This window comes from Colius striatus, chromosome 3 (genome assembly GCF_028858725.1).
Source record: "Colius striatus isolate bColStr4 chromosome 3, bColStr4.1.hap1, whole genome shotgun sequence".
Classification (NCBI taxonomy): domain Eukaryota; kingdom Metazoa; phylum Chordata; class Aves; order Coliiformes; family Coliidae; genus Colius; species Colius striatus.
In genome coordinates, this window is record NC_084761.1 from 82609049 (window position 1) to 82732480 (window position 123432).

At 38.2% G+C, this 123432-nt stretch overlaps 2 protein-coding genes across 14 annotated transcripts; one reads left to right on the forward strand and one right to left on the reverse strand.

Moving 5' to 3' along the window:
• The first annotated feature begins 2378 nt into the window (after window positions 1-2378).
• Window positions 2379-85741, forward strand: LCORL (ligand dependent nuclear receptor corepressor like). Of its 10 annotated transcripts, none has more exons than XM_061992616.1 (8): window positions 2379-2526; window positions 31164-31229; window positions 36504-36583; window positions 36848-36974; window positions 43656-43910; window positions 55896-55986; window positions 65107-69962; window positions 85155-85741. In XM_061992616.1, the coding sequence occupies exons 1-8, from the start codon at window positions 2379-2381 to the stop codon at window positions 85253-85255; spliced, it is 5724 nt and encodes a 1907-aa protein (XP_061848600.1). In that variant the 3' UTR covers window positions 85256-85741. The 10 variants fall into 10 exon arrangements, with proteins under 10 accessions (XP_061848600.1, XP_061848604.1, XP_061848601.1 ...); XM_061992620.1 differs by lacking the exon at window positions 85155-85741 and adding an exon at window positions 84645-84789 and having other exon boundaries at window positions 65107-68098; XM_061992617.1 differs by lacking the exon at window positions 85155-85741 and adding an exon at window positions 84645-84744.
• Window positions 85742-89231: 3490 nt separating this feature from the next.
• Window positions 89232-117224, reverse strand: NCAPG (non-SMC condensin I complex subunit G). Of its 4 annotated transcripts, XR_009818440.1 has the most exons (22): window positions 116939-117224; window positions 116208-116417; window positions 115188-115416; window positions 113989-114134; window positions 112994-113078; window positions 111846-112038; window positions 109692-109841; window positions 107301-107441; window positions 106251-106374; window positions 103998-104087; window positions 103667-103846; window positions 103104-103214; window positions 99803-99922; window positions 98099-98335; window positions 97591-97772; window positions 94701-94875; window positions 93527-93688; window positions 92529-92700; window positions 91272-91364; window positions 90733-90811; window positions 89848-89994; window positions 89511-89584 (listed from the first exon to the last, which is right to left on the reverse strand). XR_009818440.1 is itself a non-coding variant. In XM_010199954.2 (21 exons), exons 1-21 carry the CDS (start codon window positions 117047-117049, stop codon window positions 89458-89460), a joined length of 3117 nt encoding a protein of 1038 aa, XP_010198256.1. In that variant the 5' UTR covers window positions 117050-117224; the 3' UTR covers window positions 89232-89457. The 4 variants fall into 4 exon arrangements, 3 of the variants coding, with proteins under 3 accessions (XP_010198256.1, XP_061848777.1, XP_061848778.1); XM_010199954.2 differs by lacking the exon at window positions 89848-89994 and having other exon boundaries at window positions 89232-89584; XM_061992793.1 differs by lacking the exon at window positions 89511-89584 and having other exon boundaries at window positions 89816-89994.
• Between the last annotated feature and the right edge of the window lie 6208 nt (window positions 117225-123432).

Below are 123432 nucleotides of genomic sequence, written 5' to 3' on the forward strand. Positions count from 1 at the left end.
TTCTATGTTGAATTCATTAAGCTCAATTATCTGTTTTATAGAAGTGACAAAGTTTATTGTTATGAAATTTATTTTTTTAAAAAAGAGATGTGACCTGCCATCTGTTACCAAAGTTTTGTTCGTTTCAGTGGAATCTTCAGGACTGTGAATACATCCTTCGTCCACAGAAAAAAAAAATGTCTTTAAGTTCAGAAGGAAATATCCACCACAGAAATTTTGCAGGAGAGGCAAAGGCATAATAGATTTCAATTTTTTAAATCCCATCTTATGGCAAAAATGTCATTTTAACCAGAGATACTATTAGATTGAAGCTAATGCATTTTATCCAAATAAAAAGTTACATTTTAGTTTGTGTGGGTTTTGACAAAGCCTTCCCAGAATTGCCTCATTTTTTGCCTTTTCTCTGAGGTAAGGCTGATGGTTTTGTTGCTGTTTGGAAGTCTGGTGCAAATAAGAGAGACAAGGTACTCTGAGGTGAAGAAAGAGATAGCCAGGAGACTGGCAAACTGCTGCTTGTTATTTATTGCAGGCTGCCATGATGAAAAGCTAGAGGAAGCAATAGGCTGCTGTTTCACCCATACTTTCACTCTTGCTATTCACCTGAAATGCTCCACTGAAAGGTGGTAAGGGCTCCATTCCCAAATAGCCTTGTTTCTGGTTGCACTGACACCCCACACAGATAGGTAGAGGGATGAATGAATAGGGAACAGCTTTCCTTTGTTTGTTTAAAGTTGATGCCCCTCTGCAGTTTTGATGCAGCATTGCTGTAGTTAACTCTGCTCATCCTTTTGCAGAAGAAAAAAAATGTGTGAAGTAACATGATTCTTTCCTTTCAACCCTTATAAGGGAGGGAGGAAGGAGAGAAGCAAGGATATCTTTTCCATGGCTTTATTAAAACCTGTTTTCTATGACAACTTGCAAATAGGCACAGAAAATGCCATTTCTTGCTGAAGTAATGCTGCATACAAAGGCTGTTCTGAGAAGGGGAGTGTCGGGGAGGAGGAGGCACTCCAAGATGTACCAGGATCTGCAAAAACTGCAAGATCTTGATTTTTCTGTCTGGGGAATTCAAGATTGCGAGCTTCTCTCTTGCAAGGCATGGGTAGCAATTGTCACTGGTCCTGAGGGTATATATGCCTTGTGCTGGAGACTGGAGGTACAGCAGCAGGGTGACTACATGCTGAACAGCAAAACCAACTGTCTAAGCAGTTGTCAAATGCTCCGAGTAATCCAACCTGACGGTTGTGTTAACTTTCTTGCAGTTATCTTAATCTGACTTTGGCTCTGAAATCATCTGTAGGTTTATAGTAAGCTTTCTCAGTCATGCTCTCAGATACTGAACTAAACTTGCTTCTAGTTTCCGTGTCAGTCTTTTCCAAACGGGTGACAGGATATAATGCTGGTCCCCAGCTCACCTCCCTGTCTGAATCTACACGACTACCACTCTTATAAAAAAACAGGATGAAGGCAAAGCTGTTAAAATCAGTCTGGTGAACTGAGCGATACTTTGAAGAACTTTGAAAATCTCCTGACGGCATGAATTTGGCAAGCTAATTAAGAAGGGATAGCATTGTGCTCGCCCTCGTGTGACAGCCACGTCCGTGCAGGTGGTGACATAAGGGATAGAAGGGGTAACAGGTTCCCATGATGGGCAGCCACTCTGAGGGGTTCAGGTGTGTGAAGAGGAGGAAGATGCTGCGGGGAGAGCTGTAGGCCATGATGAGCAAGCTGTGCTTCACACAGCTCCCGGGGCAGACTGTGGGATGAGGGTGAAACCTGTGCCGCTTTTTGAAATCTTAGCCCAGAGCCGCCTCCGAGTGAGCTGCTGCGGCGCTGGGAGGTGTGCAGAGAGGTTCGTCCCGCGGTCCCGGGGCTCAGGCAGCGTGGACCCGTTGGAAGGACCGTTCGGCGTTGCTTCCCAGTGGGGAAATCTGCGGGGGTGGGTGCCATTCCCTCTCCCTCAACTAACTACAACTCCCGGCGTGCGTCGCTGCCGCCGCCCCGGTTGGGCTGGAGCGGGCGGCGCGCTGCCCTGCGGGAGTTGTAGGCTGGGGAGTGGGGCGGGGGGAGGTACATCGAGGGGCGCCGGGGCGCTAGCGGAGAGGCGAAGGGAGCCCGTTTCGGCCTGGTCCCCGGGCAGGACCGCAGCCCGCGGCGGGCGGCTGGAAAGCGGCGGGACCAGGGACGCGCGCGGCGACCGCGGACACGTGTCCATCACCCCGCCAGGCGGCGCGCGCTCCCCGCCCCGGATGTTGGGCGGGGGGGGGCGCGCGCGCGCGGGCACGCTCTCAGTGAGCCGAGGGGGGGTGGGGGGGAGGGAGAGGAGCGGTGGGAGCGCGCGCTCGTATGTAAATGAGCGGGCGTGAGGTCAGAGGCAGATGGAAAAGGGAACAGACAGAATGGCCGCCGCGGCTCCCGCTCCTGCTGCCGCCGCCTCCCAGTGCCGGAGCCCTCGCTGCACGGCGGAGCGCAGGGGAGTCCGCCGAGAACTCGACTCCTGGCGGCACCGGCTCATGCACTGTGTGGGTAAGAGAAGGCGAGGGGCGACGGGGTATCCCGGCCGTAGCGGGGGGGAGGGGGACGATTGAGGTGCGAGAGCAGCAGGGTCCTTGAGGGGAACGGGGCGGCGGGTAGGGGAGCAGGGTCTCCGCGAGGGGAGTGGGCGAGGCACCGTGAGCCCGAGTCTCTCGGGTGGGCAGAAGAGAGAAGTGGGGATGGAGGAGTCGCTCCGGCGGCTTTCTTGGAGGGCGGAAGCGGAGACGGGGTCTGTGGGGGAGAATGAAGGTCCTAAGCCGCCTCCAGGCAGAGGAGGGGGGCTCTTACGGCCTCGGTTGGGGCCGCCCAGTCCCTTCGTTTGCCGCAGACCGAGACCCTTTCTCGGCTCGGGTCCTTTTGTCTCGGCTTCTCATCGTTCGCGCGGTGAGTGCCGGTGGCTGCCCCCCTCCTCTCCTCCATCGCCAGTGCCTGGGGGACGGAGGGGGGGAGGGAGCCCGCCTCTGTGTGTGTGTGCCTTTAAGAGGGAGCCGCTCCTGCACTGACGGTTGGGATTTGAAGTTTTCCCTCCCCCCCTGGAAGTTGTCATGGCGACGGCAGTTCTCCCCTCGCGCTCCCCCCCCCCTCCCGCCTCCGGGGCTGCCCCGGTGGCTCTTGTACCGTGAGGTTCCCCCTCACCCCCCCCCCGGGGTCACGTGACTTCCTCGCGTGTCCTCGTGGGGGGCGGGGGAGCGCGGTCCCCTCGGCGGCGTTCCCGCGCGGGGAGAGCCCTCCTGAGGGGCCGTGCGGCTCAGGGCTGCCGAGCCTCGCTGAGGGCTGCCGGCTCAACGGCTGGCTCCCCTGCCCCGCCGCCGCGGGCGGGAGGGTGGGCAGGCCGCCCGATTCCACTGTTGGCATTTAGGTGTGCCGCTGCCACCTCAAGGCGGGGGACGCTTCGGTTAAGGGGCATTGGTTAGGCTTGGTTTATTGTTTGTTTCGGGCGAGGAGGTGGGGGACACACGTTTTGATGAGAGGAGCTGCTTATTTGTACCGATTCAGCAGACATTCCCTTCTTAGGGAAACAGATGAATTCCTTGATCTTCAAGTACAGTTCTAGTGTCAGTACCGATCCTCCCTGATGGGTGAGCAGTGGAAACATATCTAGGTGTAAGTGGGAGGGTAAGCAGCGATTTGCTCAGTGTTTCTGCATGTGCTTGAGATGAGATCAAAGTAAGAAATAAATATCTTAAGTAGGTTCACATATAATTTGTCTGGATCTGTGAGGTTTTTTTTTTTTTTACGTGTTTTCAAAAACTTCATGCACACGTGCTTCTTGTCCTCTCCGTGTTCCCCTCAATAGCGCCTGTTATAGTAACCATATATACATTATGATACTTGTGTGTGTTTGCACTTTTTAATCCTTCTAGCTATAATATTGTTTAGAAAAACAACATTTCTGTATTCCCATACACCAGTACATTATATAGTACTTCTTGTGGAAAGAATGCAGTTTAATTAGAATTTATAGGGAGAGCTAGTTCAGTGGCATAGATGTTGTGATAAATCATTAAATCTGATGGACTGATACCTCTCAGTTTATGTAGCTGTTTCTCTGGTTACTTGTTATTTCATGGCATTTCAGTTTTAAATTTAAACTAGAATCTTAAAAGTCTGCTCAACTGTCGATGACTGTAGGGTCTTTCAGGTGGTAATGGTGTGCTGCCAGATGTGTTCAGGGAGCACAATTCCACAGCACGACCAATGCTGATAAGAACTGCAAAGAAATATAGTGAATGCTCAGTAAGACAAAATTTCACCTTTCCTTGTGTCCTCTGCTAGGTAGATCTCTTGTGTTTAGGGAACTTCAAAGCTGGTTTGCTGAGTTGCTCTTTCACTGACAATTGCAAGGGGTAAAACCATAACATAATTGCTTACATTTTTACAGTGATTGCACTGTGATGTTGTTTCACACTCAATTTTCTTCTCCTTGGAATAAAAGTTATTTAGGATGTGATTTCTTTATATGTTCCTGATGCAAAATTCAGTTAATAAAAAGGAGTCCTGAAATGATTTGCAATTGGTAAGGAGGAAGGACATTGTTTCTGGTTTAATAGTTAGTCAGGCACTATCTCAGTTAGGAACTGTTACTTGGCATGCCTGTTGAGCAGCCCTTATCTGAGAGAAAGTGTAAACAAAGTGGTGAGAATTACCCTGAGAAGTCAGGATAATGGAGATAGAGTACACTTAACAGGTTTGGGTTGCTTGGAGGGTGGTTTGGGGTTTTGGGGTTTTTTTTCTTCTTTGAAGTTCTGTAGCATTAACTTCTGTGACATAACCTCCTACATGAGCTGGGAAAAAAAGCTAAAAAGTAATAACGGTGAATTTTCTCCTTTGGCAATGTATTCCTAAGGATTTGAAGAGCCTAACGAAGATAATATGAAGTAGAAGGTCCAAATAATTGTCAAGGTGATGGCTCAAAATTGGGCAACATGGTGGGAGGAGCGGTGAACGTGATGGATTTATCATAATTTATTTTTTTTTCTCCACTCATCTCAAGAATCATACATTTTTAACAAAGTGAAGAAGACGATGTGGTGAAGTAGTATCTCTCTGATTCTTGAACTAGCTTACTGTCAGGGCTAAAACAAACAAATACCACCAACAAAAAACTGGGATCATTCTAGCCTTAGCATTTCTATAACTTAAAGTATTTAATTTTAAAGTATTTAATTAAAAAAAAAAGTGAAAGGTGATATGGTTCTGTGGACTGTCAAGGATTATGTTTGGCGAGCAAAGAAGAAAGTACAGGCTTCTTGAACATGCTGTATTGTTTCTGCTAAACCCTTCACAGGAATGATTTTATTTGCATGTCTTGTATCAGTGTATTGATACTAAATGTGATAGTTGCATTTGTATAGTATAATCATTTACATGCTTTGAAATGCTTTTTCTGTAAAGGATTCCTCATCCACTTACTTTATGGAAGTGGTAAACTGAGCCAGAGGTAATACCTCCAAGACAGTGATTGCCCAGCTTGAGGCTTACAGTAAAGAGATTGTTCATATCCGCAACAGTGAGACAGGAATTATAGTCAGTTGCCTGGAGCATACTGTTTGCTTGAGGGTCAGTGGTGGAAAGGGGCCTCTGCTTTAAGGGCTTGACTGCTGAATTGTATGTTTGTCAAAACCTGGTTGCAGAGTTCAATATTTACATGGCCTTTAGAATTAAAATCACGGGTTTTGCCAGTCTATTATATTAATTTGTGACCTGCAGAGTATGATTTGAAGTCTCAGGTCAAAATGATCAAACATTTGTGATGAAAAATAGTGATACAATTTCTGAAATTCTCTTATTTGGTATCTAAACATCTAATGGTGCAAAAGAGTTTACATTGTAAGTGCATGGAATGTATTCACAGAAATTGTAAATAGGTGTTCAGTACAAAATGGCTGTTCGGATGATAATCTTTACATACCTTACGTTTAGCACTAACATTCCTAAGATGCCTAAGCTTTTGCTTACTGATGTACCTAACTCTTGCATGACTTGATCAGAGTTCAAAACTAGATGCTCTTAGAAGACACCTGAGGATTTTCACTCTGTCAATGTTCTTACAGTGTGTATAACACGTGCTTACAAGTACTGTTTATAGCAGCACTCACCTAGTATGTTTTCTCCTAGATACAGTTTTGGTGATATAACTAACAAACGAAACACCTTAACTCTAAATTCCCTATTGATGAAGAAGTGCCAAAAATATGAGTTGAAGTAAGTAATTTAGCCAGCAACCAAGTTCTTTGGTGGTTTGAATTGACCCATATCTTATAGAGGTGAATATCAGAATGGTTAAAAATTACTCTTTGGTGCTCTTTGATTAAAACTTTGTAATGTGAGAGTTGGTTAAATGCATTCCATTGGATTGAAAGGCTTTGGTAGTATGGGGCTGTAAAAGTCTAGCTTCGTACTGTTGTCAACCTTAAGAAACAATTTATGCAGTTTTTCCAAGCAGTCATTGATCTCACTGGCTGATTTCATTTGAACTTGACAGATAGAGGTGGCAAGTACATTGAGACACCATAACTTTCATGAACAGGCACATAGAGGAGACCTGGTAATTGCTGGGGTACAAGAAAAAGCTTCAGCATTGAGGTGGTACAGGTAAAGTTTGGAACACTAACCTGAGACTTTTCAACAGAAAGTGGAAGATAACTTCAGTTATGAATGTTGAAGTCTTCTTGCTAGGGCCTTGCATTGAATTGTGAAAATACAAAAGCCTCTGAAAAACTTTCATTTTCACAAGCAAAGATTAATCTCAACTACTTCAAAAAAAAAGCCTCCAACATTGCTATTTGCAGGAGGGGGAGGGTGGAAGTTTTACTCTGATGCAGCTCAAGGGCACACAGCTCAAGTTTGACAGGGAATAGCCTTGGTATTGCTTTCTTATGAAAACTGAAATTCCATCAAAGTGAAGATCTGTTTTTATATGTGTGTGAAATCTGACATGCAAATAATATTTTACCCTTGTTATATTTTTTTGATTTTTTTTCCCTGTGAACTAGGATACATTGTTGAGCGCATCTAATTCTATTTTGATGAATCTAGACTATCAATTATTTAAAGTTTTTTAATATATTTTTGAACTTCTACTCTGATTAACTTGATCAAAAATCGTAATCTCCAAAGCACGCTCTCCAGGAAGTGGAATTCCCTCCCCAACCAAAATATTTGTAACTACTGCATTTGGTATTAGCTCTGTGTTCCCAATGTTCTTGCATTAAATACTTTGTATCTTTATTCTCTCAATACACAAAGTGTTCTCACTTTCACTGTGGCCTAAGAACTTTGCAGCAAGTTAGTGTCACGTTTGTGTAATACTGCAGCAGTTGTAGGTGACTTTGTATAGTTGCCACAGTTGTGAACTAGTTATTCTATTATAGATCTATAATATTCTTGGCTACCTGCTACTGACTGTTTCGATAGCTCAATGCTCTGTTACCTGTCAAGCCACTAACAGACAATATGCAAGACTGATCTCAAAATGATACCTGCTTAGAACCCTTGCTTCCTTGGCACTCCAGCTTCTATGAACAGCCTACAAGCTTGCTATGGCCATAAGGCTATTGTCCAACATGATGGGCCGTAATATTGTCATGCTTTGAGCTGTGATAATATTGTCATGCTTTGAGCTGTGATGTGAAACTCTTGGAGTGATTCCAGTGTGAAACAGGTCAGGAATTAAATCTTGATCAGAATCACAGCACAGGTTTGCAGATGGTTTTTGATGTGATGGGGAATATGGTATCACAAGGGAATAGCTCAACTAGTATAAGACAGATGTGCAAGTCAGTATTCATGTTGAACACTTATTATGAGATTACAGTCTAAGAATACAGCAAAGTGCCTTCTTCCACCATCAGGTCTCACAGAACCATTTCCAGATGGAGCAGCTTCAATCCTGACTGCATGGTCCTGCTGCTGATGTCCTTGCATCAGCGCTCATAGGACCTCTGTCTGATCAGCTTTAACTCAGTAGCTGGTGAGCTGGCTGCTCCATGCAACCTCCTAACTCCTCTAAAAAAATGTATACTGATGCTAGCACAGATGAGATGGGTCTGTGTGACAGAAGCAGGATGGGTAATGAAAGCCATTCGGTTGCCTTAGCTGCTGTGCCATTGTCAGCTGCCAGGGGTGGAGCACAGCTCTAAATTTACCATCCCAAGTTCTCCTAAACTAAGCAGGTTAACAAAAGAGGAAAAAATGGTCAATGTGTATACATGTCGTTGGAAGTTGCTGTGGTGTATATATCACATTAACTGTCTTCAGATTGAAATAAGAAAAAACACATGTGGTTTGTTTTGCTTGTGTTGGACTGTCTTTATTTCAAATACATAGTGTTAAATCGGCTTCTTTTCCACGTCCTTTCATGATCCATGTCAACTCATCAGCTTTTCTCTCAGAAAAGAGAGAAGTTGCCTACTGCTGTTGTATATCTTTGGGGCACTATCTTATGTTCAACTTGAGAGAAATTTTTACTTGGGAAAACAGTAAAAGTTACAGTAATGGCACTCAGAGGGTTGGTTTAGAAGGCAGGGGAAATAATGTGCATCTAGTGGTAGGTGTAGTACTAGTGCTTTTGTGAACATTCAATTGTAAGGACATATGTAGCACAATTTTGTGAAAGATAAAAATATGCCTGCTACACAGACTGTTCCATGGACTGTGCAAGATACAAGCAGTGCTTTGTTTGAGTTCTTTGCACTCGGAACAGAAATGTATTGCAGAGCATGCAAGTAGATGCACGTGTCTTCCGTTATGTTGATAAAACCTTTGATTATATCATTGTTGCTTCTTATATCTAGATACTGGTATGTGGCAGCAGTTAAATTTTTAAGTTTTCCAGTAACTACTATGACCTTTGTCAATGTTTTTAGGCATAGCTTGAACTTTTTTGTTGTATGGTCTTATATGGTAGCTGTTTACTTTTTATATGGCTGATAGTGAGCTGACAAATTTAAACTCTGGTAGTTTTTGTACATTGTAGGTACTAAGAGTTTCCTAAGCTGGAACTTGTATAAACCAAAAACATGCAGTACAGATAGTGCTGCTGCAACTGAGTCTCAGTTCTTCCCTTGAATTGGCATTCAGTAACTGTGTACTAATGCTTGAGGCTAGTAACTTTCAGGAGGTTTTTTTGTTGATGCATAATGTGATTTTTGTTGTTTTTTCTTTCTGGACTTACTGTACCTACCTTCAAGATTCATGTTGACTCATAAGAGCATTTATTTATTAAACGGTTCAACAAACTAGACTGTAAAACTAATCTAGCTTAACACTAACCTAGAAAACAGGAGGGGAAACGTGGCAGGAGGAAGAAGAGGAAAGAAAAGGTCAGATCTAGTTTAACTTGGATCAGTTTCCTAATCAGGTTTACTACATACCTTTTTTTTTCTTTTCCTCAAATATAAGTAGCTTTACTGGAGAGAACAAGTATTGTGACTTTTAGTAATTGCCTATTTTAGCAACAGGTTTTTTTTGGGACTTGAAGTGAGCTGGCAACTAAGTTGGCTGAAAAAAACATCTTATTCTTGTCAATGATCTTGTTGATTAATAATACAGTACTACTAACAACATCTTTCCACTTGTTCTCCCTTCATAGTGGAAGTTGTCTGATGTAACAGTGAATTGCCCATCTCTTTTTAAGTTAGTCTGGGTAGCCTAATGTTATTTTGTTGTTGAGAGGGGTGTTTGGTTGGTTTGTTTTGAGGGGATTTTGTGATGTTGTGTTGTTCTGGGATGGTTTGCTCTTAGTTGAGTCTCCTGAACTGTCTTGTTATGATAATAAGTACTAGTAGTTGTGGAAAAAAAAAAAAAAAAAAAAAAGAGAGAGAGAATATGTAATGCTGATCAATTCATCAGATCAATGTATGCTGTTGAGGAGCTGTATTCCAGGTATGGGCAAGAAGCCAGGGCTTGTACTACCTGCAGCTAAAATTGGAGAAATTGGTGCCTCATCCCCTCGTCAGCCCTTGCCTTTTTTATTTTTCAGCTATGTTATATAGGTGTTTGCAATAGATCCATCCTTTCTTCCTCAATAAGACTCAAGTATCGGGGCTTCAGACAAGATTGTTACTCTAAACTTTATAAGAGTTCAGTGTGTTTATGTAAAGTGTAGAGGTCAACCAGAGCTTTGTAGACCTCACTAACTTAAAATTCTTTGTCCCAGTTAGGGACACTGTCTTTTATGGGTTTTTTTTTTTTTTTTGAACCTTGCCCTCTTGCATGTGCATGGAGGAAGCTTTGATAAGACAGGTAAAGACTGATAACTGAATTTGTGTGATTAACATGTCTAGTATCAAAGTTCTGAAAAACAGGATGGCATTATAGTTTACTACAATACATTAGAAAAAAAACCCCAACATCACAATCTTGTCTGAGGGAGTCAAGTTATGCATTACATCTTTTTTTTTCCCCACTGGTAGTCTACCACTTTATCCTTCCATCCACTATAGAAGCCAGGAAGAAGGGAGGAGAGAGTAGGGAAGGGAAGATTGATAATAGCAGCTCATCTGTTTGAGCCTCTAACGGGGTAGAAAATGTATTGCAAAGAGTAGGGGATGTGGAATCTGCAGAAATGCATTCAGTGGTAGAGGCTGAATTCCTTTTTCTGGGGTGTGGTTTGCAGCATGTGATGCTGTAGATCAAAGACCTATGTGTCAGGTTGTAATCTTTCATTTTGTTTCCACTTCTGGCACAGATCAGGCACTTAGAAGCATCTTGAGAAGCTGGATTAACCCCTTCTTAGATAAACGCTTTATTCCTTGCAAAATTCTTCTGGACTCTCAGCTGCTGCTTTTAATTGTGTTTGGTTCTCAACATCCATCCAGGCTTGCATCTCCATAGCAGCATGTGTTGTAGGAATGAAGACTGGGTAAATATCACTAGATGTGACTCATTTTTTTTTAGAGTCTCATGGTAAATGAAAGCGCACTGAATTTGTGACCTCTTTAACTGTTTCTTAGCTTGTAGTTTCTTTGTAACTTGATAGGGTCCTGCTTTCCAATTGTGAGACATCTTAGCTTTTGTGGCACCTGGGAATGGATTGATCATGTTTAAAGAGCTGTTCAGTGGGGAAAAAAAAGATATTTTGCAATGTGTTTTATTCTAAAATGCTACTGACTTATTTTAAAAATACTTAATTTTCAGAATATAAATATTTATCTTCCTCAGTTCTCAGCTTCTTAAAATCATCTTAATTAAAGGCTAGATAAAATCTTATGTATGAATAATAGTTCTCACCATCATAATTTGACTGCTTCATAAACTAGCTTTAGTGCATTGCTAGTCTGTGGAGCCACTAGTATGTCAGAGGGAAGTGTAATTCAGGGTTGAATATGCTGCTGCTGATTTTCATAACTACTGTCAAAAAGCTTTGCCCGTCTTATACAAAGATTTCATTTTTCCATTCTAAAAGCAGTACATAATTTTATAATTCCAGGTTAAATTGCTACTGATGCATAACTGCTGGACATCTTTTGATTAACAGTGAACTAATATTGATGATGTGGATTGTAGAAGACTGCTTCGAAGGACTTCAGTTTGTGATTGCAGCTGTCAGTTTGGCTCGCAGAATGGAAAGTGTGCCACAACAAGGCCCAGTTAAATATGAAATTTGACTTCACGTACCATAGCTATTAAGCCTCCTAATCTGAGTATGAGGGAGGAATATCAAATCTCTTCTGCTTTGTGACCTGTATTTCAGATGCAGGTCATTCTGCTGTTAATCATCTGATGAGGGGTAAGAAAAATAGGATCCAAAGTTGCCTTAAACTGCTCTTCATAAGAGCTGTAGTGATAACTATGCCAAACTATCTTAAAAGTCAACTGTACTACCAGCTGAATGAGGCAGTGACTGTGAGTTTACCTGTGGTTCTTGTTTGTACTCCTTCATTTTTTTAAAAATTCTTCCTGGATTGCTCTATCAGAACTTCAACTTTCCTAAACCAGTTATTTCCTATCTTTGACTTCTCATTAAAACCACCCATTTGGCTTTTCATTTGATGTTAGTGGCATTAAAGCAACTTTATCAAACTCATTTCTAACCCTAATTTATCTCTGATTTTTATGTATTGTGGCAACACTTGTCATTTATAGGTTTTCCTTGCATTTTCCCCTTCCATATGTATACCTGTTCAGATATTATTGTTTATTTAGAATAGTAAAAACTGAGTGTTAGTGGATAATGAGCACTATGACTCAAAAGTTGCTGTAGTGGATTTGAATTTTAGACAAGTAGTTTGCAGACAAATGAAAAAATGCATTTATGAACATACAGGCTGGCACAAACTGTTGACAGTGGATATTGTCCGAAGTTTCCTATCTGCATTGTGGTACGGTCCCAGTTGCAGTGTAGAGGCTATAATAAGCTCTCTGTTCTTGTGTTCTTTTTGGGTATTTTCCTTTTCTCCTGTTCCAATTTGAATAGGTTCTACAGAGTCATGCTAAACAGTATTTGAAACAAAGTGTGGTCTGGACCATGTTGAATGACAGTTATAATAATCTGCCTCTGCATCATCAGAGAACTGCTCTACTAGATGAGAACAAGTCTGCCTAGACTAGGATCTATAGTCTGCAGCCAGTAGTGGACTGCTAGGGAAAAAAAACACTAATACATAATGATATCTTCGAATTTTCAATGTCAGTTGTCTTGATTCTTGGGAGAAAACCAGTTTACTTGGGGTTTATAATTGATTTGCTAGATTATTCAACTACAAGTTATTGCTGATTTGTGATTTCAAAGAAACAAAAAGCTTTAGTGGATGTCTGCTGTCCCCTAGTTATATTGTGTTACATGACTTCTGTTTGTCCTAAAATAGCAAGTGGAAGCACCATATGAGACAATTAATTAGATGAAGACAAGGGATGGCAGAAATGTTTCCTATCCATGTGGATTTTGTGGGTTTTCAAATTTTCTTTTTTTTCTGAAGACCTGACCTTTCTTCCTTAGGTCATCTCTTCCATCACCCAAGCTGAAGAGTACTTACATGTTCCTTGTACAGAAGCTGTTTAATAAATTTGATCATCCTTCTCTTCTTTCTTGCATTTTCTTAGTTCTTCATTGAAAGGGTTATCAAGTATTGGAACAGGTTGCCCAGAGAAGTGGTGGAGTCTCCATCCCTGGAGGTATTTAAAAGACATGTAGACATGGTACCTAGAGACATGACTTAGTGGTGGACTTGGCACTGTTTGGTTTTATGATTGGACTCAATCTTAAGGTGCTTTTCCAACCTAAATGATTCTTTGATTCTGTGTATGCCTCTGCTGGCATATATTCTAAGCAGGTGTCTGTCTTGTAGGAGTATTCAGGCCAGTACAAGATAGGCATACACATTTGCTGAAGTTTTTCCCCTTTCCTGCCTCTTGGTGTAAAGTTAGTCACTTGCTGAATTCTTCACAATAAGTATTAGTTTGACAGTATCATCCACAAGTTCCTCTAAATTGTTCTTGTTACTTTCTTTGTTCTTGTCAACAAGAGGCTGTTATTACAAGAAGTGTGCTTTGTTTATTCCTTAGACAAACACTGATGTGTTTGTGTCAGGTAGGCCCTCTAAGGAGCAGGAAAGGCCACTCCTTCCCTGGCATCAACTGAACTTGTTTGGCAGAGGGAAGGTCCTAGAGACTATAGAATGTAGCAGACCTTTACGCAACAAGCTGGGAGCTTGCAGCTTAAGCTGGAAGGTGAATTAAATGAGGAGAGGAAAAAAGGGATGGAGAAGAAGTTAGCTGCTCAACTTGAGAAATTTAATATGAAAACTTATGTCAGTCAGGTCTTAGAGACTCCCAGGTTGTACATAGCTGACTAAAAACAAGCTTGGAAGTGATCTAGTATAATGATTGCTGGGGAAATATGGTTTATAAATGTATTTTTACCATCTTACCTATTTATATTGAAATTCTGTGACCTGCTGTGTGCTCCCCTCTATTGTGGTACCTGGCTTTTGAGATCTGGGATCTTCTGGTGATGTTTAGAGAATTTTGCCATGAGGAATCACAGAATTTTAAGGGTTGGAAGGGACCTCAAAAGATCATCTAGTCCAACCTCCCCTGCTAGAGTATGATTTGTTTCAGAACTCCTGATTGGGGTCTTGTTACACCTTTTTCTGTTGATGCCTAAATCTATAGAATTGTTCAATTCATTACTTAAAATTGTCCTTTGATCTATCGATAAATAAAATCATTTCATGAAAGTAATTTCAACTGTTTCACTCTTAGTGGGTGTGTCATTGAGGCTCACATCGTATTCTGTGATGATACAATCAGCCTGAACTTCAGTTATACCTGTATGCTTTTCTTGGTTATTGGTCAAATACATTTAGCAAGGTAAAACTTACTCATAATGAAATTGTCTAATAACCCTTCTCGATTCTGGAACATCTCCTTCAGCATTGCATGTCATCTTCTTAATTTTTTTCAGTGGCATGCCTGTGTTTTGTGCACTGTGCAATTTTCTTCAGCTCTGGCAAAGTTTTCTCTTAAGCTGCCAGTTTATCTGTCCTAACTGATGTGTGTGCTGTAGGCACTCGATACCAGTCTGCTATAGCAGTGTCAGAAAATGTGCACTCCTTTCCCATGTCATTGGGTCCCATTTCAGCTGTCTAATGTGGAGCTGTGAAATGTGAGATGGTTCTTTGGCCTTTTTCCTTAGCTGCCTTACTGTAGCTTATTTTGATCCCTTAACTGCTTTTTAAAAGCAACAACAATATCAAAAAAAAACCCCAATCTGATACTGTCCATATCTGTTGGAATGACAAGTGTTATCATAGAATGGCAGGGGTTGGAAGGGACCTTTAGAGATCATCTAGTCCAACCCCCCTGCAGAAGCAGGTTCACCTAGATCAGGTCACATAGGAACATGTCCAGGAGGGTCTTAAAGACCTCCAAGGAAGGAGACTCCACAACCCCTTTGGGCAGCCTGTGCCAGGGCTCCCTCACCCTCACAGTGAAATAGTTTTTTCTTATATTTAAGTTGAACTTTTTGTGTTCCAGCTTCAATACTTAGCTTATTATCAATCAGGACTCCCAGGTCTCTCTCTGCAGAGCTGCTCTTCAGCAATTTGTCCCCCAGCCTGTACTGGTGCATGGGGTTGTTCTTTCCCAGATGCAGGACTCTGCACTTGTCCTTGTTGAACCTCAGGAGGTTCCTCTCTGCCCAATTCTCAAGCCAGTCGAGATCCCGCTGAATGGCAGCACAGTCTTCTGGGGAATCAGACAGTCCTCCCAGTTTTTTGTGTCATCAGCGAACTTCCTGAAGGTACACTCTGTCCCCTCATACCAGGTCGTTGATGAAAACGATGAACAAGACTGGTCCCAGAACCGATCCCTGTGGAACTCCACTGGCCACAGGCCTCCAACTTGATTCTGTGCCATTGATCACCACCCTCTGGACTCTGTCATTCAGCCAGCTCTCGATCCACCTCACTGTCCACTCATCCAAGCCACACTGCCTGAGCTTTCTGATGAGGATGCTGTGGGAGACAGTGTCAAAAGCCTTGCTGAAGTCAAGGTAGATGACATCCACTGCTCTCCCCTCATCTAGCCATCCGGTTACGCCCTCACAGAAGGCTATCAAGTTAGTCAAACAGGATTTCCCCTTGGTGAAGCCATGTTGACTCCCCTGATTACCATTGTATCCTTCATATGTTCAGTGATAACATTCAGGATGAGTTGTTCCATCACTTTTCCAGGGATGGAGGTGAGGCTGACTGCCCTGTAGTTTCCTGGGTTGTCCTTCTCACCCTTTTTGAAAACTGGTGTGACATTGGCCTTTCTCCAGTCCTCAGACACCTCACCTGTCCTCCATGATTGTTCAAAAATGATGGAGAGAGGCTTAGCAATCACATCAGCCAGCTCCATCAGCACTCTAGAATCCATCCCATCAGGACCCATTGACTTATGAGCCTTAAGCTTGGCCAACAAGTCTTTATCCTCTTCCTCTTACATCCAGGGCAAGTCCTCTGTTGTCCTGGCCATCCTGTTATCCTTGCCAGACTGGGCTTCCCTAGGGTCAGTCTTGGCCGTAAAGATTGAAGGAAAGAAGGTATTCAGTACTTCAGTCTTCTCTGCATCCTCAGACACCAGGGCACCCTCAGCGTTTAGCAGTGGGCCCGCATTACCCCTCACCATCCAGCTGCTGATGTACTTGAAAAATGCCTCATTGATGTCCTTAACATCCCTGGCTAAATTTAATTCTAGAAGGGCTCTAGCCTTCCTAGTTGCACCCCTGCATGCCCTGGCCATGTTCCTATACTCTTCCCAAGAAGCCAGCCCCTGTTTCCACATCTCATAGATGGCTGCTTTCTGCCTGAGTTGTCCCAGCAGATCCTTGCTCATCCATGGAGGCCTCCTATCTCCTTTTCCTCCTTTCTTGTGCATTGGGACACACTGATCCTGGGCTTGGAGGAAGTGGTGCTTGAAGATTGACCAGCTCTCATTGGGACTTATACTGTCTGGAATCATATCGCATGAGATCTGTCCAAGTAGATCTTTGAAGAGGCCAAAGTCGGCTCACCTGAAATCCAGAGTCACGGTCCTGCTTTGTGTTCTGCCCCTTCCACACAGGATCTTGAACTCTACTATCTCATGGTCACTGCAGCCAAGGTTGCCTCCAACCTTCACATCCCCAACCAGGCCCTCTCTATTCATCAGTACCAGGTCCAGCAGCACACCCCTCCTTGTTGGTTCCTCGATCATCTGTGACAGGAACTTGTCATCAACAATCTGTAGGAACCCCCTGGACTGCGTGTGCTTGGCTGTGTGGCTATCCCAGCAAATATCAGGGTGGTTGAAGTCCCTCATGAGGACCAGGGACTGTGATCGTGAGGCAGCTCCCAGCTGTTTGTAGAAGGCCTCATTCACATCCTCCTCCCAATCAGGTGGCCTGTAGCGGACTCCTACAACAACATCACCCGCCTTGCCCTGGCCATTAATTTTTACCCATAAACACTCTACCCGATCCTCATCCCCACCCAGGCACAGTTCAGTACACATTAGTTCCTCCCTCACACAGAGAGCAACTCCACCTCCACGCCTTGTCAGTCTGTCTTTCCTGAACAATACATAACCCTCCATGGCTGTGCTCCAGTCATGGCAGCTGTCCCACCACATCTCTGTGACCGCAATGAGGTCGTAGCCCCGCATCCACACCCACATCTCCAGTTCCTCCTGCTTATTCCCCAGGCTGCGTGCATTGGTGTAGAGGCAGTGCAGGGGCTTACTCAAACACACAGGTTTCCCTGGGCGGATGCAGGAGGTTCCTCCCCAGTTTGGCTCTTTCTGAGGGTGGTCAGCCTTCTGTATCTCAGCCTAGTGTGCAGATGAAGGGCACTTATCATTGCATTCCCTGTCCTGCCCTGTTCCCCAGCTAGAGGGGACCGCTTGTTCTGTTTTGCTTCTCCCCCCATCCCCCAAGTCCTGTAGTTTAAAGACCTCTTTATTAAATTTGCTAGTCTACTTACAATCCAGTGCCTTTACGGGAGAGATGAATCCCATCCCATCCTATGAAGCTGTAGTCCCCAAGGAAGGATCCCTTGTCAAAAGTACCCAAAGCCTTCCCGCTGGCACCAGCGTCTCAGCCAGGAGTTCACTTGGCTGATTTTTCCATTGCAAACTCCTCCTTTATCTAGTGAACAGGATAGAGGAGAAAATAACCTGAGCCCCTCAACCTTTTACCTGCTCCCCCAAGGATTTAAAATCCATCTGAATCCTGGAGATGTCATGCCTCATGACATTATTCATACCCCTTACTTGTGTTCCATGTAGGTATCCCTGATGAGCCATGGCACTCTATCAGCCACATCCCTGATCTTGGCCCCAGGCAGGCAGCATACCTCTCTTGACTCCCTACCTGCTCCATAGATGGGTCTCTCAGTGCCCCTTAGCAGCGAGTCACCCACAACAAGCACCTGTCGCCTCTTCCTACCATGTCCATTATCTGCTGCAGGTGGAGCAGCTGATGTGTTGTTTAGTGGGTTTTCCCCTTTTGGAACTTGCTTGTCGAAGTACCTTGTTGCCAGTGCCTCATACTTATTTGTAGTGGGCACTCTGGAAGGAGGGCTTTGAAGACGAGCCTTTGTCTTTCTTTTTTTTGTAACCAGGGTCCATGACTTATTGGACTCACTGGAGGCTTGCACCTGATTGTGGAAGCCTCCATCTTTCTCCACTTCTTCCCCTCTAATACTACAGAGCCTACTCACAGTTTCCTGCAGCTCTTTCACCAGGCACTGGAGTTCCTGAACTTGAGGGCACCTATGACACATTTTGTAGCATAGGTTCGTTCCCTAAACAGTCTAAACACTCCCTGCACTCTACTTGGACCGAAGCTTTTCTCCTAACCATCTCTGTCTGGGTGGATGCATTAACCTTCACCTGGATTTTGTCCGCCTGAGCCTTGGCTTTAGTCCTTAGGCAAGTGCTCACCATTTTGCTAGGTTGAAGCTGGGGCACTTCTCTGTCTTCTGCTTCTCTAAACGGGCCGTGGGGTTGTTCCCTGCTCGCCCTACCTGCGCGAACTGCCGTGCAAACCGCCGCGCCACACCTGAGTGCCGCATCACTCCCCGTTTGCCGGCCCTGGTCGCTCGCGCTCCCTGGGGGACGATTAAACCCCCCGCTGTTTCCGCGGCTCCGCCTCCCGGCAAGACCGTCCCCTCTGCGAGAGCTGCCTGGTCCTGGCGGCTCTCCTTGCTTTTCCTCCACTCCCCCGTTATACATTCTTGGAGAGAATTTCTTTAGCAGGACCAGCAGACGAGTTAGGAAATAAAACTACTTTATATCCTGTCTGCACCCATGCCTAAGTCTACTGACTCGCATCCTGGTCAAGTCTTAGTTTCTTCTGAAGAAATGTGTTCTGCCCCAAGGAAATGGAATTTAGTAAGAAGTGCTCTTTTTTGATAACTTGTGGTTTCAGGAGTTATTATCTTGAAGCACTGGAAGTGTCCAGAGTGCTCTGAGCTTAGTCCTAATGTGAAGAACTGCACTGCAGCACTGAGAGTAGATCAACTTTTGTGCTCAGTCCTCAAACAACGGCAGACTACTTGATTCTTGGATACTTCTGCATGTACTACCTCACTGCTGTACTACTTCACTCCCACAGAACAGAGTGTTTTCTTAAAACTAGGGTTTCTCGACAAAACATAAGAATTTCACTGGAGAATTCACATTAGATATAAACTGTTCAGTAAATTCCACAAATACCTGAGTTTTTGAGGGAGCATTTGTGTGTAAATCAGTCATGTCTGAATTATTGTTGACATCCCTGGCAAGTGCTTTTTGTCCTGTAGACCTTTACAGAGTGAAATGGAAATTCACAGGATCATGGATTTGTTATTTAACTAGTTGATGCTTTCTGCAGTGGCACTGCAGGAGAAAAACCTGTGTAAAACCCACTGTTGTGTGTCTCGAGGAAACTTACTTATTAAGTGTGATGATTTCAGTTATTGAAATCTGTGGTCCTGCTTGCTGAATATGCCTCTTAATCCATGACCTTAAGAGCACACTGGTTCAGGAAGGGTTTTTTTTTACTTCAGATTGACTCAAAGTGGGATTTTGAGAGCTGCTACCTGCTGTAACTTGAAGTAATTTCTGTCTCTTTCATGTTGTCTAAGGAGATCTTGTCACTTTTTCAAAATCTCTCTTCTGAGAAATCAAATCACTTTGAGGCAACTGGTAATAACAGAGCCTCTTAAAGGCAATAGTGATCTTTTTGGAGGCCTTCTTATTAATGTCCTAGGTGGGAGCAACAGATTGCACACGCACTGCTCATCTTGTCTGCTCCATTCAACCACAGTCATCACAAATTTAGAAGAGCCAGAGCAGCCTCTTCTACTGTTGTCTGTAAAAGTAGCTATTTGGTAGCAATTTGGATGGTGTATTTGAAGAGTTGTTAACTATCTTCATTCTGTAGGGTGCTGTACTTCTCCACTTGCCCTTTTAACAATCAATTGACTTGATTATGTGGCATACAGAACAATTACAAACTGAATACTTGACAGCTTCATTAGTTTTGCATCTGTAGTTGTACTCTGGCATTTTCTTCTTCATTCTCAACCCTGTAGATTACTAATAAGGGCTGTTTTGCACTGTGTGAGATGTGAGTGACCTTGACCTGTGAGACTGCTTGAAGTGTAGTACCAGATAAGGAACTTCGTATGTAGTTTTCCAGAATGCTGTAACTGAGATTTATCTGGTTCCTGCAGGAGTTTCCCCCTTGCTGGAAACACAGACTATAATCACACTTTTCTTTTAAGAAATCCTGTATTCCTGTATTCTTGACCTTGGCCTTCAGTTGGCTTCCCTAAATGGTCGCTGTTGTCTTTCTAAATTGTTGCATTAAGAGGGAAAAGTACCCTAGTTACAGATCAGCTCAAAGTGCTGAAGCTTCCTGTTTTGCCTTACTTGAGACTAGTGGGAAGCAATAGGATATGGCTGTTATGTGTGTCAAAGAAACTCCCTATATTGTGAATGGAATGGTGAAATTTGGTAAAGATTCTAGCTTTTCCATTTGTCTTAAATTTCATGGTCCTTAGATAAAAAAAACAACAAACTCCAAACACCGTTTTAGCTGTTTTGCTTAAAGCTTCTGATTCAAATGCAGCTTTATTTTATGTAATGCACCATTTGTGCTGAGTGTTTTGTTTTAAGGAGCAAAATAGGGACATACCTCTTCATTTTATTAGAAAAAAAAAGTTATCTCTTGTGAGGATTTCTAAAGCAGATCAACAAATTTAGAACTGAAAATCAATGTCTGGAAATAATGAATGGTTGCTTCTGCTAAGGAAGAGTGCTGGAATACAGAGGGAACAGAGTTTCTTGAAGATAGACTATTTCTTAAATCCATACACCTTCTGTAAGAGTCTCTGAATTACATAATGTTGTAGCTAGTTCTTTTGATGTATATATTCTTTTTGGAACCTATATTTCATCACTGTCTGGATCCCCTCAGTAAAGCACAGCACAGAGTTGAAAGCAAGAATCCTTATCCAAAGTGAACAGTAGCCAGTTAGACTACAGCACAGCTTCAGTTTTCATGTCAACTTTTGGTCACCCTATCTCAGTGGCAGCAGTAGTGTCTTCAGTTACATTAATTCTTAGAATCCAGATTTGCATTAGAGCAGGACAAGTATCTTTTTTAGCTGTGGTTTGGAATTTGTATTGGAGTCTAAATAGAGGATTTCCTCCCTTTCACATTGGAATCTCTGGTATGTTGGTTCCTGTTTGCTCAGGGATCCGAATCAATATGGTAAAGAAAGTGAGTATATTAAGTTCAATGCTTAGAACTTTATTATTAAAAGACTTTTTTCCTGCTACCAGTAAAATGTGGATTCAAACTAGACAAGACATTCAACACATTCCCCTTTACCTAGTACCCCACTCCTGTGTGAAATCAGTCCTAAATTTGGTTTTTTACCTGAGAATCTGGCCAGCATTTTATCAAAAAGTGAATTTTGCTGAATAGATATTCTTTACTGATATTACAAACAGGAAAAATATAACATTTGAATGAAGTTTTCTTAGTTTTTGCTTCTGTTGTTATGCTCTATATCTTGAGTATTCCGCTCAGCAAGCTAGTTTATTTTTTCTTAAAATTTGTATAAATGGCAAAAAGGTGATTGTTGGACTGTTTGCTTGTTGGTTTTTTGCTGTTTGCCTTTTTTAACTCTGTGCTTCAGTGCTTTCATAACCTGGTTCATTTTTTCCAAACTAGAGTACATAGTAGATTTTTTCTTTTTTTCTTTTTTTCTTTTTTTTTTTTTTAAAAAAAAAACCAAAAAAACCAAAAACAACAAAACGAACAAAAAAAACCCCAAACCTACAAAACCTCTTTGACTTTGTCAATACATAAGCAAGTCTAAAATGATGGATTTTTCTATGGCTGGGGTGGTGGGTGAGAGACAGGGAGAACAGCTGATGACCTGTGGAAGGGAGAGGCAGAAGAAACAGAGATGCTAACTTCTTATTTAAGTTACTCACATACTCTGCTCTATTCTTATAAATTACAAAACTCTTCTGTAGAGAATATTTTCCTTTAAGAGTTGTAAGGGAGTTGCTGCTTATATCCTAATGGTGGTATAAAGGTAACTAGGTGTAGTAAAGAGAAAGATTGACATAAGTATTTAATGGTTTTCAAAATTCTGAAGTAGTGCTACAGAAATCTTGTAAAATGTTTTCTAAATCAAGAGTGGTCTGCTGTATCAAAGGAATTTGGTGACAGCTGAGTAGTAAACATATTCTTAAGGGATTTGAATTTCTGATGCCATTTTTTTCCTATCACTTGGAAGCAGGACACCATTTCTTTATTTAGAGACCCAAAATGCAAAACTTAAAAGCACACGACCATCAGGGGAGTTGATGACCTTATACAGGGTCAAATACGGTGGAACTTATTGTGCAAGCAGCATCTGTAAAATGGGGACATATACTTCAGAAGGCTCTAAGTTTATATGAGTAGAAACTAAAAGATGATGAGCATGAGCTCCAAGTCTCTTTTTTATGAAAATGATAATTTCTAAGAAAGGCAGATGTTTTTAAAATAAATAGTGAAGCAGTATTGAGAGAGAACTTGAAGAGAAGCAGAAGATTTTTGTTCAGAAAAAATTGATGAAAGAGGCTTAGTGCTCTATCTGCCTGCACAATGTGCTTAAAAAAAATTAAAAGCAGTTCTAATACTTGACAAAACCAATGAAGCTGAATTCTGTCTGTGGTATGATTGTTTAAATCCAAGATAGCTGACTTACTAATGCGAACCACAAAACTTCCTTCAGAAAGATTCTTGTACTGAGCCTAAATAATGCAGCTATGAACCTGTATATAGTGGGGAGAAGTAGAACTGAGATTTGTCATTCATATGTTATACTTCTTTGAATTACACATAGTTTTCAGAAGATCACTTTTTGTTTGAGTGAAAGAGCAAAATGTCTAGGAAAAAAACCTGAAGTCAATGGTCTGGTGTGGAAGAACTAAATTTAATGTTCTTAACTGCTTATATATTTTTCATATATGAGGGGGAATTTTTACTTCTTCTGGTAACATCGTTTAGATCAGTGATCTTTGTATCAAATTGCATGTCTGTGCATTTTACCTTGCCATAAAGGTACTGCTGCTTAAATAAACGTGTATGGGGCAAAGGAGGAGGAGGCTAGCAGTTAAGGAGGTTAGCCTGTTGGTTAGGACAATAAACTGTGGTGTGCTGTATCTGTCTTTTGATCCTTTTCCATAAATTCTTCCTAATGTGATTTTAGCTTTTGTGACCTCTGGTAGAATTTTTGTAATGGTCCTCATAGATTCAGAAATACTACCTCAAAATATGGATTGGATGATTTCAGCATGGGAACAGAATTTATATGAAAGCTAGATAAGACATTCCAGTGGTCAAAGGAAAATGCAGAAGCAGAACTTGAACTCTTAGTTGTAAATTAAGTGCTTTAACAATTAGGTAAAGTAATGCTAACTACTGTTTACAGAAGACCAACAAATGAAAGAAAAGTTTCATTTTAATGTTGTGCCTCCTGGCACTGTGCCCAGTCTCATTGAATGTAATCCTATTCTTCAGGTTTTCTAATTACATGTTGAAGACCATTTGTTACATTTTACAATCCTCTAAGAAGTGAAATCAGCAATTCTGAACCTTCTTTCACATTACTTTTTATTTAAATAGCTTTAGTGGGCTAAAGAGTCTGCTTAGAATCTTCTTTTATTCTGCTTTTCATTCCATTTACTCTGCTTATGATATTGAATAGGCTCAAAAAAAAGAAGTGAATTTTCCTTACTGATACATGTTAACTGTCTTTTTCTTAAGTAGGTGTTGAGGCCTGATTTTACTTAAGTAGATAAATAGCAAGTGCTTTGAACTTCAGTAAACAACTTGAACTAATATAATTCAGATATGATCCTTGATGTAGTAAGGCATAGTGATGAAACTTCCTATGAAAAGTTAATTTTTAGGCATGCAGAAGTTGTGAAGATTCTGTCTTGAGTCTGCTAACTTTAAGTAGGTTAACAAAGACGTGTTTTACAGAGCCTTAAGAACCATTTTTTTCCTGCAGTGCCTGAAAAGACTGTAGTGCTTTAAGCTAAAAGTCTTATTTTGATGTAGTAAAAAGACATGTCCATGCCCTGTCTTTCAAAGTAGTGTGCAGCAGTCTTACCCTATGTCTAACTGAGAATATACTGGAGAAGGAAAAAAACCAGAACTTAATTTACATGCACCTGGTATTTTCCAAATTGCTTAACACAGAATAATATGATCTCTTCTTTTCAGCATTAAGAAAAAATAGAGAAGTAAATATGAAACAGATGAGCAGTGGTGTTAAGTATCTCTTCCATTTAAATTTTACCTACTTATGTAAAGAACTTTCATCTACTGTTTCCAATATGCATCCAGAAATATGAATAAAACAATCTTTATGGCGTGGAAAAATATCAAACCAAAAAGTGAATTTATTCAGAACTATCTTTTCATTAAAGCTTTTTATCAGTTTATCTGCTCGTACTTTCCTAAACTGGAAAAAGCTGCAGCAGATCAGGAGAGAGGGAGCAAGTGTGGTAAAGGGTTTTTCTAGGTGGCTTATTATGAAACGATTGGTGTGGTGAGAGCTTGAATTATATGGGTTTTTACTAGGTTTTCCTTCACCAATTTTGGGGCGTGTTTTCCTTAACTAGCTGCCACACTGTAGCCACTTAGTTTATGTGGATTCCTAGTTATCCTGTTACAAGTGACTAGGCAAGTATCTCAGTAGGCCTTTGCATTAATTGTAATTATTCTAGTTTACCTCACTATAGTTTACCTGCTTGAGATTTAGTAGTATTGTGTGCTAGCACTGAGTTAAAAAAAAAAAAAGGGCAAAGAAAAACACTTTTTTTTCTTTTTTTACTAAAAAGGATTCTTAGTAAAATGTCTCAAATGCAGCAACTAACAAATAATTTTTAAAAAGCTAAAACCCTGGGAGAAAAATAACTAAATACCTAGAATTGGATTATCCCAGTGTTGGCTGGGATACAGTTGTTTGGGGTTAGCTGCCACGGGGCTACATTTTGGGTTTATACTGAAGAGAATATTGATAACACAGGGATGTTTTAGTTATTGCTGAGCAGCGCTTTCACAGCATCATGGCCATTTCTACTTCTCACCCTGCCCTGACGGTGAGTGGACTAGGTTTGGGAGGATGACCAGTGTGTGCACAAGAAGCTTGGAGGGAACATGGTGAGGACAGCTGACTGTAACTGCCAAAGGAATATTTCATACCATAGGACATTTTGCCTAGTATATATAAAATCAGCAGGGGCATAGCTGATGGGGTCAGATCGCTGCTTGGACATTGGTCAGTGAGTGGAGAGCGATTGCATAGTGCATCACTTGTCTTTTTCTTCGGGTTTTGTTTGTCTTGATTGCTTTTGGTTTTTTACTATTTTTACCTTTTAGTGTAGTCATTACTTGTTTTTATCTTAGCCCATGAGTTTCGATTTTTGTCTTTACCAATTCCCTTCACCATCCTACTGGAGGTGTGGGGAGGAAAGAAGAATAGGTGGCTGCATGAAGCTTTCTTGCCCTCTGGGCCTGAATCACAACATGGATTAATTCTGAAACAGAAACATGTGAATGGGGGAAAAAAAACCCAAAACCTACTTGTGAAGGAATGAGGAGCCAAGAATGAATGGAAATACTTGCATTTATGAAATGGCCTTTCTTTTAAAAAGAAGATATAAGTACTGAAGTAAATATGGCCATAAACAAGACTAAGTGAATCAAGAAATTATTATTATGTAGAGTGTACCAAAGCTATCACAAACATTTTAATACAAACTGTGCATATACTACTATTCTCTTTCCCAACTGTACAGTAATTATCTCTCCTGTCTTCAAGCCTGCCGAGTGGTGCATTTATAAGCAGTACTCAAATGTCAGCTTTCATTTATTAGATGATACTCATTTTTGACCGTTCTCCTAATGCAGTCTGAGTCATTCAAACAAATTTCTAGAAAACATACTTACAGTCTCAGCTGTGATGACCTAGAGGATGGGGAGGCAGGGGAAGGAGGAGAGGGGTGGGTTGAGAAGGTACTGAATTGAGATCAGTTGTTAGTCAAAAGTAACTATTTCCTCTCAGGAACGTTGTGGAGATACAGCTTTTGAAATAACAAAACCCATTTTATCGCAATTTATATTGGCTGCACCTTGTGATTTTTTTTCTCTAGGGTTGATGCTACACAAAATGTATAGAGGGCTTCCACAGTGGCAGGTACAGCTTGGCTGTCTGCTAGTTTCTGGATGGAAGGGGCCTTCCTAATACATAGCCACACTACTGCTAAAGAGCAGATACAAATGTCTGTATTTGGTCACGCAATGAGGAAGACTCCTTGTGTATTCCTCGAATACCTCTGTAAGTCTTTTTAACGTGCACAGCCTTGGAAACTCCCATGGAGTGTATCTATTTAATCATTATTCTGTTTTATTCATAACAGACTTTTACAGCCTGTAGGGTTCGTATTTGGCATCATACACTTTCTAATGTACATAGGCTTTTAAGATGTGAGAGGCACTAAGTATTTTAGAGTGATAAAATATTGTTGAAAATTTAAATCATAAAGTCCTATGAACATTTCGAGCGTAGTGTCTCTTTAAGAAGACTTGACTTAAAAGTTGTGAAGATAGTCTAAAGACTTACTTTGCATTTAATAATCCAGTTTTAATACTCTTTTAAGTTTGTGTAAAGTTGTAGGGACATTTAAACAACATACTGGAAATAATTCACAAAGTAGTGGTTTTCAAATTGCAGGTTAGTGGTAATTACTCTTACCTTTGCAACTTCACTTGCTAAAGAATTAGTAGGATAGATGACAAAAAACCTTGCAGTAGATCCCTGGCCCATTTAAGACTTCTCTGGTTTAGATAAGACAATGCAGTTGTCCTGCTTCTAGCTTCGTTGTAGTTTTCTCCCTCACAGAAGGGTGTAAGTCAGTGACTGCTAAGCCCGGGGCCATTATTCAGATACTTGTGTTTCTCATTTCCCTGGGGATCTTAAATTCCATCTCATGGCTGCTGTGGCCCGGACCCAGGTTGCTTATGTTGCATTTCCAGTAGGTGTCAGGGTAATTTGTTATTTTTCATGAGAAATAAGGCCTGTGACTGTGCATCATTGTTTCTTTGTATTTTGAAGGCTTAATCTCCTTATTGGGCAGTCTGTAATAATAGATGCTCACTGTGACATTCCTCTGTTTGGATCTTGACCCACGGACTTTCAACTTTCCTGTAGCCCATTTCACACTAAAGCACCCTTTGTTCAGGTTCTTTGCATAAAGCCAGTATCCATCCACTGCAGTTCTCCAGCTGTGTGAACTGTCTCACCATACTATGTACTCGCAGTGAGAGTAGGTGTTAGGTTTCTAATCACTGTGCTTACCACCTGTGCATTTATATTTATGCACAGCTACCTAAGATATGCCACTGCTTATGCCACTTTTTCAGAGGGACTGTGAGATCATTGCAATGATGTTGTCCTGTGTATTTACCCTCTCTACCATTCTCTCACTTCAGTCTCTGCTTCCCTGACAAACATGGTTTGAAGCCTTCCTTATGAGGCCAGCTTGTGATGATTTGTGTTATCAAATGGATCCCGTCTCTCTCAAGCACTCTTGGTTTCTCAGAGGGTCTTGATGTCTTAAGAGCTGAAGTTTCACCTGCAGCCATGTAGTCAGATCTACAGGATGTGTTGGCTCCTGTCAAAGCCTTTCCCCTGGATCAACACCTGGGTTCTTGTGTCATTCACCATTGTCCCTGGACTCCTATAGTTAGCTTTGATCTACTGAAGATCTCTTTTGGCAGTATCATGACAGCCATGTAGGTGGATAACAACTGTAACATTGCAATGGCCAACCAGATCAGCCATAGGAGTTTGTTTACAACATTCCAGATTAGAACCACAGGCAAGCAGCAGAATTTTTAAGACTGTCCAGTCTGGCTGCTGTGCAGAATCCTTCTTCTCCCTGGGAGCCTGGAATTACAGTCATCCATTACTTCCTTTTAGTGACACTGCTTGTGATCCTTGGATCAAGTTTAGATGCCAAACATGAGGGAACTTTCTCCTTGTCCCCTCTTTTCTGGACTGCCTGCATCTTCAGCACCCAATAGGTACTGATGAACAGAGTCCTTCTTGTTGTAGAGGTCACAGTGTCTAGCCTCCTTGGTCTGGAGAGTCCTTATCCTAGACCTCAGTGAAGAAAGCAGTCGATTTGGGGGGAGTAGTGGGCCAGAGAGAGAGTTAATTTGGAGAAAAGAACTGGTCACAACTTTTTTCAGGAAAGCAAAATGTGGAAACCCTTTAACTAGGTTAGGAGACTAGCTGTGTCATGGATTTCTCCTTTTGAAGACTGTTGGAGGAACCTAACTTGAATCATAAAGGGTGGTGGGTAATGAAGAAAGGCTTATATTCTTTTTACATGAAGACAGAACAAGGCAAAAAAGTAGCAGAATAAATCCATTGGTAGTAAAGTTTGACAGATTTGGGCTTTGCAAGTTAGTACAGACAACAGTAATTCTTTTCAGTTTGGTGCTAGAAAGTGTTGGGGATCAAATAACGGTAGTTTTGAAAGGTAGCTTGGAATCAAAGAAGTAATCTGCCACAGAGAGACACAAAATAACATGTAAAACTAAATTAGAGCACCTTTTTTTTTCACTGATGAATCACAAGAAGTATAAGCAAAGTATATTTCTGACTGAGATCTGTAGACTCTAGGTTCTGAAGAGTTCCAAATCTAATACTACTATTTGCTTATGCGTACTGTCACATGAAGTAAAACAGAGGTTTCTTGAAATGCGTGTGTTCAGGTGGTTATATTTCATGAAACAGTGTCAGCATATATTGATCAGCAGCTGTATTAGAAACTAAGATGTATTTTCCTAAAGTAAAATTGTATCAATCCTACTGAAAAGCAGAACTTTGTAGGAAATCCCCTAAGTGGAAGTAGTATCCATCTTTTCTGGGAAAACTTTAGAATAAGGCTGGAAAAAGATTCTCACTTGTTAGGTTGTACAAGTAAACCTCCTCTTAAAAGAAAGGATCCGTTATCCGAAGGCCAGGAAGCAAATGATCACACGAAGTGAAAATTTTTGTTCCACAGGGAAATTCTAGGAGGACTCATAAGAGAAATGTGGCCTTAAATGGGTGGGATGGAACTAAGTTTGGTGAAATAGCAGAGAAGTGAGTTGGTGTGCCCTTTACTCAGGGGAAAAACACTCAGTATGCTAATTGCCACCTTTAATACAAGCTGTATGGAAGTCTGTTTGAAAACTGTGTTCTTCCTTAACAAACTGCTGTCTCTTGGAGGTGGGTTTTTTGTGCTCATGTTTTTGTAGAGGTAGGAGCAGGCAGTGTGGCAAATGGGTATGTGTAAGTACAAAAGTAAAGGTAAAAACATTAACACCCTCCCCAGCTGGGGAAATAGGGTAGAAGGTAGGTGTTCAAAAAGCAAGGAGATTTTGGATGACTGGAACAGAAAACAAATTTTCTGTTGTTTGATTTACAAAGTGCTAAGAAATGGGAGTTAGTGTTTTTTACTTTTGGAATAAGTACCACTGTGTCCAAGAGATATTTCACTCCATTAACGTCTTCACCCAGTGACAGTAATTGCAAGAACCTAAGTACTGGCTGGTGGCTGAGCTAAAGTGTTTTGCAGTTGATGTCATTAATAATACACATAGTGTGTTTAAAATTTCTAGACTTGTGCTTGAGGCATTGCTGTCTTAACTTCAGACTTCCTCATTTCTCTTGCATTATTTTTTGTTCATAACCCTTTGAAGCCAGAAGAATTGGGAATTTGTACAATGCTCATAATATGTGAATTTATATTGCATTGAATCTAAGAGGTGGTAGATAACACTAAGGTAATATTTAGAGTATGCTCAGGCCTTGGATGTTTGCTTTCTAGTTTTTGTTGATTGTGTTTAAAAAGTGTCTATATAGATACATTTGTGAGAAGATGATGGTTTTATCACTTCTGTTCTTGCATGAGAGTATGTATTACAAAGTAAAGTGGAAAATTAAAATAGTAATACATTTCTAGCTCAAATTATAGATTTATGGCAAATATAATGATAATAAATTGAATTTAGTAATAAAAGTTTGGGGTTTTTTTAAATAAATGTCATTAGTGATGAGAGCTCTCAGTATGTTGTGTTGTCTTGGAGGTCATCACAGCTGATGAGCAAATTTTATGATTCTAAAGGGTCTTTGATAGTAGTTAGTTGTTTCCTAAAGATACTTATGTGGTGTGATGATAAAGTAGTCTTGTAAAATAGCTATATCAATACTATAGACAGGTCTTGAATATTAAGAATTGAGAACCTTCAAATACTGCTTTGAATTATCCTCTTAGTTGAAAATAAGCTTATTATTTTTCAGGAGAAAAGAGGGTTTCTATACTGAACAAAATTTCTGTTACATTGAAGATAGTATAAATTCTCACCGTATTTCATCAGTTGCTGTGAATGTCCTGTTTCATTTTTGTTTGGTTTTTTTAATTAATTATTTGGTGTGCTCTGTGTCTCTCTTCTGAGATGATTTTACCAAATACCTAAAATGACTAGCTAGTAAATCTGGAAAATAACTGGATTTATTTAATCCTTAATTTTAAAATGTTTTTCTACAGATACAGAGCAGTAGAGAACTGTTATGACATCAGAAGCAAAATAAGCTTTCTTTTTTTGGTTTTGTAGAAATAGTAGCCTACTTAAATCATGTCATCATAAAGGAGAAGCTTCTTATTTTGAAAGTTTCCTCCTTCCTCCCTGTCCCCTCATGCATGATTCTAATTCTCAATGTAAGAGAGACCCTAGTTCGCTTGTGTGGAGCTATGAGGCTAATCCTCCCACCTTAAAGATACTGTGGTAGTTATTTTAAGTCTAATGAGGTGTTTGGAGCATGGCTTAATAGGCTAACTATGTGCAGATGGCAGTTACCTTGTCTTATTTTTATCTTCCAATTCTATTGAATAGTACTGTAGTGGAAGGAGTAAATCCTTGTGTGATAAATGTAACCCTTTTTGGAACTGCTCTCAGAATTTGAGAATATTTGTGGCCAGTGTTCTTGAATTTACTTTCTTTTAATAAACTTTTAATTTACTTTTTTTAACGTTTCTTTTATCTCCAGGTTTTGAAAGTATTTTAGAAGGGCTTTATGGACCAAGGCTACGAAGAGACCTCAGTTTATTTGAAGGTAAATGAGCCAACTTTTAGCACAATTACCTTAATTTATTAGCTTTTCTTTTAGATAAAGGTAGCTTAAAAGTGTATATTGAGTTCTACAATGGAAATCTTCAATTGTTTCTCTTTCTGTTGTTCATTTCATCATCTTCTTGTCAATACTCTGCATAGGTAAACTGGTAACTAGGTTTTTGTTCAGTGCAGGGAAATTTTGGATTAGCTAAGCTTTCTTGAGCTCTCATGAGAAAGATTTACTTCTCTGGAATACTGCATTTCCTACTTCACTTTTTGGACAGCTTTTAGCAAGGGAAGACATTCTTGCTCAGCTTCCTAATGACATTAATTGGTAAGAGGAAGCTAACGAATGCTAGTTTGATTTTCATGTAGGGGTCAAGAAAATTTAAGCTTTTTATGTATTTTTTTAAAACCTTTAATGTAAAAAAAATCACTTAACATTTTTATATAGAAGTACATATGTAGCAAAAGTATATCTATAGTCAAGTGTGTGTATATATATAGATATTTGTTTTTTCCATTACCATTATAAAAATCTAGCCTTACTCCAAATGAGTTTGGTCTTGCTGGAACAGCTTCAATATCACCCGAGTCTTTAGTTAGGTATGAAAGGATTTATCTGTCTTTAACAAAGAGGAGCAGAAGAGGAAAATGCATCACCAAATTGTCTCGAAGTGTTGAAAGAAATGTTCTGATAAGTTCATTTTCATGACTTCAAAAAAATATTCTTTCTGTTATCGAACCTTCAAAACATTCCATTTCATTTCTTTACCATTTATTATTTGATGGTGTTAACTTGAAATGCATGTAACTCACACTACCAGTGCATGAGACAGTGACATATACTCTTTATGTTTGTATACAACCTACTTGTGGTTTTGTTGTCTTCATATTGTGCAAGTTCCTTGGCCTGTGTGATATATGTAACATATTTTCAAGGGAAAGGAGGAGAACTTGAAATACTCCTTTACTGATGTTTTAAAAATATTTGTTGCCACTGACAAATGTAAGGTTGTCACTAGTCAGACTTCAAAACATTTAAGAAATGTGTAAATTTGGGTTAAAGCTTATTTTTATGAGTAGTACTCCCATCTGCTGTGATAAACAAGCACCTTACTGCTTTGGAAAGGGAACAGAGCTTCGTTATAATAGTGTAAAGTGTCCTTTTTTTTTTTTCTGGTTGCAATTCCAGTAGGCTGTAGCGTATTGGGCTTTAGCAGTTAAAATTTTCACTCTTTTGCATAAAAGCATTTACATTTGGAAAGAAAATTCAGGACAGGGTGCTTGGAGTTTGGTTGGTTTGGTTTGTTTTTTATTGGGTTGGGGTTTGGTTTTGTTTTGTTTTAAGGAGGCTGAAATTACTGAGCTAGTGACCGGTGTCTGATGTTATGCAATAAAGTGTGGTTTTTTACTCTCTTAGAGTTTCTGCATGTATCTACCTTAAAATACCTTACAGGAAATGTTTTAAGCTTATTTGCCTCAAGCTATTGAAGATTTTGTTGTTTGCAGAGTACTTTTGATGTTTGATACCTTAGTGACTTTGCCCTGCAAATTAAATTCATTTATCTAAAATGTAAAGTTTTAAAACTATTTTTTTCCAATTTGCAAGACTGACTGTCACTAATGTACCTCAATTTTTCAACAGTTAAAGCCTGTTACCATGTTTGACACGTCTATAAAATTGATTGGAGAAACTGCAGAAGAGATTGAAAGAGTGTTAGGTTGGGATCCTTACCTCACCTTACTATTTTTGGTTCATTTTTATAGACACAGTGTCTATAACTTCAGTAATCCACTGCAGGATTGCTGTGGTTTCTGCAAACACAGGAGAGAGAGACAGAGACCTTATACAATGCAAGGCTATTTCTAATTTGAGATCTGAATTGCATTGTAAAGATTAATATAAACTCTTGAGTAAAATTGTTTAAAAGCTTTCATCTGTCCTAATCTAAAGGTCATTTTTCACTTCACAGAAAAGGAAATTAAGATACAAAGTAAATAATTTTCCTTAGTTAAAAAACACATGGTTGGCAGAGTCAGAACCTGAGTTTTTAGACTCTTTATCAATATGCCCAAATGACTACATCTTTTAAGGTGTCCATCTTTCTGATCATAACCACTGAAGTGGTGCTGTCAACATGCAGCATTGTGCCACATTAACAAGAGCGTGTTTCTTTGAATAAATCTCAAGAAGCTAAATGGCTTTCTAAATGTGTGAAAATTGACTGAAATATAGGCCTCCAAGCTAAAATAGCATTTCTTCTCTTACATTTTTGAGTTTATGTATAGTTTGTAATATGAAACAGAAAATGAGTAATGTACATAAAATGTAACATAAGTGTGTTAATTGATATGTCTTCCATAATTGTGTCTTGGAATAGTAATTTATCTACAGATTACATTATTGTATGCTGTTCTGTTGCTTGAGAGAATAATAAATTATAACAGCAAATTTAAATGGGAAAAGATATGCTTCAGTTTTACTAGATTTTTTATTAAAAAAAAAATAAAATATTGTAAACCTCAGAAACCAAACTAATTAAACTGAAATAACTAACAGACCTTTACCTGAAGATGCCAATATTTTGTTACCTTGAAATTCTTGTATAAGGTGTAAGTAGGACTTACTTTGGGCTTGCTTAAATGATTATTGTCACCTCCATCATCCAACACCTGACTGCTTTGACAGTGAGGCTTGATGTTGCAAAGGTGGCCAGGTTTTGTATCTTGGCATGTGTTTTGTGTCATGCTCTGAATCTGCTCAAGGCTTCTTCTGTCACTGAATCCTTAGGGCTATCTAATCCTTTGCTTATACCCATTTTCAGTAAGAAAATCCGCATGTAAATTGCTATATTTCACTTTCTACCTATGGATAGTTAACTACACTGTTACAAAGCTTTTTCTCTAATCATCTGATATGTGGATCTTTTCTTTTTTGGTATCATATGCTGGGGTTGTGCTGTCTTGTGGTCAGAGTTAAAATAGTGTTTTGTGAAGGAAAAGCAATTTTTACTCATTCTCTGCCAGGAAAAAAAACTCTTTAAATGGGATGAATGGCTTGTTTGAGAGGGCATTTTATTTTTCCTTGGGTCATTCTGGAATATTTATTTGTACATAATGGGGTGGAAAAAATATATTAGAAACACAAATCTCTAATGTTCAAGTTTTTATGAAATCAGAGATATGAAGGAACGTGGTAAACACCTCAGATATTCTAATGTACTCACTGAGAAGCAGTTGTGCCATGTGAAAAGGAAGGTGATGATTTCTTCAGAATTGTAACAAATAGCTGGAAAATGTACTGGGACAGTATTATAATAATGAAGAAAATACTGGAAAGTAAGGCTTGATTTTTTTTTTTTATTTTTTTTTTTTTTTTACTTCAATCTACTTAATTTGTATTATTTCACACCTTAAGAGGTAAGCATGAAATCTGTTCGTTACTACAAACATCAATTTAATTTGTCATGACTCTCTTTAGTACTAATTGATTTTGTTTGCAAGTAATGGTTAGCATGCTCATTGCACAGTCTTAACAACTTTCTCTCATGGGCTGGCCGGTGTTGTAGATTGTCAGCAAATCTTTCACCCTGACTCCAAGCAGGATAAAATAGTGATGGGAGATATCGTGATCCTAAATTGAATGCAACTAAGAAATCTTGTTCTCCTTAAAGTGCCATCTGTGCTTCTGGGTTTTCTGATATTCTACTTTCTTAGTAGTTCTGTGGTGGTGACCCGAGACTGTTGCATGCCTGGCATTTGGTGTATCTGGTGTATATCTACTGTCTGATGGCAGTTTTGCATAGTTTGCCTCTGTTCTTCAACGTTATTCAATGAAGTATAAAGCATATACCACGTAAATTTAGACTTACGTAAAGCTGATATTTCTCAAGGTTTGCTTTTCTGGCAACACACAAGGATTGATCTCTAGTTAGACTTTTAACAGCAGAACTTCAGGATTGCAAGGCAGAAGAATTCCTCTAAAAATATAAAACCTGTCTTGGAGTTATGTGCAGAATCCTAACAGTTATAATTAGAGTTATTATGGTTGCAAGAAAAACTGAAAACATGAACTTGTTATGGGGAGGAGGGTGTGTTAGGTGTCATTTTGTAGATACCTTAAAGGAATAGTTCTACCAGGCTAGGACAGCTAGATTAATCTTGACATTGTAGTTTGTAAAGTTCATATTCACTTCCAAAATACTGCAGCTGTGATCAAGACTCCTGCACAACTAGGATACTGTAGGAAAAGTACTGCCTAGAGTTCAAGGAACCCTTGTGTACATGTAAAAAAAGCGTTGTCTTGAGATCTTGATCACCTGTCTTCATGGAACAGGTGTTCAAGTGAGAATGATGCAGAAAGGATAGGATTGAATCCCATGAGAGAAAATGGACTAGATTAGCGCAGCAAAATGAAGCGTGAAGGAGGGATAATTATATTCTTTGTAAATACTTCAAAGTGCTAAATACCTAAACACTTATTGTTCATAGGTACAGGAACAGTGTTACCATGAAAGCAGACTGGAATAATTTGCCATGAGTAAATGTAAACAAGAAATTAGAAGGTTAATTAGAAGGTTTAAAGCACTTGGTGCTTTGGGAAGCAAAGACTGTGGTAGAAAACTCTTAACTTTTTTTAAAGAAGTTTTAAAGCTTCACTTCAAAAGAAAATAGGTGATATGTCTTCATTAAGAGAAGGGTAGACTTGATACAGGTGATCCGTTTAAGTCTTATATTCCCTCAAGACCAAAGCATGTCTTCTGATAAAATGTACAAAGTTACTGTAAAGTTTCTTAAATAAATCAAGAGCTACAAGTATATGGTGTTTTGATTTACTAGTGATGATATCAAATCAATTAAAATATAATTAAAGTACAACAAATGTATCTTAAATGGCAAGGAGATAATATCCTAATTCACAGCTTAGTTTACTATGGGTTTGCACACTTTTGTTAAAAGAAACGATGACTTGACTTCAGAGCTTTAGTTACGGTATTCACATGTCTCCAGTAACTGTGACAGGTATCCAATTGAAATGTATGAGTTTACCTTTCCTTTTAAGAAAGATGCCCTTTACTATTTGAAAGTTGAGCTATATGAGCCAGACAAGACTTCGGAAATATATGAAGAATTGAATACTACAGACTGCATTGTACCAATAAATGCATCCTGGGTTATGATGGAATTTATTTAAGAAAATTGTAGGATGTGTATTGTTCTCAAAATCCATTTTTACTTGTTTAAAACATCTAGCTTTTTTTCTTCTTTTAAGACTGTGAGCCAGAAGAGCTAACTGACTGGTCTATGGATGAGAAATGTTCCTTTTGTAATTTACACAAAGAAACAGTCAGTGTAAGTATGGCATCAAGCATGACTTCCCAAACACCCAATTTTTCGTATGAAAGAAAGAATCAAGATAATTTAATTCTGCAAATAGGTTAATACTGCATTTTGACTCGTTTATAGTTTTGGCTATTAGAGTGAAGTGGTTTGGCTGTATGGTAAATATCTTTTTAGTGGTTCTTTTTCATTCAGTAGCTCAGTAGTTTAATTGTATATTGTAGTGCCAGTAGATTTAACTTCTGAAAATTGTTAAAATCTTCATATGTCTTCTAGGATCACGCATCAGTTATCGGTTCTTCACAGTCAACGCCTACAGAGGAACTGTCATCTCAGGGCCAGTCCAACAATAAGATTGAATGCCAAGCAGAAAACTATCTAAATGCACTCTTTCGAAAGAAAGGTAATAAAAGCATGTCTTTTATATGAAGAACTATGTCACAAATCGAGAGGAATCAAATGATTTGGGGTTGATTTTGATGCTTCAGTTCTTGTTTATCTACTGAATGCTGTTTCTCTTCTTTATTCCTCTCATTTTCCTTACTCTTTTTCCTGTCTTAATTGCATCACCAAATGAGACACTGATCTTCCTATTTGCCATTGTTGTTGATCCTATCACATTATGTGTTAGGTCTCTCAAATTCCTATTCTTAATATTTTATTGCTTTGGATTTTTGTTGGATTTTTTTTACCATGAGCTGCTACTTTGCTTTCATGTTAAATTCAGATAGCATTCTCTGGAATTTTAAGTATTTAAACATTTTCTTAAGCTTTTACTTCTAGTTTTCACCAGGAAGACCATTATAGGTGAGAGAATTGGTATATTACAAATCAAAAAAAAATGGGATTTGGGATCTTCTCACACAAAAACTGCTACTTCAAATACGTTCAAGTCAGAGGCTGGAGCTTCTTGTCAAGATATAGTGTTTAATAACTCATTAATCCTTTGACTAGCCTTATTCTTTGGCAGTTAGTTACATGAGTGACTGACAAGCCAGCCTGGTTCACGTGAGTTACTTAGCTAGTCGCTGTCAATAGGAGCAAAAACACTAATTTTCTTCCTTGAATTTCTGTGTAAGGAATGTGAATGCATCTGTGAATGCATCTCTACTTCTTAACTACAACTTTTACAGGTATTTCTTGGAGTTAGTAGGTGCACTTGGATGTCAAAATATCTGATTAAGACTAGGATGACAGTTCTTTTTTGCTCTAAGAAAGAATTAGTCAGATATAATCTCTTCCTTCATGTAGATGGCAGAAAATAGGTAGATAACTTTCTCCCCTTGACCTTGCTGTAGCAGATGAGACTGCTACATCATTGAAACTGGAATGAGTGTAATTTTCTTCTGTACATGGCATCTATCCATTCAGCTTACATTTTGCTTAGGTCTTTACAGAACTTGACATGGAGTACAAGAGTGTTTTGAGTCCATCTTTATTGCCTGTCTTTATTTAAAACCAACTATTTTCTATTTCAAATAATACCCAATGAAGTCGCCACTTCATTACTTCTGAATTCTTAGTGTATTTTCATCACAGGCCCAGTTTTGTGGCATCTGTGTGGGCAGGTATTTAATTCCTTCAGATTTCTCCTTTCTTGGATCTTTTCTTTGGCTTGATGTGCAGCGTTTTTCAATGTTTTTCAACTTCTAAGACCAGGGAGCAAATTTGAGAATTTAATTTATTGATCTCAATGCTTTTATTTTAGAACAAGTTAGAATATGGCTTTTTAATTTGCAGACTGGTTTGGAGGTTTGTTTGGGGTTTTTTGACATAAGGAAACTGGTTCAAAAGATCTTGAAATGTGTAGCCATCTTCTATCACTGTCTGCATTTGTAAATGAGGATTTGTCTGTAGAATCTTGGATAAAAATTATTCCTCTTTCCTTTTAAGGGGATGATAGAGTTACTAGCAAGGTGGGTAAACTCTTGAGAGGCTGTAAGTAACAAAGTCTTCCTGTTAGGAACCTGTCTTCACTGTGTATTAGTGAAAGACCAGCTTGGTAGTAGTTTTTGTAGGAAAATCCTATCCTCTGCAGACACTTCAATAAAGCTAAAGTAATTTTTGTCATCAAACATTGATTATTTCCATTAAACAATATACCCAGATGCTTTCTTCCCATGTAAGATATCTCTCAAACCATCTGGTGTTGTAAGCAGAGTAGACTCTGTTTCTTTTCCACTTGAGTAACATTAAAATACATCCTCTTTTTTTTTTGTCCGTGAAGCAGGAAAAAAATTATATGCTGTGAAAAATACGTATTAGCCTTTTTGTTCACTATGAATATTATAAAATATGGCGTATGTGATCATTACATGGCAGAACCATAGCTATTTAAGAGCTTGATCAGAATTTTAATCATGTATTATTGATTTCTGGATTTCTACTGATCCCCATTGTATGTTCTTGGAAGCTTTTTTCCCCATGCAGTATTAATTTGACTTTTCTAACGGTGAGGGGAAGAGACTGGGGGGAAGGGGGAGGAGGGAGCGGGAAAGTCATTTAAATATGTTCACAGATGTGAATCGGGTTTTATCTCCAGGACACGATCCACTAAGAGAAGACAGAAACTTGAAAACCTTTTCCCAAAATTAAATTGCGGCACAAAATTAGGAGAAAATGGTCAGGATTGCTTGAATCATTCCAGATTCTCTGGGCAGCTCCGTCAAGTATTTTCAGTGCCATGTTTTCCATACCAAAATAATTTCCCTGTAAGCTTTTTGAAGTTCTTCCATATTTCTTGGTATCTGTCTCGTATTCTAAAATATTTTTCCATTCATAGCTATGACTTTCTCACACCATACCATATGCCTGCATTTAACTCTTCAGTTCTCCTGTTCTTTGCTGAGTTATGTCTCAGAAATACATAGGTGTCATGAGCTGATTCTGTTTCTTGAACAATATATATAAAATTTGGCAAACCCATGAAAATGTAATTTTGCACACGTTATATCAGACTCTAAGAAAAAAGTGTTACCAATTCCTTTCTATTAATAATTTTAAGGAGTCTAATTTGTCCTTTCAAAATTTGAAGTTTTCTGTAAGAACTGAGAACTCTGTCACAATATGCAGTAAAAACAGAAGTTTTTTTACTTAAGCTTAAGGAAAAACTGCTTTACTGTAAGGATGATGGAGCAGTGGCACAGGCTGCCCAGGGAAGTTGTGGAGTCTCCTTCCATGGAGGTCTTCAAGTCCCGCCTGGATGCATTCCTGTGCGACCTGATCTAAGTGGACCTGCTTCTGCAGGGCAGTTGGACTAAGTGCTTTCTAGAGGTCCCTTCCAAACCCCTTCATTCTATGATTCTGTGAAACTCCAAATCTCTAGAGACTCCTTTACTGGGTTTGGAGTTTGTATGTCGGTATGTGATCTGTGGAGTAAATACAGCTGCCTTGTGGTTTAAGTCAACAGATGTAGGCATGTAGATTTATAATAATAATGACTCCTAATAAAGCATCTTGGATTAAAAACTTTTTAGATCATACGAAGTATATCTGGTGCCATCTGCTGATAATAATTAATAAATATTTGCTAGTGATATTAAACTTAGACCTAATACTTTTCTTACCCTAAAACATGTTAAATTGCATTTAAAAGTTTTATATGACTAAATACAGTTATTCCATATGTAGTGAAACTTCACCACTGTGGACTTAAAATTCCAGTGAACTTAAAATTACAGGTGTCTACATGTTTTCATTGCATACTATTATAATAATATAGACTTACAGCCATTAAATACAAATAGTTAGACTTTGTGTAATACACTGCAAGTGCAGGTATGCTGTTCTGATTACTCAGGAGTCTTGTATTGATAAAACAATATAAAACTTGCATTTACCCCCTAAAGTCTTATTTTCTTTCAAAAATGTACAGTGTGAAAAAAGAAAATAGTACAATAAACCATAGAACTTTCTGTTCTTTTTGGTTTTTTTCCTTTTCTGTTTTTTTTCTTTTGAATATCTAACTCTCACTTCTGTTCTGTGTCATTGGGAGAGCTATGGGAAATTATTTCTGCTTTCAAAATACTCTAAATTACTTCCTGATTATAAGAGTTATACAGCCACAGCTTCGTTCTCCATCAGGAGTAAAGCAACATGAATAGGAATGGATCGAGAGTAACTTTCCGGTACCTCTGAGAAGGTTTTGGAGAAGACAGGGTTAAACTCTTTACAGCAGTGCTTAGGAGGACAATGGAAGATTACAATCAAATTGAAATGATAGGAGGTTCTTTTTTATGTAAGGAGGAATGAAGACAGACAAGAAGCAAACAGGCTACCCAGACAGGTTGTACAGTTTCCATCCGTGGAAGCACACAAAACGTAACTGTATAAAACTCAGAGCAAACTGATTTGATCTCATAGTTGACCCTGCTTTGAGGAGGCAGTTTTACTGCAGACCTCCCAATGCCCTTACAACACGATTTACAGTTCAATAATTTCTGAACAGAACTAGTCAATGGGATACTGCCATTAATGCAAATAGTGTGACACTTAGACTAACTGGAATCTAGCCCTGTAGATTGAATATGCATTAGCAGCAAAAGCACTTTACATGCACCCCTGGAGTACGTCTTCCAGATCATATGTTCCAAGATACATTCCCCCTGGCCCCAGTATACGATTTTAGAGTAAATTAACTTGAAATGGGTAAACTGCCAGTAGCTTTAGCAGTTGAATTTATGAGAAACTTTACTGCATTTATTCTTCCATAGGCAGTATTTGGAAATTATTGGTGGGGGGGAGGGGAATTAAAATAATACTAAAAAAAATAAGATAAGAGGGGAAAAAACATCCATTGTTATTCTACCTCAGGTCAAAAGATTACATTGCTCTTAATGGAAAAACAGGTTTCTGTGTGTAAAAGCACTTCATGCTTGGATATTACCAATGTGAAGAATCTAAAATGGAGTTCTGTCTTGCAATTTTATAGTAATTGATGCTTGGGATGGTGATTAATGAGCAGAAATTTATTCCAGCCTATTTCCATCTCATGGTAGATGTCCCCTGTCATACCAGGATGTAAAATCACAATCTTTCTCATTTATACTGTTAATCACCTCTTCATGGGAAGAGATCATTGTAGGTATCCTCCATCATTTAGAATTTCACTTCATACATGTTCTCTAGAAACTCCTATCAACTTTACAAATTTTGGTGGAGATCTGTTTGGAAGTTTGTAGGCAGATGGAGTTTCAACCAGAAGAAGATTTGGTTTTTCATGCCTTGAATAAGGTCTCTTCAAGCCAAGACATCTAGCATATACTCAGTCTTTGAAAATGTTGGAGCTTCACCTTATCTCACAAAGCACTACTGGAAGGCCAACCAAAAGATATTGACAAGAAGTACCCAGTCAGCTGCCCTTTCATATGCTTTAGTCAGCAGATCATGTATGTGCATGTTTGCAATTCCTTGCAATACTCTGTTGGTGAAAATGAATTCTCAAAACGGAATATGTTTTTAATAAATCTGAAACAAACAAAAAAGAATCTTTTATAGGTTCGTGCTAAACTTACACAGCATTCTTTGGTCTGTCACTGTCTTGGTAGTAGATGGATAAAGCTTCATTGACATAAAATACTTTAGCAAACATGCTGAATGATCCTCCAAACTACCTGGTAGGAAGTTTACACTTTGCATGCAAATATCTACGCAATCCATTCCTTTCAGTTTCTCCACTTCCATGAAATCAAAACTCAATTTGTCATCTGTCTTATCGCTTTCAGTCTAACTTAAGTATCCCAGTAACTGCCACTATGTCCTTTGGCTTTTCTTTCAGGCAGTCAAGGCTCACTGAAAAGTTCATTCTTCTGTATTATGTTCACACTGACTTTGAATTTCTAAATCCCTGTCCCTTCTTAAAGTTTGTTTCACTCATTACCCTGTTAACTCAAGAATGGTCAGTAGTTAAGACATTGAAAAAGATGCTTTTGTGTTGTGTGTGCATAGTTGATGGAAAAAAGGGACAGTGAAATGAGTACTACCACTGCCACTGTAAGGAAGAACATAGGTCTTTGAGTATAAACAACTGTTTTGTCTTATAAAATGAAGTATTGCAGACATCAATGTAAGATTGAATTGATGAGTAACTCAACTTACTTGAAGTGAATTTCTTAATTATATTTTTATTTCTGGCACTTCTGTTTATGTTAGGGTTCTTTTTTCAGTAATTAATAAATGTAGTTTCCATTGTGCTTGTTAATAAGGAATTTATTATTTTTCTAACTGGCAGATAACATTGATCCTTCTATTTTTTTGTGTTCTTAAAATAATGCAGTTCTTTTTATGGGACTGTTACATAAAAATATTTGATCCATACAGTTTAGAATTGGAAATAAAGATTTTTCTCACAAACGTTTTCATTGGTAGCACTTTAAAAAATGTCCTGGAAATGTTCTGAAAGAATATTTTAAAATAAAAAATTACAACTTTATTATAAAATTCAATTGCTTATATTACTGCAATTTGTTTGTGACACTTGCAAGTAGCAGCATGTCAGTTTTCACATTGCAATCCTGAATCTACACCGGGAATTTATAATCTAATGTGTAGGTTAAGCAAATTTTTGTCTTTTTTTTTGAGATCAGCTCCTCCGAACTCCCAACTGTTCTGCCTTATAAAAAAGACCATCTGTAGAACCACACTTTTAAATTAATTGGCTTTGTTACACTTCTTTGCAAGTAACTTTCTTTATGTATTCATTTATGGCTTTATTTAACTTTCACTGTTTCTATTAAAAATCCTTAATTTTCAAAACTGAAAATGAAAATTTTGCAAATTTAAATTACTCCCTAACAAGAAGTACAGATTATTACTCTAGTAACTCCATTATTTAGCTACCTAAATAATTTTACTTCCATGCTACGACAGAAGAATAAGGTAAAAATTACTGATGTGCGCTAAACATGTTCTTCCATGTGACTTCCCGTTATGAATGCTCATAAGAAAAACTTAATACACATCTCATTCAGTATGTTCATTAAACGTGTTTATTGTGCTTATAGGAAGTGCTTACGTAAAGAAAAGTAATTATATTTGAAGTTTTAATAAATCTGTTGCCTATGTTGTTGGTTTTTTTTATTCCTAGATCTTCCTCAGAACTGTGATCCTAACATTCCCCTAGTTGCTCAGGAATTAATGAAAAAAATGATCCGTCAGTTTGCGATTGAGTACATTTCAAAAAGTAGCAAAATTCAAGAGAACAGAAATGGTTCATCATTTGAACCAAGTCTGATATGTAAAAGTATCCAAATGAACCAAATGGAAAATTCCCTTCAGGAAGAACAGGATAGCCCTCTGGACCTCACTGTGAATCGAACTCAAGAGCAGAATACTCAGCAAGGTAAATTTCTCTGTTTGCTTATCTGTGTTTTGCTGTTATTTATGACCTTATTACATCTCATTCCCTTAAATTAAAAAAAATGTGGTTGTGGCAAATATCTGTATGCTTTTTTTACAAATCAGAAATCGGTATATAGGAAAAAAAATAATCCTATGTGATGAAACTATAGTTGAAGGTAAACTGGCATTGCATGAACTTAACCCTTGAAAAAAACTCTTATAGTTCCTTTAAACACCAAGAAAATTGTTATGAAAGAACTGAGAGGGGGAAAATAAAAAAAAACAATGAACCAAAAACTAGGAAACAGACCCCTACATTATTTCTAGAAATATTTTTCATATTGTATCTTAGCAGGTAAATATTCAAATTTCTAAGTGCCTGCCTTAAATAAGTGGTATTGGAATTTCTCAGTTTTGGAATATTGAATCTAACTCAGCTCAGCCATGACTGTCACAGGTAACAGTAGTTCAAGATTTTATTGAAGAAATGGCTGTTAAGAAGCCTTCTGAGAGAACAGAGAAAGGTGATAACATTTCAGAGAGCAAAGGTTATTCTATCAGCCCATGGACGCTTTGGTTCTTCAAATACAGACTGATTAGAATGAAGGAAAGAAGATTAATTTGGGAGGAAATTTCCATGCTTTATGCCTTACTCACTATAGATGATGAAACTTTTTTGAGAGTAAAGCTAGAAAAGGAAAAATAATGTCTGTTGTCTCCCTATCACTTACAAAAAGGAAATAATTTCTTTGTTTCAAGGAATATTGCTATCCAAAACTGATAACATTATAGTCACAGGGTATTTTGGACTTTGAGCTTGATTTGGATTAGCAGCAATTTCCCTGAAAGATTGTGACTGTCATGTGCAAATGAAAGCAGGGGCAAAAGCAGCTTTTGTCTTTTACAGATAAAAGGATCCATATTAATCCAATTACACTGAAGACCAAAGGGGGAAATTTACTTGTATGTCACATACCACACTAACAAAAGTTAAAAGAAAGCAGAACTGTAGAATTAAGGTTTTTTAAATACATATGTTGATCAGAATGGAAGCAGATTTTTATTTTGTGTGTCCTTAGTGATGCAGTCTTTATTTAGGTGACGTGTCCCTTTGATGGAGGGGAACTCTGACATGGATTGACCTTGTTACACATATCTATGCTAGATGAAATTTTAAGCTTCACAGCAGAAACATTAAGAAATTGTGGAATTCCTGCTTTTATTCCATGTAATCAGCAGAAACCAGTTCATTCCTGGGTTTAACAAATAATTTGTGTGGATTAAATCCTGAGAAAATATCTGTTGTGCTTTGACATACCTCTACTATGGATGAATTGTGGATTTCAGATATTTATAATTGGCTAGGTTGAAGCACTTTTCTTTTGCAATGGCAAGTATTTTCCTGATAGCAGCACTATAGCCTGTCGCTTGCTTCAAGAACTGGTTATCAAGAATAACTAGTTCAAAATGTCCCCAGAGACAGGTTCTGGTCCTTGCTTAGCCCAAATAAGACTTTGAGGAATGAAAGGGAGGGCAGAGATGGAAAGAAAGTTCTTCAACCCTCAGGTATTTGAAAATATACATCGATCATTTGTCCAAGAAAAACTTGAAGTATAGAGAGATTGAGGTATTTGAATATTTTTTTTGTATCCTTTATACATTTTATTACAATGAGGCTAAGCAAGAAGTTTAGAATTGTGTGTCTTCATCAAAACATCTAAGGCTCAAGTAGTTGCTCTGCATACATAGTTTACTGTGTAAAACTTGTATAAACTATGTAAGATAGTGTAGATTCTCAGAACTTACACTGCCGTGTTTGCTAGAGTGCGTTGCCGATGTTAAAGACATCAGTCTTGCTGTGAACTTCAGAGTTACTGAACTAAGAAGTAGTACTGAAACAAGACTGTAGCTGAAGAGGAGTTCCAAGCCATCTTACTTACTGGGCAAGTTATGTTGCACTTGTGTACCATGTACAGACACCTCAATGTGGATATTAGATTTCCACTCTAGTGATATCAACACGAGCAAATACAACTTGCATAGAAAAAGTCAGCTTGCTCTTTTTATTTGCATTGTGTTGTAGGTGCAGTGATTCATGAGAAGTTCTTTCATTTGGCTATTGTCAGGGACTGTGTATTATTATTCTACCCACCTCTCACTGCTGTTCTTCTCCTGAGGAAAACTTGGATGTACTGAAGCGTTTCATGCTTACAGTAGGGAATATATTATTCTGTGTCTACTTCTTGAGTCCGGAGACTGAAAAGCTGTGACCATGGTTCCCTACTTAATAGTGTCTTTTATTTGTTGTGCAATGCTTTCTTATTCACTACTTGTAATTCCTGTTAAAATTTCCAAATGAAATGGCAAATTAGCAGGGTAGGAAGTTGAAATTTGTACATTACTCTGAGGATTCACCGAAGTTGAAATCCTCTAAATTAAGACCCTCTGAAGCAGATAGTGAACTACTATAAATACTCAAGGTTCGCTTTCTACTTAGGCAGGTGCTTTGTATTTACAGTAGTCATCTTTAAAATGGCTGATCTAAATAATAAAACAGTTTTACTCCTTTACTATGGCAGTGAGTGGTCTTGAATGGTCTTGAGTTGAGGGGAAGGAGTAAGCTTTTTTCCAAGTCACTAGAAGCACTTTTTTTTTCACTGAGCAGATCCAAGCTAAGTGCTAGCTCAATACTGAAAAAAATATTCTGCCACTCAGGATGGCTGAATGATCTTATCTTTGTTTAAGAAAGCTTCTTACTTTCCTCCAGTATCTGCAGGCCATCTCTGAAGTACTTGAATTCAAAAGTACTTCGACACTTCCAGCTGTGATAGCCCTTAGTATTGGGTGTACGTGGCAACATTTTCCTAATTGAGGAGGGCTTGCAGGGGTGACATCTAAAAGAAGTTGGCTCTGCCCTATGCTAGGCGCAGCCAGCTCTGCAGCAGACCCACAAATGAAGTGGAGCACATCAGTGAAGTTCGTTGTGCCTCTGTGAAAAGATATTTATGAAAGAGCAAAAATGCTGGAGACAAGGAGAGGGGAGAGGAGGTGCTCCATGCACCAGAGCAGGTATTTCCCTGCAGACCACAGGTGGTCCTCTCCATGTTCTGCAGGGAAATACCACAGGTGGTCCTCTGCAGCTATTCACACTGCTAGATATTCACACTGCAGTCTTGGAGGTGTTTTGGAGCAGCTGGGTATTTTCTAAAGTATTTGTGGAATTTGGAGAACCCACAGTGAAGCAGAAGAAAAATGTGAGGAAGACAGAATTGTAGAGAGGAATTATACTGACTGTAACCTCTATTCCCAATACTGTCTGTGCCACCTGGGCATGGGGAACAGAGATGGAGAAGTTGGGAGTGAAAGTAAGCCTGTGAAAAGGAGTGGGGAGGCATTTTTATTTTTTGTCTTTTTTCTCATTATCCAAATTAATTTGCAATAGATTAACTTCCCCAAATATGTTTTGCCTGTGATGGTAATTAAGTGATCTCACTGTTTTATCTTATTTTTGTTTCATCTTATTTTGCTCTGCCCTCATGTTGAGGAGGAAGAGTGAGAGAGGGGCTGGATGACGGAGGTCTTAGGCAAGGTAAACCCATTGCGTCCTTAGTACTGAGTCCTTCAGACCTGAGGATTTAAGCAGACCTGAGGATCCATGTCCAACTGGCACCTGGCTGATAGCACAGTCCCAAACTATGCTCTACCTTCTTCTACATGTGTAAATATGGCAACTTAGCATGGTGCTTTAGTTCCTGCACAGCTTGCTAGTAACTAATCAAGCAATTACTTCACTTCCACTTAGAAACAGCTGTCTCCAGAAGTACCTCTATCTTGTTCTTTTTCCTTAATCCATATTACTTAAGACTGTCTAGGCCTTGAAAAGAATGCTCTGTACAGTGGAAGAAAAATTCATTTGGGTGATATTGTGTATTTTTGCAATATTACTTGCTGTCTTGGTTTCAGCTGTGATAGTTAATTTTCTTCCTAGTAGCTGCCACAGGGCTACATTTTGGGTTTATGCTGAAGGGAATGTTAATAACATAAGGATATTTTAATTATTGCTGAGCAGTGCCTGTTTCTGCTTCTCACCCTGCCCTGCCAGTGAGTGGACTGCAGGTGGGGGAAGGCTGATATGTGCACAAGAAGCTTGGAGGAAGCGTGGGCAAGAGCTGACTTGAACTAACCAAAGGGCTATTCCATATCATAGGATGTCATGTTCAGTGTGTAAACAGGGAGGGGTAGCTGAAGAAGGGAGCAGATTGTTGCTTGGGCATTGGTCTCTGTCTGGTGAGCAATTGTGTTGTGCATCACTTGCCTTTTTCTTAGGTTTTATTTCTCTTAATTGTTATTATATTCTTCTTACTGTTATTACATTTTAGTTTAGTTATTACGCTTGTTCTTACCTTAATCCACAAGTTTTCATTTTTTCTGATTCCTACAAAAGGTGTAAGGAAGGGGAGGGAGTAAGCTGCTGCATGGGGCTTTGTTGCTCCCTGGGCTTGAACCATGGCACTTATCCTCCAAACTAAGCCTTTGAAAAAGCATCCTTGCAGGATCACAGGTTGAGTGAGGACAGTCTTGGAACTTCAGCAACTTTATATTTTCTTGTGTAGTCATGATGCTGAGCTTTTTGGGGAGTGATCCCAGCAACAGCTGACTCTGATGCAGAGGCTTTGTAGACATGAGAGACTTAATTACTCTCTAGCTGCTCAGCAAAGTAACTTAACAGAGCAGAAGCTATACAAGTAAGTGTGCAAGTGTACAAGCTTACTCTTGTTGCTGTATCTTCTAGGAACAATGATAGTGTCTAAACGTAGCAGAAGAATGCAAGAGAATTTGCATATATTTCCTTGCTTCATTGATCAGTCATAGACTGGAAGACAGAGAGTAGCTGCCTATGTGTGACCTTTTTGCTGTGTGAATTTTTTAAAGCTATCTTGTAGCTTTGTCATTGTTGTTGGCCTTTATTGAAGAAGTAGGAAAATTAAGGATAATCCAAGTCAAAAATTCTGTTTAGATTTGTCCTGGTTTAGGCCCATCAGGGAACAAAAGACCACGATTAGCCAAAGGTACCAGAGACCTGAGAATTGCCAAAGGGCAGGGAGAGCTTAATTGCTGCTTAAGGTTCAGGACAAAACACCAGGCTACTCGGTTTGGGGAAGAAAACAGAACATAATGTAATGCAACATCAACTAAAACATAGCCTTAAAATTCCAAAACATAACCAACATAAAACAATACAGAGTAATACAACAATGAAGAGTCTGACCGGCCCTTTAAGAACACCTTCTCCCCACTCCTTTCCTCTTCCCAGGCTCAGGGCCCTGATCCCGGTGCATTCTCGCCACAGCTTGCAGAGGGGTCTCTGGTCTAGTGCTCCTCCTTCCTTCTTTCTTCTCTGACTGTAGGGTCCGCGTGGTCGCCTCCATCTTGTATCACTCTTACACCTCCTACCAGCACTTCAAATTCCCGTCCCCTAAATAGTGATCACAGAGGTGCCAAATTGGCCCAGCTGGGCCGGAGGTGGGTCTGAACCCAGGAGCCGGGGGAGAGTCCAAAAACCCTTTACCTTCACTGCAACCTGCTCCCCCTGTTACCAAGCAAAAGCTGCTCCTTGCTAAACCATGACAAGATTATTTAAAATAATATTTTATTATCCAGTTTAACAACGTGCATGTCATTTCACCAAAATTTGTAACAAAAAAAGTTTTCTGAGTAATGGACTAAAATTCAGAAACTGCTTAATTTTTGAGAAGTTGTTTCATCTTTCTTGAAATTCTACACTGATGGCAACTGGGATCACAGCATGTGTGGCTTCTTGACTGCCATATTCAAAGCTGTTGAAAGAACTCCAAACATTACTGAAAATAACTTTTTTTTTCTTAATATATTGTTCTACCATATGCATTGGAGAAAAAACTACCTCTGCTTTTTGAAGGTACACATGCTATGTTCCCAAAGGTAAATTGTATAAGCTGTAAATAAATATTCAAGAAGCAGTTTGTTTACTACTTCTGCATGAAAAGGTCATCCTGAAAAGGTACATTTTTTTAGGATGACCAAGTGTTCATTTCTTCCTTGGCTACCGTGATGGCTAATAGCCAAGCTTCATGTGAGACATTTGCTTTCTTCCTTACCAGTGGCACAGTGAAGAAAATGGGAAGAATGGGAAGGAAAGGTCATGAGTTGAAATAAGTACGTGGTCATTGCTTACTGCTTGCCAGCGTGTGCAAAACAGACTCTGCTTGGGGAAAATTAACTTCAATTACTGCCTATTAAAATAAATAGTTGTTAATTCAGGTAGTGGCAAGAAAAAGACATTACATCACTGTCTTTCTTCCCACTTTTCCCAGGCTCTGCATCACTCCAGATTCACTTCACCCTCCCTGTGGTCCAATGGCAATAGGTGTGGGGTGCGCACAATCTGTTCCTCTGCCATTGGGCTTCCCTCTGCTGTTTTCTCATTCTTTTTGTTCCATTTTCTTCTCTTTGTCTGGTACATTTTTGCCCTTTCTTAAATACATTTTCCCAGAGGTTCCACACAAATAGCTGCTGGGCTCAGCCATGCCCTGCAGTGGTTCTGTTGGAACTGACTGGAACTGTCTGTGTCCAGCACAGAGTAACCTGTGCCCTCTCCTCTCAAATGCTGCCAAGACCTCACCATGGACACCCAATAGAATCATAGAATGGTAGGGGTTGGAAGGGATCTTTAGAGGTCATCTAGTCCAACACCCCTGCAGAAGCAGGTTCACCTAGATCAGGTCACATAGGAACATGTCCAGGCGGTTCTTGAAGACCTCCAAGGAAGGAGACTCCACAACCCCTCTGGGCAGCCTGTGCCACTGCTCTGTCACCCTCATGGTGAAATAGTTTTTTCTTATGTTTAAGTGGAACTTTTTGTGTTCCAGCTTCATCCCGTTATCCCTTGTCCTGTTACTGTCTACTATAGGAAAGAGGGATGTCCCAACCTCCTGACACCCACCCTTTAGATATTTATAAATGTTAATAAGATCTCCCCTAAATCTCCTCCAGACTAAACAACCCCAGTTCACGCAGCCTTTCCTTGTATGAAAGATGTTCTATACCCCTGATCATCTTGGTGGCCCTGCACTGGACTCTCTCCAGCAGTTCCCTGTCCCTCTTGAGCTGAGGAGCCCAAAACTGGATACAGTACAACAGATGAGGCCTCACCAGGGCAGGGTAGAGGGGGAGAAGAACCTCCCTCGACCTGCTGGCCACACTCTTCTTGATGCATCCCAACATGCCATTGGCCTTCTTGGCCATGAGGGCACATTGCTGGCTCATGTTTAGCTTATTATCCATCAGGACTCCCAGGTCTCTCTGCAGAGCTGCTCTTCAGCAGGTCAGTCCCCAGCCTGTACTGGTGCATGGGGTTGTTCCTTCCCATATGCAGGACTCTGCACTTGCCCTTGTTGAACCTCATGAGTTTCCCCTCTGCCCAATAATCAAGCCAGTCAAGATCCCGCTAAATGGCAGCACAGCCTTCTGGGGAATCAGCCAGTCCTCCCAGTTTGGTGTCATCAGCCAACTTGCAGATGTCCCCTCATCCAGGTTGTTGATGAAGATGTTGAATAAGACTGGTCCCAGAACCGATCCCTGTGGAACTCCACTGGCCACAGGCCTCCAACTCGGTTCTGTGCCATTGATCACCACCCTCTGGGCACTGTCATTCAGACAGCTCTTGATCCACCTCACTGTCCACTCATCCAAGCCACACTGCCTGAGCTTTCTGATGAGGATGTTGTGGGAGACAGTGTCAAAAGCCGTGCTGAAGTTAAGGTAGATGACATCTGCTGCTCTCCCCTCATCTAGCCAGACAGTTATGCACTCATAGAAGGCTATCAGCTTGTTCAAACAGGATTTCCCCTTGGTGAAGCCATGTTGACTCGTCCTGATAACCATCTTATCCTTCATATGTTCAGTGATAACATTCAGGATATACTTTTTATCTGGCAGTTTTACACATGGCGGAATAGCACATCATGTCAGCAAAAAGGGACTAGTCAAAGCAGTAGTTAATAATAAAAGCTTTGGCGTTCTCACTGACAGTTACAGGGAAACAGTGTTTCCATGTGCATCAGCTCAGGAAATAGCCAGCAAAAGGCAAGACATCATCAGGAAAGGTATTGAAGAGACAGGTTCACTTTGCTGTGAAAAACTTTTGTCGAGGTTTCCCACAATACGATTGATAAGGTAGAGTTGTTGTTGCCTAAATCTCACAATATTAGCTAAAATTAGGCAGGGCTTGCTGAAACGAAACTTTATTGGAAGGGAAAACCAGATAAGGAGCAGCTTTTGCACGGGAGTTTGTGAACATCGGGAACTGTTGTGACAAGAGGTAGAGATGGGCGGTGTGACCAGGTTCAAAAAAATGCCTCAGATAACTTCCCAGCTAATAGAACCAAGGCCAGAAACTAAAACTGGAATAGGCACAGGTGTATCTCTGAGATACCTAATAGCAGCTTCTGGGGGACCAGAAGAGGAGCGAGCTGTAGGTAGTGGCCAGGCTCATGTGCTCTTCTGCACTCTTAGTGCAGGTTTTCCTGTGTCTGGATACTAAGGACCGAGTAGAGCAGGTTGTCTGACCTAATAAGGTGGTTCATAATAGCTAGTAAGAGGTTTCTTGAAACCGAGGAAAGAAAATTAGAAGTTTCCTAGAATCAGTACAGAAATAACAGTTGTAGGAACTCAAGGCTGACCCATACAATTTCTGTTACTTGCTCTTCTCACTGTTTCTCTGACATCCCTAGTCTGGAGGAATTTCAAGTTATTATGGTCATGATTATTTTGGTGACCTCTGATCAAAGTCATATATTGGTATTGCTGCATCTGATTATCCAATCTGCTGCGAAACAATGATTTCTTTGAAGATCTAAATAATTTCATTAACACAGAGGTAACTTCATTAGAAGCCTTTAAGCAGCAGACTTGAAAAAATTCTGGTTTTTTTTTCTTTGTTATCCAGTGCTACATAGTACTGTTTATGAAGACAGTCATTTTAATGGTCATGGATTCAGCTAAAGAGTGGAAGGAATTCCATGTCTTTGTATTAAAACCACCTTACAGAGTGTTTTTTCTGTTTCTGGTATCACCTTATCACAAAATCACAGAATGATAGGGACCATTGGAAGGGACCTCTAGAGATCATCCATTCCAACTCCCTTGCTAAAGCAGGTTAATCGAGACTCAGATTGCAGAGGGATGGGTCCAGGTGGGCTTCAAAAACCTCCTGTCTGGAATTCTTGCCTAAATACCTTTTTATGTGATTTCATAGCAAGAATAGGAAGCTCTGTCTTGAGATGTGATGGGACGTTTTTGGTTTGCTATTTTTTTTAAACCCTTTTCCTACCTTGCAAGTAACAGGTTTTCAAGGTTCATTGTCCACCTGTAGGATGCATATTTGCAAACTTTTGGGTCTTATACGTCATGAATCAAAGTGACTGTCTCTACTATGTGAGTATATATGCACACACATTCATTGAGTCTTTCATTATGTCTTAAAGCTTTATAGCAATTGCTCTCACTTTGCTTACAATTTAGTTGTTCCTTCTTTTATAAAAATAAATACTACTAAAAAGCAGGAAGATCTACTGAAGTCAGGAGCTGATGTATCTTTTTTATGAATCTTAATGATTCATCGGCCCTTTCTGCATCAGTTTGGAGGGGTTATTTGGTTTGTGGTTTGTTTTGGGGTTTGGTTTTAGTTAATTTGGTTTTAATTTGAGTGAAATCACTAAATAAAACCTGGTGTGTGGTGACTTTTATCTGATATTTTTGTACATATTTCAAATTTCTTCCATGATTCTCTTTTACTCTTTTTACTGAGGACTTATCTTCCCATAAAGCATTATCTTCAGGGATATGTATTCAAATTAACTATATGGCACTTACCGTGTTGGATGAACAAACTATCTTGAACTCCAAATGACTCTTCAGTTCTGCTTACCCTTTAGAGGACAAGAATGTGTCTTAATTTTGTTTCAGGAGCCTGCATTTTCTGTACTGTGTTCATTTTAGTCCACTTCCTGGTGGCCTCGTGTTGCCAAAGCCAGTTCTGAAAAACTTGAAATGAAAATTATTTAGATTTCATTGTGGAAGCTTAAAGAAGTCTTTGGATTTTGTTTGCTGGGGGTTTTTTGTCTAAAAATCTTGTTAACTTCAAACTCTTCATGACTTAATGAGCTGTGAACTTTGACATTTTTTTCTTTAGTGGCTTTGTCTAGTGATTTCTTCTGAATTTTTTTGTCATAGTGCCTATGAGTATAAACTGAAGATGAAGAACTTGCTATGAAAGGGAACACACAAACACTTAGAGTCGTGTACTTTGCATGACCGATAGATGAAATCTGTCTGTTGCATGGGACTCAGGGACATTGCAAACTTTGGGATACTTTGCAGCTTGGTAGGCCCTATAGAATATTTCTGTGCTGTTTTTAATTTGCTGTTCCTTCAGGAATGTCACTGCATCAGAAAGGTTGATTGACATGAAATAGTCTTTCCTTGAACTTTCTTAGGGTTAAGGAAGACTTTCAAAGGAACATATTCAGGAGAAAAGTATATTGACAAGTGGCACATTTATATTTTTTTTCCTCTTATGCTGACTTTTGAGTCTGCTTTTTCTCTCTTTACTTCAAATAATATAAAATAGTTGGGGAAAAAGAGTCAAAAACTGTTAAAAACAGTCCAAAACAAATAGCTGGATTTTATTATTACACAAAAAACTCTTCTTCTTTGAGGTAATTCTATAAGGGAGAGTTGCTCTTACAGTTTTTCTGACTTATTATTTAAGTATTAACATTTGGACTATTCAGCCAGTGCTTCATGTCTGCATCTGAGATTGTGAGAAAACACATACAGTTTATTGATTGATTTGATGTTTTATAAATAATACACAGAAACATGAAAATGACACTAATATAAAAAGGGCTAGCATAAGGTTGCTTGTGGAGTTGAATGTTGAGCTACATATTGAAACTCAAAATAAGATTCACAGAGCTCAGGTACACAAAACAGCCCAAGTGTGAAACAGCCAAGGAAGAAAGGTATGAAAGTATGTTTAGAGGATTTATCTATAATTTAAATGTGATATATTTTTCTTAAAACCAAAAAACTTAAGCTAGAAGGAGTATTTCAGTTGCTACATTATTTCTTTCATTTTCAGTCATCTTAAATACTAATTTAAAACAAATATTGTTTACTATTGCAATACTTTACAGACCTCCACAACCAGCTATAAATTTTGAATTTAACGTTTCCAAATGACTTAACAGAGTGGACTCCCCACCCTACTTTAGATCTTTCTCTAGGTTCTTAATTACATATATGTGGGGGCAGCAGGAGGAAATATGTATAAACAAACCATTAGAAACTTTAGTGATGTGTCTTCCATGTAAAAGCTTATATTGGGCTCGAGCTCTCTTCCCAGTAACTGGGGCACTACTTTCTCATCCAGTGACCTGGTCTGGTCTCACAGCTGACTCTGCTCTGAGCAGGAGGTTGTTCGACAGACCTTCTGAGATCCTTAGTAGCCTGAATTATCCTGTAAGCCTATGATTAGTTATGTCAGTGTTAACTGCCGTATCGGACCTGTTTGTTTACCGTATGTAAACATGAGAAATATGAATAATAATAGTAAGTGCATTTCTTTCATTGCCTTGAAAGTAAACAGTGCAATATGTTATGCATATGTGATTTTGGGGAAAACAGTGACATGTTTCTGTTTAAGATAGGTTTTTCTTTACCTTTTTTTCATCTCTGGGCTTATTTTTAATTATTTCTCAACTTTAAACTTCTTCATGCAAATCAAACCATTTGCTAAGGGCTGACATTGTTAAAAGAATAAGACATCTGATGTTTTTCAAGATAAAGTAACTGCTTGAAAATAGTGTCATAGGTACAAGCATTTGCTAACAATTTCTGAGATAATCCTTGAACAACTACTATCATCACTGCTCATTCTTTGCAGGGGATGGAGTGCTAGATCTCTCTACAAAGAAAAGCGCAAGGTTGGAAGAACCAAAATATGATCCATTGTGTTCTGAAAACTCAGTGTCTGGGTAAGCAACATTTAGGACTCTCTTCTGCTTATGTGAAAGACAGCCCAGGTTCCTTTTCTCTGAAGTCAGGTTTTATGTTCATAACATATTTGTATATACTGACACACACATGTGGTTCTGATTTTGCTTTCAAAAGAATTTCTGTCACTCATAAGTGTGTGTCTATGTATATATCATATGTTTCATTTGTCTTTTTCCTTTTTTTCTGTTTAAAGAAAAGTTATCAGAACAATCACCAAACTTTAGTTCATGTTACTAAAAGTGAACTGAAAATTGATTACATAACCTTAAAAGTAATAGGATAGTAGAAGAAAATGTAAATATATTCTTTCAGAATTTTACTTAGGAAACTTGAATTTTGGACAAAAATGACCATGTCAATATTTAGATTTTAAATATTCTTCAACTAACATGAACAAGTTAACTATTATCTGTAATATTCCTTGAGAGAGAGCAAGCGCGCGCAAGAGAGAGCTCTTAATCATCATACTTCTACTTACATCATGGTTCTGACTATGGTGTGTGGTGGCAAATGGTTAAATGTCTTTATTCAGCAAGAAGAATGTTATCACCTCTGCTGAAAGCTGCCACAAAACTAGTGAAATGCATTTTGTTGGATTTTCTTATGATCTTGGCATCCTCCCATCCACTAGCCATAGCAGGGCCCTTTTTGTCACCTGTACGTCTTACCAAATAATTTATTACAAATAGGACTGCAATAGCAGTATTTGTTGAATGATGTAAAATTGCATTATATTAATTTGCTGATATGAAGAAGTTTTAAACTGAATACGACTTTGTAATTAGAGAGCTGTAAATAGTGGCTAGAAGTCTTTAAAACTGTGCTTTCTTTTGCAAAAATGGACCTGATTGTTACCTACAGCACTTTTATCTTGTTGTAGAAAGCCTAGTTTTGTGTAAGTCTGGGATGTTTGTGTGTAGTTATGTACCTATTGCTGCAAATTTTCTATGAGGGGGTTGACTCTTTTATTACTTGTTTAGCGGTAACGTCACGTTTCTACTAACAAAAACTCCTTCAGGATTTGGGTATTTAACGGAACGCTAATTGTATAATTAAAATTACAACAGTGTTGTTCTGCAAGCATGTGAACAAGGGAATATAGCAAGCACATGTGAGAGTATTATGAAATACTGAGCTAGGATATAAAGTTCTTGGAAGGGCTGCTGTAGAAGCCACCGTATGATTTTTGACACACTGTCCTACCAGAACTGTAACATTTTGCTAGGATAATCATTTAACTACCACATCTCAAAGGCTTAAAAGTATCAGAAGCAGTGATGTTACCGAAGCAAGGAGTATAATAAAGGAGTGGACCCTTCCCTTCCATAGCTGTGTGAGAGTCTCTCATACATCAGTTTACCATCGTTTCATTCCATCCATCCAGGAGACTACACAGACACAGAGAGGACTATGTGGAAAGAAGTGCTGAGTTTGCAGATGGTTTGCTCTCAAAAGCTTTGAAAGACATTCAGTCTGGAGCACTGGACATAAATAAAGCAGGCATACTTTATGGCATACCTCAAAAAACTTTACTTCTCCACTTAGAAGCCTTACCAGCAGGAAAGCCTGCACTTTTTAAAAACAAAACTCGAGATTTCAATGATAGTTATTCATTTAAAGACAGTAAAGAAACTTGTGCAGTCCTACAAAAAGTAGCCTTGTGGGCAAGAGCTCAAGCAGAGCGCACAGAAAAAAGTAAACTCAGTCTACTTGAAACCTCAGAATTAAAATTCCCAACAGCTTCCAGTTACCTCCACCAGTTAACTCTACAGAGAATGGTCACTCAATTTAAAGAAAAAAATGAAAATCTACAATATGAAACTTCAAGTCCTACTGTACAATTAAAAATTCCTCAGCTAAGAATAAGTTCTGTGTCCAAACCACAGTCTGATACTGCTGGTCTTCTGGATGTTATGTACCACGTTACTAAAACCTCCTCAGTCTTAGAAGGATCAGCTCTTCAAAAATTGAAAAATATACTCCCCAAACAGAACAAAATTGAATGTTCTGGACCTGTAACTCACTCAAGTGTTGACTCCTACTTTCTGCATGGGGACCTCTCTCCTTTGTGTCTTAATGCTAAGAATGGGACAGTAGATGGAACCTCAGAAAATACAGAAGATAGTTTGGATCGTAAAGATAATAAGCAACCAAGAAAAAAACGTGGCCGCTATCGGCAGTATGATCATGAAATAATGGAAGAAGCGATTGCAATGGTAATGAGTGGGAAAATGAGTGTTTCCAAAGCACAAGGAATTTATGGGGTACCTCACAGCACTTTAGAATATAAAGTAAAAGAAAGATCTGGAACATTGAAGACTCCGCCGAAGAAGAAACTCCGATTACCAGATACTGGCTTATTTAATATGACAGATTCAGGGACTGGCAGCTGCAAAAATAGTAGCAAGCCTGTGTAGAATAATTGTTAGCAAATTGTTTTGTGTGTGTGTATGTATGTCTGTATACACACAATGTGTGAGAAATACATATGCTCACTCTGACAGACGATGTGAAATTATACAGTTCAAAAACCACATACATGCCTTTCGAAAAATAGTTTTATTCAGGGTTTTCACTGTGGACAGAATTATAGAGTTGCTCACTTAATTCTGATAGTGTGTATTTAATATAATCCTTGTATAAATAGGTGAAAAGATTCAGGTTTTATTTAGTAGTCAATAGCATAAAGACGTTTTGGGAAAACAAGTATTTGTCATGTGAAGCATAATTTTTAATTGGTGAAGAACCACTCTACCCATTCAATAATCCATCTTATTATGGAAATACACAACCAAGGGTTAGCAGACTTATACTTCACAGAATACTTGCAATAAATTGTAAGTAACTCAGATTATACAAAGCAAGGGATTTTTTTATTTTAAAAAAGCTAGTTCCTTACAAGGAAGTGGATTTGTGAAGTATTAGTAGGATATAGTACATTCTGTGAAAGAAAAAAAGTTCATCGTTACTTAAATATCCAATACAAGTAAGAAAAGCATTTCATTACTAAAAATGTGTGTTTAGCAGGCTTAAACTGCATTTTTTATCATTTTAAGAAAGTTTTGTTGTTGGTTTAGAAAGAAATTGGTGTTTACAAAGTGTACACTTATGAAACCTGAGAAATAACTGTAGTTATAGAATTATTAAATATGAAATAAGATGGAATACTAAGAGCATAAAATAATTTAATCTTTAACATAATTTTCCTTTTTAGTTTGACAAATAAGGTGACTTGTAAGGTTTAAAAAGAAAGCTGGAATGCAACTTAGAGCATGTTCATCGTGCACAGAATGAGCTTGAGAATGGTTTGGGTTTGTTTTTTTTTGTTTAAACGTGATGGTTAGTTGATGTTATGACTACTTAAAATTTATTTAAGGATTGTGTCACACTCCTATTGAAAAACCTCACTGTAACTGTAATGTATTTGCTGCTGTGACATTTCAAAACATTTTCAGTTTATCAAAATGCATACCAAGTTACATTATCATTTTGCTAATAACCAAATTTGCAGTTCAGGGTCTTGATAGAAATACAAATATTGAACAGTGAAGCTGTTTTGAACTTTCAATAATATAAATTCTTTATAAATTTGGTAGTTAGAAGTTAGGCAGTTCACTTTACATAACTTTTAATAGAATTTAAGGGAGACCAATTACCTTCATATTGCAGTTTTTAAATGAATTTCAAAGTATTCACATTGGACTTTATATCATATTTATCTTTTGTGTAATATCACAAAGTATATGCCTACATATGAAGAATGGGGGCTTGCTTCATACATTCAACACTGAACATCAATGCCCTTTTCCTCTCAAAGTGTAATGTTTCTGTATACATCTAATTTGGTATAGAAAAAAACCTCTTCTCCAATTTTTATACATTTAATGCACATACATACATTTCTTTCTCCACTACAATTTGCATGTATGTAGATTAATTATAGAAATGAAAGGGGACGTTAGATACATACGGGCCACATCGGGTAATTTGATTTATAGATAAACTGGCCATTAAATTCAGTGAAGAGCATACTGCAATATTGATGGCAAACTCCAGACCATATTTATTAATGCTACTGAAAAACAACTTCAGTCTTAAAACAGAATAAGCCTTTGCAACTGCACAACTAGTGTCTCAATTCTTTGGTCTCTCAGATCTATACTGAATCTTCTTCAGTGGTCAAGGTTTACTTGCATATTACAGAATGAATCCTTTTTTTAAGCAGAATTGTACCTGATAAAAGGAGGTCATAAAACAGCAGATGTCAGGGTCATCTTTCATTTTAAAAGATTTAAGCCATATTTTGTGAGGGCCGAAAGGATTAATTTATCAATTTATCCCCACTGAAAAGTTGAGAAAACCTCAAATGTTTCAAGATCTGTCTTTATACAGTTTTGGGCTTAAAGACATTGCCTAATGTTTGTACCATACTGATGTTTTCTACTCCTTAGACAACATTATAAATTTGAGTCAGAAGTTTATATTGATGGCAAGTTACAGTACTCTTTTTATATAATTTAAAAGATGACCTGACCAAAAACTTAACAGGATTCATAAAATCAGGGATCATTTTACTATTGACTTAACAGTACTCAGTAATTTTGTATGTAATATTATAATTAATTTTCAACATTTTAGTACTTGTATTTATTTTTTGGTCAGAAATAGTATATTAAAATATTTTTTGATAGTTTATAGATGATACTCAACCTGTAAGTGTTTAATGGAGCAGAATTATTTGTTTCTAATTATTAGGCTAACCTTTGATTACACAACTAAGGAAAGGCAGGGAAATGTGTAGATTCTCCTTCCCCAACCCCTGTGTATTTCATTAAATGTCATTTAAATTACACATTTTGAACAGATTTATAAATTCAGTTACCAGTCACTACTTAGTAATTGACAATTTCTGAAAATTCTTGTTTCAGCAGGATTTTAAATGAAGGCGAAAGCAAGCCCTACATGCTTTCTACTTATTTGAATGTTTCTCAAGTATTTTATATTAAAAAACAGTGCCTCTGTTTTTAGAACTACTGCTCAGTAAAGCTGTTTAAACCATTTCTGGTAGCTAATGACAATTTTATATTAAATTGTATATTAACTTTAGTGAGACTGATTTTTTTTTTTTTAGTTGTTTACAGTACAAATACTTGTATTTGTTTTTTAATTGCAGTATTTCCATTGTCGCAGTAATTTAGTAAAACTCTGTGGCTGCCTTGATTTTTGACAGATTTTTGTTAACAACTGATTTTTAGGCAATTAGTTATATTTATGCATAAATCAATTGCACTATAATTCATGAATTATTTATTACAATATTTTCTAATGAATTCCATGTATTTGTCTTGTGTTGTAAATGTACTGTAATTCTGTTTCTTCTTTGTGTTGTTATATTCCTAAATCTGATTGTATGAATTTAATTGTTTAGTTAACGTGTTTCTACGTTGTAATTTGTAGTAAAGCACTTCAATGCTTTTGCACATAAATTTACGACACTGATGTGTGATTGATTTGCTCATTCAGTAAAAAAAAGAAAGAAACAAAAACCTGTACACTGACTCATTTGACTTACTCCTGAGGCACAAGTTTATTAGCAGTGGCATTTAGATCAAGAACTGAATGAATTAAGCGTATAAAATTCTTATAGTAAACTAGTAATTACATATCTGAAACAGCAACTCTAAGGAAGGATGATTTCTCAAAATTTGTATGTTACTCATGAGAAAAAATTCAGAAAACAAATTTATAAAAGTTACATCCTTTAGTCTGCAACTAAAAAATATCTATTATTTGTTATAGATAATACATAACTTTTTTGAGGTATTTATTTTCCTAGTAAAATCGGGAAACAAACATTTATGTAAGACATTTGTATTTCTGTTCTAGTTCTATGCTGTTCATATGAGTACTTGAAAGGGTGTTCTATTCCCAGTTTTGTCCCTATTCCCAGTCTGAAAGAAGTTACTAGATCAATCTTACCTGTGGCTGAAATGGTAGAAAGTAAAATGGTAGGGAAAAGCATCTTTTGGGAGTCCTCTGATAGAGCATTTTCCTGATTAGTTGTTTTTTATTTGGGAAGGACGTTAAGGTCTATATTTCTTTTATATAAAATAATAGACTGAAAGGCTAGTACTTAGCTTTATCATATCCCTACCTTCCTACCAGATTTGGACCCCATGGTATTAACTGTCCTTGCCTTCCAGCAGGGAAACAATGTCATTCCATACTTATCTTCTTGTCGTGAGAGATACTATGCACAGATACTGTGTACTGGGACAACAGTACATATTGATCCTCTCAGCCTCTCCATTTACTACCCACTCTCTAACCCTCTTCTTATGTGTGATTTGTAGCAAAAATACTGTGATGTGTAGAATAGCAAAAGGCTATTCTGTAAAGGAAACATGCAACTGTGAAAGTGATAGCTCTTCCTTTTATGAACTTATTGTTTAAGCCTTTAATCTTGAGGCTAGTCTAAATTGTTGTGTGACAACAAAAAGGTAAATTGCTATAGGAAAGAATTACAGGAAATGGAAGTAGAAGTCCATAATTGTATTGAAAAGCTACTAAAAATTAATTTATTTAAATATATGGACATGTCTACAGACAGAGACACTTAAAAGACAATGTGTTGCTTTGTTTGTGTAGTAAGCTCTGTTCCTAAATGGTGACCAAGTAAGCAGTCAAAGTGTTTTAACAAACTTGGAAATCATTTCAATCGTGGTACTGTTACAGTAATATGGATTGTCTACCAGCTTTAGAAACTAACACATGCCAAGGGAAAACATATTCTAGGCATTACAGAAGGGTAGATATCCAAGAAGGAAACCGTATTAGAAGAGTGTCCAGTACATCTGTGATAACCAAAGTATTACTTTATACAATAGGCTGGTCTCCACATAGCAAGTTCAAGGCCATTTAGAGGCCTGTGGAAATTTTAGTCACTTGCTTTGAGAAAGCTTTAGAGCTCTGGAAGTTTCTTCCACCAGTGAGCACATTTTAAATAGCTATGGATGCAGGTACTCTTGAATTAAAACTCTCTAGTGAAACTCCATGACACATACCTTGCAAGCCTAGACAGTCAGGAATATATCTGTCTAGAAATTCAGTCTTAATAGACGTTACTATAGCCATCTTTTTTGCAACTTAGTACTTTACTCTGATTTACAAACAAAATATTGAAGACCCAGTGCCTTGCTCATTTGTATTCTATATGGCATTTCAAAACATTTAATTAGTCATGGTGGTGGGAAGGGCAATTAGTTTTTATCCGTAATTATGTTACTAGAATAAGCTTTTTTTTCAACAAAGTAGTGATGGGTTTCAAGACCTCGTGACTCTTGAGTTTGTTGGACTGAGTCTTAGTAGAGCGGCCTTTCAAAAACAGTTAAATTCTGACAGTGATATGCCCTTGAATCATGCTGTTTTTTACTTTAAATTGGAAGTAGAAAGAGGTGTGTGTTTCTTTTTAAAGCTTAAATTATTTCAGTTTAAACATAATTGCAATTTCAACTAATACTATTAAAGTGATCGTAAACTGTAATGAGTTAGTGTCATCTAGATGCTTGATTTTAAATATATACAGTTTCGTATTAAATGTTACAGGAGAGAGGAGTATGAGGAATTACTAGGCATATTTGGCTGGTTTAAAGCTCTAAACTTTAAAATCTGTGTTGGACAATAAAAATAAAAATTTGTATGTACAATTTTCAGTAAGAAACCTAAAGTTAAGTGTTGTTATTGTTACTAGTTACATGGGGTGTGAGCTAATTAATGAACAGGTAGCTTTATATAAATACAGCACATTCTATTTTTAAAATGTTTGTTATTTGATCAATACAATTGGAAACCCAGTCAGAATAAATTTTTACCAAAGTGCAGGCTTAAATGCAAAAAATACAGGAGATAACAGTAGGGCAAAAAGTTAGTGTCATGTTCAGAGTTTGGTGATATGTTTAAACAATACATACTTTTCTAAAACAGAATTCTTCTAACATTTTCTGCTCATGCAATTGGTTTCAGTAAAACATTTGAATTAGGTGTTAACTATCTGTTGGTAGTTGCTCTCCAGCATAAGAATTATGTATTTAATTGAAGAAATATCTGTATTAATTTCTACCATGGAAAATTTTCAGCTTTTCAATATAAATGCTTGATTAGGTAAGTAGTGACATTAGTTTTAATAATTTATAAGAAATTAATTAAATAGTTAAGGTAGTATTTACAAATGATTTTATTTTGAGTTCATATCTTTGAGAACAACTGTTTAGAAGTCTTAAGATATAGGCCTACCCTGACTTTGAGATTTAAAAGATATTAACCTTCATGATAGAAGTTATTTATTCCAGCAGTGATTACCTTTGTTTCTGTTTCATGAAGAAAGTGTGTGTGTGTGTGTGTGTGTGTGTGTAATCTATTGCAATGAAGAGCCTGTGATGCACCACTACAATTTGTTTAAAAACTAGAAGGGAAACTTTTATCTGCAAAGAATAGTAACCGTAGTGAGGGACTATCTTCTCAATTTTCTGTTAGCCCGTTAAGTGTTCTTTAAAAATAAATATATAACATCTCTAAAAGGATCTGTAACAGTATCCTGAACAGCATTCAACGCACTTTGGTATATGCGTATCTTAGGGTGGGAGTCAGGAGAGATGGATCCATTCTTGCCTCTGCCACAACCTTGAACTGTGACCTTAGGCAAGTCATTTTCCCTCAATGTGCCTCAGTTTGTAAAATGAGAGTAATACTAAGCTCTCCAGATTCTTGGTGAGGTTTCTCTTGTTAATGACTAAGGTAGTTTAAAATACCAGAAAGTTACCATTATTGTAGTTATATTTAGATGCAAGAAGCTATGCTTCAAACTTTTGGTTTTGTCCCTTGCTTTATCCCTGATTATTCTTAAGGTAGGACTGTCACTATTATAGATAAGATGCACACAATTGCTAGTGACACTTGCAAACATGATTAAATAGTGCGAATAGACCAGGACTGTTTTGCAAACTTCAGCTTTTTAGGTTTCAGTTTAACCATTATAACAAACATTAGATATGGTGTTTTACTATAATTTATATTTTGTTTTGATTTGTTTTCATTTTCAGTTCAAGCTCAACAGCTGATGCAAATTCAGAGGAAACAGCTAATTTGGAAAAAGGAAAATCAACATTAAACAAAGTTTTGGAGTCTTTTTGTTCATATCACTGGCACCAGACTTTGGCTATGTTAAAATTTTTAATACAAGATGAAAACGTTCCTATAGTTTGCAGTTGCAAGCCAACACATTTGGTCCACTCTGAAACTGCCAGTTCCCTTACTGAAGAGGATGTTCATGTTTCATTTTGCAATTGCAATGGACATATGCTGACAAAAAGGTGCTGTTTACAAAATCAAAGACCAAACACTTGTTTACCACCTCTGTCTGTTTGTATTAAAGATTGCCATTCTTTGTCATGCCAAGCTGTAGCGATTGGATGCATTAAGACAATAGTGAACAAAGCATATAGTTCTCATAAGTATTGTGCTGAACAATTGCAAAATTATAACAGGCATTCTGTGAAAGCTGCAGCATGTACATATTCATCTAAGGACTGTGATCTCTTGAACAGCTTTAAAAATTCAAATAGATCTCGCAGCCCATCACCACCTCCACTATCACCTGTACAGAGTAAAGAAGTTGAGTCGCCAGAAGGATCAATTATAGATTTTCCGACTTTAGATAATAACAAGCTTGAAACCTCCATCAACCAGCCTCCGTCCCTCTTGCCAGCTGAAGGAAGCAAAGAAGAACTTGGATATCAAGGTAGAACATGCAAAGGAAGAGAGACTGAGTATTCAGATGACATGTTGCTATCAACAGACCAAGAAAGTGACAATAATTCTATAAATTATGAGAAGGCTGAGAAAGGTGAACATTCAGCCATTTTTCAAGATTTAATGGACCGTATTAATGAAAAGTTAAAATCGATAGACACTACAGACATAGAAACAAATCTTGTCAAACTTTCTAGCAATGACAGGGCACCAGAAACTGATGTCAAATTAGGAGACTTCATAACTTCTCTTTTGCATAGTGCTAAGGCAAGTGATTACAGCTTTATGGAATTACTTCACCAACATGATAAACAAATGGAAAATAAAATTATCCAAACGAGATTTCGCAAGCGTCAGGAAACTTTATTTGCAACGCATAATTCTCCTGATTCACCATTCATTAGACGACAGTCTTTGCAAATCAAGAGGGAGCTTGCAAGCCTTGATGAAACACTTGTAAGAAGAAAGACCATTTCTGAGAGAAATCTAAAGAAAGCTACAAAAAAAATTGATAAAATGTATACAAATAAAAGACACGGTTTTACTCTGATAGAAGATGAGGCTTTGCAACATCTTGAAAGTAATCCATACATGAATTGCCAAACCAAACCAATGTGCTTCCCAGTACACCAAACAGAGTCTTTTGAACTACCTCTTACTGATTTTCAAACCAGTTCTGGCTTTCTAGTCCTTTCAGAAAGCAGTGCTATTGCAGCGAGCCAGACGAAACTCTCAAAAACACAAGGAGATTGTGCAACCCTGCAAGAGGCTGATCAAATCCCTCTGAAGGATGAGAGTAATGGGATCTTAGGCAGAACTAAACGTAACATTGTGCCTCCTGGATGGTACTCTGTGTATGTAACGAACAATATTGTGTTTAGAAAGTCATCCAATGCAAAAAAGTCTTTAGAAAGTTTGGAAAAAATGAAAATAAATAAAGATGTTCATGCTGAAAGATGCAGTGACATAAATATAAGCAAAATTGTGAAAGACACAAATCTGCAAGTTGTTGTAGAGCGTTTAGAAGATACAATAAACTTAGCGGGAAAAACTAACAACTCATTGCTGGATAGTTACAAAATAAGCCAAAAATTAAAAGGTGATATGTATGAACAGGTTATGAACCCAGCTGCTAGAAGAGGCTTACCTTTTGCTCTGAGTGAAATGCAATGTGCAGGACAAAACTTCCTTCCACATGTGCCAAGCAGCAGTAAAATGAAAACTATGTATATGACAACAAACAACAAAGAAATGGTTATAGATGAAAAGATTAAGGACAGCCTTTTGAAATCCAGTTCCACTTCCAGTAATGAGGACTTGCATAGAAATTCTGAAGCTGGGGAGATCTCCTCTCCCTTAAACTACTCCAGTCCTATTAAGCTTATGTTTGTCTCAGAGGTTAATAGTAGTGAAGGAGTCAAATATACTTTGACATCTGCAGCTGCATCTTCTAAAGGAAGCACAGATATTTCTTTGTTTCAGGGTCACGCAAACACTTTGTTAGACAAACAGGCCACAGGAGATCTTTCTCATGCAATCTGTGTCAAGGATTGTGATTACAGTGAAAATGATACCAAGGAAAATTCAAGTTGCGTTTATGCAGAACCAATGGCAAGCTGTTGTCCAGTTGGTCAAACAAATGACTCAAAACAAAATGACGAAGTTGGGGAGAAATCCGGCAGCAGCAGTGAATCAATTTTAAAAAGAAAGCCTGGTAGACCAAAGAAAATAGGTCCTCAGGTTGTTAAGCAGGTTAAGAGACCTATTGGACGGCCTCCAAAACCAAAAATAGTCATGACTGACAGCACGGAGCCTAGACCTGAACTTAGCAGTGATGGTAAAAGTACCAAATCTGATGCAGCAGTAATAGAAGAAGCTATGAGTAACAAAAACATTACTGTGACAGTTGTTTTTGGGAGGTCAAGAAGAACTAAGAGACATGTTTCTGAAGGTAATCTAAATGTAATCGGTGTTCTGTCCACGCAACATGTTGATTCTAATTTTGCCAATGACCACAGCAAAGCGGAGCACAATGCAGAAACTGAAAACGATTTGACTGAAATAGTAAAAGTCTTACAGAGTTCATCTGCTGAAAGTGAGGTCTCTGGTTATGACTATGTCAGGCCTATCAAGAGTAATCTAGCATCACCATATCCTTGCAGCAATATTATACAGCCAATTAAAAAACCATTAACCACGGTTCGAAAACCTGGAAGACCAGCAAAAGTAAAAATCTCTGGCATATCAGTGACTGTTAATAGATTTTCACCTCAGGAAAGAAAAGTGAGTATTAGCAACTGTTTGCCTCCCTTACAACAGCAGAATGTGTTAGAAAAGAACATACCACAGGAGAGAAAAAATCAACTGTGCAATAATATGGGTCAAGTAAAGGGCATGCAGAAAGATTCTAGAGAGCATGGATCAAACAATGTTATTACAACAGCATCAAGAAAATGTGAAATCCCATTGAGACATTCTGCTAGAGACAGAAAACCTTCACTGCATTTTTTACATTCATTAGCATCTTCTAGTGCATTTACTTGTACAAGTGCCTTAGTACATAAATCTTACAAGCTCCATTTAAAAAAAGCTAAAGATCGAAAGGAAAAACATAGGCAATCAAATCAGAGCACAGCATCCAAAGATACCTCAGAACTGAAAAATTCAGGAAATGCAAAACAGGATCTTAAAGACGGTGAATTCGGGCCCATTAATGAAGTATCATCGGATCCCATTTTTTCATCAAATCCTGATCTCAGGTGGTGGGCTACTTCCACTTCAAGTGACACTTTGTTGGAAGAACTGAATAATAGATTTGAACAGATAACAAATACCTGGTTGCGAGTGGGGGGAAATGACGTTGATAAATGTGTATGTGAGAAAAGGGACCCCATTGAACAAGACTGTGATACTGAAATGTCAAACCCTTTAGACTCCTGCCTTGTAGAATTTGAAACATCACCTATAAAAATGCTTTTTCAGAAAAAGTGTAATATGAATGAACTGTGCACCTGGTTTATGCAAACTACAGAAACACAGTCTCTCTCTCTAGTGAGAAAGGCTAATGCCCGCAATCCTTTAGAAGTAGTTAGTACTAGAGAGGTAAAGATGGAAACCAAGCAATCTGATCTTAATACTTGCCCTTTCAGAAAGCACTTTAAAAAGTTTGCACTATCTTCTCCTTCAAAACCAGCAGGGAAATTACAAATGTTGCATAACATGGTGAGGTCTCCAGTCTTAAGCGTGAAAAGGAATTTCACATTAGCCAGATTAAAAAGAAATGAGTTTAAGAAGTTACAGCGTGATAGGTGGGGACAAACAAAAAAGCTCTATAATCAGGCTCCCGGAGGCTGGAAATCAAAAAAGAAAAATTTGCAGTTCTTTTGCCAAAGCCAGTTGTTTAAAAGTACAAGTGGGGAAACCAGTGATGAACTGCCCAAGCTCCAGGAAAAAAATACAGTAGAAATCCAGCCCACTCAGCCTTTGGTAAAATCTCAGAGTAGCCTCTTGCCAACTGAAAATGAAGCCAGAAATGCATTTGTTCAACAGATGATGGGATCTTCTGACTTTAACCCACATCCTGGTTTAGCAAACATACTTAAGTCACATGCAGAGACAAATGGAACAATTTGTTGCCAACAAAACGTTAGAAAACAACAAAGCCAAGATAAACTGTTTCAAAATACTTGGAAAGCCAAAACCTTTAAAGATTGTAGGATATTTCTGAGAAAAATCAACCATATTGAGCAGCACAATTCCCTTAAGTTAAGTAATGTCATATATTCTCCTGAAGCTGTTGAAAGTAAAAGCAATCAGGCCTATCTGGAAGAAAAAAAGCATCCTCTTTTAAGGTCCCATTCTACTAATCAAAATGCATTAAAGCAACAAGAAAATGAAATGGAAACATCTGAAGGATCTAATTCTTCTAAAGTGACTGAAAGGCTGGATGACCAGTTTCACAGCAGAAAATTTAGTAGTGGTATAAACCATGATGATAATCCTGCTGGTAGTTCTGAAGTTCTTATCAGAATAAACAAAAGAAAAAGTCCACAATGGGAGACCACTGATACAAATATAAGAAAAAAGCATAAGAGACAATCATGCAGTAGTGGACAAATGGCAACTTATTACCCAAAGTACCAAGTAGGTAAGTTCCCGTTCCCCCCTTCATCTTAAAATTGCAATCTTAACAGAATTGGAGAAGTCAAACAGCTAATCACGTTGGATTTTTTTGGTAATTGCATGATACTCACTTCAGTTACAGTGAAATGATGAAATCAAACTTTTTGTAGCACCAGAATAATGCAAAAAGTGCAATTTTAAAATGTATATAATATTTTACCCAAATTTTTGGCTCTAGTACACCAAGGGAAAAGCTAAAGTTCAGGCACATGACAAACAAAGTTCTGACATGTCTGAAGTCAGTCACAACTGGATATTGATTTCAAAAGGAGCAGAATTTTTCCACTGCATAGTTTCTCATATGTGAGGAAAAGCAGAAATTCAGTGCATTAATATACAGTTGTTTTTAAGAAATTGTCCTTGAGTGATTGCTAATATAAATCTGTAATGGTTTTATAATTATGTAGTAAAAAATAGTACTGTGTACTTCTGAGAAGTATTCATTCAGAGATCCGTTTTAGTATCCATTCAATGTTGAATGAAATCTGCTGACTCTAAAGGGTTTGTGCATTCAATCCTTCCAGAACAATTTAAAATGCAAACTTATTCTGGACAAGTACAATATACATTTACTATGATAAATGCGTTGGCTTGGCATCTTTTTAAGCTAATGTGAAGTTAAATCCCATTTTTAAAGCTGGATATTTATAATGTATTGTAATACAACTGTGATCTCAGAAAGGCCATTACATTACTTACAAAGAGGGTACGCTTGTGAGGTTATTTCTTCTTTGATGAAGAGATGTCCTTAAACATAAGTCCCAACTCATGTCAATAAAATAACTAAGGTGTGAAGTACTCACCAAGTAAAAGACAAAAATATGTTCTACAGTGGGAATTAAATTACTGCAGAAGCATTCGTTTGTAGGAACAATATTGTATTAGCTGATCTGATTATATTGCCCAAAGAATAAGAAAAAATACTCAAAACATTAGAGCAAAATCGTATGTCCCCCTTTGTATTTTATGTTGTCGAAAGCTATCACTGATAATAAACAAAAAAGTTCATTTCAGTTGTAATATAAACAATATTATGGCTCTTGTATACTTTATTTCTTTTGTGCTTTATGTGATATATAAAATTTTTCATATTAAGCTCATTCAGTGTAATCTTGCTTTTCCAAAGTACGGCATTTTTTTATCTGTAGGCTATCGTTTTGTATTTTAATTCACTGCTTTGGGGCCAAACTCTACATAAACAACTCATTTTTAAGAAGTTCAAACCTGGATACACGATTGCTGTAAAAAAGCCAGAACTAGAAAAGGAAAGGGTAATATCTATCTGCTTCCTTTTCAAAAAATGAAAGAGCTCTCTCATACTTTTATTTCAGAATTTTGATTGTAGTTTGAGAAAAAATTGCATTAAAATTACATTTATCTTTAAACTTTTTTTGCTATGTCAGTGTAAGACCTATTACTATGATATGATCTCATGTTAGTTTTAATTGGGACTCAATTTCATTTACCTGATAACTTTCCTCCTTTAGCTTTGGATCTTTAGGAAATCTGATAACTATTTTGATATTTTACATTCTTTCATTTACAGTTTTTGTTATTTTTCGGTTTCTCATATCAATCGTTGTCTTTAGAAAAGATATGACAGAAAGTTCATTGATAAAGGAAATGTTGAAAGACAATTGTGATTTTTAAATGTTTCTCTATTTGTAACCCCAAGCCTTTTTTTTAGGGGTACTGTTGCACTGATATAGAAAAGGATATCTTGGTTTGGCATGTTGATTAAACATTGTGTACTGTCTTCACTAGCTAAAGAAATCATATAAATATTTTTGGTCTTGTGTATAGCTACTGGCTAAAAAGAAGGAACATGATTTCTAGCTGTGCATGTTCGTGTTTTCAAACATAATTCCTGCATCTGGAAGTTTAATGCACATGAAAATGTCATTATTCATTCATATGTTCTTCAGACTGTATTTTTGTTGATGTGGTGTCATAGATTATATCACTGTTCTGTTGTCATGCTTGAAGTGTTCTTAGAAACACATTTATGGTCAATATTTAAAGTTTTTCCTCAAGTTTTACTGATCTTGGTGTCTTACCTAATATTCTTGAGAGAGAGGTGTTGTGATGCTGTTTTATTGTGAAGCATTGTGACAGGTAGGCAGAACGTTCTTAACGAATTTTTATGTGTATTCAATTTTTGTTAGAATGCACAAGTGGGAATAAAGCAATTCAGCTTTGTTCTTTATCAAGCAACCAGAACTAGCCATGTACTCATTGTGAGAAGAGAATTGCTTACTTTTTCGTGTTGCTTGTTGTATTCAAGATAAGGTGGATGGTAGATACGTTGGTGTCTATGCTGTTTGCTACTACTTGACTTTTAAAGCATTGCTTCAACAATGCATTTGATGTGTTCAGGGGCAATTCCCTTTTACTGTACATCTATGTTCTGACCATTTACATTTCTTTACTAATACTGAAACTTTATTATTCTCTGTGGTGGCAAAGAAAATTACGTAAACAAGTTTTTAGGAAAGCATTTGTGATTCCTTTCCATGAAAATTCACTTACAATGTGAATTTGCTAATCTTTGTAATCATTTCAAAGTTGGCTACAGGAGTTAGGAATCCGACTGAGAGCTTGGTATTTTTGTGAAGCTAATTGGTTTCTTGATTGCACACATAAAGTAACATTTCTCCCCGGACAACAGACAAAACTTTTCTTAAACTTGCTTTCTGTTACCATAAATTTTCTTAAAATTGAGAGGGAAAATTTCGTGGACTCTTTTTACACATCTATATTACTATGGCATTAATATTCCAATATTGTTGCTTATTTGCCTTACAGTAGTGCTATCCAGTACTGATTAAGGCTACACAATGTGAATTGCTTTCCTATTACTGTGGAAGATATTAGTCTCACACCAATGACCTAGTGACAAAAGTTGTCGGTTTTAGCAAGTCTCTTCAGCTTTCTCTTTCATGAAGGAGCACGCTGTACACTTCGAAGGGGGAACAAATGTTTAAAATGTGGTTAGATTAAATGTCAGAGAGACATAGCCTAACACTCATTAAATCTGGTAATTTTGTGAAACTCTTTTTAACAGCCATGCCTTGGCTCTTTTTGTAAAGGCTTTTCATCAGAAGGGTACTTGGCTTTAGAATAGTTTCACCTGTGATGCAGTGTAAGCAGACAGAAATTTTCGTAACTGTAATTTCCAGGGAAGAAGTTACTTTTTCTCAGACAGTGGTAAAACAAAGTAAGAAAATTAGTAGAAAATGTAGGAACAATGCTGAAATGAAAGACTATTATCAGTAAGTGGGCCATTTTAAATGCAGAAGCATAAAAGCAGAAAGGTAGACTTGATAAGTAGAGTTGGCTATATGTGTATAATAAATCCTAACTTATTTCATGAACTTATGGTCTCTGCCTCCCTCTCCTTAATGCGGTAACAGCAGTTCTAATACCACAGTCTAAAACTTCTATCTTGTTTTGCACTCTGGAATTCCACTTGCAAAATGCAATTATAGTCTTTCCTTCCCTTGCATTTTTCTTCCACCATGTGATCTAGTGTGAGGTGTATACATTTTGGGTGCTATTTTGTTTTAAGCTGTGGTCATTTACATACTGTGTTCTGAGTGAAAGATTTTAACTTATTGGAATAGCAGACTTCTTTCAAAGAAGAACTCAACTCTGAAGTCTTTCATTTCCTTACCTGCAAGGAAATTTCTGTAGTTTAGTGTCATTAAGCCTTTGTGTAGGATTTATATACTCAATTTTACACATAACGGGGGGTGGTGCGGGGTGTGTCATGATTTTATTCAATATTTGTTTATGATCTCTTTTTAATTGTATTTCCTCAAAAAATGAAAAGCTCATACTTGTGTTTTCCTGTTTGTCCACAGTCTTGAGGAAATGATTAAATTTTTCAGCTTTCTTTAGGGAACTGGCAATACTGTATCCATGTAGACAGGCTTCTGTCTTTCATAGAATGCTTTCTGTTTAAGTCTTTCTCTGTAAGAGAAAATAGTAGTTTTCCCAGACTTCTTAGCCCTTTTGAAACTATGACAAGTACATATGCTTTTTAAAACCTTTCTTCTGTTAAGAGTTTACATCCTCAAAGTGCAGCTTCAGTTGACCTTGGAAAAGGACAGAGGTCAGTCAACACAGCCTGTGATGTGTAAGCCTGTAACTTAAAGTATTTCCACAGCCTGACTGTCAGCAGGTTAATTACACTGAGACAATTCCACATTTTGGTATTGAGCTCTGGGAAAATATTCCTGTTCAAGAAATATGCTTTAATTCATAGAGGCACTGTGCCTTAGTTTTATTCCTCTATCGTGTATATGCTGAAGCTAATGAGGTGTGGCAGGAGGAGTTTCTTTCATCAAATTTTTGTAAAGTGTCTTATCCTAGAATTTTCAGTGAAGGGCCTTCTGAAAGTGCAGATTCTGGTTCCGGAACAAGGGGAAGGTTTAAAAGGGCGAGAGATAACTGGGCTGTTGTTTGCAAGTATTCCTGGGTAGATTTTCCTTCCCCAATTCCTCTTTCACTCAAACAGAAGATAGTTACAGTCTGGCCTCTGATGGTTCGACACCTTCAGCTTTTCAAGACAAATATAGTGTGACATCTATTACCTCTTGATCCTTTTGCTAGCAGGTTTTCTGTAATTTTTTGATTTTTCTGTAATTACACAGTTGTGCCTTAAAGATGTAAAACCAAGATTTGAGACTAATAGGAGTGTTTCCATTGTTTTAAAGTACTTAAGAGGAAGTCTAAACATTTGTTTTCAAGGCTGTAGGGAGTGGTGCTAAACCTAATTAACTTATCTGAAATTATGTTTCAAAACATAAACATTTGGCAGCTGTTAGAAATTATATTTCATTTTTTATGTTCTTTCCTTGTTGTCATTTGATAACCGGATGGTAATTTAATACAGTTCAGACTCTTGCCATATTTTAAGGACAGCATTGTTTTATCATAAGGGCTTTTTTCTCTGATGTTTCCTGAGGTCAACATGGAAAACTCTCAGCTCTTTAAAATGCCCTTGAATCTGGACTACTCCCTAGCATACTCAGTGTTTCTGACAGCCTGTTGACAGCTTTCAGATTCTAATTAAGCCAGATATTTTTACAGTGACCAAAAATTAATTAGATGGGTGTATATGAGTGGAAATTGTTTTGTACGTGAAACCCAGGATTTTCAGAGCAGCATTTTGGATTCACAAGCATACACCATTATAACATCACTTCACAGTTTTGCCTTTGTGATAATTAAGGCAATATCATGTCTTGTGGTTTTAATGTAATAATAAAACATGGTTGGTGTTCTTGGGTGTGTAATCTAACAAAGAAAGTTCATGGAGTCCTTATTAACAACGTTTAATTCACAGTTATTTAAAAGATATTATTAATTTTTTAAAAGAAATCAGAAGAAAGTGTTATGAAAGTTAGGGGTTTTTAACAAATACCAGTGTATAGAACAAGTGTATGTGCTTTATAGACCTGTGCCTATATTTGCATAGGCATACATGCTACCTATGAACTGAGAGCATGTCTCATGGACCGTGTCAAGAGAAAAATCACTTCTTTGAAATGTTGCAAGTAGAACTTAGATCAAGGATCCATTTTAAAAGTTAGTTGGATTTTTTTTTTTATTACTTTGCTGTTCACAAGGATTTTTTAAACAGTACCTTATAAAAAGCCAAAGAAAGAGAAAACAGATCACTGCCAGGCAAATAAAATACTGAAATAGTGGTAGCTGAGCAATAACTAAAATGCAGTCCACACATACTTATCAGGTTGCTAACCAGGTTATGACTCAAAATAATGTTTTGATTGGTTGTAGTGTACCTTAATAAAATAATACTGTTCTTGAAACAAACTCTCTCCATCTTCTCCATTCAGTGCATAAGGTATCATTTCTAATTACTCGAGTTTTCATATCTCCTCCGCTACATTTTCTGCCTTGTTGGATTGCTGGCTTTCAGCTGAGTGACCTGTTTTCTCTTCTAAATGGTCACTTTTTTTTTCCTCAATGTGTGATTTTTGCCAACATTATTTTTTACATTGCTTGCTTTAGTAATTCAGACTAGCTATGTGCTGCAGTTCATACCTTTTTTCCCCTCATACAAAGCATAGAAAGTGTGCACACTTTTTCAGGGAGGCTGAAGAGCCCAAACAGGATGTCTAACCACTTCTCCTAACGGCTCCTCTAGCTGCCTGTGCCTTTGATAGAGAACCCCCTAACCTGCATTGGTACTTTGCCGTGGTCCCTGCTGAGCTGTTGGTTATTTCACACTTATCCATTTACTTCATTTAGACCCACGTCTGAGCCGCTGTTGAGACCATTCAGACCATGACATTCTGGTTGTTTCACATTCATCTGCATACTCTCTTCGTACTTTGCTGTCCTTTATTACCAGACTTGAATTGGCTCTCACATCATGCATCAGCTTTATTTTTTCTCCCAAGCTGGATGCTGTGAGTGCGAAAGCGTGCCTCAGGAGCACTGCAAAATGAGTGCAGCCCAATTTCATTCCATTTTGGTTTTTACTGCATACTTGTCATTGTTAGCTTCTGCTATACTGCTGTACCGTATATACACCATGTAGATCCATACTACCTCTTACACCTGAATAGTTTTATATCATATGAGCAACGTGTCAGTCAGTGTTTGTCATAAATTTCTTCAAACCTAGGTATGAAAGGTCTTTTCTAACAAGCCATTCCTACTTTTTAATCCACTTTTTGTTACTGAAGACCAAGTATCTAATTTTTTTCCCACAGTGTAAAGATAAATGTCTTTTCCAAAATTAGGATGTCTAAACAGATCATGTCTTCCTAGCTCCGTGGTTTTGGGCCAACAGCTCTGGACACTTGGTAATTCTGGAAAGATAACTGTTTCTGCTTCCATTCATATGGCAAATGGCACATTCTGTTCTTGTGGTCAAGCAGTTTCTGTTTCCTATTTTTTCATAACAGAAGGAAGGGGAGCTTTTGTTTCTCTTATGTTCTAAACATCACTAAAGGCTACTTAGAATATTCTTTGGTGTTCTTTGGAGTGCAGATAATGTTATCTCTTACTCTGTTAAGAGGATGTAAATCTCTATTGAGAAGCTTCATGCTTAAGGCTACCTAGGGTTTTTTTTTTTTCTGTGTTCTTGTGTTTGGTTCTGTCTGATAGATTTTACTGTCTGATTTGTTCCTTCAACATCAGAAATTCACCTGACTTATGTCTGTATTGAGCTTTACCTGTTCCTTACCGCAAATTCAATTTAGACAGGAGTTTCACAGACCTTTCTTTCAATGGCTGTGCTAACTCTCCTGCTCTCCAACCTTTATGTACTTCCACGTGCTCCTTTCTGTCTCCACTGCTAAGCATACATATAAAGAATCTGTGCTTCTGTCTTTTATCATGGTTTACCTCTAAGTGGGGCCTGTGTCTTACCTTGACTGTAGCTTCTTTCTTCAGTGATGATCAAATGTAGACTTGCTTTTCTTACTGTATGCCTACCAGTAGAAACAGCCTTAATTTAACATTAGCTTAGTGGTTTTTAGTGTTTTATATCAGTTGCTAAAGCATTAGTGAGGAATGTGACCATGTTCATGTTTTCCCAAGCAGGCCTCATGTAGGTGGTGTTAATTCTTTGTTTTCATTTTGCATCTCAAGGTAGAATATTTCTAAATTGTGGTCCTGTTAGGAATTAGCACGAGACTTTCACCTTTCATTTTAAAATACGTGCATATATAAAACTGAAGTTGCTTAAGGAAACGAGTCTTTCCAGATGGATCTTGTCACAGGTTCCTATTATTTAAGGTGCAGATTTCACAAATACACAGAGATTACACTTGATATTTTACTGACACAGGCTTACCCTCAAAGCTGTCTATTTCAGACTATTGACATCTTGATTATTTGTTTCAGATGATTTTTTTTCCTGTACATGTAATGGAAGCCTAATGAAAATTTCCTGTCTAGAAGCTGTAAGAATGCCATATGATATTTTTCTTAATCCAAATATATATATAAAAGAGCACTTAGATAGTGCTCTTTCATTGGTGTCATGTTTTCCCTTTGGAAAGGAGAGTATATCTGGGGCGGAGAAGAGTACTTCAAGTTAGGTTTCAGTGTTCTTATTGGGGCACTTTGCATAAAATTCAACACATTCAGTAACAAATTATTTTTAAAATTTCAGAAACTTATTTCCAATGCAAGTAAAGATTTAAGAGCTATACTTAAGGTACCCATTCTTAAAACTGTAGTTGTTGCTAGCTGTCTTTCTGGCTTAAAGTTCTGCACATGTGTGTTTGAAGAAATTCTTTTGTATATCATATTGGTTGCTGAGACATTGCATATTTATCAGTTTACTACTCACAGCTGTTTTTAAATTGTATTTAAGTAGTAGGAATCTCAGAAAAGGAAATGACTTTTTTGCAAATTATTGTTTGACCTTCCTTAATTCAGAAGTCTGGTGGGTTATAAACCACCCAGGGACTGTCTCATTGTACTTCTGAGATGAACTCCCTCCATAACATAATTGCATTTGTAACGTCAAAAACCATTATGAATTAAAGATTTGAGATTAATCCAGCTCAAATGACAAGATTTACATAGCAGCAATCATCACAGTGTTGAGATGGTGCCATTTTGTTTCCTCTCAGAACAGCCCAAACCAGCATATGTAGTTCGGAACCTCCGAGCCTTCGCCTTACTGTACCTCATCCAAAGCCAGTTTTAGTTATGATTAAGTAGAATAAAAATAGCAAAAGCTTTTGTTCTGTTATAGTCTGTTTCTAAGGCAAATGCAACCGTACTCATCAACACAACAGGTGTTTCTTTACTTGCCACTAAATTCTAATATTGTGTAGAAATGAGGTCATTTTCCTGCATGGAGCTGAGGATCAGAGGCAGCTTTGTTTCGCAGTGGTGCCTAGGTGCTCAGAGTTCATCATGTTCATGATAAAATTCATGATGCTTCCTTTCAACTGTTAGTTTCTTCGCTGTTTCTTGTTTCCAAGATCTTTGAAGAGAGTGTGCTATGAGCAATTTGAGATCAGAGAACTGTTTCTTCTTTAACGTGTTTAATATTATCATCACTACTAAATGATGCCCTAAAACTTTATTGCTTCTGCATGCCCATTTCAGTGACAGCTCACGTTAATATTTTGCCTTCTTGTTCTTTAAGAACACTGCCTTCTGTGGACTGCCAAATAACCTGTATTATCTCAAAAAATACCGATTCTTGTCAAAAAGATCACAGTTCTAAATAACTTTCTCAGTCAGGCTGCTTTAAATAATTACAGCTTTAAAAAGGGACAGGAATATTGTCTATATATAAACTTGCTAGCGTCTGTTCAAATCTGCCCGGTATTTTGGGGAGCCATCAGGACTGAGCTCTGTCATTCCATGGCTGTGCAAGTCTGAATAATTTCTGTCTTTTTTTTTCTTTAATACTTGCATCAGTTCCAAATTTCTGCAATGAAGTTGCCACTTAGACCTTTTACATTGCCCGTGACTTGTTTTTAAAGGAATGAGAACATTTTCTATAGCTGACTGATTTTGGGGAGAAAGTCACATTTTCCCTGTGCGCACTCTGAAATGTGTCAGGAGGTTGGGACATCCCTTTTTTCTAGCAACAGGAAAAGGGATAATGGGATGAAGCTGGAACACAAAAATTTGCACTTAAATATAACAAAAAACGATTTCACTGTTCAGGTGAGGGAGCACTGGCACAGGCTGCCCAGAGGGGTTGTGGAATCTCCTTCCTTGGAGGTCTTCAAGACCCGCCTGGACATGTTCCTATGCAACCTGATCTAGGTGACCCTGCTTCTGCAGGGGGGTTGGACTAAATGATCTCTAAAGGTCCCTTCCAACCCCTACCATTCTATGATTCTGTGAAACTGTTTCCATCTATTCCACTTGCCAAACCTTTACCTGAGAATGCAGAAAACATGCTGCTTGGTTTTGCTGTTGTGCTGTCTTCTTTGAAGATGAGTTAGTGATGTAAAGGGTGCGACAAACATCTGCTGACAAATCATTTTGTCTCTGATGCAAGTCAAACCTTGAACAGTGTGTGGACATTTCAAATATAGCTTCAGGAAACAGCTACCAGTAAGTAACTCAGAGATCTTTCTCATCTCTTTCATAGATATTTCATTCCTATTTCCTTTTTTTCTTCCCACCTTTTTTTTTTCCTCAAACTAAGAAAACATTTCTGAGCTAGTGTGAAGAGACAAAGAAACTTTTCTGCCATCATTTCAGTCTGAGACTATGGCTGGTTCTCACTTCTCACCCTGTCATTTTGTCTCCATTCAGTTGACCTCCTGTCTTGGTTCTGTCTAGTTTATTCGTCTTAGTAGTCCAGCTCTTAAGTCTAGTTTTTAATAGACTCCCTGGCTCTCACTTTTCTCCCCAGCTTGCTTTGGTGTAGTGAAGTATGCCACCTATTTACAGGGCATTTCTTTCTCTCAGATTCCTAAATCGGATTCCATCTGTTCAGCTGAAAAATATTATTTCTTACTACAATGAGAATCTATTTGATAAATAGAAATGAGATATTAAAAAACTCCTTTGTGGATTTCTTTGTCGTTGTATTTTGGCATTGTGGAAGGATAATTTTAAATTTGAGAGACAATAAATCTGGCTGTGGGTGCTTGGTTTACTTTAATTTCAAAGTATGCTGCATTATCAGAACAGCTGTTGAAAAGCATAGTCGTTGTAGATTTTAACCTAATGTGTTCCACTTGTTTCTTTCTCTGGGAAATGCATGTGTAGTTTGTACAGGGCACTTTTTTTTTACATTACTAAAGTTTTACTATTTCTATTCTGTATTTTGAAACCTTTCTGCAAAAGCCTTAAATGAGTGCTATGTGTCATGAGTGCTCTCGGGCTTTCCCAGTCACTGATTTGGCATCACTGATGGTGGTGTTGTTTAACAAGTGCAGTTTGCAGAACTTTTGTCAGACAGGAGGGTAAAAAAGCGCTTTGACTCAGCTCTCAGCAAGTCGGGAAGGAGACGTTTTTGTCCATGAAATAAGTGTTGCAAAAGATTTAGAGAAATGTACCCCTACAGTGCTGCTCATAGTCATTTTACAGCCTACAAACACACATTTGATGGTAGTCTCGTAGATGGCTCCTCAGCATTTCCTGTCAGACAGATAAAGAAACATTTCTGTTTATTCCTGCTTTGTCTGCGTGGTCTTGACATCCTCAGTCAGTAACTGGCCCCTGCTGCCTCTCCTTAAGTTCCCAGATACTTACACAGAAGAGTCAAAAGTGTTAGTCAGAGTGAACTAAAGGACTGCAGAAACACACAGCTTAGCACGCTGAGAGGTTTTTGTTTTTAAATTGCTGCTGTTTCAGATCAAAAGGTAGTCTTATTTCCATATTGGTTTTTTAATGTTTACTTTCTAAGGAGAGAGAAGAATGATCAGGATCCATTATGGTACACTCTGAAATATGAAATCTTTTAAATTAAGCAGTAAATAGGTTTCCAGCCCTCCAAGAGCAGTTGGAGGACAAGGGCTGGTAGAGGGTAGTGTGACTAAAGATGGAGAAAAGCATCTGAATTTTCAGAACTTTGCACTAGTTTATCACACAAGAAATTTTTTAGAAATAAAAACTTTTTTGTTCTTTTTCACTGGGCTTTTAGCACTGTTGGTCTGTCTTCAAAATCACTAGTGAAAGCAGAACTATGGAATATGCTGTGGCTGGACTTCTGTGTTCCATGTTACAGAAGCACCCATCGCTGCTTCCACGCATCACATGCCCGGAAGGTGATTAACTGAGCCGAGGCCAGTGAATAAAAACAAAACAGAGGATAATTGCTGGAATAGTAAACAGATGGCTTCAGAATTGGAAATGGTAACCTTTTTAGAGACCATTATATAAGATCAGCAAATGCCTGTTGTCTAGGAAGTTAAAGGGACCTCCATCCTCTTACAGTGCAAGCATTGATAGTGGGGAACACCAGGAGGATGTAGAGCAGACATTCTCTGCAGCCTAATTCTAAGCTCTACCTAAACAGGCTTCGTGGCTTCTGGTAGCATCAGGCTGTAGCCTGCAGCTCTTCCTGGCAGAGGGCTGCTGTATGAAACATCCTTCTTTTGCTAGGAATGCTTATTGCACAGTGCACCTTTTGTAAGCAGAGCGGAATAAAATTTAAAGTACAATCTATTAGTGGATCTGGCTGGAGGAATTCAACTGCCTCTGTTTCATTTTATGGCATAATTACATTCTCTGGTTTAAAATCATTATTAAAATACTATTTGAATACACTATTTTCATACCTTGTTACATCAACAGCTAAAAAATAAATCACTAAAAAGAATGAAAAGCAAGATGAATGACTAAATTGTTCTTGGTCAACAAACACAGTAATGCGGATCTCTAGTCATGTTGGTTTCCACCTTATCAACGTAAAGTTTCCTTAAAATACTTGAGCTGTTTGTGTAGATGTTTCCCATTATGCAGGAACTGAAATGAACATTCATTTAGTATTTTTCTATTCCTGTTTTTATGCAGTCTCTTAAAATGCCAAACTGCAGTTTCCTAGAGCTCTTGGGTAAGAGGTAAATTACTGCATGGCAGTTACCAGCAGATCCTGCAGAAATTACTTTTGCCTTTTACTCCTTGTACAAGACCCCAGTAATGCAGAGCAGGGCTGTTCCCCAGTCGACTGCTCGGAAAGTGCTGTTGGGTCTATTTTTGCACTCTGCATTGTCATTTGCAGTCCAAGCAAAGGAGAAGGACCTATGGTCCCAAAACCCTGTGTAGACTCTGTTATTGCCAGCAGTGTTGTTTGGAAAACAGGTCAAATGGACTTAGTAGCTTCCTAGTTTGTATACAGAAGGAACATACCAAATCATTTCAGAAGCCTGAACCTTTATCTTTGTCTGTCTGGTGCCTGCCCAGCATTAAACAACGTATATGTAGCCACTGCTTTAAAAACAGTAGAAAGGCTGTTCTTTCAAACACTTTGCAGGTATATACTACTACATAGTTAACATGTCTTGATTCCTATAGAATTTATGTTGCTTTCAGTTAACAACACCACCACAAAAAAAGGCCACAAACCCCCAAAACAAAACTATCCAGCCCTATCTCTTCACGTAGCTATTGCGTCTATAAAGAGTTTAAGTTTTGTTACCTGGCCATGCCTGGAAAACACATCATCAGCACCAGCTGCAAGGAGGAAAGCTGCAAGACTTGAGAAGTCAGCAGTATCTCACAAATTCACTTAATCCCATGGCCATCATGGCTTTGACTTTCCTCACAGCAAATGAAGGCAAAGGTTCAAGTGTGAAGAGGCTGTAAATTCAAGAAAGTAATCATGCTGGTTAAAGGCTTCTCTGTCCCTTAAGCTTAACACTCAGCATTTCACGGGGTACAGCAAAGATCAGAGCAACAAGGGTGTGTGCAAAACAGAAAGGAATGACAGAAAAGAGTACAAGGCAAAAACAAAGAAGACGACAAAAGATGGAGGCAGAACCATAAGGACACAAGGAAGCAGGCCACGGGAGCAATACCCCAGTTACAGAGGGCTAGGAACCAGCATTGGTAAATTAGAAATGCCTGTTTCAGCCTATGTCAGAAAGCACGTGGCCTTCTAAATAAAAATGTGAAAGAAGTTGTGTTTTAGAGTATCTGTGAAAAATAACAATGAATCATCACCTTAGCTGTTACACAAACTGTCTTTCCCTCTTGTCGTGACATAGGAAAAACTTTAAAGCCAGTCAGTAGTATTTGCGCAACACAAGCCTAGTGTGAATCAGGTTATAGTCTTATAGTCACTGAACGTCCTCAGACACTTCACCTCAGACTGTTCAGCCAGGGGAACACTCCACTGCAGCACATTCCATCCTCAGTAATTTGCACCTAAGTCCTGCAAAGGACCCGGTTTCCCTGAAATGCAACAGGAATCATTAAGAGATAGGGATAGTAGGGATGGAGAGGTTTGAAGTCAGGATTTCAATCAGTACAGTTACAGTGCTTTATACGTTAAGGAAGAAATGTTTTATGGTGAGGGTGGTGAAACACTGAAACCCAGAGAGACTGTAGATGCCACATCCCCAGGAACATTCCAGGTCAGGCAGGACAGGGCTCTGAGCAGCCTGATCTAGTGGAAAATCTCCCTGCTCATTGCATAGGAGTTGGATTAGGTGACTTTTGAATGTCCCTTCCAACCCAAACTATCCTTTGATTCTATTGTGTGATCCTGGGTAGCAACAAGGTAAGAAAGATTCAATCCCCACCAAGGATTGGCTTTCATTCCTTTCTCACAGTACTTATTCTCCTAGATTTGAAACACCTGAAAACCACCTCTTAGTCCTTTCCTAGTTGTGCTAAATGACCAATGCCAGCAAAAAACCAACAGCCCCAAATTATTGCCCGCCAGGTGCCCTGCAGAGCACCCCCACCACGGCAGCCAGACCCCACTGGGCTGGGCACCACACACAGCCCCAGCTGAGCGCAGCGCAGTCGGGGTCTGACCTTGGTGGGTCTGCGACATCGTGCAGTTGGCCAACCAAACAAGTGAAAATAAATCACCCACCAAAAAACAGCATCAGTGATCTGCCACCACCTCATCTTGCCTCTCACCAGTTTGCTTGTTTGCAGGGGAAGCAGAAGGTGTACTAAACTGTTGTCTCGTTTTCTCCCTCTCCCACTCCCACTTCTTTTCTCACAGCACGCTACAAGTGAAAGTCTCGGAGCCGCAGAATTCAATAGACACGAACACAGAAAATGAACATTTGAAGTCCATAAAGATGTGCCTTAATCAGCCCACTGAGTGGAATCTGAGTTTTTCAGCAGCATCTCTCGCCAGCTGTAAAGTTTTTAACCAAAATCTCAAAACTGATGAGAACGAATAGATTGCAGCTGTTCTTGCACTATTATTTTGTACATTGTTCCTGATTTTTTTTCTCTGCTGAGTAATAAGCATTTATTATATTGATCTTGAAATGATCTTGTGTGATTTGGCTTTATATTACTACTAGCATTATTCATTTTGATGTACTTTTTCTTTTTTTTAAATAGAAAGTTTCACATCTGACCATCATTACATTCTGGCAGCATCAGAATCAGCTGTTCCCCCTTCATAGTATTGTGGTTTTTCTATGTTCTTTAAATTTAATTATTATTTCCCAAGTTTATTTTTGTGCACGAAAGTTAATATATTCTGTACTTTGTGGCATAGGTCACCATGTAAAGATTTCTGGTAATAACAATTCAAACAGACCTGTAACAAGTGGAGACCGACTACCTCGAAGAAAAGCAGTAAAAAGAAAAGGCAAATGATCTGAGGAGATCTCCTTCAGCAACAGATTGAAATACATTGAGCCGCCTCTCGGTTTCTGCAGTGCGCTTTCATCTGCCTTTATCTGGAGAACTTCTGTGTGACGGTGTTTAATGACCATAATGTCCAAAAGCAAGGCCGAGCCTGCAGGAGAAGTTCCTGAAAGACTGTCATTCAGCAAAGCTGTATCTGCACTTTTTGAGGTTTCTGCTAAATGATCTTTCTTCCCCTTTTGTTTCGATGAGTTTATGCCTGCCACCAATTAAAATGGATGTAAATGCTCTTCCTATTTCTTTTTTTTTCTCCCCCTCTGTGTACTTTGGAAATTCAATGTAAACATCAAAACTTTAAACTCTACTCCAAGAATTAGTAAATGGTTGTAGTTGACTACATTGTAGACATTCCATGCTTAGATCAGCTTTAGCAAGGTTCATGTACTTCCTTCGTCAAAACTTTATTATCAGTAGAGCTATAACAAGTGTTAGAATAAAACCATATGATACGTTTCTCTTTTCTGGAGTCATACATTCAATAGCTAGAGTAGAGATCTCTGCGTTCAACTGGTTAAGAAGTTGGCTGTGCTTTACTTGCTCTGAACTAATTTTCCAGAGGGGAATTTTCTCAGAAGACACTGTATTTTACAAAACAAAGGTTTTTAAGGATTCACTTAAAAATACCATCTAACTTAAAGTGAAGATGCAGTTCTTTCTACAGCAGTCTGTGGGTTGGCAGGTGCCATCCAGTAACAGAAGTAAAAGGTGCTTACGAATTCTGGTAAGTCTCACAGGTCACTGAAATGTCAAGACAGTGCAGAACATGATTAAAAGAATCATCACACACACTGTCTAGAGGATCTTTATGTATCCCAAATGTTTCACACACTTGGCTTATTCTTAGGCCAGAAAGCCAAAGGGAGAATTAAACTCCCTCAGGGGAGGCACTGAAGGGGACTTCAGTGGAGGCCTGAGGGAGAGCAAGGAGCTCACCAGAGAGGGACGCACAGAGTCCCACTGACACAGGTGCTCTCGGGGCTGTGGGCCCAACGGAGGAGATGGCACCAGCATTCTCTGTTCTCCAAGGCTGGGCGAACACCAGAACCCTTCTGGTTTTGGGCAGGTCTCACTCACCTCTGAGCAGCTGAACGGTTTTGTTACCTTTCAACAGTTATGGTCACTTCGTGTCAAACTGAGTTTGGATTGGCTGAGTTGAGAAGTTTTCTGAAGGGAGTCTGACAGAGGCATAGGCCAAGCTCAGCAGCTGCTTTTTAAACTCAGACTGTAAGAGGCCTGTTCTTGGTGCAGCAGCCACCCCTTCATCTTGAGCTAGCGATGAGCCAAAAGAGGCTGTTACCAAGAGAAAGTCTTCTAGATTGTTCAGAGACTAATCAGGCAAGCAAACAAAACCACAAAAGTCGTTTTATGAAACAAAATCCAGTGTAGGAATAAACACAAAGTCATTCCAAGATGGACAACACATGACAACTGTGATTTTATCATTACTTAATATGGAATCGAGTCTGGGTGTGGTGTGGCTCCTGTTTGACACCCTGCTGTGTTTAGTCAGCAAGAAGAGAGGATGCACAGTAACTGGTTCAGAGCAACAGAAGCTGTTTGTTTTTAAGAATATTTTAGGGACTAACATTTTAAGTGATTCATTAGGAAGGTGGGTACTCTCACCACACTGAACTAAAGCAAATGAAAATCAGCACCATTATTTTAGTTAAAAAGTGTAACGCTTACCAAGTCAAGATGTCTTCCAGCTGAAAGGATTCTGTAAGATTTTTTTACTGCAGGTAGTGAAGTACTTCCAGACTTGGCTGCTTATCACCCCTGGTTGTACCCTAGTGCTACTGTATGTGACTTTCAAAAGTCAGCTGCATATGTCTTTATCAATAATCAACTCTGATAAATACCCCCCACATCAGATCAGCCTACCCTCCAGGTACACAGCCATCCCTCTTGCAGGCAAACCCCTTGCCAGGGAGCAGGGCAGGGGAAGAGCCCAGACAGCCTGAAGTTGCTTGTTGCAACTGAAGTTGCTGCTGAATCATTTCCTAGCCTGAAAGATCACATGAAAAGGCTAAACTTTAAAGCATAAGGGCAGCTCTGATTGCCAATCAGCTGGGAAAAACTGAAATACATTTTGAGCTACATTCATGCAGAACTGAAGGGAACAGACACTACTCTCAAGCCCCTCTGTGTGCAAACTCACACTAGAACACAAGTTGGAAGTTTGAGGAAAAGAACCACCAATAGAGGGAGCTGAGGACTCAACTATTTAAAATTCTAAATCAAAATAACTCACCACAGTTACGTAAGTGAATGGCAAACATCAGCAGAGAAGTGTTTGTGATTTGACACGTTTCCAACAGAAACTGCGAGGGAAGAAAGGCAACACAATGCTGGCTGCAGGCTGGGAAAGGGCACATCCCTTTGGGCAGGACCCTACAATCTCACTTATGGCCCAAAGCCATTGCTGAGAATTCCCAACCATCACTTACAGTGTTTCTACCTGTTTTAAAGGCCTCAGAGAGGCACATTTGGCACTGGTGGGGGAGATGCACATGTCAAGCCATGAACATAAGTTTTCTCTGACTGCCCTGGTAATTACCTGTATTATACCAAAGAAATTATCAACAGAGGGCTTCCAAACCAAAACAAAGCATCTCTAGCAGGGCTCCACTGAGCCACCAGTGACCACCACCGGCAGTTTAAAGTCCATCTTCTTTTGTCTCTGTAAGGCTCATGACTACTCCCAGGTGTTCTCTTTGAAACAGGCTTTTGAATGGCAAAGCTACAAGGAGATCACCATTGCATGCCATCCACAGACCATACACAGACCTCAGAGTATTTTGGGGTTTGCCCTTTCTTTACTGAATAATCATTTTCTGATCTTATTTTGCACCACAAATATTTGTATGTTATTCTAAAAGCACTTTACTGATTTATATAATAAGGTCAAGATCAGCAGCAGACTTGCAGTCTTAGGTTTGTCAAATCAGTAACTTAGTTTTACTATTTTGGCATCATTTTAAAACAAAGTGGACATGTATCTGCAGGAACCTGAATTCACAATTAAGATAAATTCTGTTTTACATTAACAGGAACAATGAAACCTGGTCAGCAAATGAACAGTTTAATCATGTACAGCCAGCTGAACATGAGCCAGCCGTGTGCCCGGGGGGCCAAGAATGCCAGTGGCATCCTGGCCTAGATCAGGAACAGTGTTGTCAGCAGGAGCAGGGAAGTGATCATTGCCCTGTACTTGGCTTTGCTGAGGCCACACCTCAAATACTATGTCCAGTTTTGGGCCCCTCTCTACATGAAGGACATTGAGGTGCTGGAGAGGATCCAGAGGTGGGCTGCCAAGCCAGTAAAGGATTTGGAGCATATCTTCTACGAGGAACAGCTGAGGGATCTGGGGCTGTTTAGCCTGGAGAAAAGAAGGCTGAGGGGAGACCTTATCACTCTCTACAAGTACCTGAATGGAAGTTGTAGTGGGGGAAGGGGTCAGTCTGTTCTCCCTAGTAACAAGCAATAGAACAAGAGGAAATGGCCTCAAGTTGTGCCAGGGGAGGTTCAGTCTGAATATGAGGAGGAATTTCTTTACTGAAAGGGTTGTGAGGCATTGGAACGTGCTGCCCGGGGAGGTGCTGGAGTCACTGTCCCTGGAGGAGTTAAGAGATGGATGGATGTTGCACTGTGGTTGACAGGGCTGGGACAAAGGCTAAACTCGAGGATCTTAAAGGTCTCTTCCAGCTGAAACAATTCTACGATACAATTCTCAGTGAAGACAGTAGGAGCACTCAAGGATCGTTCATTCCCAATTACTGCCACAAACAAACATTCCAGGGCAAATAACCTCTCTGAATAATGTTAAATATCAAAACCAGCTTTAACTCAAGCATTTACCACCAACAGTAATTTTTATTTGCAAATAAAAAACATTCTTCTCTAGGAAGTAAATCGAAACCACAAAAAAAAATCCTTTTGTTCAGGTAATATTCTAACATGGGTTTTCAGTATGGCTGCTGGGCTCCATATTGTAAAAATCATCCCAAGCATCTATTTTTCAAAAATACTAAAAGTTCTTAAAAAAACTAAACTCATAATTGATCATAATATCCCAAGTTAAATATGACTTGTTTTGGAAGTCTGATGTTAAGTACCAGCATTGGCAAAGGACACTTTCTCTTCTCCTGTCCTCATTGATCTGCTTCCCTACTCAGAAGCCTTGAAAGATTCATTCTTGTTTTTTCAAGTGCCACTGTTTTTGCCCGTCTTGAAGGCCTTGAGCTTGACATTGGGACTGGTTCTGGAATTTCATCACCACTGAAAGGTAAAATATTTAAAAGTAAGGCCAAATAGAGTATGCAAGCAGAAGAGTAAAACTTCAAACAGGGTCTTAAAGAGCAAAAGTGCTTCTTACTAATTATAAACTTTTTTGAGAAGAATACTTTCCCAAGTGACACAGCAGTATCAGTGAAACAACCAAGTGGTAGCAGTTGTAAAATAAGCAGAACCCCCAAAAGACTTGGTGGTATCAAAGTAAACACAGCAAACGGGCAACAGGGAAGGATCTGCCCTAAACCCACCCATGGCTTGTTTGCTTGAGAAAGAGTGAGCACAGCTGAAAATCACCAAGGTGATGTCCTTTTAATGCTTGTGTCCGAGAAGATTACCAGGGAAGGAAAGCATTGTGCGTGCTTGATGGCATCTAGCAACAGGACAAGGGGATGAAGCTGGAACACAAAAAGTTCCACTTAAACATAAGAAAAAACTATTTCACTGTTCAGGTGAGGGAGCAGTGGCACAGGCTGCCCAGAGGGGTTGTGAAGTCTCCTTCCTTGGAGGTCTTCAAGACCCATCTGGACATGTTCCTATGTGACCTGATCTAGGTGACCCTGCTTCTGCAGGGAGGTTGGACTAGATGATCTCTAAAGGTCCCTTCCAACCCCTACCATTCTATGATTCTATGATTCACTCACCAGGCATTTCTAGAAGCTTATCAACTACACAGTGAAAAGTAAGCAACAGCAATGTGGAGGGAGAAAAAGAATTTTAATGAAAAAAATTACCAGTGTGATTCCTCCACACAACAGGTATTAAAAAAGCACAAAAAGTTATCAGAAGAGTATTAACGTAAGCCAAAAATCTACCTTTTGTCAGCGAGAATGGACATTAACTCAATTCAGAAAAAGTATGTTAAAAAGGGAAAAAGGGAAAGAAGAAAAAAAAACCAAAACAACAAAACCCCAAAACCCCCCAAGCCCCAGGCCCTTAGGCCCTGATAATAAAACATGAAGCTGTTGAGCCCGATGTTGTTTCAGAAGTACTAGTTCAAATAAAAAAGTTTTCTTAAATATTTATCTGTGGAACAGCAGATAGCAAAGGTTCAGCTTTTGGGAAAGAAAAACATTTCTATTCTATTCCATTACTAGAAGACATGTCAGGGTTTGATGGTAAAGGGAAGGATTTACCTTTCACCACTGCATTTTGCAGCTGTGCCAGTTTTCCTTCTGCTCACAGACCGCGTTGCTGCTCCTGCTTGCCCTTGCCCTAAGTATAAGCAAAAGTCGTTCTTCAAGGCACGATCCCATTTCTTTTCTTAGACAAGTTTTGTATTTTCCTTCAGGATTTGATATGGCATCAAAACATGCAAGTGAGCAGTCACCACAGACAGAAAGTGGTGACAAAACAAAGCCACCTCTGGAATCTCGCAACATATCCCTTCTGCCAGGAGCCCCCCGTGTGTTTGTGCAAAGGGCTTAGGCCAAATTACCTTCAAATCCTCTAGGACTTTTTTTTTCCTTTCTAAAGCTGTGTTGCTGGGAGGGGCTAACAGCACAAAGATTGCCACAACACAGGCTATTTTAATCTCTTTACAAATAAATCTTTAAAAATTCGAATGGACTATGAGAGCTGATTGTTTTTTAGATCTATATAGTCCCAAAAAGCCACTCTGAAATTAGTTTAATAAAAGCAATGAGCACTGTAGGCAGAATAAGCTGGTGCGTACCTTTGCCAGCCTTGCTTCTTGTAGATTTCAGTTTTGCAGTTCCTGCAGTTTTAACTTCATTAACTGGAGTATGAAGGGTATCCTCATTAAGTTCTGTTGAACAGAAGGGCACTTTCAGAAGTCAGAGATAATCCACTTTTAATTTAAGTACCAGTATTTTAAACTCTGGCTGTTATGTAAAAACCCACACAATTTTAACCTCACTTTTTCCTTAAACCAGTAATCAAATAATAAGGTTAGAAGGAAGTTTAAAATGTCACTCAGCTCTAACTCTGCCCCAACATAAGTCAATCACACATAAACTACTCTTGACAATTGTTTAGCTCCTTCCATTGTGTCAGAAGTCTTTTCTTCTACAACCTGCTTTTAAAAGTGCTCAAAAATCCCCTTTCATGAGAAATTCATACTAAACGTATTATCAGGTGGCAGGAGGAAAAAATGCAACTTTTTTCTCAAAAGCATACTTTCAACTTGCATCCAATAAATATTTGAAGACATAAACATAGAAGCTTTAAGAAAGTATTTGACACTTTCAGAAACAACAGATTAAAGCCCTGCAATAATACACTTGAAATTATAAACAAGTAATTAAGAGAAATCTTAGAAGAAAATGTGATTTCCTTGAAACTGTTGCATATCAATATCTTCACTTTAGTGCTACAAGCAAACCTAAAACCAGTTTAATCCAATTTCAGCTTCTCTGCTGAAAAATGTCAGACTTTCTGTGCCACCAGTACAATGTACTCTGCTGAGGCACACGCAGCTGCACAAGCTGTGCAGGAGGTGAAAAGAGCTTCTAGCTACTTTCTCTTCAAGGTCTGCAATAGCAATAAACCCAAACTCCACATATGAACTCATAACAAGCACCAACAAGTGTTGACACTAAAGACAGGAGCTGTACACTGTCACAACACAGCCTGTAACAAGCACAGGCATGGTAACTCCAAAGTCTGGAAAAAGAAAAAAGCCAACCCCATTTTAATACTGTGTCATATAAAAGAAAGAGCTGCAGGGCAGATGCAGCACTAGAGTAATACAGAGAACAACAAAACACAGCATGTGATCAAAAAGCATTTAAAAAATGGAAAACACTTCAGCACAAATAGGTTACACTGTATGCATATTCACTAGATGTTCCCTTTTCCTCATTTTGAAAATAGGAGACTAATTTAAAGGAGGAAGAGTAAAACTCATTTTCGTAACATCTAAACAAGTCAGTTGTGTGCCTGCTACTAAACCACACCTCTCCTGAATTACCTTCTTCATTTTGAATAGTATTTCCAGGTGATGTGATGTCGGTTTTCTGTGTCCTTTCAGAAAAGCCTGTTTCCTCACTCCTTTTAGAGTGGTCTTTGCCCACATTAGGATCTCTGGTCAAGTTCATCTTGATCTTCTCAATAGCTCTTTGACAGTGTTTATCTTTCACTTTCTGAAGAAGACATTTAATGTTAAATGCTACGTAATTTTAAAACTATTTCTTTTATCCATTAAATTTACCCTACAATAGGATGAGGTAAATTTACTGCACAAAGGCTACGAAGTGTGACATGAAGGCTATTAGTCAAGTTGAAAGGGGAAACACTTTCTCCATCAACACCAGCCACTGAACCCCCCAAATACAAAAACATAAGAAACATTAAAGTGATCAGACATTTCCAGCTGAGTCTTAGAGCACAGCTACCTCTGGATGATATGCCAATTCTGGACCAGCATTCTTTTCAACATTTCTATTATACCATTGTCTTCCCCAGTCACACTTCCAATACTATCTTTTTTCTAGATTAGTAAAAGAATTCATGTAAAAACTTTCACATCATTCCTGTAATGGCTTCTCACTTTATCTTAATTCAAGCACCTTTTTCATGTCAGTTATTAATCTCAACAGTTACACTGTAAATTTAGACATAAAATTTCAGCTGCTAATAGTTAACTAAAGGTAAGCCACCCAAACTGTAAAAGAGTACTGATTTTACTTTAACATGAAAAAATATCTACATTAAAAGAACTTCCTGTACTGAAACGTGTTTCACTCTGATTTTACTATCTGTAGTGGCTGGAATACGTAAATTATACAGTGAGATCAGCTCAGATTTTTCTAAATGACTCAAAAAACTGATTTTCAAAGACTGGTTAAAAGAGAAATTCCAGTCTCATTGCTATAGGCACTCTGGTGTTAAGCCTATCAGAATATTACATTGCCCAATGATTTTAAAAAATCATTATAATTAGAGAACCAGGTTCTTTATATACTACACCTCCAGAATCTCGTTGAGCAGAACCAGAAGATTCTCTGTGGAAGAACTACTGAGTTCCAGGGAACTTAAAGCTTTTGTGTAAATCCGAACATCTGGTGCAGTTGGGTCCGTCAAGATTTCGTTGCAGATTTTCATGGCTAAATTGTCATGCACTGTAGAGTCCTGGAAAGGAAAGAAGTTGGATATCAGAAATGTCGCAAGGAACTATATGATAGAAGCATAGAATGGTAGGGGTTGGAAGGGACCTTTACAGATCATCTAGTCCAATCCCCCCTGCAGAAGCAGGTTCACCTAGATCAGGTCACATAGGAACATGTCCAGGCGGGTCTTCAAGACCTCCAAGGAAGAAGATTCCACAACCCCTCTGGGCAGCCTGTGCCACTGCCCCATCATCCTCACAGTGAATAGTTTTTCTTATATTTAAGTAGAACTTTTTGTGTCCCAGCTTCATCCCATTATCCTGTGTCCTGTTGCTAGCTACTATAGAAAAAAGGGATGTCCCAACCTCCTGACATCCACCCTTTAGATATTTGTAAATATTAATAAGATCTCCCCTCAGTCTCCTCCTCTCCCTACTAAACAGCCCCAGTTCCTGCAGCCTTTCCTCATATGAAAGATGTTCCATTCCCCTGATCATCTTGGTGGCCCTGCGCTGGACTCTCTCCAGCACTTCCCTGTCCCTCTTGAGCTGAGGAGCCCAGAACTGGACACAGGACTCCAGATGAGGCCTCACAAGGGCAGAGTAGAGAGGGAGAAGAACCTCCCTTGACCTGCTGGCCACACCCTTCTTGATGCATCCCAGGATGCAAATACATGAGAGAGGAATCAAATGATTCTGATTTAAGCAGCGGATGACTCAATCTACAGAGTAAAGATTTTCCTAAAATGCGGCATTTTATGTACACACACCAACTGATTTTTGAAAATATTTTTCCCAATAGAGACTATCAGCCATGGTGCAAGTTCCTACTAGTGTTTTTTAGCTGTAAGAGGGAGAGGAAATCCAGAAGGCAGTTAGGTCAAGCTAAAAGACTTCATTACCTGAACAGTCACTCATTTAATCCAACTTCTGACACTAGGAACCCTGAGAGAGGCCTACAGCTAGAAACAAGTGGAGTCAGTTCTTCATCTCCAGACACAGTTATTGTTTTTCCTTCAGTTTAGCACACTGTACCTGATAGTCCCGAGACTCTTTAGGCTGAGGTTTCAATCCACTTGGTCTGGTCAGGTCCACTAACAGCTCAGAAACATTACTGGTGTCTATTTCTGACAAAGGTGAAGTTGCAGGAGCATTGAACAGTGTTTGCAGAGTTGGAAGATAAGCTTCTTCAAAGCACTCCTGGTTAGACCTGTTTCAAGGGACTCAAATATTAGTAGCATAATAACACAAAATTAAACCTTATTTTACCCTCAAGTTTCCTCTTTGTGATGAAAGTTGACAGACTCATTACAATACACCAACAAATGCAAAGTAGGAGCAGCCAGCCTTGGTAGAGACGGCCAGCAGAACCAAGATACCAAAACTGCTTCAACAGAACCAATTTTGTTAAGTTTATCACACTGTGCTTCAAGTAAGTTTGAAGTAACACTTCCTGCCTCTGAACAGTTTGAAAGTTCATCCTTGGTACTAGAAACCTGATATACACATGCTCATTCTCTCTTACAGAGAGAATGGACAGACATAAATCACAATCACAGAATCTTAAGGGTTGGAAGGGACCTCGACAGATCGTCTAGTCCAATCCCCCTGCCAGAGCAGGACCACTTTATTTAGATAAAATTTATTTAGACCACTTTCTTCTGCTCATTCCTGCTTCCTTACAGTGTTTCTGGAGAGAGGGCACTTTTCATTGTGTAAGAAAGCCAGGAAGCCTGGCAAAAGAATGCAGTGGTTAACAAGATTTTTGGAAAGAATGCGTGTGCTTTTTTTTTGCCTCAGAAGAGTTAACTCCTGCCAAGCAAGCCTAAAACAAAAATAAATCATGTTGCACTTGGTTCTGTAGCAGGTTGTCCAGAAATGTAGGCCTACAAGACAGGTAAAAAAATCCTATGGTGTCAAGAAGCCTTGCGGCACTCATTGGTGAAGTCTTTTTTGTTTCGGATACTCATTAGCCTGTTATTTTAATCCAACTACAGCAGAAAACTAAGAAAGTAAATAATTTCAAAACAAGCTGTTTGCTGCTAGATTATTGAGCCAAATCAGCTGAATAAGAGTCCTTTTGAGCATTAAACTGAGGCAAGAACTCTCCTTTTCAGCAGCTTTAAGGCTTTAGATTGGCTCGAGCATAACTGAAGCATCATTCGGATTATTTCCTGTAAAAAAGTTTAGTAGCATATAGGCAGAATTTTCTCCTCTCAGGCTGCCAGAGTTTATTACTCTTAAGAAGATACTCCACAAATAACAATTGTTCACTGGTTACAGGATCCTGTCCCTGTTACTGGCATGCCATGCCACTCTATTGACATGACAGAATACATTTTATTAAGTCACCATCAATGCTTCTTTTCCATCACATGCTGTTCAAATATTTAATTTCAAAAAGCAAATCTCTTCAATATCTCTGAGACCAGATGGGGAGGTTAACAGAACAACACTCAGAAAACAAACAGAACTTTCAAATTCAGCAAGAGATCAGTACCAAAATTCGGCATGAACCTCAGCCAAGTCTCATTCATTACCCAGTTTTCTGAATGGCAACTTTGCAAATAGTTCTGAATTACACATGGTAATTAATAATTCTCCTGAAAATACAGTATTGGTAACCAAAGGCACTCCAGGATTCATCTTAAAATGAACTGCTTGTGATCCAGAACGCAGACAGTGCTTTCAGACAGAAAATTAATGAGGTTTCCAAACTAAACAGAGATTCCAAAGCAATGAGCCAGACTAAGATTTAGGGTTTCTTTTTCTCCACTGATTGTTACGACATTTGCTTAAAGCATACACCATGGTTTTCTTTTCAAGAAAAAGACCATCTATGAGGTGTCAGAAGGAGTTGTCTCATTTGCACATGACTTTGAAATGCACAGTTACTCAGATGAGCAATCATTAGGACTCAATACATTTTTCTAAAAGAAAAGGGTTCACTGGGTGGGAATTAGGCAGAGACAAAAGATTATTAGTGTTAAAATTCATTACTCAATATCAGAAATACTGGAAACATGAAATTAGTTTTTTCTGTTACTCACTTTCGAAAGAATATAAGTAGGGAAAACTCCATTCTGGAGTAGACAGCGTTCTTCTCTTTTTTTCTTACAAACAACCAAAAGACATGTGTTTGGGTTTTTTTTTTCCCTCCTCTGTAAGTCAACTCCCATTTGAACTATTTCTCTTAATGTGGCAATTTAGAGGCCATAAAAAATTTAATTTGGTTTGGAAAAAATAGGTAATATATAAAATATGTCTAAATTAAATCTTAACTGTAAAAAAGTCAGGTAAAAACACAGCTAGTTCAGACTGGCTAAAACCCTTAACAGCAACTGAAAAGTGAAAGTGAAACATTTCATTGAGCAAGTGAAAAGAGATAAGAATTAATATTTTAAGTTCCTGTGCCCTTAAATAAGCTCTCTGCCTCTTTTGTCCACTACCAAAATAAACAAGGGCCTTTAAATCTCCTGTGAACTTAGACTGGAGAATTCTTTGGTTAAAAATCAAACCAAACCCCCAATGACAACGAAGCAGCCCGCTGCTTTGACATCTGCTGGGTACCAATTATTTTCTTTTGAATTACTCCCGCAAGCTTCCTGCCATTTGAGCGGCACTTCAAAGTCCACCTGTAGTGCTCAACAGCATAAATAAGTAAAGCACATCTCTTTAAATTAATCTTTTATTCAGTATCTTGAAGTTTCAATTATAAGCTTAGGAATGAAAGAAAAGTGAAAGGTCACAGGGGTAAGAGGGAATTCATGGGAAGTCTTCTGAAGAGTCATAGGATGAGGTTACGGATGTTGAAAAGTAATATGGGTAGGAGGCTGACAAATTTGCATTTGTGCAAGACTTAAAAAGGTTCCTAAAGCTGCTAGACCAAGGTGTGCTTTCACATAATAATTTACAAAGGCCATACCTATTTGCGTAAGCAAATAATGGGAAGAAAACTCCCAGACAGTGTCTAAGCCGAGTGTCCTCTTCAGTCACAGGATTATACCACAACAAAACAAGACGAGAAAGAAGCTTGGCACTGGTCAGCCTCCCAGAGAACATGAGCTTGGCTATGCCTTCTGCAGCTTCTGTCCTAAGCTCTGGAAACTGAAGAAAGAACCGATCACACACACTGCACAGCAACTGCAGCATTTCTCACTAATGCTTCGTAACGACAGCTTATGTCCTATTTTGCCAATCAATTCTCTACATTCATATATTTGCAGCTGCAGGAAATTCAAAGGTAACTCAAGAGCAACGCTAGTCTGGAGCAGTAACAAAGCTGGGGTCATTTTCTAGGACAACTCTTTTGATGTCAGACCATTCATTTCAGTCACACATCATGTAATATTCACGTGCAACCTATCAGGATGGGAAAACTTCTAGAAAAAAAAATAAAACTAAACTAAGGAACATCTTACAGTATTTGTTACCTCACTGTCTAAGAAGCCAGAAAGAAGCTGGAGGAGGTTGTGAACCATAGCAGTCTCTTCTTCTTCCTCTATTTGACCACTTCCTTCCTCACCATTTTCAGTTCTGGTGTGTGCATCTTCACTTTCAGAGTCCTTGTCTCTTCTGGCTTTAAATGGCTCAATCCCAAACAGCATTAGTTGATCAAAGACTGCCTTTAAAGCACTGAGCTTGACCTTTATATTATCTACTTGCAAAACCTAGTTTTAGTAAGGAAAATGCATACATTAACTTAGAGTAGACCACCAGTGTTAGCATTAAGCATGGTAAGTTTTAGCCTTAATAAGATAGTTTAATTCAGAAAACTTTTTCTAACACTTGGGACAAATTTCAGATGTTAGGAAGCTGCGATACAGGTTTAAACCTGAACTTATAATAAAATCTGGGATATCAAGTCATCTATGCAATTTCCACTGCATAGCATGTAGGTGTGACAATAATTTTACTGTTTAACTTCTACACAGAAATCAGACAAACAGAAAGTCTATTTGCCCGTAGTAGCTGCACAGTATTAGGCACTACAGAGAATATATAAGACAACCCCTGCTCTGAAATACTGTGTAGCTTAAGATAAACAATACGTAAAAAGCCAGCAGGGAGCAAGACAGCAATAAAAATCAAAGTTGCATAGATTACTGTATGTGTCATAGTTCAAACTGACATTCAGAGATAACCATAAATCATGAGTTAGCCTAAAGATTCCACGTCTGTTTAGTCCAACATCCCACTTTGGATGGCAGCCTACACAAAGAACATGGGGTTCAGTAATTAATTTCTGTAGATCCTAAAGTCTAAATTAAGCTGCCGAAACAACTGAAATTCTCCCAAAACACACACTAATTTTTAACAAGATATACTCAAAGGGAAATTAAAAGCAATAGTATAATATTAACTTTTTAGGAATCCAAATTTCTCCTATGGTGACTCTGTCATCCTGTCTGAGCCAAGCATGTCATCTCAATGCCTGCTGTCACATCTCTTGAGTGTGTTAATAAGCACACCCTAATAAAGAAAAATGGCCATCTACACTTCTCTCAAACACAAGGTCTGGAAAGTTAACAAATTTCTTTTATACCATCCGTTCAGAATCAGAACTTTTACTCCAAATGAGGATGATGTGGATATTATGGCATTCAACACAGATGTTCAGCCATGCTATCATTTGTTACTTTGAATACTGCTTTATCCTCTAATGAACAATTTTTCCTTAATCTATACAAAATTAGCAATTCAGAAATCAGACACTCAAGACCACAGGTGAGTATGTAGCAAATGTAAAAGCAGTAAGTCACATTTTTACTTTGGTTTCCCAAGGAAGTCTTACAAAATCCTACAGCATCTCTCTTCTATGTGGTAATAACATAAATACATGACCAATTTCACCCAGGTGCAGAAGAAAAAGTGAGACAAACTTTGAAGACCATAAGTGACCTTACAAAGGAAAGGCATTCTACTACCAAGACACAACATGGGCTCGAAGACATTAAGACATTATTTAGACATTAGAAAAATATGCAATATGAAGCCACACTCTCCAGATCCAGATCTTTAGGAAATCGGGAATCACTGATTCTCAAATAACTAAGAATAGCATGTAAGAGTAAATAAAACTAGTCTTGTTTTTAAGTCACACAGCCTGTCATTCCATTTCTCATTAGGCATTTCACCTGTAACAGCAATGCAAGCCGCTGTCGAGCTAATTCTTTGTTCTGAAGGGCACAGCAACCCAAACACAGAACTGCCATATTTCTCACAGATGGGTAGACAGCAGTTATAGCAGGAAGTATCTGGAAACGACAATAACATTAGACATTAATGTTGAAACACAGAAATAGAAAATAAAAATCTTCATGTGGCATACTAAGATGTGCTTACCCTGAAACCAAAAACAATTTAGTCTGATATAGGATTAGAAAGTGGTAGCTACTATGAACTGTTTACCTAGATATAAAACAAGAGCAGTTTGAGTATGATGTTTGAAATCAGCAGTAAAATAACGGTAAAGGTCACATGAGTGTTTTGCTTTGTGTTTGTTTTTAATAACTATGAGTTTTCAAACAAAATTAAGCTGACAGCTAATTGTAAAATTAAAAAATCCCCAAATACACAATGACAAACTTAAACATTTTTTCACTAAAGACATTAGCGTTCTTACACAGAATCAATACCTAGTTCCAAGTTGCAAAATACAGCTGCCACTTTCATATACTTTTAATAGTTTTGAGAAGACAGTGGTGAGAATTCATACAAAAGAAAAACCAGGCTAGATGTAGGGTGAATGTTACTCTGGCATCATTCTATATGTTTGCATTTACTACAGAGTTCGTTAACCTTTACTAAAAGTTTAAACAACAAATAAGATATCCCAAGTCATGTAGTAAGTGAAAATCCAGCAGGAATGATACGCAAGCGGGACCTTGAAGAAATAAAAATGGAATAAACAACAAATGTGAAAATTAAAGAAAGACTTAATGAAAAATAGTGACCTCCTCCAATGACAGGGTAACCCGCTTCTTGGATGAAGGAAAGGCTGTGGATGTTGTCTACCTTGACTTTAGGAAGACATTTAACAGTTTCCCATAGCATTCTCTTAGAGAAATTGGCTGTTCTTGGCTTGGATGGGCACACACCTGGATGGGCATGTACCTGGCTGAAAAACTGGTTAGATGGTTGAGTCCAAAGAGTCGTGGTCAATGGAGTTAAATCCAGTTGGCGGCCACTCATGAGTGGTGTCCCCCACGGCTCAGTACTGGGGCCACTCCTGTTTAACATCTTTCTTAAAGTGGATCGAGTGCACCCTTAGCAAGTTTGCAGATGACACCAAGCTGGGTTGAAGTGTCAATCTGCTTGAGGGTAGGAAACTTTACAGAGAGATCTAGACAGGCTAGATGGCTGGGCCAAGGCCAATGCCATGAGTTTCATTAAGGCCAAGTCCCAGGTCCTGCACTTGGGCCACAACCACCCCCAGCAGCACTACAGGCTTGGAGAGGAGTGGCTGGAAAGCTGCCAGGCAGAGAGGGACCTGGCAGTGTTGGTTGACAGCTGGCTGAACATGAGCCAGCCGTGTGCCCAGGTGGCCAAGAAGGCCAATGGCATCCTGGCCTGGATCAGGAACAGTGTTGTCAGCAGGAGCAGGGAAGTGATCATTGCCCTGTACTTGGCTTTGCTGAGGCCACACCTCGAACACTATGTCCAGTTTTGGGCCCCTCTCTACATGAAGGACATTGAGGTGCTGGAGAGGATACAGAGGTGGGCTGCCAAGCCAGTAAAGGATTTGGAGCATATCTTCTACGAGGAACAGCTGAGGGATCTGGGGCTGTTTAGCCTGGAGAAAAGAAGACTGAGGGGAGACCTTATCACTCTCTACAACTACCTGAAAGGAAATTGTAGGAAGGCAAGGGTCAGTCTGTTCTCCCTAGTAACAAGCAATAGAACAAGAGGAAATGGCTTCAAGTTGCACCAGGGGAGGTTCAGGCTGGATATGAGGAGGCATTTCTTTAATGAAAGGGTCCCTGGAGGTGTTTAAGAGATGGTTGGATATTTCACTTAGGGAAATGGTCTAGTGGTTGATAGGGTTGGGACAAGGGCTGGACTTGAGGATATTAAAGGTCTCTTCCAGCCAAAACGATTCTATGATTCTATGACATATCTCCAATTAGCAGTTCTAAGAATACTACTAATACACAGGAAAGAAATCAGGTGTGGCACATGTAAGCTAGTCCAAAATGGTGTTGCAATTTCCTTTGCAGTTAGAATTCTACTGAGTCAGGTTATCTAGCCCCTTATCTCATTATCAAAAAAAGATCAAAACCAAATTCCTATGAAGTATAACATAAAGGGAATAAGCAGATACTTCCCAAGAATTCTTGTCAGCGTCCCAACAATTTGCAGCTGAGACACACCAAGGTTGGGAGGCTGTTCTTATCTATCTTATCTACCTAATCATTCCATAGTAATTATCTTTCTTGAACTTGCTCAGTCTTCCTTGAAATTTATGAATGTGTTCACCATGCACACATCCTGCAACAAGGAATTTCACAGATTACATATTATGTGAACCATCAGCTAATTTCATTTCTTTTGAGTTCACTAGCTGATCACTTTCTCTTAACATTCACGTCTCATGACTTCTGCCCTGTCTCAGACCAGGTTACTGCAACTAGGTTACAAAGAGGTAACCTATTTAGTTGTTCTTCAGAGAGAAGCTATTCCTTGCTGCCTTTCTCTTGATCACTTCCAATTCAAATATAAACTGTCTAGTAGATGGGATAAGAATTGCACAGATTATTCAGATTACTTTCTCCATTCTGTTTGCTCACTCAATAAGAGTTAAAAGTCCATGATATTTAGAAATGTTCATCTTAAAATCCATACTCATGAAAATTAGGAAGTATACCTTGTAGACTATAAAATGCCTATAATACCACTGCCTTATTTTTAAATACAGAAAGGGCTAAGGAAACAGAGGGGAGTGAGGTGTAATGCCCCCAAATATCTTCCACTGTATGTGGAAGAGATAAAAGAAAGGTCTAAGTTCCAGTCTTTCCTAGACAAAAAGCTTTTGACTAGCAGGGGAAAAAAATAACCTAACAAAAAACGTGAAGTTTTTTATTAGAGCTCTCATAACTTGAGCTGATAGAAAGTCCAAGTAATTTAAGTACCAAGAGAGGAAAGCAGATGCCAAAGCACCACACTGGGCACACTGTAACTCAGCCCCATCCAACACTGTCGTATATTTGTCAAATATTTACCATCTTTTATTATTTACTGTCGCTCTGCCACATCCAGCTCTGGCACAGATCAGAACATCTGGACTACACCCCAAAGGCACAAAGTTCTGGGAAGGCTTCAAAACACCAGACACAGTACTACAGATACAGTAATTACAAACCAGGCCACAAGCACCCCAAGGCCAACGAGGACAGATCCATTTTTACAAGAACGTAAACAATATTTATTCCTACATACCAGAGATTCAATGATTTCATTAATGGTTGGATCAATTCCTTTAGAAAGGGACATGATCTTCAGAAGCTCATAACACATCATCAGACACTTCAACAGTGTTTCAGGATCATTCTTCAAGAGGTTTGGGGAAAAGAGAAAAACATTATTAACACAAATGGTGTCTGTGATAAGGAAAATTGAGACACCAATAACATTTTTTTCCCTACCCAGATAAACACATCCTGTCCACTACACATTTGTTGTGCAAGGATATTAATCAAAGTCTGTCTATAAACTATGATGAAAAGAGATTTAAGTTTTCACTTAGTTAAGAGTAAAAGCAGTAAAAACAAGTCCTTTTTAGAATTCTTTAGTTACTCAAGGACAAAAGAGCAGTTTCACTGCAATTGATTTTTTTCTAGACCATAAAATCAACATCTATATATGCAGGAGAAGAATATCATACACATTCATTTTCAAAGTTAAGATAGACAATACAAGGCCAAATAGCACTTTCTTCTAAAGCTATGAATAAATGACAAAATATAAGCAGCACTTGGGAACCCAGGAAGGGAAGAAGAGACCTTCTCCACACGCATTTCTTTGATCTCAGGTTGCTCTGCTTCTTTTATCAGGTCACTTTTTTGGTGTTCCAACTCATTTATTTTCTCTTTTAGTACTGATGCTTTATTAAAATCCTGCAGAGTAATGCACTCTTCCAAAGCTGCTTTTGCTTCAAAAAGTTTCACTTTTGTTTCAGCTAACTGAAATGCAAAGTAAAATGAAAATTAATACCATTTTTTACTAGCCAACAATACACTATTTACACTATCCAATAATACGTTACTAAATAAAACTCTTACTAGATGGACACGCTTGAAAAATATTTGTCTTGTTAACTGAAATTTGCTTTACCTTAAGCTCTCTCTTTCTTATTTCAGCAGCATCAACAGGCTGGTCGACTGAAATAATTGGTTCACGAACTTCTGATATAATTTCTGCAATCTGTTGTTACAAACAGCATATTAGTGTCATTAATTCCAGCTCAGATGTCAGATACTAAGCATTTAACTTTTCCAAATTTAAAATACCGTTCTTCTAAGAAGAAAGAGAAACTGCACATATGTTCAATAAACAGCTAATTCACTGCATATTTGACAGTGCATAGTCTAACCATGAAAGTCCACCATTTTCTACCATTTAGCTAGGTATGCAAGAAAACAGAAGACTGTATATCCATGAATAAGTTAATCAGTTTCTATGCCAACAGTTCACAGGCATCATCTCCTCTAGATCTGAACACATTTCAGAAAGAAATAATTTCAGATAATTTCAGAAAGAATTACTGGTACTGAGAGTAAAATTTTTCATCTCTTACCACTTCAATCAAAATAGAACAAAGAACACTATCACTTACAGGTCTACAAAACCACCATATGTAGTATAAGAAGCCACACAAGCAATTTCATTCCAAGCCAAATATGTGCATAGAATTAGAAACAGAACTAGGCTGAAAGTTTTTCAGTTTGTTAGGGGTTTTCTTTAAAGTCAGACCCATTAATAAAAAATAAGACAAACAAGAGGAAAACTGAACGAGACAAGACAGTCTTAAGTTTGATTTGTGTTGAAAAAGTTCACTTCAGTTTAACTTCCTCTCAAGTTCCATTGAATTAGTTTCACTGGAACAACAGAGATGCACACATGTGCTATTACTATTGCACTACAATGCTAGAATTACTATAGTACTTCCACTGCAATCATCAAATCATACAATAGTAGGGGTTGGAAGGGACCTTTAGAGATCATCTAGTCCAACCCCCCTGCAGAAGCAGGTTCACCTAGATCAGGTCGCACAGGAACATGTTCAGGCAGGTCTTGAAGACCTCCAAGGAAGGAGACTCCACAACCCCTCTGGGCAGCCTGTGCCACTGCCTCATCATCCTCACAGTTAAATATTTTTTTCTTATATTTAAATGGAACTTTTTGTGTTCCAGCTTCATCCCATTACCCCTTGTTCTGTTGCTATCTACTACAGAAAAAAGGGATGTCCCAACCTCCTGACACCCACCCTTTAGATATTTGTAAATGTTAATAAGATCTCCCCTCAGTCTCCTCTTCTCCAGACTAAACAGCCCCAGGTCCCGCAGTCTTTCCTCGTATGACAGATGTTCCATTGCCCTGATCATCTTGGTGACCCTGCGCTGGACTCTCTCCAGCATTTCCCTGTCCCTCTTGAGCTGAGGAGCCCAGAACTGGACACAGCACTCCAGATGAGGCCTCACTTGGGTCTCTCTCTGCAGAGCTGCTCTCCAGTAGTTCGATCCGCAGCCTGTACTGTTGCGTGGGGTTGTTCCTGCCCAGGTGCAGGACTCTGCACTTGTTCTTGTTGAACCTCATGAAGTTCCTCTCTGCCTAATTCTCAAGCCAGCTGAGATCCTGCTGAATGGCAGCACAGCCTTCTGGGGAACCAGCCAGTCCTCAGAGTTTGGTGTCATCAGGGAACTTGCTGAATGTACACTCTGTCCCCTCATCTAGGTTGTTGATGGAAATGTTGAACAAGACTGGCCCCAGAACTTATATCCTTGTTTTGTGCACTGGATTTTTGGTTAGAAGTGGTCTCTGTCCTGAAGTCTAGGTTTCATTCAAAGTATTTGAGCAAAACCGAGGGTCTGTTTTTCATGAGTCAAGTTTAAATAATTATGTAGTATACAAAGACTCTACTATATAAAATACTTTTCTTATATGGGTGTTTAGCACCTATCTCAGCTGAAAGGAGAAGAGAGAAATCTGAAGCTTACAAATGTACATTCTTCTTAATTTGAATGTTTTAGTCAAAACTATTTGGATCTAATACGACAAAGGATTCTGAAACATGCTGTGAAAGTGTTAACACTTTTGAGGATCCTAATTTGATGATTACATTTACAACATCAGCCAAATCTCTATAGACACATATCTTTGGTCAACCATAAAAAACGGGGGGTAGGGGGAAGCAATGAGCAGCAGAGAGGGCAGGGTAGAGTGGCACTGATGACAAGACAAAGTGAATGCTTTACCAAACTAAAAATATTTCAGCTCCTGATATTTCTGCTACAATGCTTCATAAAGCCTGTTTGATATAAGGGAAAGGCAAAGCCTAGAAAACAATGAGCCTTTAGAATTACTTACAGCTTGAATCCTTCTGTCATCATCCGTAACAATACTGAGTAATCTTTCCACGAGCAGAGGTATAAGGGCTGTTGAAGTTGCAGGTAGAATGAGAATCTTTTGTAAAGTAACTAACAGATGCTTTCTGCATTAAAGAGTAAAAAACCAATCAATCTGGTTGCTTATTCAAGAAAATGGAAAATGTAAGAGTTAACATTTTTAACCACTTTGAGTTGTGTGATTACTCTACAGCACATTACAAGATGCTTGCCTTTTCCGGATTTTACCTGATTTCTCTTTATCAGAAAATGCTGAATATTTTAATCAGGTGTCACTACTGTCCAATGAAAGGTCACACCAGCAGAAAACAGTCAGAGTATCACTACTGTAGTATGCTTTCCTAGAAATTATTTGACTGGAAACTAAATGAAACTTACAAGTTAAGCTATCCTGCCAGGCTGACCTACAGATAATGCATTCAACTGAGACTTTGAAATTACTGCAGTGTTTATGCCATCACAACTGCAGTTCTCCATAAAACACCTGTGATGGTATGAATTTCTGAATTTATTCACTCTTACTACTTCACATCGAAGGGCTGTTGCAATTACAGGAAAAATTTAGCCAACACAGTCCAATTCATCTTGGCATCTAAAACATCTGCAGCCTTTTAGCCTTTACCAGACTGGGCTTAAAAACATAGAAACACACAGGCTACTTACTACAAGTCACCTGCTGAGAAATAATTCATTTATTTCCTATTTTTTATATAGTACATTCCAAAGCAACAATCTTGTAACACAATAATCTCAAGAATATGTCATGAAAACAACTGCATTTGTTCTCCCCAAGCAATGTTGCATATGCATTAAAACTCATTTTTCCATAGAAGTAAGGAGGCAATATTTGCACACTTTTGGGAACAACTGCATTAGAGAGACTATGCCTTTTTTTCCAGCTAGCATTATAACTTTATTTTGAACATTTGATCAGGTTATTTCTCAACACAGACCCTATGCCTGTCCACAGACATGAGTGCCATAAGCTTAATAACACAAATTTTTTGTTTACCTTCCTCCCTCTTCCATGGTATCCATGCAGCCTATGATAAGAATCAGTTGCTGGCCTATAAATTCTTTTGTCATCAGGTTTTCAAAACAATTAAAATCTTCTCTTTGTTCTTCACTAAGAACTGGCATATTTTGAAGGTACCTGAATCCAAACAAAAGAGGTGCAGTTACATCCAGAACTGTTGATGTCAAGTAAAAAAACCAACAAAAAAAAACCCATTAAAAAACCACACTCCCGTGAAACAAAACTAAAACTCAAACTCCCAGCCCAGGCCCTCCCTCCAAAATAAAAAAGAAAACCAAATCCAAAATCCCACCCCTCTCCTATCTTGTATAAACAAGTGGTTATCTCAGTTACAAGCCTTAGGAATTAATGTTTGAGTTCTCTTTTTCATAGGTTAATAGTTCCAGAAACTTATTTATACCAAATAAGTACAATTTAAAAATAATGGTAAAAAAGAAAACATTTGTTTAAAAAGAAAACTTTGTTAAAATAAAACTCATGTTTAAGAATGCAACACAGTAAGAAACAGAAAATTATTCTTGTACATGCAATTTCAGTTCTGTATCCCTAGATAAATGTGGATACTTAGGAATAAATCTATACATGCACCATTATTTACATATACAATTAGTATTTCTCTGCATATGTAAGTACTATGTATTCTACACTGTCAGAAAATCATGATCAGACTTAAAATTCACTGCACACTTTAAAGTATGCCATCACATAAGAACAGCAATGTCAGATACACTCAGCCATATAGCATGGAAAGTGTAATGTTTGTTCTGTTTATTTTTCTAGAGTCATGGTTCTTCTGTCAAAGTTTTATCTCTCAATGAGAGCATACATGTTCAGAAAATCTGGAGTGAACCACTTTGTGTACAAAATTCAATACTGAATATAACACAATAAATAAAATCCAAGTACTGATATGAGATTTTAAGATCCTTATTTTTACCACAGTTTTGCAGATACCTCTCAGCAACAGCTCATTACATTTATAAAATCTTTAAAATTTATTTAATAAGGTTAGGACAAAAACTTTGCATGTAGCTACTATTTAAGAAGATCTGAAATTGCAACAATGTAGGCATCTGCTTCTGATCATTTAACAATAGTGCTACCTGCACCAGATAATAGTGAAATATCTAAATAAAGGTTACAAACTTGCATGTCTTCTTAAATATCATTGACTTGCAGTTTCTTCTTCCTCCTGACACTCTTCCAATGCAAATAAAGACTTGGATTGTACAAATGCTAATCTTGCCTGAAACAACTGGTGGCACAGCTCACCAATGTGATGTCAACTGTTAACCTATTCAAAAGAATACTAGCAAACCTAACTATTCTTACTCAGTCATCTTCCCCTTCAGGAAGAGACTGACAACATTTGGATTAAGATCAGATGGAAAAAGAGAAACTTTTTTAAAACAACAAATACTTTACAGACTCTTAAATTAATTATGAATGAATAATTTACACCCACCAGACTCGATCCACATCTCAAAATTAGGGAAGCACAGACACTTCATTTGTTAAACGTTTATAAAATGTGTTAGCACATTCCACATTGAAAAGTAGTAGTACTTAAAGCATTGCTAGTATACTACACTTGCTGAAGTGAGAAAAGGATATGTCTATTTTTAATTTCAAATGTCTATCAAAACAAAGCATTTATCAGCAGATTTAATTTACAATCATTTCAAGGAAGCTTCACTCTACATCTTACAAGTACAACACCTCAGTTCGGATTTCTCAGCATTGTCCACAAGCTTACAAACAAATTCTGTTCAATTCTTTTGTTAAGACTAAAGTATCCCAAATGAGACAGGAAAAAAAAAAATTACCTTTCTTCACTTTGGTAAGACTGACTTCACAAAACTTTTAGCTTTTCACACAGATTAAATGTTCTGTAATTGGCTCATTTACTAGCTCTGTCCCTGTCTTCAAACATAAGTTTTTGGGAATCATGTCTGCCTGACAGATGAAAAAGAAGGGAATGAACTTTCAGTTTCTAAACCACTTCTTTCTAGGAACAGCAGCCAGATTTTACTTGATTTTCACAAACTGCAATGAAAAAAGTGTCCATTTCTGCAAGCTCTTTGCAAACATACAGTAACCTACTTTAATACAGAGGACAGCTGCTAATTACAGAACAATTATTCTGCAATCTTAAATGGCAAATAATTATATACTATTGATCTACTATGTTATTGATGTAGTCCATCTAAATACTCTCAAAAAATCTTTTTTTAATACACTTTTTTAAAATCACTGTTAAAGTACAACTTCAGAAAACTTAAGTAGTTGAATAAAAGAAATAATCTACTTTTTAAAAAAATAAATCTCTTAGTGATACTAGATTAATTTTTTTTTAATGTAATGTACCTTAATAAATAATCAGCATATATAGCTGGTTCTGGTAGCACCTGATCTAGTAAATCTTCACCTTCTTCACCTTTTGATTTCAGATATTCACAAAGACACCTCCAGTATAACACATTCTCAGCCGTTAAGTCTTCCACTGGAATCAGTTTGCTAAACAAAAATAAATAAATATTAAAAATAAATAAAATAGGGTCTAAGACAATGGGTGCAACAAAATACATGACAGATGAAATTTTCCTAAGTTGAAATTAAAATCTTCTCAAAGACATTCCCCACAGAAATACTTGAAGGCTAGCAAAAGTAACTACTTCTTTCTTAAGGCAGCACACAGAGCTCCCTGAGCCTCTCACTACATTGCACTTCTCAATATTCTAATAAAGGTTGTTTCTGTCAGTTTGCAGAAAGATTCTGCTCAGCCCTTCAGATCTCCTAAAGCAGTCACCCAACTCCATGAAACATTGTCATCACTGTATAAGACTGGATAACTAAACTCCATTGATCTGCAGAGATGCAACAACCGCGTTAAATTATTTTTCAGCTTCTGCTTATGAATTGTTTCTTCTGTTCTTAATACAAGACCATCACACAATATTTGAGTAACAATCAGAGTATAGCAAAGGCAAAAAGACAAGTGCTTCTCAGCCTCTCTGTAAGCTCATCCTCCCTTTACCAGTCTTTTCCATACTAAGTATGACATATAACCTTTGCCTGAGAAGCAGAAAATTAAGTTGTTCGTTAATACTACCTCAAAAGAGAAAAGACAGTATCTCTCAGTGACACTTTTCACTCCCTTGAATTTTGTTTGACTTGCAAGTTATCAATAATAATTTTGGTTTTATGTCCCTCACATGCATAGGAAATAAAAACAAAACATTTAAAAAAACCAAATCACAACACCCAGTAACATGTAGATTAAAACTGATTGTTTGATGGCTTCCCACTAATCTAGGTAGCCTTTACTTAAAAGTAGATATAACAAACAGAAATTTTTTCCTTTTAACCTCTTGAGATATTGGCACACTTCCAGAGGCTGTAAGAAAGCTATTCCACTCTTACTGATGCTTTTTAAAGACAGATAGACCTATATCTACAGTGTAATGCATGTAGCCTCTATTGATTTCAAAACACATCACAGAATGCAGGACATTTTGTATGGCAACATTACACATTTTCCCCCAAAACATGGAATAAGAGTTTTGTTACCACTTTTTAAATCAATGACAAATTGTTATTTAAGTTTATCATTCAAGATTAGACTTCCACACTGTTCATAATCATTCCACTCTGTTTGCCCTTAATTAACTGGAGCTACTTCTTCTCCTTAGCATTTGCCTACAACTTTCAATTACTTAGTTTTTTCCCCTCTCCATTTTTGCTTTATGGATATTAATCACACCATCTTCTTCATATCTTAGGAACTCACTTAAATCCTAACGAACATTAACACAGGAAAAGAAGCCTCTAAGATACTGGGTTCTGTCAAGCGTTGTTATTCTGGGCAAAAGACCTCCAAAAGAAGGCTGAAACACAAATCAAATAATTCAATTCTAATTGGTTCTCCAAACTGATCACAGATAACTGAACAAGCCCCAGACTGTGCTGCCTCTAGCTCAGCAAAAGGCTCTATAAAGGGAAGCCACAGAGGACTAGGAAATGTGCAGGAAAGACCAGAAGCATAACTAAGAGGTAAAAGTAACAGGAGAAAAGGAGCTTTTTCAATACCACAGGTTAAAAAAAGACAAGAAATAAAGAGCTGTGAAGGTAAACTAGAGGACCGTCTTTACTGTCCAGACAGTATAGAAAACAAAATAAATTAGAGTCTAAATTGCTACTCAGGAAAGCATGTTTAGCTGATTAATTTACTGCCTCTCCTCTTAAATTCTTAGCATGATTTTTGAGAAAACAGGAATGCAAAGACATTTTTCATGTTTTTATCTGACAAAATCATTTTCATCTGATAAACACTAATCTTCTAAAAAAGAAAATAGAATTTCCAAAACACTTAAGTACACAAACACCAGAGACACATCACATCTTAGACCACAGTATCAATCTTATCACCGGTAAAAGTGACTCTGATTCCTGTTTAGACATAACCTTTAATGATCTTATACAAAATATTCATATTTCGTAAATTCAAACTGATCTGCATACCTGCTGTCAAGGTTTTTACTGTTCTGAACCAAGTCATGAAGTGAAGATAACGAAAATACTGCATTTAGTACTGGGATGGCCACTTCTGGGCAATTTTCCACATCTAGTCGATGGAGCAACTCTAAAACATCACCTTCAGTGAATCGTAACCAGGCTTGAAGCAGTTTTTTCTTCATTACCTCCTTAACAGCATCTAGCAATACAGGAATTCAAATGGTCTAAAATGTTAAAGGTCAAACATTCACAATCCTTTTTCTATAGAAGGCTTTTCAGAAATAAGTTACCATACAGTTGAACATATTAACATGATCCTCAACTAGACAAAAAGGAAGGTAAATCAATAAAAGATACATGCATCCATGAGACACTTCTAAGATCACAGTTTCTCACAGTTTCCAAGCAGCATATCAGCAAGCAAAGAAAATTCTCAGAGTAAGCGTAACATAGTAGCGCTTAGCAAAAGTGGCAGCTTTTATAGTGAACTTCTCACCTATAATTGGTTTTGTTGCAAAACAGAGGTATATTCTATGCAGTCAGTACCAAACTGTCCTACTCATATGTGCGTGACCTTTTGATCTTTTTGCAACACCAGTACACACAATTATGGGCTCATTTTAAATGGTTCTTTATATAAAGATGATACAGTACAGAAGACATAAAAAACAATAAAGCTGCTTCATTAAAAAAAATCAAGTTGAAAAACTAATCATCTGTGAGGATTTCTTGCTGAAAACATGTAGGAAACATTCAAATTGATACTAATGTTTACATTTCAATTCTTTAATATATTTATTAGTTACAAAAATATCTGTTTTGAAACATATTTCAAAATACACTGAATAATTACCTTTTTTCCTACTACTATATTTAATTATATTATTATTTTCTAATTTTAGTAGCATTTGGTCCAATTTTAGAGCTTGATGGCTTTCAAGTTATATGAAAGTGCAATCTTTTTCTGGTTTGTCCACTCTAAGGTAACTGGCTTCTCACATAACTTCTCGCTCTTAAATATTTCCCAGTACCTCATGACTCCCTTTTTGCTCCTCGTTATTGTCATCACAGCTTCCACGTAAATCATCCCCACTACATTAGAAAGTATTCTCTCAAACATTTATATTAATTTGTCAAGCAAGACGATCTCTTACCTGATCTGTCATTAAGTCCTTGTTGCAACAATTTTACTCTCTGTGCTATTGACAGAGCTCTCATGTGAACTTTTTCTGCCAAAACCTTAAAAAAAAAAAAATTAAAATACATTTCTACAAATGATAACAACTCAATTCATTAACTACCTGTGGTTTTAAACTCTCAGTTCTATCCATCCACAGCAATTCTAAGTCAATAAAAGCCTGAGATACCTACACCATCAGCATTGTACCAATACATTAACAAGCAGATTCCTGTGCACGGAAAAAAATGTTAAATAAAAAATGAATAAAGTTAACAAATAGCTTAGGAGCCTGGCATCTTTGTTTAAATGCAACACTGTTCTCTCTCTTCAAAGCTCCAAGAGCAATGAATACTTGCAGTGAAATAAGTGAAGCATGTCCTTTTCTTAAAGCCTGATAGATTCAGTTAAAAAAATCTAAGATAAGAAAGAGCAGAAGATGGTTTTCTGGAAAGAAACTGAGCATTTTGTTTGAAGATTTTGCCTAAGATGCCTGCATAGGAAATACACATTGTAGTATACCCTTCTTGCCTTTACCTCTACATGTAAACAGAAGTAATAGTTCATTCTTCTCAAAACTGGAATATTAAGACTATGTAATTTTTTTTTACACTAGTATTGCTGTGATCTTAGTTTCACTTAATTATGTTATGTAATAATAGCACAGAAGAAAAATTGCTACAAACATCACAAAATGCATAGATAAAAACCCAACAGATTGCATATATAATTTATACTTTTACTATCTGATCCTGAAGACCTGAGTACCATCACAAAAGTAATTTCTATCAAGTTCTGCAGTCAAGTTCAGGGAACTTAACTTGAAAACTTGTATTAAATCACTCCCCCTCAAAATTCAGGTAAGTGAAAATAAACTATCTAACTGTTCCTAGTGTGTAACCAGTGCAATATAATAAAATATTTAAAGCCTTTTTCCTATGTCAGTCTTTGAAATTAAGTGATTCGATTTACCTCATACGCCAGCTTCCTGACAGTGTCCTTTACATCCATAGTGCGGCCTACAATTTTTGGCAAAGTCTTTGCTGATGGAGCAATACATGACAGCACTGCACGCCTCACTTCTGAATTTGAATCATTTTCAAGCAGTGTGCTATAAACTGAATAACAATGTTTTCATAAGACTTTGAAACATCATAGAGAAACAGAAAATAAATCAGCGGTTGTTATTAAAACAGATTACACAAATTCAGGGAACAGTTTAGGGTCACAACCCCAAGATTTTATGGCAACTACATACCAAATCATGATCTCAAAAGAAATTCAACTAGAAAAATAATATTTCCAATCATAAGTAGGATCTTCAGTTAATAACTCCAAAAATCACTACTGTAGATCTCCCCTATAACTAATCACTTTTTCATTTATTGGACAGAAGGAAAAAAAGGCTTCCAAGTGTTGGCTCCTTAAGACCCCTGTTCAGTGGCTAGATAGCCTCATTACCTTAAATATGGATCCTCAAATTTTCCTACAACTGGAAAACTGCAATCTCCATTAAGCCTACAAAATTCACTCAAACGGTGAATCTCTCACATAACATTTTTTGTTATATTCTTGACTCTTCTTCAAAATTAAAATTAACAATAATCAGAAAATTCATCTTCTTACACTGCAAGATGATGATTGACTATGAAAAAAAAAATTTTAAAAGGAAAAAAATCCCTAGGTCAATAATGTGAGTAATCATTTCACTTCTCATGGTAGAGAGACATAATTTAAGACAAAATGTAGTATTCTATTGTCATCTCTACTCCTCCAAGTGCTTTTGTACAAATTCACTTCAATTAGTAGTACAAAAGGGTCCTTAAGGGATAAGAACAGAGCAAGCCTGTACCCTATCTCCACCCCAATTCACAACACACCATTACTCTCATCATCAGCGACATCCAGTTCATTAAACCTAAGCCCCCTATAATTTGTCATTTAACCACAACCTCATTTAACTTCTTCAAGCAGTTCTGTCTTTTCTCCTTGAACACATACAACTCTTACCTCTATGACCTTCTCTGTCAAAGAGCTCCACAGTTTACGAATTATTACAAGAACATCTTCTATTTACTCAATGCTTTTACTTAAAAACATTTTTAAGCATTTTTTTAAATGTAAGTCAACAAATGTTCTTAAACAAAAGAAAAAAAAACAATACTACTTACTATTAACCACAGGACAGTTTTCATCCTTAGGATCTTGAAGTCTCGACAGGGCCAAGACTGCTTGAATTCGTACATTTGAAAATTTATCTTTAAGTCTAATCAGCATAGCTTCATTAATTTTATCAAATAAGTCATCATCAATCTGGGCATTCTCTGGCATATTTCCCAAAATCTTATTAACCAGCTGACATGTTCGAAATCTAACTGCATGGCTGTTCGCATCGTGAGACTTCAGGAAAGGAAAAAAAGCATTCTCATTTCCAGCATAAGGCTATTAATATGCATGCATAAGTAGGCAATATTCTATACAGAACATGAAATACACAGATTTGTATCTCAAAAGCTTTTCCTATTTAAGTTTCTTTTTCACAGAACTAGACAACAATTATGGCTCATCATCTGTGCTTCATGTAACTGTCAGTTCCTCCACATAGGGAAAACACATTTTCCAGTCAACGTAGACTACAGAACATGAGCTAACTTACTGCTCTGTCTCCATAAAACATTAGAAGAAAAAAAAAATAACTGGTATTAGTGATGATGATTACTGATCCTGGCCCAATCAATACTTTTTTCCATGTTAAAGCAGTAGTTTAAGAAAATGCAATTCTACTTATGTTTTATGCTATTACAACTGTTGTTCTTTCTTTTTATCACTTGCAATAAGCAGAGAGGAATAATACATATGCTAACTATAGCACTATGGAAGATGTTTTAATATTTTTACTGATCAAAGAAATGGTATAAATTCATTTCCACAATTTCACACTTATAAATGCACTTATAGTAAAGCTTATCATGACAAATAAGTAAACAGTTCATATTTTCTCACAGGCCTAACTTCTGAAATATAGTTGTTAGGTATTGGAGGTGGGATTAACCTGACTCAAAGTACAAGCTTCACCTTGCTTTTGCTTTTGAAGTTGTAGTTTGTAGGTACCATCTCAAGCACCAGCAAGTTTTCTCCACTGCGTACAGTTTCTATTTGTTACATTAAAGATTCAATAAGTGTTACTGTACCTCAAGCAGAAAGTTAAACACATAATTCAGAAGTAAATTGTCTTCTTCCCCTTTCTCACTGCCACCTTCTTCCTCCACTTGATAAAACGAAGTAATAAATTTAGCCACAAAATTGATTACTTGTTCCACTGCTGGCTCCCGTTTGTAGATGACCATAGCATACTTCAGGAAATGAATGAATTTTTCGTGAAAATCTTCCTTATCCTCTAACTGGAAAACAAAACAAAACAAACTCTAACAAGAGCTAACTGTACGGTTCCACAGAAAACTAAAATAAATGGGTTTATAACTGCTAGCTTCCACTTCCATGTTTAAAACACCAAAGTCGGGAGTTAGGGCACACCGCTGTTGTGCTCTCTTCACCGAGTATGTTACCTAAACCTCACAGCAGGCATGTGTCTGGACGGCCGGGCTCCATTCCGGAGTTTAAATTTACTTGCTAACAGGTTTCAGACCGGCAATCGACACCTTTATCCGTTACGCTCCTGTGCCACATCTACTACTCGGCCACCCAAACATCTTCCAGCAACATCATGAATACCATGCTTTCACACCGACATTTGCAGGAGGTAATTGCGTATCACAGCTTTTAAGTCGCGGGGCTACTCTCAAGCACGCCGGCCTCACCGCTTGTTTTAGGGGAAACCAGGCCTCCGACGGAACAGCAGGGCTGTCTCGTTTCCCCGTCAGCCCAGCGGCACACCGCTCCTTCCAGGCACTGCCGGGCATACCTGATTATAGGTGTTCTTCAAAGCCACCACAAGTTTCGCGTGGTTCTGGTGAGGCTTCTGGGACAGCTGAAAGGCTTCTTTGATTTGCAGAGGCTTCTTTTTTACTCCCATGGCTGCAGAGAAAGGGGGCGGTCACGTAACGACTCCCCAGCTCCAGACGCCCTAGGCGCAGAGTCGCCCCGGCACGACGGAGCGGGGCTGCTCCCGCACAGGGCCCAACAGCAGAGAAGGCGCTGCTAAGGGCGAGAGGACTACCCCTCGATAGCGAGGCCAAGCCGCCGCTCGCCTCCCGCTCCAGCCGCGAGACACCCCTAGACACGATCCCCCAACGGTCGCGAAACCCGCGCCCCCAGCTTCAAACTCGCCGCGAGTACCGCTCCCAAATCTCGCGAGAACCCAGCGGCGGGCGGTGAGGGAGGCGGGACCGGCTTGGGGGGCGGCGCAAGGCTGCGGCTGCTCCCGCCTCCTGAGGCGCGCTGAGGCAGGAGCGGCTGTTTCAAAGCAGCCTCGGTGTCTGCCCCGCAGTTGCTGAGGAGGAGCGTAGGGCAAACAGCATTGCCGGAACGTAAGTTGGTAAAAAATAGTGGGATAAGCCTGCGCAAACTCTGGTACTGCTCTCAGCAACTCTCCCAAAGTCTTCTCCGGACGTGGTCGTTTGGAAGAATTGGTATAGTTGCATTTTGTAAACGGAGTGATGGGGCGGGTTACACCGAAGCAACTAGGGTAGCAAAGCAAGAAAGATTAGTCTTTCCCTAAAAGTAATAAAAGCCCTTCATGGTGTGGTGATCCAATGAGAAAAAAAAAATGCTTAGCCACTGTTTAGTTTGGCCTGGCAGTGTGAGGTTAGTGGTTGGACTTGATCTTAAGGGTCTTTTCCCAAACTCTGTGATTCTGTGCCGACAGCAAGATACGTTTGCCTATTTTAAAGTTAACTTTTGCCTGTTTTCATGATTTAGGTAAGAAAAGGGATTAAGTTCACTAGATAGCCAGTTAAGTGGCTACTTAGTTCCCTAGGTGAACTACTTAAGCTGAATCCAACTTGCTGACTCTACGTATCTTACTGAAACATCCTTCTGGTTTGTATCATCAGCTGTGAAAGGACAAGATGGATAGTATGGATAACAGGCTTGTTGGAATGCAAAGTTGTGTTCCTTCCAGATTGAATCTTTAACTAGTGGAAGTTTTCCTCAAATTTTCAAGCAGTTGTTGCAAACCTAACATTTTCCCAGAAATCCTTTAACTCGGGAATAGTAATAAATTCCCTATCTCATCAAAAACAGGAAAGATAACTAACCTCAAGCTCCAGAGACATGTTACGGGTCCCAGAACATGGTATGAGACAGGGACTGATATTTAATGAGAAGGCAAGTGATTAACTCAAGAAAAAACATTTAGAGCCATAGGTTTATAAGTCATATACAACATTAAAAAATGTGAACAGAAGTAAACAACTCTGGACATAAGGAAATTAAAGTATTTCATGTCTATATGTGTTTATGCTTTAAAATAACAGTGTCTGACTACCTGAATTGATGGTAGTTATTTAGTAAGGACAGATGACATACCATCAAATGACAGCAGGTCAAATAGACAAAACGCGTTCTGAAGAAAGGTAATTTTTGGCATTCTGAAAAAAAAGCCACCGCGCAAATAAAATCGGTACGCGCTAGGGGTCAGTCTTGTTCCAGATCTGAGTATTCCCGCTGTTTTGCTCAAGAAACATTTCTATCAACAAAATAATGGAATTATTTTCACTTTACAGTTGTGTCAAGGATTACGGATATATGAGCTGTAATGTGAAGAATGGAGAGAAAAAGTATTACGTTTTACACATAAAAAATAAATTTAAAAATCATTTTTACATGTGTCAGACTTTTTCCTCATGTACTGCACTACCATACGTTTGTGTATGTTTAAAACATGCCTGCTTTTTAAAGATGAGTCGTTTGTACTTTGTATTAACTTTTAAAATGTATGGATCTGGCTTAATTCCTTTCTGTTCCTAGTGAACAGGAAATCAATTCCATATCCGCAAGTACAATAGTAACATAAAATCTTATGTGTTAACTTTTTTTCCTAAAAGTTTTTCTATTATATTGGAGCATTAGTCACTCTACAAAAATACAATAATCAACAGAAAATCCTCAATGCATTGGAATTTTTGTAAGGTTATATTTTCTATGGAAAATAATATGTAAACATCTTTAAGATAATTTTACTTTTTGTTAACTTCATCTACCTTTTTTTTCACTACAGATGTCTGTTTATGCAGAAGAGCATGGAAAGAAGAGAAAAGCAGGTAGAACTTTGTGACTTTAAAAAAACAGGGCTTTTAAGTGAAACTAATAATGCAAAGTGAAATATTTTTGATTCACATAACTTTGTCAGCCCATTTGTGCCTATCTCCATCTCAGATCAGGATTTTCCCTTGTGAATACCTTGCAGTCGTTATGATGGATTTCATCCAGGATGTGAGATTTATTTCATCCACTCTGCTTTAAGTATTTCTTCTAGGCTTTGTAGTTCTATGTAGAAATAGAAGGCAGGCTCCTGTTATGACAAATTAAAGTTTAACCCTGTCAGACCTACTGGCTTTCAGGGTAAGTATGCCACAGGGATCCAGATTCCCAGTATCATAACTGGCATTTCAGGTATGGGTATATAACATGCTGAAATAGAATCACAAATGTTGGTCATTTATACTTTGCTTCACACAGTACCTTAATAGTCTCCCTGTGATACCAGATACTTTCTTTAGCTGATAGAGGCATTTACTGTCATAGTTTTTACAGGTTATGTTTCAGGGCCTTGACTGCACTAATAAGCCTTAATAGCCCCTGACCAGCCTCACCTGGGACCTCCAGCCACATTCTTTGCTCATGGACATAGAAAACCTATTTTAGCTTAGCCCTAGGCCTTCAGTTCTTTCCTGAGCTAGCTCTCAGGGCTCAGTAGGGGCCAGCTCCTTCCTGAGGGAACAGTAAGATAACCAACTGGGAAGGCAAGGACCTCACCAGCAGCACAGGCCCAGAGGTCATGGCCAGTAGGTTTCACAGTTCTCTCTGAAAAGGAAAGGAATGATAAAATGTAGAACCTTGAATGGCGCTCCAGGTTCTTAAGGGAAGCATGCTCTAATAATTCAAGCTTCTTCTCCCTTGTCCTTTGAAATAGTGACCTTACCTGCTACGCTATAATATACTTTTCCTTGTCTCTTTCTACTTCTGGACCACTATTCTAGATTCTTTCTTTTTGTCAGTTCTGTTGTGTGAGAAAATACTCAGTGCCACAGGGTAAGTCAAACTTGCTGCATGCCCGTTACTTTGTGGAGATTTTACATCTGGGACACTGGGTTAAAAAGCAGGTAAAAACCAGGGAAATTGTTGATATCTGATTCAGTAGGCCTTCAAGGCCTTTTATAACTGACACATCTGGTTGGTTCCAGTTTTCATATTAAAAATATTTTCATATTAAAAATATAAGCATAATAATATTTCATCCACTATTGGGCCATCATTTTGCAGTAGTAATCAGAGGTTTTGTTTACATTCCTCTAGAACTTGTGTATATGTAAGTCAGCTATAAAACTGTATATACATTTTTTAATAGTTGCTGATTTTAGTCAGAAGGAAATCAGTAGCACTTCTGGTATTTTTTGAATTGGGCTGTCAAATCCTGTTTCCTTTATGAGGTGGGGGGAAAATGAAAATTATAAAGTAGTTATGCATAATATTTTTTTATATGAATATATGTAATTACTCAGGATGTACCAGCATCAGAACCACTTTATACTTGTCCTTTTTCTTGTATGCATTCTCAAGACAAGCTTTATTAGAAGTGAGATAGTGAATGAGGTGAGCGGAATAGCTGCTCTTATAAGTCTTCTGACTACTTTTTTTTTTAGATCCTTATTTCCTTTTTTATTTTCCTGTAAGAAGTTAAAAACAATCCCTGAATTGTATTCTGGGTTGAAAAAGCTATTCTGAGACCAAAATGATTTTAAGTGGAGATCAATAATGAGGCTAGGGATTTATTAATTAAATCAGAATCTCACTTAGGGATGCTTCTTCCTTTGCTGACACACTAACTTGAGAAGCTTTAAATCTGTTTTATTGATACAGCTGTATAAATATAATGTATATTATATGTAACATTTCATGACTAAGTCTGTTCTACCATTTTCAAGTGCAAATTTTCTTGAACTGCAAAGCGGTGGTAGAGTGTAATCTGAGGGATCAATTTAACTTTGCCTTCATGTATTTAAAAACAAAAAAGATAAATAAATCCCCCTGACTTCAGCAGTACTGGTATTCAGACAAAGAGTGGAAGATTTGGGCTCTGTATTTTTTGTGTTTTGGGAAAGCTGTTTGTAATATGTTAAAGTCTCAACCCTATGTATTAAACATTTGCAACAGAAAAAACTATTTTACATCTTGAAATCTGAGGTGTGTGGATCTTTTCACAGCAGCCAGTCTTAAGATTTCAGAAGCTATATACTTTGCATATTCAACAAGCAGAGGGTAGCAAAAATTGAAGGCTTAGAGTCTTTACTCCATATATGACTTAGGTTTTGTAATAAAAATTATTTAAAATATCTGAGCAGTAAAGCTATAAAACTGCATACATATAGACTCAGAAAGACTGTAGTGACATGACCACCTTCTCTCATAATTTACTTTAAAAACTAATGTAGTAGTAACAATTCAAACAAGTGTATGTGTGTGTTTTCTGCTTAGACTTCCCCTTTTTATTTTAAACTCTTTGCCATATGCTGCCCCAAATTCATGAATATTCGGTAATCTATTTGTGTTCCATCTCACAAAACCCACATTTGTATAGTACACACTTAAATTATGTTTTGTGACACTCTTGCTTTGTCGTCTTGTCAATACATGATCCCTAGATGAATTAGAATGAAAAAATTAAGTCAAATTCTCATTGAAAAGCTCTGGTATTATCTGCTTAAATTCTGTTATGGAACCCAAGTGGGGCTTTTTTTAGTAGTGTAACTAATGAACTTGAATTGTCTATGAATTTATGTTCTGTGGCAGCATTTTCTGATGCATGAGATCTCCTTGAAGCTTTTCCAGTGGTTGAAGTATTGACTGACGAGTCTTGTCTGGGCTCAGAATACCAGCGAAATTGTGTTCTGCTACAACACCATCTTGTACTGAAGCCTTGTTCTTCCCTCAACCCCCCTAAAATACATACCCATGCCGCTTAAAAATATCTCAACAGATTATTCCTTTTGCAGTGAACCTGAAAATCTATTCTCCTCTCTTCTGTTTATGCCTATGTAAGTCTGTCCAGACACACATTCAGCTCCAGCATGTCCTCTGCTGTTGAGCAGAAAAAACAGAAATGTTATAGTCTAGTACAATCCCACAAGTAACTTACTGTGTATACTTTTAAAAATCTTTTCATTTTTCTTATTTTCTCTCTTTGCTCAGTTTTGTTCTTTTCTTAGCACCTTGTTTCCTCAGAAAGTTGCTGTAGTCCTTTGTGTTCTCTTGATTGTTCTAATAAGCTTGTCAATCTTGTCAAAATTTCACATATATTAGGACCCTATGCTTTTTTTCTGAAATGATGGCCATGTAGAGAAGGTGCAAGAATCATAATAACTGAGTTAAGTGTGCGTGCATGTTTTATCAGATATAATACAATTGACAATGGCATGTCCTTACACCCTAGTCATAGAAAAAGGTTCACCCATAGGGAGCAGCATCTTGGACACTAATGCCAAGTGAATAAAGAAACTATACTCAGTTATTCTTGTGTACAAGGCTCTGTTTCTTACCTTTTCTTATTAATGTTCTGTCTGAGCTAAACTTCTCTTCCCTGCTTAACATCTCTCAGCAAGTGTGACCATTTCAGTTTTCCTTCCTGGCCTTTTGTTTCTCTTACACTGTTTCTCAGACAGTCTTCATTTTCTCTCCTGGGAGTGAAGATTCTTTCTGCCTCTGGAGATTTAGGGCCTCCTTTTCTACCAGCAGTTAAACGGTTTGGTTTCTCTATCCCAAGATCTTCTTACATCTTCTCACTCCTCCTTTCCCCCACTGCCTGCAGGCATTCTTCTTCTGCCCTCATATTTTTCCTCCTGGAGTGTTTGTTCCTAACAGTGCCTTAGTGCCTTATGTCTTTTTGCCCTCACCGATGATTTCCCCTTTCTCCTTTCACTCTGCCCTTAGCTGCCCCTGGATTATCCTGTCTCGAGGAAGCTCTTTTTTTCAAACCCACCACTACCAAAGTGTAAGCTTCCTGCCCAAGAAGGACAGAAAGGTCAGACAGGGAAGCTGCTTTACCTGTGGAGCCAGGGGGTGGGAAGCAGCCTCGAGTGCCCTCTGGTTGGCTGCAAACCAGCATGAGCTGCAACGGGACTCTCGGCCTGCTCCATTAGTCTCCTGTACTGTCTGCAGTGACACATCAAAGGGGTGTTGAGCTCTCAGCTTCTCCTACCTGTTATTTCTCACTTTTCCTCTTCTCCATCTCTCTGACTT

Coding starts and splice junctions, on each gene's coding strand:
- LCORL (XM_061992616.1), top strand. CDS start 2,379: ATGGAAAAGGGAACAGACAGAATGGCCGCCGCGGCTCCCGCTCCTGCT. Junction 36,584..36,847: donor TACACAAAGAAACAGTCAGT/GTAAGTATGGCA, acceptor TATGTCTTCTAG/GATCACGCATCAGTTATCGG. Junction 36,975..43,655: donor TGCACTCTTTCGAAAGAAAG/GTAATAAAAGCA, acceptor TTTTATTCCTAG/ATCTTCCTCAGAACTGTGAT.
- NCAPG (XM_010199954.2), bottom strand. CDS start 117,049: ATGGGAGTAAAAAAGAAGCCTCTGCAAATCAAAGAAGCCTTTCAGCTG. Junction 115,417..116,207: donor TGTTTAACTTTCTGCTTGAG/GTACAGTAACAC, acceptor CCTTTCCTGAAG/TCTCACGATGCGAACAGCCA. Junction 109,842..111,845: donor AGTAAAAACCTTGACAGCAG/GTATGCAGATCA, acceptor ATTTTTGTTTAG/CAAACTGATTCCAGTGGAAG.